General features: G+C 39.9%; 2 protein-coding genes and 1 long non-coding RNA gene across 4 annotated transcripts; 1 reads left to right on the top strand and 2 right to left on the bottom strand.

Annotated features, from left to right (window-relative positions):
* The first annotated feature begins 62,184 nt into the window (after positions 1 to 62,184).
* SSTR1 (somatostatin receptor 1) lies at positions 62,185 to 119,915 on the top strand. The gene is made up of 2 exons (XM_065685196.1): positions 62,185 to 62,257; positions 116,415 to 119,915. The coding sequence occupies exon 2, from the start codon at positions 116,622 to 116,624 to the stop codon at positions 117,789 to 117,791; it is 1,170 nt and encodes a 389-aa protein (XP_065541268.1). The 5' UTR covers positions 62,185 to 62,257; positions 116,415 to 116,621; the 3' UTR covers positions 117,792 to 119,915.
* LOC136017561 (uncharacterized) lies at positions 64,515 to 89,054 on the bottom strand. 2 transcript variants are annotated; one of them, XR_010613979.1, is made up of 4 exons: positions 88,960 to 89,054; positions 68,247 to 68,419; positions 65,339 to 65,427; positions 64,515 to 64,724 (listed from the first exon to the last, which is right to left on the bottom strand). It is a non-coding gene; the product is annotated as an uncharacterized LOC136017561 (long non-coding RNA). The 2 variants fall into 2 exon arrangements; XR_010613981.1 differs by lacking the exon at positions 88,960 to 89,054 and adding an exon at positions 87,899 to 87,980.
* A 7,679-nt stretch (positions 119,916 to 127,594) lies between the features above and the next one.
* CLEC14A (C-type lectin domain containing 14A) lies at positions 127,595 to 129,110 on the bottom strand. The gene is made up of 2 exons (XM_065686189.1): positions 128,948 to 129,110; positions 127,595 to 128,910 (listed from the first exon to the last, which is right to left on the bottom strand). The coding sequence occupies exons 1-2, from the start codon at positions 129,108 to 129,110 to the stop codon at positions 127,679 to 127,681; spliced, it is 1,395 nt and encodes a 464-aa protein (XP_065542261.1). The 3' UTR covers positions 127,595 to 127,678.
* Positions 129,111 to 144,179: the final 15,069 nt, after the last annotated feature.

Genomic DNA, 144,179 nt, shown 5'->3' with positions numbered 1-144,179 from the left:
TATGCCTGAGAAATAAAAATAGGATTTGTAGTGATCTGGAAAAGAGATTAGAGTTCACAGTGGAGAAGCTGGAGAAGGCTCAGAAAGGAGACTTCAGGTAGATGCAAACTGAAGAAGTGGTGTTTGCATAACACACATAACAAGCATAACCAGAAAGATTTAAAAATAGAAAAGAATAAGTTTTCAAAGTATGCACATATTGCTATGTCGGTAAATACAGGTGAAGGAAAAAAGCTGAGTAGCTGCTGAAGCAGCTCAGAGTTGAATGTACCTTAGCAGTGTACTGCAGAAAAGGCAGAAGTAAAGACAAATAAATTGTTATATGTTCTGTGTAACTCAAGAGCTCTAAGAAAGCAAGCACTGGGATCTCTCACTGGTGCACATCTGTGCTGCTCTATTCATGCCTGTGTTCTTGGGGGTTTTAAATTACATTAGTACCTTCATGACAGTAGAAGCAGGATTTTGCTTAAACATCCAGGATCCTGTTCAAGAACTGGTGCATAAATGTCTGGTAACTTTGCTATCTTCTGTATTGTGCCCAAATGTTGTTGCCTCCAGGTGCAGCATCTCTGTTATCTGCTGCAGTGACAACGTGACCCAGTAGCAGCCTTTGCAAAATAGAAACTAATCAGGTAATTTTCTGTACGTAGCAGTATCTGCGGGTAATTGCATGAAGATCATAGAAATTTCTCCAAAAGATTCATTTTCACAGTATTTTGATTTCTAAAGTAAGTTTTCATTAGTGTCTTCTGAACAAGATGATTAGGTCAGGTCTGCTTAACTGCTATGCTGCTCGGAAAACCAGAGGGGAGGCTGGACATGCAAGGATAGCTTAGTTCTCCTTGTATGCTCATGGTTGTTGACACTGCAAGAGGCTGGTTCCATCTCCACCATAATTTGGGTGTGTCTCCAGAGTTTCTTTAAATCATAGGTGGCAACACACTTATTACAGTGCCATTTGCATATGAAAATTGCGAGAACGGGACATCCATAAGATTACCAGTACCTCCCGTGTGAGAAATCTTGGTAGACAGAGACAGAAGCTGCCAAGTCTCAGTTCTGAGTATGAATACTCAGAGTGTTATTTCTAAACCTTTCTTCTAGCAATATTCTTTGTTATCTAGTCAGTATTTCAAATGTGTCTGATAATGAATTGAATTACAATTTTTAATATCTGTATTTTCTTTACAATTCAGTGTGCCTGAGTTAGGGCATGGATGATACAATACAATCTTGGGCCAAACCCCAGAAAACGTATGAAGAGTTGTGCTCTTGGTCTAATTAATAAAAACCTGTTTATTTAATATAATACGTGATTTGGCATTTACAATCCCTGAAAGTCTCCCAGATTAAATTTATGTGAAAAAAAATTCTGCAGATAGAGGACTGCTAGAGATTTTAGTGAGCCAAAGCAGCTGCAATGAACCCACTTATGGTAGGATAATGAAAAACCAGCAGCTCAGCAGGACTTCTGCTGCTTGGAGTCCCCTGGACTAGCAGTTTATTCCAGCTCTTCTTTCCTCTGCAGCCTCTCAATCTCATTTTTGGAACATACTTCAGCTATCCTTTTATCTGCTCCTATTTAGCTCACTCTGCTTTAGGTAAAATACTAATTTTGCCAGTTCGTTTTCATCATACTGAGTTCCACTGCCGTCTCTACTCCCCATCTCTCACCTATTTAGACAAGGACTGCAGCTGTCTGTAATTCTGTCAGGACAGTGCTCAGCATTGTGTAAGCAGGTGAGTGATCAGCAAATACATTGAAATACGAGAAACTGGTGAATATGAGCCTGTCAGTAGGGTAGAAAACATACTCTTCACACATGCTTCTTGTCTGCAAAAACATAACCAGACATTAAAGACATAAATGATGTTCCATTGTAGCATTACATTATTTTGCATCTTCTTTCCAGTTGCTCCTGCTGAAAAGTACCTTTCAGTTTGTGAGCTATTCTATAAGCCAGAATGGTTATTTAAAATTCAGGTATCAGCAGTAAGTTGAAATGACAGATGAAAACATGAATTAGTTCTTTAGGTAAGAATCGGCATGAGGAATTATTCTGAGGTTTATTTGCAAAATTGTTATTGTGCTTATGCTTCTTTTATGGTGCTGTAAAGATCCACCATCACACCAGACAGGAAGCTTGTACAATCTTTGCGGGTTATGAACTGGACATGGCTAAGGGATCTCCTGAGCAACCTGGGCAACACCACAAAGTGCGCCATACACAACAGTGATGTGACAAAATTACGACTATGTTTTACCTCAACTATGTCATGCACTGGTGTTCTAGAATTGAAGTGTGGTGTGAGTGCATTTGTATGCAGCGTAGGTGCTACAGATCACATCTTATGTATTTATTTCCAAATAAGGCTGGATAGTAGTTGCTAATATAACAAATATCATATCTCGTGGAGTACTTTTTCCACTTTGAAATAGACTTAGCAGAAGATATGGTATTGCAAATAATTTAAATTACCACTCTAATAGCCACATTAATGCTGTTTCAAATGGAATGATCTTTCCTCAGGGCCTCAGTGTGAAGCTTGCCATAATAGTGGCATGTTGGTACATTATTTCATTTTAAAATTTTCATATTTTTATTATCATTATTATCATTATCATCATTATCATCATAATCTATCAGTTTCTCAGCAACAGATCTTTTAGCATCCAGTACATGATATTCAGTGTGAAAGCTGAGACACTAAGATTAAGAAGTTACTTTTCAAGAGGAGGTGCTTAAACTTTAGACTTTTAAATGCGTATTTGTGGTGCCAAAATGCAGTAGCTATTAGACATGCAGAAGTATTAACTGGTGAAACTGTGAAATTTAATTCACAAATATGGGCATCCAGGTTTAAAAGTGTCAGTCTGTTTGAGTTGTCCAAAGCTATTAAAGATATTTGTAGCCAAGATGAAAACTTAACTTGAATCTCTAACTTCCCATTCTTGTAGTTTATTTGCTACGGCTGCCCCTTCCTGCACCAATGTTTTCTAAGTAGTTATTTGAAGCCAATTTCAGATTCACGTTGTTGCAACCCATTCTGTCTTTTGCTGGGGAATCACCATTTAATCTCTGTAAATGTCATTCACAGACAGTCTGAATGAGTCTGTTACATCACTATAATCCTGATATAGGGGATACATTTTGGGCCACATGCTGGGATTGGGCTTTGGTGCTCTGCACACCGCATCACAGACAAAGGAAGACTGAGGAGCTGGACAGAAACAAGATGGTAGCAGTGCTGGTGTTTAAGATTTGAAAGGACAGCTTTGAATTATTTGATTTTTTTTCCAGTATATGAAGTATGTTCCAGATCTGTGGGTTAAATTCACAGGCAGTTTATCACATCTTCCAAGTTACTAATAAAGCTAGCGATCTGAGTTTAATGCTGAAGGGTCTCCAAGAAAGCTATTTATAGAAGAAGGTTCACTAAAGTTGGGAGAATAATAAATATTTTAGAGTAAAAAGGACCATTAAAAGAAAAAAAAAATACAAGTGGTTTTTTTGTGTGTGTGTGTTTTGTTTTGTTTTGTTTTTAAGATGCTAATTGTATTTCATGACAATCCAAACAAATCCTTGCACTACTGACTCCCTGACCCCTTTATTTGGGGGATAGCATTAACCCTTCAATACACATAATTAGAAAATCACATAGATTTTTAAATGAACTTGCAAAACTTTGTATTTTTTAATACTTGCAGCCCAGCCATCTCCCATTCTACTTGATCAGTCCAAAATAGAAATAATTTATTCCTTTTCCATATGCTGGTTACTCAAATAAAATAAATGAGACTCAGCGAACAAAAAATTTTACCAAACCATTTTCACTTTGGAAGGGGGAATAAACTAAACAGTGATCTGGCAGCCAGAAGTACTTCTGGCAGGTCTTTCATGTGTTGAAACATCAGCAAAATCACCTTCCTGTCAGGTTACTGTGGCACTGGAAACAAAGAATGGGCATAGCGCACAGCTGGTACCAGAGAGTTGTACATGTAGCATACTCACACCATTTAACATGTAACCTGCTTAGAACATAGCATACCCTAGGCAGAGATGCATTTAAAAATGGGCTGTGCTGGTACTTGCCGTGAGAAGCAAAGTAATACTAAACCCCTCATCAACCTGCTTACCTGAATTCTTCCCATTCCCCTTCCTTTCCCAAAACTCATTTGTAGCTACTTTACCTAAGCTGAATATAGCTTTCTGCTAATGATTTTTTTAAGAATTCAGTTTATCTGTGAGTTTCAAGTGAGATCATCTTGGTTTCAATAAACGCGTTTTGTCTTTGCATTGCATCCTCCATGTAGGATGAAGCTGGAACATCAGACAAAAAGGCACTGCTACTCATAAACTGATGTTTTGTTTTCTGCAGGATACAACTGTTAACATTTTAGAGCAATGGCTGAAACCCATAAAAAGAATAAAGAGAAATAATTTGCAGATAGGAAAACTGGACAGAACATTGGTGTATAACATACTTACTTTTGCAAAAATTGCATGTTTTATGGTTGCAGAGTCATAAGGTGTACTGTCACTCTCCTGAAAAAGCACAAGATATAGTAATGCCATCTCATGACATTAAAAGACTGCTAACTCCAAATATGCAGCATCTTATGGTTTCCAAATAGCAGTTGACAACATTGTCTGGTTGTGTTATCTGGCAAGGTCAAATTCTGAAATGGTGAATAATTTTGGAGAAAATTCTATGCGCTATATAGGCAGATAGAAAAGATAAAACTAATTTTATTTTTGTTTGTTATGTTTTCTGCTATATTTCTGTTTAAATATTTAAAAGATGCAATTTTGGGAGCAGTACAGACATAAAATACATGCTGAAATCTGACATGTTCACTTAGAAAATGATCAATATGATTGTTACTGTGCTTAGGTACAGTGAACTCATTTTCCTCTGTTGCTCTTGCTATTAGTGTTACAGATTTAGAGTACTTTTATTTCCTCTTAGTCCTGCAGTGTTTCGTGAAATGGCACCCTTTATTCCTCAGTCTGGCTATGCACTAACGTATCTGTGAGAAAAGGAAAACAACCTCTCAGACACACCTTTGAACTAACCCTTTATTCTTTGCTGTAGGCTGCGTATTTTACCACTCTTCGCTGGACCTGTTCGAATGTACCCTGGTTTCCTAATGAGGGTGAGGGACTTGCTCTTTGTTGTTTTTTTTGTGGGGTTGTTTTTATGTTTATTTATGTATGTGGGGTTTGGTTGGCTTTTTTCCAGCAGGCTGAGGCATGGCTACATGCTGTGATGCTAACAGATGTTTTTTAATTGATTATGTGGGAGGAAGAAGGAAAGCAGGCTTTTTTTCTTTGTTTGCCACCTGATGGATAAACTATTCCTGCTTCACTGTAAAACACATCTGTTGTCATGTGTTCTGCAAGGCTTTCTGAAGCTCTGTGATATCTTTGATATACATAATTTCTGAGGGAAGAATTCTGCATGCTAGCATCCATGCTTTGATCTAAAGATCAGTGTCAGTAGTTTGGTGCTTTAACATACAGTGTACAAGGACTGGTTGTATAATATATGGAGAAACTTTGATCACAGCAGTTCATCTACCTTTCTTTTTAGGGGAATAGCTTTATTTTTTTCCACAGAAGAATATTTAATTTTATGCAAGTGACATGATACAAAATTTCCATCCATTTAAGGTGAGATTAATGAATTCAAACATTTTTATTTCTAAACACTACAATTTCACTAACAAATGAATACAAAATCCTCTAAGAACTGTTATTTTTCAATATAGATAGTATTGCAAAAATCTCTTTGAGGTCATGTTGTTTCTTATTTCAGGAGAGATGTCCTACCTATGTACGTCGCTTGGATATCTCTCTGCCAGCATAATTCCTGTCATTGGACTAAGGAGGAGTTTTAGAAGAAACATCTGGGTACATCCATAATACGTTTCTGGGTAACACTCATGATCCTTTATTTTTCCACTTCAATGAATTATGTAGTTTGTAACCCAGTAAAATTTTGTTGATTTGTTTATTATAGAAGGGATGTTTTCATGCATATTATTGGAGACGTTTTTTTTGCTTCCAGGAAGAATGTTGAGTTAGGCATTTCCTTTCTGTGTTACTGTCAATGGAAATATGTGTAATATAATTTCATTTGGTTTCATGTCTGCTACTGACTTTGGAAATGAATCACTGAATTATTTCAGCAACAAGTATCCAAAATTGGCATGTATATGGACAACTGGCGAGGAAAAGCCGGGTTTAACTGCTGTGCAACTGTGAGCATGCAGGGGAAGTGCCAGGATGGTAATAGCTGCTTCTCGGACTAATTGATCATTTTGTGAAATCAAAAGCAACCTATTTCTTGACTTAGAGATGGAACTGACTCATATTTTGGTGGATTCAAGTTTTCTGTCACTAGGGTTTCCTGACTGCCTTAGTTTATGTTTGTTTAGAAGTAAGACACAGGATAAAATCTTAGAAAGCACAAAAAGCCAGGAAGCAGATGAGGACAAGAAAGAGCAAGTCTGTTATTTGGGAAGATCTGGCATGAGGCAAGGACAGGACCTAATTTCTGATATTTACTGTTCTTCTGTGACTTGTGAATCAGCTATGTAAATTTTATTTATAAAGAGAAGGCAAATAACTTTAAATAGATAGCTGCTGATTAATCCTTCAAGTTGTTCCAGACGGGCCCCAAAGATACAAGAGTCTGTGGCTGGGAAAATGATAGACATTGATTGCTTAAAATTCTATTAGAAATTATCTGTGTGCTGTACTTTGTCCAGCTCTACTTGTTGATTGTCTGGGCAATGTACTTTGCATCTTCTGTAGCCCAGTGAATCACAGCATGTTATTAAAAATCAGAGTTGACTCTTATCAATTTCCTAATTGTTTCATGCTATGAGGTAGCTATGATGCTCCCAAGAAGCATAAGTAGTTTCTATATTGCTGCTAAAGTGCACTTGTTTTTATTTCGATGTATTTTTTCATATAGAGCATGGCATCTATGTGCATTTCACACACAGTTCAGGCAGGGGAAAGAGGAGAGAAATACAATGATGAAGGCACTGTTCTAGCTATTCCAGCATAAACATTTTCAGTATTGAGATGAAAAAGGAGACTGGTCAGTAGCTAAGACATGTGAAGTATGTAATGTATATAGACAAGCCAAATTTAAGGCAGGCATAGGAAATGGATAGATGTACACATATATGGAAATATATATACATATAAAATAAATTTACAAATAAAACAGGTGTGTATGTAATAATATATTTATAAAGTATGTGCAATAAGGATCAGCTCACATACTCCCCATTTTTTAAAATCTTATTAGGTCAAACATTCCTCAGGTTCTGAAAATTTTCCAAAGGCAAGAAACTGTGTAGGTCAAGACATTAGGATTAGACAGTGACATTTAGATCTTTTCATCTGTGGGATCAGGAAATTAAGCCATGAGCACAGAAGAGCAAAGCATTTTTGCACAAGTAATTCTATCCCTCTCAGGAAAACTTAAATCTTGTGCTTAAGTCCCTGCAAAGTCTATGAGATGTGTCTGATAATGAGGATGCAGTTTCTGATTATATTATAGGATAAGATAAACATAGTGAAATTCATCGCTGTGCTGTACAAAGAAGGCTTCCTAATTTAAATATGTTTGAAGAGGGATTAGAAACACTAACAAATATTACTCCTTAAACCCATGATTAACAAAAGCCTAGTTATTCAATAATGTTTCCTGCAGCCTTAATGCACACTATGATTTTTTTTTTTTAACATTTATTCCAGTTTTGTTTTCCAAATTAAGAAAATTGACCCAGTGAAAAGTAGTGAAAAGGTGGACAGAACATCAGCATGTGCATATCTATGTGAACTTAGAAATCAGTTAAGTGAAAATAGAATATTATGTTCATGCGCAAGTTTTCTGCTCAGTACAACAAATGGAGAAGTTCAACAGGTGAATGGTTTGGTCTAGAGAATTCCACCAACAAAGGTATCCATGATGGAAAACTGACTCTTTTGCCATAACTCGGCATATAAGAATTCAGGAGGATAAAGTAACTTCCACATGGTTTTCAAATCTAACTGAAAATTCCTCTATATTAAAAGCTCCTAACTGGAGCAGTGTGAATATGAATGTGTATATTCATTCAAAAGTGAAGCACTTTCGCAAGCCATGAGAAGAGACACCTCGATGTCTCTAGAGGAATCAGTTGCTGGAATGGAAATTTTGCTTTAAGGTACCTAGTGGTAATTCTTGCCACTTTGTGTGCTTTTTTTCTTCCTTCTAAAATAGAAAAATTTAAAGTGACACATCAGTCAAAAAAACCCCAAAAAACTAAACCGACAAACAAAATAAAACCAGAAGAAGGCATCTATGTAAGAACTGAATTTAAAACTCTCATCCAGGATTATTTTACTTCCCTTTAACCTTACGAGGTTAAGCTAAGTGAGAGCTGTGTTTTAATCCTTCTAGCGTATTTAATTTTATTTTTTTTCCCTATGAACAGTGCTAATGCTGAGTTTTTTTCAAAGGAAGACAGTCCCATGTACAGAAACAATGCATCTCCGTGATTTATACAGGTCATCTTGTTTCTATGATGTTGTCCCTTCCCATTCCTCAGTGAGTTAATAGCATATAGGAGGCTGACAGCTTAAAAAAGCAATTTCATAATATAAAATGGCCTCAATCAGAATATTCCACTGGAGTAAACTTTTGAAAATTAGCCTTTCACTTCATCATGGGGGTGACGATGATGGCTCACTGATGCTTTGGAGGGTTACTCCAAGATCAGACTCTCTACCTATTAGGATCTACAGGTAATGATGCAAAGCATATAGAACACACGGGGGAATCCTTTTCATTGATTTGTGTTGATTTTCACTGGGTTCAGAATTAATCACACGAGATAGGTAGTCACTTAAACTTTGTTCTGTAGATGGATGCCTTTTTATGCAGTCAAGTGTTAGAACTTCCCTTCTCTGGAAGAAGCTTAAAAGAGAAAGTTACTTAAGAAAGAGAAATGTATGACAAGCATATTTCTGCCACCAGAAAATTCTAGTCAGTTTACTCACTAGCAGGTGCTGTGTTTCCTGCAATAAAGCACAGAATATGCAATACTCTGCACATTACAATGATTATTATAGTAATGTTGACTACCTTATTATCCTATAATTGTCCTTAAATAATTTGATTTTACACTTGGCTGGTTTGCCTCAGCAAATTAAGTAAATGTGCTAAGAATGAAGATAGGTAATAAACTGTTCTCTGTACATGAAACAAAAATTAACTGATGCTCTGAGGTAAATTGTGATTATAGCACTCCTTTGTAAAGATGTCCTCTGAGTCTGGTGAATTTGGGAAAGACTCACAAAGACAGGTTAGAGAACCTAAAAATGTGGGTGACAGTGCACCACAGGCTACTTTCTGGACTTCTGTGCAGACTGCACTTGTGTAGAAGGTCTTTATTTTAAATACAATTGTACAGATTGGGAAACAGCAAAGAAAAAGAAGTCAAATGGAGAAAAGAAAAGGAGACCAAAAGGATATGACTTACCAGGAGTTTTTTGACAGGCAAGTTCTTGCAGAGGATTTTCTCAGCTAATCTAGCCATACTTTTCAATATGAGAGGAACATTGTTACCAAAGACCCATCAATATGTCTGACAGCGCTTCCCCTCCACACAAACACATACACACCCACACCCCCCACCTCTCCCACCCCTCCCTTATATTTTTAATGACCAGTTTGCTTTTAAATGAGGTTCAGAGCCCAGGATAGCCTGAGATAAATATGTGGAAAAATCTTTCACTTCTGATGCAGTCCACCAGAGGAAGTGTAGCATGCCATATTGCTGTCTAAAGCAATGATAGAATCATAGAATAGTTAGGGATGGAAAGGACCTTAAGATCATCTAGTTCCAACCCCCCTGCCATGGGCAGGGACATCACCATGTCCTTCTTATGTTGAGGACACCAGAACTGCACACAGTACGCCAAGTGAGGTCTGATGAGAGCAGAGTAGAGGGGCAGGATCACCTCCTTGGACCTGCTGGTCATGCTCCTTTTGATGCAGCCCAGGATACGGTTGGCTTTCTGGGCTGTGAGTGCACACTGAAGCCGACTCATCCTCATTTTCTCATCGACCAGCACCCCCAGGTTCTTCTCCACAGGGCTGCTCTGAATCTCTTCTTTGCCCAACCTGTAGCTGTGCCTGGATTGCTCCAACCCAGGTTTCCGACCTTGCATTTGGCATGGTTAAACTTCATGAGGTTGGCATCAGCCCACCTCACAAGCATGTCAAGGTCCCTCTGGATGGCATTCCTTCCCTCCAGCGTATCAACCGGACCACACAGCTTGGTGTCATTGGCAAACTTGCTGAGGGTGCACTCAATCCCACTGTCCATGTCACCAACAAAGATGTTGGACAAGACCAGTCCCAACACTGATCCCTGAGGGACAACTCTCGTTATTGGTCTGCAGCTGGACATTGAGCCATTGACCACAACTCTTTGTGTGTGGCCATCCAGCCAGTTCTTTATCCACCGAGTGGTCCATCCATCAAATTGATGTCTCTCCAGTTTAGAAACAAGGATGTTGTGCAGGACAGTGTCAAACGCTTTGCACAAGTCCAGGTAGATGACATCAGTTGCTCTACCCCATCCATCAGTTCTGTACCTTTGCCATAGAAGGCCACCAAATTGGTCAGGCAGGATTTCCCCTTAGTGAAGCCATGCTGGCTGTCACCAAGCACCTTGTTGTTTTTCATGTGCCTTAGTATGCCTTCCAGGAGAATGTGCTCCAAGATTTTGCCAGGCACAGAGGTGAGGCTGACTGGTCTTTAATTCCCTGGGTCATCAATTTTCCCCTTCTTGTGGATGTGTGTTATATTTCCCTTTTTCCAGTGGTTGGGAACTTCTCCTGTCTGCCACGATTTTTCAAATATGATGGCTTAGCAACTTCATTTGCCAGCTCCTTCAGGACCCACGGATGGATTTCATCAGGTGTCATGGACTTGTGCACATTCAGGTTCTTAAGATGGTGTCAGACCAGATCCTCTCCTACAGTGTGTCTAAGGTCTTCATTCTCACAGTTCTTGTGTCTGCCTTCCAAGACTTGGTTGGTGTGGTCAGAGCCTTTACCAGTGAAGACCGAGGCAAAGAAGTCATTAAGAACCTCAGCCTTCTCCAAACCCAGGGTAGTCAGTTCTCCTGGTAGCTTCCAGAGGGGGCCTACGTTGTCCCTAGTCTGTCTTTTACTCACTACATACCTATAGAATCCCCTCCTGTTATCTTTCACATCCCTTGCCAAATGAGATGAAGATTTTTTATGCTCAAATATTTGATTTATGTGATTAAGGTGAAATAGTGAGAAGCTGATGAATAGGATTTCAGACTATGGGTTAGGAATGGAGATGAAATGACCATATCTAGTCTATCCATCAGCAGCCAATGTCCCCTTCAAAGGAGCACCACATCAGTTAGAAAGTTTGGTTTTCTTTGGTTTCTTTTTTTGGAAGGGTGGAGGAGAGGAGGGAGTAGAAGTGACTGAGACAGTAGAAATCCTTTTTTACTTCAGCCTTGAGAAAGACTTTTTATCAACATTTTCAGAGACTGCTTGCTCGGCAGTAGTAGAATCTTGCAGTGCAGCTTCCTCTGCTGTTAGCAGGCAGAAGGTTACATTTTTGTTGTGGACACATCCTGACTAAAGCTGTGACTGAAATGAATGAGGCATCCCTTAGGACTGATGTTTTTGGACTGAAGCACAGAGACTGTTCCTGGTACCTGCAAAGTACAGATGATCAGGTGGTCCCGAAAGAGAACAATGTGCCCAGGAAAATCTGCGCACTGCAGTGGAGGTAAAACAAGCTAGGTTAGGGAAAAAGTAACAGCCTGAAGGGAAGTGTACCATCTCTTACACAACACTCTTCTTTGTTTTGAGCAACAAGAAAATTCCTGATCCCTTCTCTGTGTGTCCATGACCTAAGTAAATCTTAAATTGGAACATTCCTCAAATATTGCTGGACTTACAGGACTAGGTTATACTCAAGGCCAAGAAGGGGAGGAAATTGGTCCGTAGGTGCAAAAATGTAGCAGCTTATGATTCTCTATAATAGACCAGGTATCCCTGCTGCAGAATGAGGTCTTCAATGTGAACTTTAGTTTAGGCAATAGGTTCCAAAGACTCAAAGGCCTTGAAAAGATAGTTTTAGTTGTATCTGATGTTTTGCAAAAGGGTGGCTTGTTTGAATTCACAGATATATATTTTAACGTATAATCTATAGTAGACATACACCTGAATTTTTGTTATTGTATATGAATACTCTTGTTCTCAAGTTTTAATATAAGTAAACAATAGGAAGTGCTACGAACATTTGGAAGAGTACTTTTTCTGTGAAACTGCCTTCTGTATCATGCTATTTGGCTTGGTTTTCCATCTCTTTAGGAAACACAACTATAATATTTTCATAACAGAAGTGTAATTATAGTGTTATTTCACTCATTGCTGAAACATGACATTTAGAAACCTTATTTTTAGATATGAGAGTAAGAAAATATGCTTTATTGAAAGAAACAGTTAAGACTGGGTATATCATGGTCAAGTTAAAATTTATAGCAGTTGAGAGGTTTTAGAACACGACAGCTGAAACATACAATTTCCTGCAGAGAAGGATTTATGAAATGCTGCAGGAGGCAGGGAAAGATGCATTACAATATGACCTTTCCCACAGAGAGGGATTTTACAGAAATCTAACCTAAAAGTGCCTCGCTTCCATAGGTATCTAAAATGAAACACACCTCATTTACCTGCAGCATCTGCTCTCTGTGCTTTTCCCCAAAGAAACCACAGGGGAAACTTGGAAGAATCCTATGTGCTTCATGTGTGAGTGGCTACTCTAGAAACTACTAAATTAAGCCAAGACTTTCAAGTGGCAATCCTATCTTCTGCTTTATTTTTCAGTTGCTCTTTTTCTGAAACACCTTGTAGATAATTGATTCCTCTGTGCCTATTTAGCCAGATAGTTACCTTTGTCAGACCACTGCATTAGTTTTTTTCTGGAGCAGCAGAGGAAGCAATGCTCTTTCTTACTGTGAGACCAGAACTGCAAAACCATTGAAGTGGCAAGATATTACCGGACTTTGAGGCCAACCTCACTTACATTGACATAATTTTAAAAGATCATTTCATGGGGGAAGTAAAACCTTGTGGGTAGGATGTATTTGAACAGGTGATGAGCACTGGCTCCAGTGGTCATCCCATCATTCAGGACATGCATTTGATGTACTGGGCTTGAATATGCTGTTTTCTGTCATCTTTGAGCAAGAGGAAGCAGCTAATCTTCAGATCCCTGTTCAGTGCTTCACTGTGCAACAGTGCAAAACTTTGAAGGCAGAAAATTAACTGAATAAACATAGTTACTTTTCTCAGGGCAGAGAGGGGGATATGTGACTGTGTGGAATACTAGGAAGTCATACTGTACTCACTTTCACAAATATATCAGGGCAAAGGAAACAGGTTTTGCATAACTGTCTGGTGTCAACTACTTTACAAATTTGATACAAAGCTAGAAAGGCACAACAGAGGACGCTAGACAACTCAAAACAGGTCAAAAAAAGATTTCTTCTTATAACATCAACGCTGATACATTAAAACAGACGCATGCCCCGAAAGAATATTTCAGTTTTCCTTTGCCACCTTGCATGAAGTCCCTGCAAGCATAAATAAATATCTATGAATTTATACATACGTGTATGTGTACAGAATCATAGAATAGTTTAGGTTGGAAAGATCATCTAGTTCCACCCCCCCTGCCATGGGCAGGGTCACATCACACTAAACCATGTTGCCCAAGGCTCTGTCCAATTTGGCCTTGAATGCTGCCAGGAATGGAGCATTCGCAACTTCTTTGGGCAACCTGTTCCTCACCACCTACACAGTAATGAACTTTTTCCTCATAACCAATCTAAACTTCCTCTATTTTAGTTTAAATCCATTACCCCTTGTCCTGTCGTTACAGTCCCTGAAGAAAAGTCCCTCTCCCACATCCTTCAGATACTGGAAGGCTGCTATTAGGTCCCCACGCAGCCTTCTCTTCTCCAGGCTGAACAGCCCCAACTTTCTCAGCCCATCTTCATACGGGAGGTGCTCCAGTCCCCTGATCATCCTCGTGGCCCTCCTCTGGACTTGTTCCAACAGTTCCATGTCCTTTTTATGTTGAGGACACCAGAACTGCACACAATACTTCAAGTGAGGTCTGATGAGAGCAGAGTAGAGGGGCAGGATCACCTCCTTCGATCTGCTGCTCACGCTCTTTCTTTTGATGCAGCCCAGGATACGGTTGGCTTTCTGGGCTGCGAGCACACACTGAAGCCGACTCATGTTCATTTTCTCATTGACCAACACCCCCAAGTCCTTCTTCGCAGGGCTGCTCTGAATCTCTTCTCTGCCCAACCTGTAGCTGTGCCTGGGATCGCCCTGACCCAGGTGTGTGGTTGCCCTGACCCAGGTGCGGGATCTTGCACTTTTCATAGTTGAACTTCGTGAGGTTGGCATTGGCCTATTTCTCAAGCATGCCCATGTCCCTCTGGATGGCATCCCTGCCCTCCAGCGTATCAACTGAACCACACAGCTTGGTGTCATTTGCAAACTTGCTGAGGGCGCACTCAATCCCACTGTCCATGTTGCTGACAATGTTGAACAGGATTGGTCCAAACACTGACCCCTGATCGACACTCAGGGATATCAGAGATACACTGCTGCTGGAGAGCAAGATGCGTACTGTTTATGCTGCTTGTAGCAGTGTTATGTGGGAGTAGCCCAGGAGCTTGTTACAAGAAGAGTGTTGAGACAGATTTATTTACATAAAGGTTTATGGATGAGGTTGGTCTACATTTGATAGATCTTCTGATTAAATTTGCTCTTGGAGACAAGTAAATCCAAAGGACACAAAGAAAATAAAAAAAGTGAAAGAGAAAACTCTTTCCCCAGTGTCCAGCTGGGAATAGCAGGGACAGGGCTCCAGACAAGTGTCCTCTGCTGGGGGCCCTCTGCACTGCAGCAGGCTGCCCTAATAATGATGATATGATGAGTTTTTGATGTCTTTCCCCCAGTGCTGAATATATTTTTCATTATGACCCATATAAACTCTCTCTGGGTTCTTTCTGGTTAGAATGTTATTAGTGCTGATTGGAGTGTGCTGATCAGGTGCCAGTGCTGCATGCTAACTGATTGTTATGCTTCTGTGCACATTAATAATTGGATAATATTTGTTGTAGCTTTACATTTTAACAGCTTCCTTGTGTACTGTATTTTGGATTTTTCTAATATATATGAAAAAAAATGTAAAAAGGGAATGAAAAGGGGAAGAAACAAAAGAGAGGATTCTTATGCGTGTAGTGCCCATGGTGTTGAACATGAGAACCTGGCCAAACACCACCATCAGGATTTGCAATTTCAAGGCTGTGAGAGCAACAATAAGAGTAGAATAGAATGGGGAGAATAAGGGAAAAATATTGGCACAGAGGACATGGAAATGCTGCCTCAGTGCTTAGGTAAAAGGTTAAAAAGCTGTAAATAATGAGCTCTTAGCATTACTTAGACTAAGGCACTAAAGTAGTTAAGGCAGTAGAACAAGAGAAATTTGGATTTTATTACATCTACATCCTTGAAACTAAACAGACACACTTGAGAGGCAGGTACAGGGAGCCTGAGGACGTTTGTCAAGGCTCAATTCAGCAGAACATTGAAGTAGAGGGGTGTTTTAATCCATATACTGAGTTTATTTTCCAGTGCTCTGTGAGGATAGTCTCTGTTCATGGGAGCAGAGAGAACTATCAGTGATTGCCAACATGCCTGTTGGTTTCTATCATAAATCTGTTGGTGCTGGTTTTCTGCCATAACAGGCTTCTGCAAGCAGAAGTGCCTGGAAGGGCCACCTCTTCAGTGGCTGTGTAGCAGCACATTTGGATACTGAAAAAGTGGCATGTGTAGTTATAATCTAGCTTCATTATGCCTCCTTTACAAGTAGATTAGTCATAAGCAGCAAGGACGCTACAAGCATAAACTTTCACCTGGAGATTGCAGAGACGTCCCAGAGACACAACACAGTACTACTGACAGGAAAAGGGCACTAACTTTGCACTTCTTGGATGCCTTCTATTCTTACACAAGCTATACGAGTGCTGAGGCTCTTGGATAGCATGAGATTGCCTGTAGCTTCAATATCAGCTTAACCTGGTGTTTGTATGTGACCGGAATAAAAAGACAGAACAGAGAAGTGAAGGACAGAAGCTGCCAAGGCCTGGAGTCAGATAAAAAAATCGTTAGTGTGCCATCCACCAGCATTTCCAGATTTAGAACAGATGACTGTGACTCAGAGAAGTGAGGGGTGGACCATGTCTGTGACAGACAGCCATGGGAACTCACAGTGACTCACCCCCAGTTTTAACAATTACAGATGTAATTTTGCTTTGGGTAATTTCTCTCATGCAGCTGACCTTAAGGTGACCCTTATGGGTATGTGAGAACTCTCACTATCTTTTTATGCATTTTTGTATTGAGATTCAGAACTTTCCATGAAGTGAGGTGAGATGCTGAACATTCAGTTGCTGTTTTTCCTGTTTTCTTGAGTGCTGAGAGAAATTAACTTGTGTAATCTCCACAGTGTCTCCACCAACACTGGATGAGTTTTGTAACAGCAAAAACAAAATGTTCTTCCAGTTCAGTAATGGATGCTTAATAATAACTAACATTGTGTCTGTTCTGCCTTTCCCCTGTAAGAACTTTGTTTTATAGCAGTGCTCTGTAAGTGTCACAGCAAGTGCTACTAGTTCTGTACATGGAGATGAGGGGAATATCAGTTGTCTGTAGGGATGTGGCAGCACAGCAGTTGTAAAGCTCTTCTTGCTTTCCTCATTTGCACACAAAGCTTTCAGCCTGCAAAATACAGAAAATGGGGAAGATGATGGATCTTAATGCATTAATGCCTCCCTTCTATAGTCTCTGAGGCTGCTGAGAATGACTGCTTCTGTGATTTTAGCTGAGCTTTCTACTCTTTCTGTTCTTTTCCTTGCACTGACATTGCTCTGATTTCCAGTGTAAGATGGGTCATACTGCCGCTTTTTTTTTTTTTTTTAGCACTTAATTCAGTAGGTATTGGTCCATGATAGGGGCTGTTAACCTTGGAAGATTTGGCTAGAGCAACTGAAGATGAAGGACAATGAAGAGCCATTCTGCCTTGATGGAGAATAGCAGGATATACTAGTTTCTGTACTTATACTATATTGCTTATACTTACATTGCTCTAGATGCAGATTAAATCTCAACCCTGAACTTGTGTCAGACAATGATGGCTTAGGGAAAGTATTTTGTGGAGGTAAAGATGACATTAACCATTGTTTCTTGATATTTGCACAGAATCAGTGCAATTCACACAGTCTCTAGTTGCAGCACAGCATCATAGCTTCCTTTTACCTCCCAAAGGATGTTCTGCCATGGGAGAAAACCTCTGTCTTCAGGCTCACAAAAATGGAGGGGACATTCCTGTGTGGCTCCTTCCCTCTGGCTCACACTGGGGTTATTTCTGCCCCTGGTTACCTGGACTGGGAACATCTAGACAGACTTAGACCTACGAGTTTCTAGGGACAACACAAAACCATAGATTGAACTCTGTTCTGAGACTGCAGTTGAATGAATAAGTCTTCACAGGTGCAGAGTGTTGGGGGACCTGTGGGCTCAGATGACGGGCAAAATCTGAGGTCATCATGGCCATCTCAGTGCAGAAAGGTGTACGCCTTTCTCTGCTGGTTTGCTCAGCTATTTCCCAGAGCCCACAGTGTCAGAATTTCTCATCAACATCTTCTAGAATAATGAAGACTTCATAGTATTTAGCTTTTTAATGGTGACTGTGTTAGAGCTAGAAAGCAACTGCCCAAATTTTAAATGAAATTTATTGAATCAGTTGAACAATGTAGAATAGTATTTCTCTTTTCATTTGGAAGCCTAAGGTGACTCTAGCCAGTGAGCTTCAGAAAGACACACTGGAGTATTCAGTTTAGCAAATAGGTATTTACAAGAACTAAAATTAAGCAGCCATCTTGTTTTTCACATAAGTAGCAATTAAATGTGCTAAGGGTTTAAATTTCTCATATTTTATGCTAATGCATAAGAATCTCATTCTTAAGCTCAGTTTTCCCAGCTATAAACTGAGCATTAGGTAGAAATTTCACAGAACAAGTCTAAGCATGTTTATAATTCCAATACAAAATAATTAAAGCATTATACCACCTGGCAAAGGTTACTGAAATAAAGCTGGATTTGATTTAGGTAGAGCCACCATAGTAGATTTCAAGGATGTGTGATTTTCAAGCATCCATGCATTTAAAGAAAAGTTAGTTGTCGTAAAACCAATATACAGTACAGCAAATTATGTAAAACAACTGTTAACTAATCAAAGCATGGTTTAGAGTAAAAAGCAACTGGAAATTATTCTAAGAACTGTTCTTTCAGGAACACGATAGAGCCAAGTTTTATTAAAGGTCAGAGAAAGAGATCAGTTCATAACTACAGCTGAATAGCTGTAAAGCTGAGGTTAAAAGAAAAGGTTGTCATACTTTATCAAAGCATGCAGCTCCATTTTAAACTTCTTTTAAAATAGTCACCTTATTTTCAACTTGACCTAAAGTAACATCTTTAAATAACCCAGGATATACACAGGGAGTAACACTAAAAATGCATACTTGGCCAGGGGTTGTAAGAAGGTATAGTGATTAGAAAGTGTCTATATATAAAAAAACCCCAAAACAACAAAACTCTTCTCTTTCCTTCCTACTTGACTAGTTCCTATAAAAAATGGATTTTAAAGTCAGTTAATTAAGGAATCAGAATATTAGTGACATAAAGAGGCTAGTCATGTTTGTAATATGATGTATTTCTTGCATAAAATGCAGATGTACAGGCTTTGAGGCATGTCATTCTGACTTTGCTTCTTGTGGAAAACTAATTCCACATGAGACATTAAGACAGGAGTGAGGAGAAGAATCAAATCAGTATTATTTTTTTTGCTAATTTATAAGGTTTCATTTGCCTGACCACCTGCAGGGAAAACTTTACACTAGTTTTGACATTTCATTAGCATAGACCTCAGGTTCCCAGCTAGTAGCTGTGCCTGGTTTATCTCTGCTGTCAAACTTGTTCACAATGTGAGCAATCTCTTTTGGATCTTCAGGGATACCTGGGAAGCATTTTATTGTCCCTGCAGAGCTCAATATTGGCGCTTGTGTTGCTTAGGATTTATATACTATAGTACACTAACAAGTCGGCATAAGGGTATCTAGATGTAAACAACACAAGCAAATTCATGTCCATGTGAACGTTCTCCATTTTCTATGAACGCAATCTACTCCAAGCAAATGATAAAGAGGCACAAAAGGAAACAGTAAAGCAACTTTCCACCTCTTAAGATTTTCTCCTGTTAAAGAAAATTTTGTCCACATTACAGAAGCCAAGTTTCCCAGGAACAGGTGTAAACTTATTACTCCTCATGTATTCATGCTGAGAAGTATATGAAGTAGAACAGATGCATTAGCTATAAGAAACATTATATCAAAGCAAAAGCTTTGTTCATGAAACATTTCAGCTGCAAATGCTGATTCTTAGCTGAGAACTTCAGAGAAATGCTTCAGTATTCACTTAGCTCTTCAATTTCTTTTCAGTTTTATTAGGCAGTGAAGTAGATTTGTTTCCAAACAGAAACCTTCTTGTAGAAGCCAAGAACCTGCAGTTGTGCAGAGCTTATGGGTTGTAAAAGGGTTTTCAGTGTGTTTGTTTCCTGTATGGAACACTAGAGTCTGAGTGGCTGCTTCATATTGCTCTTGGTGTATTTCTGTAACTGTGGTTAGGTTCATAACAGGATACTGTTGAGACAAGTGGTACAGAGGATGAGTCTTTCTCAGAAATTGGGATCTTATTCCTCAAACGGTGTGTGATTGACTGCATGGCAGTCAGCCAGCTACCAGCCTTGTGGCAAATAAATCTCTCTTTTTCTGCTTTTTGCTTTTAACTCTGTACAAGATTTCTTGGAAACAGTCTTAGATTCACTAGAAGTGAACAGTTCTTGGGGAATGGGGTGGTGAAGGGGATTGTTTTTGTCTTTTTAATCTGTCAGTCTTGGAAGAACATGAAAAGTAGAGTAAAAATAAAGGATCTCACCTCTCACACACTGCAGAACTGTGATATGAATTTGAACATTCTGCAGCCTGCTTTTACTGAGGATTTTATAGAGTTGTTTGTACTTCACCAACCATAATAACTCTTACTGGTTTGTCAAGGAAATCTTTTCATTGCAAAACACTGGAAATGTAAAACATACACAGCAGATTTTTCGTTAAAAGGCTGCAAAATTGTTGTTTATGAGCACAAGACCCCTGCAGAGTTAGAAAGACAGTTTATGTAGCCCTTTATTCCGCCTTTGACAGGGCAAGGGCTTGACCTCCTCAGGAGAGGTGCTTCTCTTGCAGGGTTTGTCTTCTTTTAGCTGCAAATTGCACCGAGAAGGACAGCTGGCCATGCTGTCAACATCACTGAGTCTATCTATTTATCCTCTTTGGCAGCTCTATGCTATATGGGCAAATGTTGCATGTGCGCAAAGTTAGAAGGTTTGGCTTACATGAAAATACCAGTACAGATGTAGAAGCTCCCTTGAGGTGTTTTTAAAAGTTAGTTGTTGTATGCTAAATTCTGTTATTTAGTACAGGATGTGTATCTAAACTAAGTGCTCTACCATAATCTGAAAGGGATCTCTTTTGTTACTGGCTCTGCTACTGTAGCTGAGCTATAAAATCACTTCCTAAACAGCTCAAATTATTCTTTATATAAATGTATATTTGATAATATCTAGATCTCACAAAACATTTGTTCTCACAGCTCCTACCAACAGGCTCTTTTAAGAGCCAATGCTCATCAATTTCTGTTTTTGAACCTTTGTTTAGTCACAAAAAATTTATACCTATGGGTGTTTTACATGACGTTCTTTCATTACAACAGCCAAATTATTTCTGGTTTCCTTCTGTTAAAAAGCCTCTACACTCTCTTGATTATCCTATGAATCCATTTCTGCAGCTGTTCTCTAGACTCATCTGTCTTGAACAGAAGTAGCTAATGTCTAGTGGAAATACTTCATCTATGCATCCCAAAATTACATTTTTTTTTCATAACATCAGTGTTGTTGGTTTATGAACCTCCTATATCCAACCAAAACACACAAGCTTGCTTTCCATCATTCCAAATCAATAAGCCCCAGAATTTCTTGCTGTTAAGTCCAGAACACATGCTGTAAAACAAAGAATGTAGTATCCAGTTCTGTTATGGTCTCATTAAAAAATGCTCGTAACAACCATGAACAGCCCCCACCAGAAAGCAAGCAAACAGATTGTGGAATATAAAAGTAGTGTCTTACATTCCGCATTAATTTGGGTGTATCTGTTTGCAACGGAAATGTGTAGGTTATTACTGCATGTCCAAGGAGTTATTTGTAACTAGGGATAGTACAGGTGAGCAGCTGGCATACAGATGAGTATTATGCATAGCCAATTAGACAGCTTCAAGGTACAAATTGAAGTCCTGCTAGTATACATAGCAACAGCAGTGTTCTGTAACTGCTGTGACCTCTTTTGCTGTCACTTTCACAGCTCAACCTGAAGGTTTCAGACATCTATTGTAGCTTTAAGGAAAACAAGATTTCTGAGCTGCTTAAATTCCTTAACATATATGTTCCAGATTCTTTGACTTGTGACTGGTATTTGCTATCACTTTCCATGATGCTAAACAGAATCAATGGTTAGTATATGTGGTATTTGTGCAAAAGCAGTGGCTTGAAGTCTATCATTGCAATTTGTATGGTTCTTGCAATTCTATGTTTAGAAAGTGCTACAGGAACACTAAAGCAGATATTGTTGCTGAAATCTGCTTTACATTGTCATGTCTAGGTCTGCAGAATGGTTTGGTGTGACAGAAAAAGGTTATGCAGTTCTTCATCCTCTTTGCAATGTTATGGGTATTTCCTATTTCACTGTATCAATGAAGAGCTCTGTCTTCAAGCTCTCTACTTTCCAGGGTCCATAGAGATTGCAGGGTCAATCAAGATGGATGTAACAATGTTTGAATATCCTGAGAGGTGCCTATGGGGCTCCTCTGCCTGATATTTGCATTTAAGAACTTGTTGCCTCTTACCCAGAGCCACACAAATAATAACTGCAATTTGTGAAAGAGTGCTATACAGAATCATAGAATAGGGTTAGAAAGGACCTTAAGATCATCTAGTTCCAACCCCCCTGCCATGGACAGGGACACATCACACTAAACCATGTCACCCAAGGCTCTGTCCTTGAACACTGCCAAGGATGGAGTATTTACTGCTTCTTTGGGCAATCTATTCCAGTGCCTCACCACCTGCACAGTAAAACACTTCTTCCATATATCTAACCTGAACTTCCCCTGTTTAAGTTTAAATCCATTACCCCATGTCTTATCATTACAATGCCTGAAGAAGAGTCCCTCTCCCACATTCTTGTAGGCCTCCTTCAGATACCGGAAGGCTGTTATGAGGTCTCCAAGCAGCCTTCTCTGGGCTGAACAGCCCCAACTTTCTCAGCCCGTCTTTGTACGGAAGGTGCTCCAGCCCCCTGATCATCCTCATGGGCCTCCTTTGGACTTGTTCCAACTGCTCCATGTCCTTCTTATATTGAGAACACCAGAACTGCACACAATACTCCAAGTGATGGGGTCTCTCGAGAGCAGAGTAGAGGGGCAGGATCACCCCCTTCGACCTGCTGGTCACGCTCCTTCTTTTCTCCAACCAACACCCCCACATCCTTCTGTGCAGGGCTGCTCTGAATCTCTTCTCTGCCCAACCTGTAGCTGTGCCTGGGATTGCTCTGACCCAGGTGCAGGATCTTGCACTTTTCATAGTTGAACTTCGTGAGGTTGGCATTGGCCCATTTCTCAAGCATGCCCATGTCCCTCTGAATGGCATCCCTGCCCTCCAGCTATCTCTCTCCTGCAACTGTTATTATGGAGAACTGCTGGCTTCACTGCTTCTCACTTGTCTCTGAAAAGGAGTTGGTCATTCTAGAGAACTGGTTAATTCCCTTTGATACCCCCTTTCTGTACTCAGATTTTCAGAGGACTTTGAGAAAAATACACGCAAGGCCTTCATGACAATGGAAAATATGAATTGACTCTATGGTGAATGGCCTATGGTGAATGGCCTATGGTGAATGGCTTAGAGTGCCTTTGCCTCCAATACCATCCAGCTCTGCCAGCAGATTCAGAGGAGAATGTCACCAGCATGACACTCTACCTCCAACAGGTACATGGCAGCTAGCATTTAGTCTTATGTAAAGTGTAGGAGAGATCCCTTACTATATCTAGACTACCTGTGAAAAATAGTTTTATTGATGACCTCTGACTCTGAAAGCTACATTAAAAGAAAAAAAAAAATTGGTATTCTAGTATTTTGCCCATGTGGTTGCTATACTTGGTACAGAAGAGGGCCTAATTTTAAAACACACATAGTGACAAGGAGTTAACTGCACTCCACAGTGAGTGATCTCTGCAGAGCAGGATCTTCCAGGTAGTGGTGTATTAATGGCTGATGAAAACTGGACATGTTATCTGAATGAACCTGTTGTTATTAGTGTTGGTACTATTCCTCACCTTGCTTTAGAAAGAAATCAGGGGTGGTAGGGTGGTCCAGAAACTATAGACCAGCCTAAATATGTCATTATTTCCAGAATATGTCAGGACACCTGATATTGGAAGCTTTTTGCAAGGGATTTAAAATTTTGTGACTAGTTTTCATCCAACCATTCTCATGAAATTACTTTCCTGTGGGGCTGAGGATGAACAGGAAACCTGAACATACCAAGAAATGCGACAAGCCTTTGCTGACATGTCGAACTGAAGCTGCTCTGAGAGCGGACATGGAAGGAGCAATCCCTGGTCACAGAAGGGGTCTGTGAGTAAGATTACTGTACCCTACCTATTTTCATTCTAATGGGTAGTCACTGATTCTCTTGCTGTGCAGGAGTATAACATCTAAAAATTAGTAGACAAATAGACTATTTCAGCCATGTGCCAGGTTTTGAAGTTCTTAGCTAAGGAAAAAATTGGGCCGCTGGGGATTATGCAGGCCAGTGGAAAAACCTAATTGTGCCCCTAGCAACCCCATTTCTCTGGAGTGTTGGAACCTGGCTTTAACACAATTACTTTCTCATTCTGATATTCACAGGAATCTAGGTGATGAAGGGTAGATGAAAGCACTTCTTTCTTACCTCATAACTTAGGACAGAAATCAGAAATCTGGGTAGAATCATTTGTAACTATATTTTAGCAGACATTAAAAAGTATGTAATTTATGAACAACTATGTACCTTTTAAGAAGCTTGGCTCTGATGACTCATTCTTTCATAACTGGTTTGAAAGGACTATAAAAAAGCTACTGTGTGGAGTCCTGTACACTCTCTACTGCTGCATTTCAAAATATGGCTCTGTGTGTTTATGGAACATGAGGGTCTTTCTTACTAAATATCTTGACAGTTGTCTCTGTGAGACTTTAGTGCAGAGGCCCTTAGGCTAAGAATGTACATTTACAGGCTGGACACCTCACATACTCTCTGAAGATAACACTGGGTTAAGAGAGGGTACTAATCATGTACTAAATTTTCAGCAATGGCTCACGTTCCTCTGACTGAAGTTGCTGATTTGCTCTATTTGAAATCTACGCTGCAGGTTAGAATTTTCTGCATTTGAGGATCCTAGCATAAACTGCGACTGCGTACATAGACTTTGCATTTTAAAAACAAATGTGAATATCATAAATTTTCCCATAACTTGTTTCCCATTTTCTTTGATATATTCCGATAAATCAGGTGGAATTTGACTTCCTCAGTTTGCCATTTTAAATTTCTGAGTTGACTCCTGTTCTTTTCTAACAATTTCTTTTCAGCTTTTTACCTCAGCATAGTTCTGGCAATTATGAAGTTGTCTTTTCTCATTCATGTAAATCATTAAAACAATGCCCTTTCCTGCCACCGGTGCAATGGACATTCACCAGAGGTTTTCTCTCAATTACATGCCTCACCGGGCCCTTCCTGATTTAAATATTCTCTCATTTTTCCTTTGTTCAAAGCTATAAATATTGCTACTCAGTGGAGTCAAGTTGTGTCAGGAGTCTTAGTGTCTATCCCCACAAGACATTTGTGCTTTCTAAAATGCTGGTCTGAAAATCAATTGGTTTTATAAAGGGGATAATGGAGGTTTCTGTGTGATTCTCCACCTCTGAAAGGGATTCTGTGCGGCTGTGTTCTGATTTTTATGTAGCTATAAATGTAGTTACTCAGCAACACAACCTGAGACTTATTGTCCTTTTTTGTCAGTGTTTATTGCTCAGAAGAAGGTTTCATTTTACTGGACACTGCTCCACAAATGTCTGCCTCTGTGTCCTGGAGGTGAACAAGCAGTCACGCAAAGGCTGAACAAACATCAGCTATGAAACTCAGTTGCTCACTATTAAATTGGTTAAATTCACCTCAATGTACAAAAATCAAAAGGTTTAAGACGTATCTGGATAGTCCACATGACAATAGATTCTAATAATTCTTAATCAGATAGATTTAGAATTAATAGCTGACCAGCTAATGTCCTTAAGAAGCTTGCTTATCTGTTTAGAGGGGCAGAACACAGTGTATCACTTCAGGCATCATAAAGGGCTGTGTCTGAAAGTTCTGGATTTCAGCAAAAAATTAATGACAATAATAAATTTGAATGTTCCTTCATTCTAAAAGCCTTTTGAAACCCAGCTAAAGTAAGTTCTTAATCAGTTGTGGGAATGTTAGTTAAGTATGCTGTTCTCTGTCATTTCTGAAGTTTGAGTTTATTACTTGTGAAATGTACTGCATGGGGAGGGATGGGTGCCTGCTCCTAGCAGGGAGGCATTAAATTCTCTCTGGAAGAGATCAATCACAGCCTTTTGGAGAAGGATGAGGCTTTTCTGTATAATTGCTATATGTCACAAGCTGTAGCATAATTTTACTAAACACAGTCTTTCAGGGCACACAGTGAATTTTACAGTGTGTTGGTTGTTTCCATGTTGCGCAGGCTATGTCTGAGCCCTCTGGATTATGTGACGCTAAAAAAAGAGTTTAGCCTCAAACTTGCCTGCACGATAGTGTGTAAGGGCTAACTCCAGGGTACAAAGGTCACCTCTTGGGGATTAGTGTCCTAGGCTATTTTTTGTGGCATCTAGGAATTACTGCTGTTGTCCGTGTCTCCAGGGATCTATTTAAATCAATTGTGTGTTATCTCTAAGTGTGAGATACATTTCATATATGCCAAGTTGGCATAGCTTATCATACCACTTTCATGTCCTATCCTCTTCAGGACAGCAAATATGCTTTGACTTATTCCGATACCAGGAGATTCAAATCAAATTTGCAGCGCTTTTTCTCTGTGGCTGGAAAGAAAATTTCTAAAGTTTTCTTCACCTGAGGTGAAAGTTATAATTGAATTGTTCTACCCTGCAGGGCTGTTCTTTTTTCTCTTTTTAATAGTGGTACAAAGTCAGCCCTTTACATACAGGTCAAAATGAAATGCTCACAGGTCCTTGACTAGTGAACTTTATTATGGAGATGGAAACCTGCCAGCATGAAGTCAGGGTTAGCCAATATTAGTTTGTCTGAAGTATTAGAGTCACCTTCACAGTGGTTGGGATCTATGTATTCAGCACTAAGAGGAATGGCTTCTTTCTTAAAAGAGTGAGGCCTTTACACAGAGGACGCCGATTATGCAGTTTGCTCGAAAATGAGCCAATCGTTCATTTTAATGAAGAGAATTTCAACTTAGACATAAGTATGTCCTTGACATTTCTTACTAGCAGCGACATTATCTGAGCAGCTTGTTCTAAGAGAAACATCATACACAAGTACATCTACCTCCAGAGGGAAAAAACTCCAAGCGAGGTGACTTGCTTAGCAAAACCAGTAGCAACTAATCAGATTGCCAGGATTCAGTCTTCCATAGTTCTGTAAGTTTGTGAAAAGTTTTTGAGGCAAAGAAGCTACAACAGATGAATGCAAAGCTACAGGATTTAGAAAGCAGCTATAAGAATTGATGCTAAAGCAATAAACATTGTTTCTTTAGAAGTAATAGCCAGAGATCCTCCCCAAGATTTTCAGTATAAAGGACCTCTGATAATGTGATCATGCTGGGATTCTGTTTAGCAATGTTACCTCTAGGAAGTCTCTGAAATTTGTGATGTCAATTGGAAAACACTATCTTTTTCTTCTCTCTTTTTTGACCTTCTCTTCTTCTTCCCTCTTTCTTTTTAAAATTTCAGACATTCAGGATATTATTCTAATGTACAGATGGCTCTAGTTTTAATTAGGAAAGAGGTGTTTTTTCTGGGAACCCCAAAATATTTATTTATTATAAACCAGAAATCTCAGTAAAGAGTTTTGTTGCACTAGTAAACAATGTGTACTATAAGAATACACAGTAAGAGACAGCTGTAAAAACACAGGCCAGGGTTTCAGGTGTGTTTTACCATTTAACTCAGATTGAACACACCAGGAAATAGATACCTAACATATATCTTAGTCCACCACAAATCATGTGAAAATGTTAGGGGAGTAGAAAGATTCACTAGCTGGATTTTACTGATACGGATTAGACAGAGAACTCAGAGCTATGCTGCCTGTTTTGAAGCTATTTCGAAGACATAGGTATATAGAGTAATGGGTAATGGCGCATCAGAATGGTTTTGCCAAGAGAATATTTAGCTTCCAAAAAAATAGAATTTTCTTTAGAAAATAATTTTATACCCCCAAATTTTCTCATTAGGAAAGAGGGAAAGAGTGACCCAGCCTTGGATACCAATACACTGGGATCTTGATTAACTAATTTCTTTGGTGTCATAAAGTTCTTTGGTCCCATTTAGTCTTGATATAAGAAAGGATGTTTTTTATGGTGAGAACAGTCATTCACTGGAACAACCTTCCCAGGGACTTGGTAGAGGCCTGTCACTGGAAGTTTTTATGATGTGACTGGACAGGCTGCTAGACAATCTCACTTGGAAGCCCTTTTCCACAAAATGTTTGCCCAGGTGATCTTTTGAGGCCTATTGCAGTGTTCTGTGATTCTATGATAAACAACGTTATTTTTTTTTTTAATATATATATATGACTTCATCTTTAAAAAATCTGCTTTACTTACAAGCTACTGCCGCAAATATTCTTTGTAACTTCAACTGCGTAACCTCCTAGAAAGCTCAGCATTCCTATATTTGACACATATTTTTCAATAATATTTACATATAAAGAAAGCTATGAGAGACTTTTTGGTTTTTTTCTGCTGCCCAAACTGTACCTGAAAATTAGAGTCTAATACGTCTTCCACTATATAAGGCAGTGGTATAATTTTAGGGGGAAAGGTTTGGCAGTTCTTGTGAAATTCATGGGTTAAAACTAGCTTTTGAACAATTGCTGTTATTCCATGCACATGGCTAAAAGCTAGATCTGCAATCTGACCTTAGCATGTCTCTTCCTCAGTTGTTTTTCCTCTGCTAAGTGTGTGTACTTGATCTGAGACCATCCCGAGGCTTTAGACTTGGCAGAGGCTAGAATTTCATGTCTGAATCTAATATGTTTCATTAAACGATGTGAGCTGTGATATGTTTCTGGACGTAAGGTAACTGGCATTGCTTAGATCGGAGAAAAAGATTTATAATCTCAAACACGCATTTGAATATTCTGTGCTTCTTCATTTGTAAAAGGTGTTAATAGTTATTTCAATACTGCTTTTGGATTAATTGTAATTAGGTTTAGAGCATATGTTGACAGTCTCACTGAAACATGCCAGCTAAGCCAAATAACTCAATTAGTAACAGGGAGATTCTGTATTTAAAATGAGCTTTCGTGAGCTGTTAAAAACTCAAACTGTTGGATTAAAATGGTCTCTACAGTGTTTGCTTGTAAAATAGATCTCTTTCTAAACCTGAACCACTGCACAAAGCAAGAACTGTTTATCATTCCTTATGCTCATCAACATTTGTTTCAGCCCTATGAGCCACTGAATCTCTTATTAATAGTTCTGATGGTTTTCCAGTGCTGTTTCTTGAGCATGTTTCAAGGGTATTAATGCCACATGCATTTTTTATTAAAAAGGCAGGGATAAAAAATACTGATTCATGCTTGCTGACTCTTCATTTTTCAGTGAAGAGCATCATAAACGTCAGTGACATATTGAACAACTAAGTGCACACATCATTGCTCTCTGCTGTAGTTAAAATGGCAGAAAATTCCACCATAAATGAATTGACTTGCCCAAGCCAAATGACCACTTTTCCACCAAACCTTTCGCACTACCTGGCTAATGCAATCCCATTCTTAGGGGAACAGCCTTTATCTGAGTATTTCTCACTGGCTGATAAGCACCAAGATTGAGATATATATCCTGCAGCTTTAACTCCATTGTGGTAGTTGATATATCTTAATATGATACTTGGGCTGCTCTACCTTGACAATTAAAGAAAGTAGGTAGGCAAAGCTAGTAAAATTTGAAAGACTAAGCAATCATTCTGAAGTAGAATGAAGTGATGTGTCTATATTGCTTCCAAACAAACAGAATGGCATACTGTACAAATAGAAAGTAATTTATCTGAGAACTGCAAGTAGAAAACCGTGACGTATTTGTAATAAGCACAAATCTTTGATATCATATTCTTTCATTGTTTCAAAATAATCCAGGAACTGGTTTTTTAAGCATTTGACCAATATTCAAATGACTTATAGGAGTATCACAAATGTGTAAGTTTCTCACTAGAACTCATTTCAAATATTCACTACTTCTAAACTGCTAACTGCACTTTATACTTCATCACCTGATGTACATTGCATGTTTTTTTCCTTTACATACACAGCATCTGAGTTAGCTAATCAGCATGTGTGTTTTCACCCTTTTTTTCTCAAAACATATTCTTATGAAGAAACCCTTATTTATATGAGGGTACCCCTTAAGGGTGAACATTATTTGTCAGAAATGCCTTCATATGATGTTTGATTTTTATTTGAATCAATGTTCTTAAAACCATTTTTGTGTAATATTATTTCCATGCAAAAGTAAGTTTCCAGGTTGATTAACATGCAATACCTGAGCTTTAATGTGCTCTCTTTGTCAATTTGAATTTATAGTCCACTGAGTTTTAGATGGGAAATATCTTTTGACTTTTCATTAGATCTTTAATATAGAAACAGAACAATCTGACAGAATCCAATTAGGATTAACAAAAGTAAACACAGACAACATCACATGTGCTGACTTCTGAAAAAAAAAAGATCAGAAATATGATTTAATCTACTACATGTACATGAAAAACTGTGGATTAGCAAAGTGCCTGCTTCTTGCTACTATACATGTTTTCACTCACTTGAACTTCAGGGTTTTTTTAGAAGGGCAAAGTAGCAAACAACCTTTGTTCACCTGGGAAGGGCTTGTCCTAGCTATCTAATGGTTAAAAATGTAATCGGTTTCCAGTAGTATCTTTCCCAGGTGTGCTGCAAAACAGCCTTTTTCATCTTTTGCTGTAACAGGCTTTTCAAGGTCATAAATAACCATGGTGTGGTATGGCACTAGCATCCATGATTGGAGTAGAACAGCAAGACACAAGCACCTGAGGGAAAGATGATATGAAGCCTTTTGGCATTTATCTATGGCAGCTAAGAGAAGAATGTAATCATCATAGCCACCTTCTTTAGTCAACAGGGAAAGGCAGAAGCCTTCCCATCTGCTGAACCAAGTACTCTGCTGTGTGTCCCTTGTGCTGCATGCTTTGTAGCAATCCAGTGCCTTCACTATTATGCTGGCTGTGAATTTCACTTTTATTAAAAAAGTAAATTTGCCTTGTAATCAGCCGGTGTCCTACACAAACCCTGCAGTATAGACAGTAGACACTGAGAACAGAGGCAGTTGCCAAGTGGAGAGTCACTGGATGAGTGTTTCAGATAGCCCTACTGAGATTTGATACTACTCTCTGATGGCCAAGCACTGCAGAAGCTGTTGTGAGAGTAAAATTTGCCTAGTGCTATGCTGCCACAGCACAACTGCTGTTTCTCAGCAATCAGAACATGAAAATAAAGCAGCGACTCATGTACAGGTTGCAATGAAGCCAATTGTGAAGACCTTTATGAAAAAAACAATGTTTTATTATTCCTGCTAATAATGAAACACTGCTCTTCATACAAATACCTCATCAACTCATTATCCTAGGCAAGAGGCAAGTTCATATAACTCACAAATTATGTTATTTCAATAATAGCTGTGGATGCTAGAATGGAAACACTTTAATAATCCTGCAGAGGGAAATGTCATGACAACAATCACTAATGCAGTCTTCACTGTATTAGGCAAAAAGCTACGCTGGAAAATGAATATGCTTCATATACTGGTAGGCACACCTAGAGTCACAAGCAGCAATCTTTTTTTAATCAGATTTTAAGGGTGATAGTTAAACAGATTGGTTGGTTGGGGGTTTTTTTACTCAAAAATTTGTTAAAACATTCTCCTGGGTTCAGCAGCAGCAGTCATTTTTCTCCTTCTCAGTAGCTGGTGCAGTGCTGTGGTTTTGACTTTCAGCCTGGGAGCAACGCTGATAACACCGATGTTTTTAGTTGTTGCTAGGTAATGTTTATCTGCCCAAGGACTTTCTGAGTCTCATGCTCTGCCAGGGAGGAGGGGAAGCCAGGAGGAAGCAGAGACAGGACATCTGACCCAAACTAGCCAAAGAGGTATTCCATACCACAGCACGTCATGGCCTGTATATAAACTGGTGGCAGTTACCTGGAAGGCCTAGATCACTGCTTGGGTCGTGCAAGGTATCGGTTGGTGGTGAGCGGTTGTATTCTCATCCCTTGTTATTTCCATTATCATTATTATTATTATTGGTGATAGCAGCAGTGGTTTGTGTTATACCTTAGTTACTGGGCTGTTCTTATCTCAACCCATTGGAGTTACATTCTTTTGATTCTCCTCCCCATCCCTCCGGGAGCAGGGGAAGGAAGTGGGGAGTGAGCGAGTGGCTGCATGGTTCTGGGTTGCCGGCTGGGCTTAAACCATGACAAACATCCAATGTCTTTTGCATATAAGTGAGGGCTTTTTTGAAAAAAGTACAGTGTCGAGGGGTTTTGGACCCAGATGCCCAAAGTTCTGTTTCTATGGCTAGTGTTTTGCATTTTACAGGTTTATAACCCTGCACAGGTCCAGTTCATGTTTACGGAGTTCTCATTACCAGAATCTGTGAATACAAAGAAAAATGAAGAAGAATATCTGAAATATTTTGGCTTTGATTTCACACTCTCTTTGACCCAGTCAGTTTCTCTTATCGTCATACCATTCTTTATTTTCCAGTCATACATATGCCTATTGCTGTAAAAAATATTTTTTTGAATTAATTTTGAAGATACTGGGATATGCAGACAGTTCCATAGTGTTCCACAGCTTGAACTGGTCCATAGTTTCATTACAAATTTCCCTGTTAATGTGGCACATCTAGCACCCAGTTTTCCTTTCCCATCAACCCACGCTACTCCTCATGGATAGAGGTCTGGAATTCTGTGTATGCACTTGGTTACAGGCAAATCCTGTTGGATTTTGCAATCTGCTGTTCAGTGTGCATGTATTTAAAGCCAATGTTTTTTTTTGGAGGAAAAGAGTCTCATTCCTGTGGTTAATAGGAAACTGCACGGGCTATGGTGCTCAGTTAAGTTCCCTACTATTTGTTATCAATCTTAACCCAACACTAAATGATTTATGTTTATGCTCAGTTGAAACACGTAGATGGAAACATCCGGCCAGAGGATTGCAATGATGACATGTGAGGCAGAAACCTTACACTTCAGCTCCAGGTTTTTTGCTCCAAGCAGTCTTAGCCAGCTTGAAGGAAATATTCTTTCCCTCCACACCCTCCAGCCAGGATGTGCCTTTCTTTCCTGGAAAATGGCAGTCTTTTTGCTAACAGATGAAGCAAAACACCCTAATAAGTAAATAGGAATTTGCTATGTTATATGAATATTTATTTTTTATGTCTAAACACAATAATCATGATCTAATGTTTTAAGGTCTGAAAAATTCTCTATGTGCCAATTAGATGATAAATGACAGTGTTGGGAAGTTGTTATTAAAAATCTAGTTTTAGATAGTAAAAGATTCAGAGATTTCTTATTTCCTGTTTAAAGTATGACCCATGTGGCTACATTTATCACTGTAGATTTTTTATATGTCTTAATACATAGGTTTATAGCTTAAGGACTGGAACCAGATCTAGCTATACAATAGAGGTTGCAGAGATACGTGCCTGTGTATGCACTATGCCATTTGCCTGCAGCAGTAATGGGGGAGAAAGGACATATGGGTAATTTGTAAGTGGAAGAATGGTGGACCTTTACACAGTTCAACAGAAGGATTTTATTTAGAAAAGAAAGAAAACCTGTGTTAAAGTTAAGCAGGACACTGCAACCTTAAATAACTTTTATGACTTTCAGCAGAACAAGCTGTGCTGAACTAAAATGGGGAGGTCTGGAGGCTGAATTGTCGAGAGGCAGACACGAATGTGAGAGCTTGCAGTTTAGAGAAATGTTACTCAAGTGCAAGCTTCACATTCAGTGCTCTGTGGTGCATGGTGTATTTGTGCTCTTGCCTTGGGGCATTTGCAGCCATGCAGCAGGACCATACTGCCTTGCTCCCCCAGGGAGGTGTGATTTTTTAGAATTTATTAGTTCTCTGAAAAGTGGATTGCCGCTTGGATCTCAGTGAGTAGTTGTCCTGGGTTCAGCTGTAGCAGTCATTTTTCTCCTTAGTAGCTGGTGCAGTGCTCTGTTTTCCACTTTAGCCTGAGAACAACGCTGATAACACATTGATGATTTCAGTTGTTGCTAAGTATTGCTTACTCTGATCAAGGACTACTCAGTCTCATGCTCTGCCTGTGAGGAGGGGCACAGGAAGCTGTGAGGAAGTAGAGACAGGACACCTGACCCAAACTATCCAAAGGGCTATTCCATACCATAGCACATCATACCAAGTATATAAACTGGGTGGGAGTTACCCGGAAGGCCCAGATCGCTGTTTGGGTCTGACTGGTTATCTGTTGGTGGGTGGTGAGCACTTGTATTGTGCATCACTTGTGCTTATTTTTTTCTTTTCCTTTTCCCTTTTAAGTTTTATATTATTTCACCTTGTCATTTCCCTTATCATTATTATTATTGGTGGTAGCAGTAGCAGTTTTATATTGTACCTTAGTTACTGGACTGTTCTTATCTCAACTCACGGGATTTACATTCTTTCGATTCTCCTCCCCATCCTTCTGGGAGTGGGGCAGTGAAGAAAAGGGGTGAGTGAGCAAGCGGCTGTGTGGTCCTGAGTTACTGGCTGGGCTTAAACCACAACAGTAGTGTTTCTAGGCAAACACCTCTTATGCTGGTGGGAATGAAGCCATGAAAAACTAAACACCTTCTTAGTTCTCTGTCTTGAGGTGGGGACACCCAGGTAATACACTTGAAAGGATTTAAGTGATATGACAAGCTGGTGGCACTTGTTCCACTTATTGCTTTTAAACACTACAGTTTAATCTCTTTGAATTGAAAGCTTTAGGATTCATTTCCTAGAGATTTTCCAATGGAAATCAGTAGAAATTAAAAACCACCCAAACTGTCTTCTGAAAGCCTAACATGAAGAAGGAACATGCCGTGAAGTGAACAGACAAAACATGAATATTTTCCTTGGTCACTCCAGCTATGGTCTCATAGCAAGTAAAAGATTAGTGTCTGTCTCCTTATTCTGTTTTTTCTTTCTATGTTCCATCTTCAATACAAATTAATTAATTTCACCTTGCTTGCCTTTTGCTAGAGCTTCAAATGGTATGAGTTCTGTGCTTAATCTTTGGATGTAAAGTGTTATAGAGATTGAGAGTCTATTTCCAAATTTTTTAAAATAAATCTTATATGTTATCAAGTTATTAAAATAAAAATTAGATTAAGCTTTGCTCATTATTTATATATATAGCATTTAACTTATTTTTTATTGTATCTACGAATTTTCAGCTGGGATCAAGTTTAAAATCCCCAATACCCGTGACAAACCCAAATATTCGGCATCCATCCTTTGTATCCTCTGTAGAGGTATTTCTGAAGCCTTTATGCTTATGACATGGTCATATTGCACCTGCTGGACATAAATACCTGTTGTAAAGTAATGCCAGGCACTCACACACCTACAAATCTGGCAGTGTAGGCAGATTTCAGATTTATCTAATCTGAAATATCTTATTCCAGGAATAATCATCCTTTTGGGAAGATATTTTAACATTTTTAAGGTATATGAGGTACCTGCATCTCTCTTTGATCAGAGTGCATTACTTGTGGTGTAAAGTTAACAAATACCTGTCTTTGGTAGTCTTGCTGCTAACATATTGTTTTAAAGTAAAAGTGAATGTGAACACTGCTTTCTGATAAACATTGAATATGCCTTCATACATTCTTAAGTGTCTTTTTAACTAACTTCACCTGATTTTAAATTTACAACATCTGTTTAGGATAAGAGGTATGTGTTTTCTTACCTACTTCCTAGGAAAGATTCAAATGATACATAACAGATGAAGAACTGACAATGCATTCAACAAATCTACAGCTAGTACACATGCATAGCAAGCAAGCAAGAATCACTTTATTTACATTTGACTTAATTTTCTGTTAATGAAGTCTTATAGCACAAAATGGTCTATCTGCATAGAGATTAAGAAGGAACAAAAATTGAAAAAGCAAAGAGAAACATTTGACTAACTTGATAATCACAGATTAATGTCAAGGAAACTAATGGTACTATATATTCTCTCCTAGGGTTCAGTTTTACAACAGACTCTTCTCACCTTCTGTAGTGTTGGCCTCAGTCCAATGGTCCTGTTTTCCTTCTCACTGCTTGGATATTTCATTCCCCTCAATGGTTGCAGCACTTTCTGGCTTGCCTCCTCTTGTAGGGATGCTGAGAAATTGAAATTTTTGTGGACAGAAAGAGATGGCAGCTATAGCTGTACCAGAAAGAGATTAAGGATTTATGATTGGAATAACAATTTTGTGGACAGATGCTACAAGAGGTGAGAAAGGAGGAAATGAGCGTTGTAGAATCTGAGAAAGGAAGATGTAAAAGCTATGAAGAAGGAAAGAGTACTCCAAGAAGAGAACTGTATCCTTCAGCACCATGACTCAGAAGACACCTAAGCCAGTGCTGATCTTTCCAAGTATGGCATGTAGTAGGTAATTTAATACCCAGGGGACTGCAAAACACTTTCATCCTGTATGCACTGGTCTTAAGTGCTTCTGTATTTAACACTTTTACTCAGCAAAGAGATCTCCCTGTTACTCTATGCAAAAACAAGCAGGACTTTTGGACCCAGGTGGATAATCTATTTCAGAAGTTTTATCCATATTGCTGGCTGAAAGCTGCAGATAGATACTCTCTGGCACTTTGATTAGTCAGCTCCACTTCAATTTCTCTGTGTGTCTGTATGTTGGATACCAAAATATTTTACATATGTAGTTTGAAGTGGGATAGAAGGAAACAGGAAATGCTCTAGGTCCTCATCTGGGTTTGTGTCTTCAATGTTTCATTATGTCCTCACCAGATCTGTGATCACAGGATAGCTGAAAAATATGTTGAAGTTTTTGCTACACAAACAATGAGCATTAACTACATTATATTGGAATACATAAAAGAAGCATAAAATGCACCTATACTTTTTCCGTGCTGAATTCTTAATGCTGCCAAAAGTAGAAAATGAGAAATGTCAGCACTACCAGTTGTCATCCCCTGGCTCTAATGAGCAATATTGACACTATTCTGGATGCAAGTTCTTATTTCAGTAATGAAAATGAAAAGCTACACATTTTGAAGAAGGAAAATGCATTGCAATGGAAGATGTCTACTCCCTTTCCTCTTCTCCAGATACTTCAAGCATGAAAACTCTCAAGCATACCCGTTTCCATTTTGAAAGTTATACTGTGCAATGCTAGTCTTGATCAGTCTTACACAGTGACAAGATAGAGCATCACCAAACTCTTTAGCAGATTTTTCTGATTACGATGCAGTACCATACACACTGGAAACAAACTGAAATTTTTAAAACATAAGAGAAGTTCATAAAATGAATCCTCATTTTTTGATTTAAAGTTACATTAAGGAGATGAGATTTTCAGAGCAAGTGTAAACCAGTATCATTGTTATCAGTCCAGTACAACTCTGTTGTGAGTTGCAAAGTCAAAATCAGCAGCTACATTTGCAAAGACATGCATTTGTTTCCCATTAAAGCAAAAAAAGATGCTTAAGTGCCCTTAGAATCTGTTCTTTGGCCTGTTAAAACTGAATTATTTCTGAAAAAGCAGTGCCTTTTCGAAGTACTTTTACTTCCATGAAGTGGATCTTGTATAAAGCAGTGGAAAAGCAAACTTTGAAAATGAAGATTGCAAGCTGCATATACATTAGCATTTAGTGTTTCCTGTAATTTAGAGATCCTTAGGACAGAATGACCTAATTTTTGCCTTACAAGACAAAAAAATGCCAACTTCTGGCAAGACTTTTTTTTAATTATTATTTTTGTAGCAAACACATTTAATATCCTTTTTCATGATCTTGCCTACAGTCCTGGAAAGTTACATAGAGGGGAGGAGATAATAGAGAGTTATACATATGCACTCCTGCATATTTCCTATCAAACAAACCTCCTTGTTGTCTGTATTAGTATAGTGCTGATTTCTGTATTTGCCAGTTGTCATTAATGGTCTAAATGTATGGGCTATGTTGAGAAGTACATGCTATGTGAAGAAGTACTTTGATTCTGCTGTACTTTTGTTAAATTACTGCCTCTTTCTCTTCCCTGCACAGTTAGCGATGCGAGTATTTCAGGGACTGATTTGCTTCCCAGCTCCCCTTCCTTTCCACCCCCACAAACCAGCCTTTGGATTTTCCAGAACTGTGTTTCATTTGCACAAGAAACTGACATTTTAGAAGATACTTGGAAAAACATATTTAAAAACAATCCACAAAGCGTACAGTCTGCACTTGTAAATCTCATTAGAGGTGCTCAAGGGTGTGCCATAACGGCATGGAAATCACTGATACACAGCTCTAACTCTGGTTGTGGAGAAATTAATGTAAAGAGCATTCTACTTGGTTCTTATACATAAAATGTCAAGGAACAGAATGTAGTTGCCTGCTTTTCAAATGCAGTTCTGTTTGTGAAAGTCAATTGGGGCTGTCAAAGAAATTACTGCAAATCTTTCCAGTTGCTAGCAATTATTATGATTTATTATTTCTCTTTCTCTTTTTGTACCACCTTATGTAACCTAAAGAAACTCAAAACAGCTTTAGAGAATCATGAATGAGTAAACAACAATTAAGCAATAGGGAATTGAGGTTAAGTAACAAATAGTAGATCTGAAATATCTACTATATCAGGATACCTGACCTTCTGTTTTAATCTGTCCTAAACTGAAGGGCCATTTTCAGGAATATGCATTATAGGTCCGTTCAACACCATGTTGGTGTAATAAGACAATCTCTAAATGATCCCAGTTTAGTGGCAGACTTTTCTGTGAGTTCATTATGATCCTCTTATGGGGCAGGGTTCTCTGCATCTAGCTTCAGCCTTGTCCAAGCTGGTTGTCCAAGATCCCTTTCTATCCAGTGAAGAGAAGCAAACATTTTCAGGCAGTGTCTCACTCTAGTGTAACATAAATGTCCGTGTACCAGCCCACTCTGTGATGTCCCTATCTCCTAACCACAGTCCAGACCGTGAACTTGCAGACTGAAGTCCTGAGGTTGAGTGAGGGCATTCCTGTCCCAAATGGGAATATGCCATAGACATTTATTTCTAACAGTCTGTGCTCTCCACAGGGGCAGGTTGCTGTTCATTACTTAGGAAGAAAACTACCAGATTACAAACACAATTCAAATTTCTGCAGGAAAGAAACATCCTGAGCTGTTTGACTAACACTCAAAACAAATTTAATCATATGAAGGATAAGAGGTGGCACAGAAAAAATGAGTGCCTCCAAAAGAGCCACACTCATAAGGAGACTTCCCAATGATTTAGTGGGAGCAGTTACTCTAATGAGGAAAGCTTTCATAAATTTGCCGATCAACGACAACCGGCTAAAAATATCTTTCAGCTCTATGTATCATGGTTAGCTGCAATTATTACAGTACATAAAGACAATAGGATCTAGGCATCATGATGGAACAATGTAAAATTTCTCAGAGCATAAATATGCAGCAGACAAAGGATATGTGGAGTTTTTGCTTGGAGAGGCTCTGCGATTATAGGAGATTGTTCTGAAGGTGTATGAGAATGTACAGTAATGACACCTAGTTATTTGTTGTTCGGTTTTTTTACTATCTTTTCAAAAGATGTTTTCTCCATGTACTACTATGGCCTTTCAAATTTATGCTTACAGATTAAATAAATATATAAAATGAAGTTAAGGGGTTTTTAACTTTATTTAAAATCTAGTCTAGAAGGCTTAGAATAAAAGAATTAAGTCTTAAGGGAAAAGCTTTCAAGCTGGAGATCAGTATCATGTTTTACATCTTGCTTTGCAGCTTTGCTCCTTAAATTGCATCTGCTGGACCAATCATCCATACATAAATGTACAGGTATCTAATTTTCTTTGAAACCGGACATGAGGCATTTTAATATCTTTTAAGGTCCTGTTGTATAATAGTATGTATAGTACTTGCTGTCTGCTGTTTGCTGAAGGCAAACCAGTCTTTTCCTTGTAATTTTCTGTGGCTTGGTATGCTATTAATACAACTGCTTTCACAGTTTGCCATGCAACAATCCTAAGGCAGCAACCTTTCCACTTCCTATTAGAGCTTTGCAGAGAAGACATTAATGACCAAGCTGTCATGCTCTTTCTAGTGAAAATTTGTTGCTTTCTAGACAGGCAGAAGTAATAGTACCTGATACTAGATCTTACTAAAACAGATCTGCAAAGCAGAAGAGTATCTAAGAGGGAGAGGATGAATAATGCTGCTACAAATCTAGAAAACCAGCATTTCTATTTAAAATACCAGACTTCTGGCAGTTAGCCTGCATATTACATACAGCTGGTTGGCAGCCATAAGAATCATCTCATTTCATAACAAATCTGAACACTTGGAAGTTTTCTTTATAACTCAAGTCATTAAATCATCTTACTTCTGAACAAAACAGTCACCCTTCAGGTCTCCTGATTTGAAATTACATTAGCTTAAGGTATTCTTATTTAATTGCAACTTTCTCATAAAAACCTGATAAGGTCTGAGAACCTTGCTTTTGTTATCTGTGAGTGCTTTATTTTTAGTTAGTACAAAAGCACACTACTTCAGGCCTATAAGGCAAAAATCTGTGATTTGCTATGGGAACAGGTATTAGCTTCAATTTTCCAGCCTGTAATGGATATCCAGGACTGGGGAATGGTGTGATTTTAATTGTTGATTTTGTGCTGGTCAGGGCAAGACTAAGCCTGTAAGCTGCCACAAAAGATGTCTTTGTTTAAAACAGATTTCAGTTGTCACGAGTGTCACTGTGTCTCCCACAGAGCTATTCAAGATGATTACACAGCCTGAGCCCTGATTTGCCTTCCTCTTTCCCACCATACGTTCTTCTTTCTCTTCCCCTCCTTTTGTCACCAGCATCTGCTTGGAAGCTTGCTGAAAGTAGGAGGCTGGCTCTGGCTGTGTGGAATGTTGCTAAACAGCAAAGAAACTCCCCTATATCTAATTGAACCTGGTACGCTTCATGCTACTCTGTTTAGGAATAGAAGTGAGTACTGCAGCTGTGAGTTCTGTTTTGGAAGGCCTGTTTTCTACCTCATAATCTTAGCTACATACAATCTTTTTTACCCAAGCATCTTATTTTGCTCTCTTGGGTTTTTCCAAACCTGTGTACAAGAAGTGTGACACAAATATTTGAAGATATATTGTTTTAGCACTACCACTTACATACGAAAGTTGTGTTTTGTGTTGTGACTATCACCTTCTTAAGCAAGGCCAGTTCATAATAGAAAAGGTATTTTCTGGTACATAATGTGTATAACTTAGTGCAATACATTGAGAGTGTTCTGTTAAATACACAGCATTTCTTTCCTGCTTTTTGATTACCAGGTCAACAAAGATGTACATACGGTGGTGTGTATGTCTTCACCATATTTTCTTTTGGTACTTCTATCCCTGAGAACAGCATTTGGCTGGAAAAAAGTAGGAAGAAGTTAAATGTCAGGGAGAAAAATAATCCCCAGATAATGCAGAACACTAATGTTTTGCAAAATTTTGCAAAGTAGCCCATTCTGGACATTTATATTTCAACTTAGTTGAGCAGCAAAATATAAAACAAGGATCTAACATTTTCCTTCTGAGTCTGAGGTTCATTATCAGCATGGTGACATATAAATATATATTTATTTAATGTTCAAGACACCCTATTCATTCACTAAATTCACCACATATCACATGCAATTTTGCAACTGAAGCTAGTGATGTGTTCATAAGAAGTCATGGTCTTCACTAGCTGAGACAAAAAAGACAGGAAATCTTCATGAATCTTTATGTTATATCAACTGGTAAATGCTTTTAAATCATTAATTAGTTGTTGAAAGTAAACAGTCTTTATCACAGAATGGTGGAACATTTCTCAGTTCTCTCTGTCTAGGAGCGTAACTATATTTGGTATGAACTTTGTGATTATATTTATTCGTTAAAAAATAGTATTATAACTTTAAAGAAACAAATGATGACACATTGTAATGATTATAACTTTTAGCATTCATAACCAGATATGTGTTTTCCAAAAAACCTCATCTGCCATATAAGTAGTCTTTATTTTCCATTTATATTGCTTAATTAAGGCAATCCTTTACAATATTCTAGAACAGTGTGACATATCCCTTTGAAATGAGCATGAGTTCATTGCATTGCAGTGAGTCATCTGTGATTGCTCATGTCCCTGCCTTTGCTGCCTTCAGCTAATCTCTTCCCCCTCCTTTAGAGATATTTATTTTCCAGAATGCCATGTCTTTCCTGGAATGTCCTCCTCTACTGGGTGTTGAAGGTTACCTTTAACAGTGTGAGTGTACTATGTTTTAAGAAGCCCCGAGTGCTTCCTCTCCTCTCCATGGAGGGTCATAGCATATGACCAGGGCAGGTATAACTGTAATGTACAGGCAAGTCTTTGGAGGAAAGGAAGGTTAAGAGCCTGTGACTGCATAAGTATCAGAAGCTCTTCTCCAGAAGCTGGTAGGAAGCATCCTAGACACTCAGGCTGAGGAGCTAAGGGAGTAAAAGGAGCTGCTGTTCTGAGTAATGCTGGTAACAAATAACTCCCCACTGCTGGATGAAACCCAAACAGTTCACAGAGTCCTCCTTGGGATCTCCCTGCTAGGAAGTAAGCCTGGATAAAAACAGTTTTCTCACTCCAAAAGATTGTGAAGCTACAAGGATTTCACCCTTTCACCTAAAGAAAGGGTTTGTGAATCCCTAATTTTCAGAAAGAGTAAATTGGTGCCAGAAGAAACTGATCCTAGGGATTTGAAAACTTTGCTGTACTTTTGATCTCATATAATCTCCCCTTCTTTTTTTTGGTGTAGGAGAAAGACAATTCCAAACCAGATTTTATCTTGAACAAGGAGTAGAAACTTCATTCTGAAAATGTCCATATGGGTTGTTTTGACCGTATAAGCACTTTTCCTCAAATTGTATTAAATTGGAAGTTCCATTGATTTTTCTCTCAGAAGAAGTTTTAATCTTTATGAACTGCTTTACAAAGTGTCTAGACATCTCATATATTATTTGTTTGTTCTGTTAGTCTAGGTATCCTTTCTTTGGCAATACTTCATTACTGATTTTGACATTACCTCATTTTTCTTACCTTTTCTCTTTTCTGTCACTTTCTTCTTAGTCGATGGGTCTTCAAATTCTAAAAACATCTGTAAATATTTTGAAACTGTGATGGTGCCTTGATATGTCTTATTTTAAATGACAACATTGGTATATTTGCTTCTAGGAAAGCAGTTTAAGCTAAGAAGACCCCACGCTATAATTTTACAAAACACTTCAATTGGAACTTTTTTTTTTTAGTCAGTCTGAGCTTTTTCAGATATTCATTTAGTGTAAAACTATAAGACTTAGGCTGTGTGTATATATTGGCAGAGGACAACATTCTGACTCATTTCTCATAAAGTTTCATAGCAATATAGTCACACATGAATATAATAATTATACTGGTCCTCTGAGTATTGTTATATTAATTTACCTGCTGTGCTGAATTCAGAGCAACATAAAAACCAATGATGTTAGAGGAAAGAACGACTAAGCTATTTTTGCTGTGGGATGTCAAATTAGTTTTCTTTCTGTATTTCCTGTATAACATCTAGTTTTATGATACAGTCATGTGTCATTGTCTGCATTAGAAATCCTGTACTAGCCAAAGGATCAGGAACTTTTAGGTTTTTTACAGTAAAGCTGGATCAGTCAGGAAAAACAAACAGGAGGAATTGCAATTGCTTTCAAGTTTCTCCTACAAATATACTCTTGTACAAAAGGAACATTTGTTTTATAACAGTAGGGTAACAAGTTCAAAGCAATGTATAGTACAAATCATAGAATATCACGTAAGTCCGCAGTGAGAACACAGGATAATGGACTGAATAATACCAATGGTCTAATCTGAAACCTGTTAAAGTCTGTACTTATTAGAAAACTGTACCAATAATCAATCGGCACAGAGCAGAGATGTGAGGATTATATAAGCATATACATTTAAGTCAATGCAGAGTTTTGTCAATAACCAGTGTCCTTAAATCCTATACTTGCTTTATGGACTTTGACCTTTGACTAGAAAAAGTGCAACTAGGGTTACTGAATTTGGAAAGGGGTCATGATTTATTCAGGGAGAGAGTACAATGTTCAAGGATTAGTCTAAACACGATCTATATATATCGACTCTGGGCACAGCAGGGTTTTAGAAATGTCCAGTGATTTATTCCAAAAAAAGAGAAGAACACTCAAGAGTGGGGAAAGGTACTTTTCTTTTGAAAAAAACGTTGAGATGATAACATAGCTTCAATTATCCAGCACTGTATTTCTGAACCTCTTGACCTTTTCTCCTCATGTACTAGCCTTTCCTCCATCTCTAAATTAAGCGGGAGAGAGAGACCATCTTTCATTGCAAAATAGAAAACAAGATGAAACGCAGATTGCCATAAAGGTATTTCTCTTCACCCTTTTTCTTTTCTTCACCGAGGTTTTAAACTGCAAGCAGTATCTAAATGCTTTAAATACACAGATAGTAAAACTAATATCAAAGTACTTAGCAGTTGAACATGCACTTACCTCATGCTGTATATTCATGAAACTTAGCAGGTTACCAGCTACCCTTTAATAAAACATACATATCAGATGGACAACATCACAAACATACAGAACTGAGTGGAGATAAAAAATACTGTGAGCAGCAGAGTCCTCTTTGCAAGCTTTTAAATTAATGTGTCACCCTCAGTTAAAACCTGTTAAACACACATGCATTAAGATTGAGATCACTGAAACCTTTTTAGCAGTGGTGTGTGATTTTGTGGCAGAGCTAACTGAATCTTTTGCATTTTTCCATATACTGAACTCACACCACAGCCTTACTTCCCATGTCAGTGCCTTATTGTATAACCCCAGCATCCTCTTTTCTACCTGTTTTCCTCTATATCAGCTCTCCCACAATCTTTATCACCACAGCATTTGAGTACCATTCATCAGTGCATTAACCATTGTAACTGACACCTGTTATATATTTATCCTCTGGTCCTCTCTGTAGGAAGTGTAATGTGCTCAGTCAAGTGTCTTGTTTTGGTAGGATGTTTGATGGGACAGATTTTTACAAATGTGTAAAAATAGTCAGAAATGTGCCTTCACCTCAAATTAGAAAGTGAGGATGTCAGTTTAGAACATCTTTTAAGTTCCCAGTTCATGGGAGAGTTTACCCCTCAGACGGGACCAGCATGAGACTATGATATTTTCCTGAGAGAGGAAACTCTCCACCTGTAGAAGGTACTATTGGGACTTTCAAATCTCAGGAGGTATTTCAGATAATCTGGGCCCAGACCAAAAGGCACTTCAAAGAAAATATTCAAGACCTTGCATTTGATTTGGGTGCTCTTGAAATCTTCCAGCACAGCTTTGCAGTGCTCCTTGTAACTTCTGTTCCTGAAAAGACAGTTTGTATTCTTGGCCCTTTTTTCCATCCCAGATTGGTGCTGCAGCTGCATGTGCCAATCTGTCAGGATACTTTTCAATGCTGCTTCAACAGCAAAGGCATTGCTTTCATCTGCAGGCTATCAGCCAGGCCTTTCTGGGAAAACATTACATATTGTTTTCATTCCTTTCTGGAAGCCTCCTCCAGCACTTTTTAGAAACTTGTCTCAGGTCTTGCCCAGCTTCCTGTTGGCCATCTTTGATTCCTGAAGATGCTGTTATTACTAATTTCATTTTCCTTTGAGAGGAGAAATTCAGAAACTCTAGAAGGTTTTGAGAGGTAGGTAACTCTTCAATACACTTCTGTTTGTGGAATACAGTGTTTTTCTCTGTGCGCTGTGTTTTTTTACATATTTTTATAGCTTTTTGTAGCATAGACAGATATGCAGGCAGCTGAAATTCTGCATTTGTCATAAAGAAATTCTGTGATCTGGAAAGACCCAGGTAGTGCAAGAACTTAGAAGTGGCACAATTGATTTTAGTCTGATAAGTAATGGGTGAATGAATTAGGTAATAAAATGAAAGTATATGTCCAGAGGTGAAGTGTGGAGTTTATAAACCTGCAAGTTACAAGGCTTGCTGTTAGATTCATAATGCTGGGTGGAAGACAAGTACAGCCCGTTCTGTTACTGTTTTCAAAAAAGCAGAAGAATCATGAAGAATTAATAGAGGGGTTTCTTGTTACACCTAGATGTAGTTCTGACTCTCTACTGGGTTATTACTAACAGTAGCACTTACTGCTAGCCTTATCTCTGCCCAGTTATGCAGGTTTCTCTAAGGATATGGCTCCAAAACCCATTTATTGAAACCTGGCAATACAGGCAGGGTGACTGGCCTAAGCTTTTAATTAAACTGGTAAATCTTGGAACATAAATTCTCCATTGCAGTTAGCAGTACTGGTAAGATGATCCCTGCTTTACAACAGGCTCATTGCTACCTTGGTAGCAATGTTTTGGTTATCTTCCTCCTTATATAAGCAAGAACAGTAAGATAGTAAAGTCATGTAAGAGCTGCCACATACTGGAATCCTACACTAAGCTTCTGAGATTTTAGATCATGTTCACCTGTTTTACAGTTTTATTTTATTCTAGCTCATGTATTAATGTATTGCTATGTAAAAAGGTTTTTTTTTTTTTTAACAAAAGCATCCAATTAAATCTCTTCAGATAATGCAGTTTTCCAGACTGTAGCTGAGAGACCATATCTATTAATTCCCTCATGACCTAGTGTCTCATGAGTGCTAATAGGAAGAACTGTAGATCTTTAAGCCTGTTTCTGTAAAGTGTCTGTAGTCCACAAGAATGGTCGGTGGCCTGCAGGATTCATACAAAGCAACAGTAGATGTAAAGGCTCTGCTCTGAGTGGAGGTTGCCTGAGTGGCCTCACCAACAACTCTAAACATTTAGAGTTTAGTTTCACAGTGGTCTGCAAGACATGATGAAGATTGACAATGTCCATTAATTCAAATGTTCTGGAGCAGTGCTTTAAAACATTATTATAAATGCAGCCCTTTCTGATAGTCCTATGAGGGTCTGGGATAGTGAGAGTCTGTATCTATACACATATGATTACTCACAAATATTCATTATTAGTATTTACGTTGCACAGAGCCTGTGCTGGGAGGGAAAGGGTGCTGGAAAGGTGTGTGCTTAATGTGAGTGATAAACCTGTGCTGTAACTTCTCTTTGCAGTGTTATAATGGCTGGAGAGATTTATGATGCACGAAGTGCAAACTGATGGCTATTCTGGCGGATAAGATTATGTGATCTGGAAATGCCAAGATCAGCATAGTGCAGAATTAAAGAACTGCTTTTCTGACAACTAGGTATGGAATTAATTGTCACAGACTCCAGAGAAAAAGGGCAAAGAGGCAAAGGAACTGGTTAGGTTGTAAACTGAGTCAGTGAATTAGTGATCTGCAACTAAGAGGTGCTTTATCCGGCTGATGGTATTGTCTCAATATCAGACAGCCATTTAGTCAATGCTGAAAAACAGAGGACATGTTTAGTGGAACTTCTTGAAAAAATATCCTTACTATAGGAAATAAACAGGAATGAAGAGCTTCTTAAGATGTTTTAAATGGAAAGTGGTGCTGTCCATAAACTAAATAAAAATAAATATAGAGAATATTCATAAAGGAAAGAGGAACATCAAAAATGAGGTGTGACCTCATGGCAACCTATAGCTTCCTCAAGGAGGGCGGCAGAGAAGGAGGTGTTGATCTCTCTCTGGTGATTGCAACAGGATGGAGTTGGATTCAATGATTGTTACAGGTCCCTTCCTATTTGAGATATTCAGTGATTAAGTGATGTGACATTTTCCAAGTGCAAAAATACAGGAATGTAATAGTAACCTTGGATGGGATGATCAGTCAGGCAAGTCTGACTCTGCTGAAACCACACATGAGGACAAAAAACATTATGTGTTAAAGTACAAATAATAAAGTTGTAGGAAGTACAGAAGACAACCAAAGACAAGTTCTTTTTGGTTTTATGAAAAAAAAAACCCAACCCTGCAATTATTAGATGTGTTTGCAGATGAACACCCCCTACGCTGTACAGAGCAATACAGTACAGCTAAACCCAGGATCCGGTCCCATGTTCTGTAGCTAATGTGTAAAAAATAAAGTAAACAAACATGAAAGCCCCTGGGCACTGTACCTGGTGAATACACCAGGCAGCTTGTTTTAGTGCTCAAAAGGACAGTTTTGAAAATGGCTTTGGTCTACTTTTCTTCCGTTTCTTTTACTTTTTTTCTTTTTCCCCCCTGTCCTCTTGCTGTTGTTGGTTTGTTACAATATTGCCAGGCTAAAAAGAGAAAGCTCAGGATGTGTTAGCAGAGGGGAAGGGGAGAATAAGTTGACAGATTTTTTTAAAGGCAGAATCTTTTCATTTTCAACTGAACATGACACTCCAATTTAAACAATTCTGCTGTCTGTCTTCCTTTTGACTATGGTATCATGGCCAGAATTTAAAGTGAATACATTTTAATGCTTATAGTGAGAGAAGCTCTGTGGAAAAAATGAACCTGTAAAACCTCCTGGCTCCCATTGGAGGTCAGTAGCAACTCAAGGTGTTTAAACTTTTCCAGGATCACGCCCTGTATGAATCATATCAGTTTTTCCATAACAATGTTAATTCATTCTCTCAGACCGGAACAAATTACTTTCTGCTTTTCAGTCACAAAACGATCAAAGTGAGAGGAATAAATTAATGTCAGCAGTAGGACTGGTTGGATTTTTGCATATTGTCACCCAACACAGACATGCTAGGCAAATTAAAGAACCTATATTTCTGCAGGCAATCTCCTTGCTTTCTGCAAACGCTAACAGAGCTACACAATTTCGCTGCTCCTGGCACCTTGGTCTCAAGCTTGAAAAGAAACCTAGTGTTAAAGGGCTACTATATAAAAACTGCTGTATCTAGTGGAGCAGATTAAAATGTTTCCATCTGAATGAGCAGGTTAAAATGTTTTCCATCCGAAAATGATGACTGGGCCTGGCCTTGTTTTGGTGATGCTTGCATGTTCCTGAAGAACACAAGGACGCTGCCAGGCTCCCTGATGGCTGTCTCTCAGCTCTGAGTGCCCAGAGAGAGTCAGAGACTGTTTCAGAGCCAGGGAGGCTGTCACCCCAAGCTGCTGAGAGGAAAGCAGGATTTGAGAAACTCTGAATAAGTTTATCCCATGCAAAGTGCTGCCAAGTTCTAAAACTGCTATGCCTCCATCATCCTTTAAGTACAAAACAAAATGACGGCATCATCTCGAGTCAGTCAATTTGTGTTCAGTTCAAAGAAGATCTTTACAGAAAGAAGTGAGAACATACTGCTATTTCTTTTATAAACACATAACTTTTGTTCTTTCTTGGGTATGCTTTCCTCTGAGAACACAGTAAGTTTAGTGATAGAGAGACTGGAAGTGAAAGCACAGTGCTGGTGTTTCAGTCCTGACACCTCCTGCAAGGGCAGGAGGTAGGCTTGTTTGGTTCACTAAACTGGCAGTAATCTCAATGTTAATATTAACGTCCCATGCCATAACTTCTACTCATTGCTGTAACAGGACTTTTGAGGGAGATAAAACACAAATGAAAACAAAAAGGGCACATGTACAATGTCTCTATCTGATCAGAAATACGCCATTGGCATGAGGCGAATTGTAGGTGTGTGTAGGAAATTGTACATTGTCACTTCAGTTCAACTCCAGTGCCTGCTCATTTGCATGCCCAGGTGGAGATCAGTGATGAATGGTGTTCCTCAGGGGTCGGTGCTGGGGCTGGCATTGTTCAACATCTCTGTCAGCAAAATGGACAGGGGTTGAGTGCACCATTGGCAAGTTTTCCAATGACACATTGGAAATTTGCACACATTGCAGCTGTGTGGTGCGGTTGATATGCTGGAGGGAAGAGATGACATCGAGAGGGATCTTGACAGGCTCAAGAGGTGGGCCTATCCAAACCTCACGGAGTTCAGCAAGGCCAAGTGCACCGTCCTGCACCTGGGTCGAGGCAATCCCAAGCACAAATACAGTCTGGATGGAGAGTGGATTAAGAGCAGCTCTGAGGAGAAGGACTTGGGGATGTCAGTTGATGAAAAGCTTAAGCTTTTCGTCATGAACCAGCATGTGCACTTGCAGCCCAGAAAGCCAAACGTGTGCTGGGCTGCATCAAAAGGAGCATGACCAGCAGGTTGAGGGAGGTGATCCTCCCCCTCTATTCTGCTCTGGTGAGACACCACTTGGAGTACTACATCCAACACAAGAGGGACATGGACCTGTCTAAGCGAGTCCAGAGAAGGGCCACGATGGTGATCAGAGGGCTGGAGCACCTCTCTAATGAAGACAGGCTGAAAGAGTTGAGTTTGTTGAGCCTGGAGAAGAGAAGGCTCCAGGGAGACCTTTTAGTATCCTTCCAATACCTAAAGGGGGCCTAAAATAAATCTGGAGATGAGCTTTTTACAATGGCATGAAGTGACAGGAAAAGGGGAATGGCTTTAAGATGAAATAGGGAAGATTTTGATTAGATATTAGGAAGAAGTTCTTTACTGTGAGGACACTAGAACAGGTTGCCTGGAGAAATTGTGAATGCCCCATAGCTGGAAATGTTCAAGGCCAGGTTGGATGGGGCTTTGAGCAACCTGGTCTAGTGGAAGGTATCTCTGCCCAGGGTAGGGGAGTTGGAACTAGATGATCTTTAAGGTCCTTTCCAAACCAAATCATTCTATGATTCATGATTCTACGATTCTCTGGAGTTACATCCAGGATAACATTGTTCTTATTCATTGTAAATTAGCTGTTTTGACTTTATAGTGCTAAGAAGCCATAAAGCACTGAGGATGTCCGGACACTCGAATGACTTACAAATACTCTTCCTTCACCTGAAGTTCACTGAAACCTGTTTAGCTGGATGAGAGTGTGTGGTTTGGATGAGATGAATTCTCAAGATTCCTGAATTCTGTTTCAAGGCTGAGGCAGAGATAAGAATATTATTTTCTGTTTAAGAACTGCTAGAAGAATGAGCTGTTTGGTTTGAAGCATTGGGTTCAGCCTCTCTCCAAAGAACTTGTTTTCTCACAGACCTCAAAAGTGCATCTTGAATGTGCCATGGAATATATAATTTTTCTTCACTTTTGCACCTTCTTGAAACTTCAGACTTCAAAGCACACTGACCTGCTCAGCTTTCACTATTTACTCTTTCATACCTTCATATATGGATTTCCCTCTGTTTACTTGTGTCCTGGGTTTACCAGTAGCCGTTTTGCTCCTTCTTAATAACTGGTGCAAGCTCTGTGTTTTGACTTCCAGCCTGGGCAGAGAGCTGATAACACCGACTGGTTTTAATTGATGTTAAGTAATGTTTATTCTGGCCAAGGACTCTGTGAGTCTCATGTTCTGCTGGGGATGAGGGGAGGCCGGGAGGAAGCAGAGACAGGACACCTGACCCAAGCTGGCCAAAGAGGTATTCCATACCACAGCACGTCATGCCCAGAGAGGTAACTGGGAGTTACCCGGAAGGGCACGGTCTCTCTTTGGGGGGGTCGAACTTGTTCGGCGGTGGTATCGTATTCTCTTCTCCTGTTCTTTTCTCTTATCAATATTATCATTGGTGGTAGCAGCAGTGATTTGTGTTATACCTTAGTTACTGGGCTGTTCTTATCTCAGCCCGTGGGAGTTACATTCTCTTGATTCTCCTCCCCATCCCTCCGGGAGCGGGGAGGGTCGGGGTGGGGGGGTGTGAGTGAACGAGCTTTTGTGGTTGGGTTTAAACCAAGACAACTTGATTAGGAAATGAAACTCCTTCATAGTCTTAGCTTCACCCATTTAAAAGAACCTGGCTCCCATCCTCATGGATGTGGATGAAAGAGAAGGGAGAAGAACATCAGGAAAGATGGTAAGAGTATCTTGAAAGAACATGAGGAACATGAAGGGAAAGTAAACATGGTAAAGGTAATTGTGTCGTGTATCTACCTCCACCTTGCTCATGGTCCATTCCAGGAGTGAAGGATTACTCCTTCAGAGAAAGAAGCTACTCCAGGGAGAACAGTCCCAGAAGCAGGATGATGCCTGTTATGCTTTGAAGTATGTGAAGGTTATGGAGGTCTGTTGCATCAAATCCAGACAGACCCTGAAGATCTGCAACTCCTTTTACTCACCAGGTAGTTGGTCTTTCTCACCATATTGGGGTGTATTTCAAATGTGTTTATTCCTGAAAATACTGAACTTCTTCACACACTGCTCATTAGTTTTCTAGGATAAAAACATCATTGTTGGAAAACATCTCCTTCCTTTGATGTTGTTCTCATTGCAAAGGAATTGCCATCTTTTGAATTTTTCTGTTGTGAAACTGACTGCATGAGCCTTCTAAAATAATATTTTTAACACAGGTAATACTGAGTTACTGTATGTCTTTTACTATAACAGATACAATATAGCAAGATTAATAATCCACTGTTCTGAAAGGACCATATAAAGGACCTATTAATATCCCTGTGCTCACATGACACAGCACATCTGTTACAGAGGAAAGAGATTATTCCAAACTGAGTGTGAAAACAGTTTCTCAGTTACAGGACTAATTTTTATCTTTCAGTGTAACACATTACACATATTGCCATGATGATTTTCTCATAATTAATCTGAACATAAAAAGGGTTTCACTGTCCTGACTGACTACCAGAAGTTACAACTCTTGTGTAACATCTCATGTACTTGGATACATAACATACAAACATAAATTTGAATAGCTCTATAACTGAGTCTCGTACTTGTCATATTTTGGTAAATATTACCGGTTTATTGATGACAGTAAAGAAATCTGGAAGCTATTAACAACAGCCTTCATCAATAACCTGTCTGAACACACATCATACAGAAAAGATATTGCAGAAATGGTATCTTTAAGTTAGTGCTCAAACTGCTAGCATATGAGTTTAACTGAAGCAGAGTATGTGAGCTGAGATTTCATTTGCAGTTATTTCACCTCCATGATTGTAGCACAGCCAGTCCAAGAACTAGTGGAGATACATTTGTCTTTATTAAAGATAGTGGATAAAAATAAAATGATATTCATGAATAAGATAAAAGCAATCAGTGTAAATGTCATGTTTATTAAAATTAATAACTAAGGCTCTAAGTGTAAATGTCTTGTTGTCAATATCGATTTGTTTTCTTGTGGGGTTTTTTTTTGCAGGTCAGCTAGTTTGGACTGAAAGCATTAAAAGCTAAAGCACACTGGTCTTTAATGGTAGGAAAGGCAGGAGGCAAGGCCAAAGCACTCTGGGAAATTTTTGCTGGGAAATTTTAGTGATCCTTATTATCATATGCAGAAAAGCATGCATATTTTTATCAGTACTTATTAGATTGTTCCAGTAAAGTCAGATAAGGACTTTCCAAACTGTTTTTTCCTGGAGATGCCTGCCAAAAGGCCACATGGATCCAGTCTGAGCAAATAGTGAGGGAAGACATCCTTGCCCTCCTGAATGCTCCTACTTCTCTAGAGAAAACTCCTCCTTCAGCATGAAGGAATTTTCTTGGACAAACTACACAAAAATGACCCTAAATCCAATTTTCTTGTCTCCCGGCCACACTAGGTATTCCAGATGCAGACCAATAGCATATCCAACCACAGTGCCTGCAGCCACTTGTGGGTAGTTGTCTGGAAAGCATTACTAATTTTTAAATGTTCTAGACAAATTGGCAATCTAAAGGCCTTTTTGAAAGCAAAACCAGTGTTAGGCAAGGTCTGTATATTTCCACTCAGGTGTTTTCCAAAATTGATGTTGGACAGCATGTGTCATCAATAATGGTTTGTTTTTCATTCTGTTACTCAGGCTGCAATTAGAGTCTGTGCATTTTCCAGGAGAAAGACAAGAATAAAAGCTGTGATGCCCAGATCTTCTAAATCAGAGACCTCTGCTACTCTATTTCTCAAACAAGAGAATATGTGTCAGTGCTGTGACAGGAGAAGGCTGGAGCTTGAGTGACTTTTTTGAATGTGGAATTGTGCTAAGAAGATCGTTCATCCGTACTGTACAATAGGGTGCGAATCAGACCAGCCAAATGCAAGTGGCACATGGAATCCTAGAGTAGGACAGAGACCATTCTACTGCACTGTAAATGAGTGATGTTTGGAACTAGATTCAGGGATTTCAAAAAACTGAAACCAATAGCAAGAGTCTAAATCACACCGTTAAGACTTGACAGACCTGAGATCTGCAAAGGCTGGAGTGTAGACATGCGCTTGGTTGTAAGTGTGTACAGGTAGTGAACAGTAGGACACCACATGGTTTCAGGGACTTGCTCACCCATATCTTTTGTGAACTGAGGCTTCTATTTTCATATAAAGAATGATAGCTACTGGTGGAAAGCAGTAGAGGAATTTGATGTAAAGAGCAAAAGCCAGGTGGAGAAATAACTTGCTCTGCAGATGTCTTAACTAGTGGTTTGGCACTTCAAAACAGAAAACAGAACTATTTTTTTTTTTTTTTTTTGGTGCTGAACTCAGGGAAGAGCAGGAGTGATAAGGAAAGAGGCACAGATGGCACTGTTAGGTTTTTTAGTTGGAGAAGAAGAAATGAGATAAAGAAATATGATTGAATCCAATTTAGCATTAGCAAGACAGAAAAGATTCTTTCAAAGAGTTATACTGAAAGAGCCATAAGTATTCTGCTCACCGGCTTGTGTGTTGAGGAGTACTGGTGTAACTGATGCTCTGTAACCTATTTTCAGAGAAAACAGAAGGATACAGCATGCCTTTGTAAGTTTGGTCATCTGTATGCTCTGCGGCCTACATTCAATAGAATGAAAGTCATAGGAGCTACCAAACTGAGCAGGATGCTGCCCAGCCTCTCCAGTGCAAAGTGCTGCAGAGATGAGCACAGAAGTAATTAGATGTCTCTGTGCTGAATGGAAAAACCTGCTTCGTCTAGACCTCAGCTCTTCCCCAGAAATGGAGTAAGGTCAGCAGTGTTGTAACCATCACAGTTCAGTGGTGATAACATTACTGTAGGATGTAGAAAACAGATTTAAGGACTTCATCTCTATGAATTACAGGCTTAATGTCCTGTCAGCCATCACTGAAAGAAATACTGCAACCCATGACAAATGTGCAGCAGGTAATTCTCAGTCAAGTTGTTGAATTGTCATCAAATATTACATAAACTGTTCACTCATTCAGTATTCACTGAGCTGTAGAAAGGGTGGACATGACCTTGTAAATTAGCAAGGGTGCATCTGTCTGACAAGAGAGGACTTGAGTTCCTGTTCTTCTTCAGGTTACCAAGAGTTAGGTCTGATCTGCTTTACAGTCTTTGCAGTAATCCTTCCCCTCCAAGTTTTGCTAGTGATCTTCTGACCCTATATTAAATGAATAACTAGCTTAATTTTAGGTTACTACATTACTACATCATTTAGGATACAATGATCTAGAAGATCATTGTTGTTACTAAGGAAAGAAGCTAAAGATACTCTGACTTCCTAGTATCCCTATGAATTGCTTTTCCATGATTGATGAGCTGAGACAATGGCATAAAGATTATTTATAGCATAACTTTAAATCCGTTTACTGGTTAATGTTCTCCATAGTTATGCTGTTAAGTATATAGTCTATTAGCTTTATCGACCTCAGGCTTAATGTTACACATTTGTTTTAATTAAATTGAGTTTTCCATTTCCATTCCAAATGACATGAGAGATCAAAATTTGGCCACAATATGCCTTAATAGTCATCACACCTTCAAATTATGATTGCTGAATTTGATATATGCTTTAGATAGCTGCATGAAAATAGTTAAACATTTTTCAAATAAGACAGGTTCTTAAAACCACCTCAAAAAGCTACAGTTCATAATAATAAAAAACTCCCATGCCTTTCCAGCTCAGTAAGTTAGTCACTGATATTTTACAAGTCCTTTGTTTAATGGTATTGTAACCCTCATGTAATTTTATCATTCTTATCATTAAAGCTGAGCCTTTTTTCTTTTCAGTGAAAACTAAGCTCATGGCAAAATCTATGCTTTGATGTTTAGTTACCCTAAAACCATGATCCAAAGTGCATTTGCTGTGTAAGCTGGAATGTATTTTCTGGGTTAGAAATACAAAAATGATGGAGAAGTTCTTGTCTTCCTTTTGTCCCACAGAAAATGTAATTCAGGATTCAGTTCAAGATCTAAATCTTGCCTATATTTCCTCTCCAGGGAACAACAGCTAAACTACAAGTATTCCAGTGTTAATATTGAAGGAAATACATGGTTTCTCACTGCCTCTTGTTTGAGTTGTGTTATTTAGTAAACATGATTAAACATTCCTTAGAGTACTTAGTACTTGATCAAAGCTTTGATCAATGAGCAGGGAAGTTCCCTAAAACCTAAGCCAAGGTTTTCTCTGAGGCTTTCCTTGTTCTTGTGTCTTCTTGGTGTAGTCAGGGGCTTGACAAGGTATGGGTAGAGTTTTCTATTCAGCTGCTACATAAATGGTTTTCTTAGGAAAGTTCTAAGCAGAAAAGGATGCTCCAGTGCTGCTGCCTTCTCCCACTCGGTCAGTCCTTGCTACCCCTCTCTGTTGGGGTTCTCTTTTCTCCCTTTCTCATATGCAGATTGGGTTGGCGGTTAGCTGTCTCATCATAGACCTCTTCTCTCCACCTTCCCCTGCTACTTAGATCTCAGAGAAGGGGATGAAAGAGAAGAAGAACGTAACAGAGTCTAAAGGGGTAGAGGGTGAGCAACAGCTAGACCTGATAAGGGTACATTGACAAGACTAATAGCCAAGGTTAGAGTAGGATGAGTAGCTAGCTGGCAGAAACACACATAAAATTGTGACACTTTTCTTTCTTGTACATGGTCCGCCTACTGCCTCCCGCATTTTTAGGTCTCTTCAGTGTTGGGGGAGGATATTCAGTGTCCTGGGTTCAGCAGTGGCAGTCATTTTTCTCCTTCTTAGTAGCTGGTGTTTTTTTACTTTCAGCCTGGGAACAGCGCTGATAACACCGATATTTTTAGTTGCTGCTCAGTAACGTTTACTCTGGCCAAGACTTTCTGAGTCTCATGCTCTGCCAGGGAGGAGAGGAAGCCGGAAGGAAGCAGAGACAGAACACCTGACCCAAACTAACTAACTGCAGCACGTCATGCCCACTATATGAACTGGGAGCAGTTACCTGGAATGGCTAGATCACTGCTCGGGTCAGGCTGGGTATTGGTTGGTGGGTGGTGAACGGTTGTATTCTCTTCCTTTGTTATTTCCATTATCATTATTATTATTGGTGCCAGCAGCAGTGATTTGTGTTATACCTTGGTTACTGGACTGCTCTTATCTCAACCCGTGGGAGTTACATTCTTTCGATTCTCCTCCCCATCCCTCCGGGAACGGGGGGAGGAAGTGGGGAGAGTGGGCAAGTGGTTGCGTGGTTCTATTACTGGCTGGGCTTAAACCATGACGTTCAGAAACTGAAGTCCACCCATATCTGCAGATACAGCTCACAGGGTGTGATGCTACCACCCATTTTCTTTACCTGTAAATGTCATTTACAAAGTTCCCTCCTCTCTCCTCCCCTCCTGTCAGCTGGAACATTTTTTGTACTCTTTGCCCATGTTGCTCTTCACTATTGCATTATTTGCATCAATACAGCTGTAAACTAGGTAAGGGAGATGATCCAGAATAAAAAAGATAAAAAACTCATTGTGGTCTGAGCAAGAAATGGGAAAGGCCTTGTTCCCTTCTTGCTGGGTAACGTCTAGCCCAAAAGATGTTGCATTTGTCTTAATATTTATTAAAATTTATTCCCCTTTCACTGTAGCTCTTTCATGAGTCTGCTCTAATCCTTCTAAGATTGATTTAAGTCACTAACAACTAGTCCTCAGTTGACCAAAAGCCCCTCTTTTCCCTCTTATTTGTGTTTGGGTTGTTTGATTTGTTTTTTTATTTATTTAAATTTTGGCCTGCCGTTGAGTCAAGTGATAGGTAACATGCAAATGATATAGCTGGTTCCAAATAAGAATTAGTCATCATACTCAATATTTTAAAGAGATAGATGGTAAGGGGAGATGGAAATCATTAGTTTGTCAGTTCTGAATTTAATAGGGAAGTAGTTTGCTCCTACCCATCCTGCTATTTCACAAAGATGAGCCAAAGAGAAAGGTTACTAGGCAAGCCTGTAAATAAATATATCAGAATCCACAAAGCAATGTTTTTGAAACATCATTAATTTTCTGTCCAAGGAGCATAAGCTTCTCTAAGTACTCAGAGCAGCAAAGCTCTGCATGTGTGCCAGAGCCTTTTGAGATAACTGGCTGACGTTGAACGTTGCCGCTCAAAGTTATGACTGCAACCTAGGCAAATAAATGCTTGCAATTTAATTACAGTCCGTTTTATTTCCAGGATTCCTACTTGCTAATGTCCTGGGTTCAGCAGTAGCAGTCATTTTTCTCCTTCTTAGGAGCTAGTACAGTGCTGTGCTTTGATCTTTTCGCCTGGGAACAGTGCTGGTAACACCGATGTTTTCAGTTGCTGCTCGAATGTTTGGTCTGGCCAAGGACTTTCTGAGCCTCATGCTCTGCCAGGGAGGAGGGGAGGCCGGGAGGAAGCAGAGACAGGACACCTGACCCAAACTGACCAAAGAGGTATTCCATACCACAGCACAGCATGCCCAGGATGTAACCAAGAGTTACCCCGGAAGGGCTGGGGCTGCAGGGTTGGACAAGGTATCGGTCGGTACTCGGCTGGAGGAAGTGGAGCGAGTTATCTGTTGGCTGGTGCTGAGGTGTTGTATTCTCTTCCCTTGTTATTTCCTTTATCATTACTATTATTGGTGGTAGCAGCAGTGGTTTGTGTTATACCTTAGTTACTAAACTGTTCTTATCTCAACCCGTGGGAGTTGCATTCTTTTCAATTCTCCTCTCCGTCCCTCCAGGAGCAGGGGGAGGGCAAGAAGGGGGGGAGTGAGTGAACGAGGTTTGTGGTTGGGTTTAAACCACGGCAGCTAATTATTTTTATACTCAAATAGGCATTTGTAGTGTGTTTGCACATCCTACAGTCTCCAGTGTTAACATTTTAGCACCATTGGAACATAACACCATTAACACCTTTAGAATACATACACCTAGCTTTGGGTGCCATATTTTGAGTAAATACTTTCAGTATTACTATGCAAATAAGTTATAAATCAAAACCATTCGTCATTTACAAAGGGAAATCCTGCTCAAAAACTTGATGGTACAGTATCTCCCTACAAAGGTACAACTCGGAGGTTCCCATCCTATGATTTATTATGTGCATATATCTAACCTGATGAACACAAATTGTTCTATTGGGACTATTTTTCTGCTTGAACATGTTTGCAGTGCCAGCACTTGTAATGAGGTTAATATATAATGTAAAGGAAAAATAGGGTACAGAGCTAATTTATGCCAGTGATACTTGTGGAGCATTCAGCAAGGCTGTACCACTGCAGCAGTAATTTTCATCTGCATAGGGGACCTGCTTAATAAGGTTATTCCATGGAGGTAGAGCTTTGCACTTTTTATATACTTTGCATCTGCAGTAGATTATGACCCAAAGAGCAGTAGAGAGTCATAGCTTCTCAGTAGAGCTGACCTTGGCAGAGTGTTGTGAGGCATATGAAATTGATATTGTTGAAGTTCTCCATGAGTCTTGGAAGAAAAACACAGTACTCTGAATGATGATCATGCTGATTATTTCTCTTAGACGCTACTTGCTTAGTACCTTGGCTGTAGTTTAAGCCTGGTGTAAAAAGAGTCTCTGATGTAAAAATACTCTCTGATGTAAGTGTTTGCAACCTAAATTTCATTGTTCAACAGAATGTATTCAACTGACTATAATCATGCATTTCATCTGTACTGTTACTTCACTGGCACAATTCTGTTCCTCCAGATCTTGGCTGAGGTTTGAAGAGATGGGCGGCTAGCTTGGTGTAATCTTCCATGGTGTAAAATCCTAAAATTTTTTGCTGTGCTCTTTGATCCTAATGAAACTGCAGTCAAGCAGTCCAACATAGTGTGAAAGAACTTTTGAAGCCTATGTGTTCTTCATTAACTATTATATTGGGTATTTTAACACTGGACAGATTAAAGGGTCACTGAACACGTGGGCAGATTGCTGATGTACAGAGACCTGCATGGAGATGGAGCCTGGGGCAGCTGTTAGTGAAACCTATATTTTTCAGTACTCCTGCTTCTGCAATTTGAAACAAATATGAACTTGAAGACTAGACTATAGGAACATACATACACTTTGAACTGATATCACATATAGTAATACATTCCACTTCAAACCACTTTCTCAAGTCCTCATATTATTCCTCCCTGCATCCTTTACCACATTTAACTCTCTTTTACTATGCTCACCTAATTAATTCTGCATAATTCTGGTATAAGTCACATCAATGCTTTCTTAGCATTCGTTATCTGTCTTTCTTTCCTTTCTAGTCAAATAGGTATCATATTATCTATCTATGAATATTTGTAGTGAAGGCATGTACTTCTGGGCTAATCCTCTTGACTTTTTTTACAGTCACTGGAAGGAGATAGAGAGCTGGTTAGTTGCTGCAGCTTTCTTTTAGAATCACATTTAGTCTGAATCTGAGTCACAGGGATTTTTCACCCCTTCTGGACTTGCACAAAATTGGAAATATTCCACTATTCCCAGGTCAGAGAATGACGAAAACCACATTATTTGAAGTCTAGGAAATATGAGATAAAATACTAAGATGTTTTGCCACGTAAACAGCACACTGTTTACAAAATGATTGCAGAGTAGGTTGCATGGCCGCCAGACTTTTAAGAGAATAATGGGAGGCTGAAGATTGTAAAACTTTGGCTTCAATGAATGGACTCCATCTCTACTTACTGGTACTGTATACCTAATTGATACATCATAAACTTCAAGTAAAGAAAAAAAAAGGCCATGTAATTCTGCAAAAACCATACTGGAATCTCCTTTGTAGTCTGAGAGCTCATTATGTTTGAAAAGAAAAACCAACCCATGATTAAAAAACTTAAGGAAAATCTCATCTTTGTCCCTTCAAAATGCTTGGTAGTTATGTGGAAAATTATCTCAGGTACTTACAGAACAAAAGACAACTAGCAAATGGGAGGAACACCCCAGTGTTAAGATTTGGTATTTGAAGTTCATTCTCAAGCAAGATGCAGCTACAAGAAACTGCAATTTCAAATGCATGTTTCAAAGCACAGATCTGTAAAAACAGAAAGCTGCCAGGTGTTCACAGCTTTGAGTCACAGCAAGGATAAAAGAATGATTCTCATAAAGAACTCTCTCAGTTATTTAGATGCACTAAATGGTTCACAGTAATTGTGTATATGTAGTATTGTGTACTGGAACAGTATAGTATGCTTTATCAACCAGTCTTTCACACACAGTGGGCGAAACTCTGGTGTAACAGCAGAGCTTCCTGCTGTGAATGGCTTTGCTGAGACACAATGTAGGAGACTGGTGCTGCTTGCTGCCAGCAGCCAGTCCAGGTAAGATGCTACCACCAAAGGTGCTTCATGAAGCTGACATGCCACTTAGCCTTTTAAAGACCATATTAGCAACTGGGGGATTATATTGCAAGAATGCTGAATTACTGCACTGATTACAACTACAGTTCAGCTAATTTTGTTCACCTGTAGCCAAAGGCAGGGGAAAAATCAAACCATGCTATGTGCATAGTTTTTTTCACTTTGAGGCAGAAGTTATATGCACGTTCTGGATCTGGAAAGCTGAACAAGATGAAAATTCATGGAGTTAGATGTCTGCGTCATGGAGTTTACATTTGTAACAATCCTTCAAAAATATTTTAAATATTCCCAGCAGGATACGTATTCGAATACATAATATTTGGCACTGCATGCTCTGTATTGATTTCAAAATACAAATAATTTGCTGTGCCCTACTTCCTGAATTCTATATATAAGAGAGTGGAACTCTTTCTTTTACACCTGAAATGAAGTGGGGTTTTTTTCTTTTTTCTAATTTTTTTTTTTTTAATGTATTAAACCCCATGATTAAGTAATGGGTCTGCAATTCAGGACACTTATCATTCTTCAGTCCTTCTGTTTATATTATTAATAAAATCCTACAGACAAATGTAGTCTGTGCCATTTGACTATTTTTCAATTTAGCGGAGTCTAAGTATGGCCATCACAAGCAACCGATCTTAGTGATTTCTCTTCATTTTATGTAATGGTGAAGTAGCTTGCACATTTTGATTAAAAGAACATCGTAAATTATCAATTCTATTTTTGTTTTTAATGTTATTTTGGTTGTTTTCTTTTACACTATGAATTAATAGCCTCTTTGTGATTATCTTCAATAGGACCTGCAGCAGGATATACAGAACCAGGGCAATTAGGAAATGAAAATCATGTAAACTGCAGAAATAAAATTTATGCTACCTGCAGGTATGTAGCTATGTTCCTTTGGCATGAAGGCTTCTAGCTATGTTGGATATTTATGCACCAAAGTCTTTCCTAGCAAAACTACTGGAGGTGATATAAGGTCATTTTACAGTATAGTTCTCAAGACCAGCACCTGAAGCTGTACACAGGACAGCATCAGTTGCCAGTGTAGTAACATGCCGGAAGCAATCAAATTCTTCTGAAATCAGAGGTACTGTCAGTGCTAATTAGTAGATGTGTGAAATAATGATCTTTTTAATCAAGAGGTCTCACTAGGAGCCAAGCTTGTACACATATTGCATAGCCTTTACATTGTGTTTAATTGGGACACCTCTGAGGCTACTGGCTGAGTAACTGGGACAGCTGGAACTGGATCTGGTGGCTGATTAATTCTCAGTTAGTGAGATTGTGAGAGGAAGGCCCAAGTGTTCAAATAAGCCCTGCACCACATTGTGCTGTGATACACTCATTGTACATCTCTTACTGTGCTTTCATAATACGCAGAAAGTCCTTTGGTCAAGAGCTTTGAACTGAAAGCTGGGGTAGTTTCATTGCTTTGGCTACAGCTGCCAAGAATCATGATGTTTTAAGCAGAGTGATAAAGGGCAAATGTCATTCTTCTTCTACACACCATATCCCTTCAGAAACGTATCTTCTGTGTCTTTATTTTTGCCCTGAAAGTCCTAATCAACAGTGTGATAAATGTTGATTGTGGGCTTTTGGCTGTCTACAGGAAGCCTTGCTGGTCTAGGGAAGCCAGGACTAGGGCAGCAGAGATGGCAGCTGGCAATGCACAGAAGCAGCTAACTGAAAAGTGTGTTTGTTTGTGAAAATGGAAATCCATCAACTGTTTATGGGGAAAAGCAGCAAGTGGGAAAAGGAAAGCTATAAGAGAGCAGTACAGCAGACATATTTCAGACTAAGTTAGAAGGTGAGCTGGGACATAAAATGGGTCCAATGATTGTGTCAGATGGTGAATATCAAAGCTGATGAAGTGATTTAGGGCATGTTTTCTGAAAGAGCAGGTTAATTCCACCAGAAGAGAATGAAATAGGGAAGAGAGGTCGGAAGAGCCCTGAGTGACCTGGGAGGCACTGTAGAGATAACAGGCTCTGGAATAGCTTGGTAAGAAGATGAGATACTCCAGAGAGGATTTGTAAAAGGGAGACTTGAACATCTGGAGTTAGGAGTCACGCAGGTATCTGAAGTTTTACCTTGGGTCACCAATCCAATGTGTCTGTGAGTGAAATTTCTCTTCTCATGCAAAGCTAAGGCACTCTATATCCCTTTACTGCTTTAATTTAACATGGTCCTGAATTAGCATGAACGTATGGTAGGGAGAAAAGGTAAGCAGTACAGAAGGAGGATAAAACTGTACCATGCTGGCAACAACATAGTAATTTAAAACATAGTGTTTTAATAATTTGGAGAACTTGAGTTTGGGCAGTCAAACAATCCAGGGAAAACAATAAGGAACATGAGTGACAGAATGTCACCTAACTAATTCAATGGCAAAACAACTCATACATGGCTCAGTGGCACGTCTAGCAGGAACATAAAATGGTAGACAAAGCATGAGTGCAAAAACAGCAGGAAGGAAGATGAACTTCTGTGATCAGCAGAAGAGGGAACTGTTCAATGTACTTGACTCAAAATAGAAAGTCCTCCTGGTACCTTATGTGAAGAAGTCTTGCTACACCACCCTAATGCTGTCTTCCAGGAAAGCAGTGAGGATGTTAACATTCTACCTAGCAAGAAATTATGAAAAGCATATTGCCTGTGGGGTAAGCCTTTTTAACTATGTTATATACAGAGTTAATATGAAAAGCATCAAAGAATATTCTTTGGAGGTACCTGCTTATAGCTACTATGCTAAATCTATGTTTTTAATTCATGTACTTCTATCTTTATACTATATGTGTGTTCAATTTCTCAAGACTTTGTTTTATGGAAATGTCAGTCCTCCTTTTAAGACCAAACCTATTTTTTTCTCATCTGTTTCTGTTTATCTCTTTGTTCTTACCATAGGGTAGAGTGTTGCACAGGGAGTATTTCTATACATTTTCTAAAGGATGTGCTCTCAGCCAACCTCCAGTCGTCTCATAAGAGAGTAATGCGAACTGCTGAGTTTCTGGTCTGACATCTAACGCATATGGCAGGCTGAAACATGAGCCCTCATTTTGGTAATAGAGATATGGACTAAGTATAAAACTAGTGCAAATGGACAGGAGCACAAGAACAAGTTAAACAGTTTGTGCACATTTATTTTTCTTCCTTGAAAGATTTATCTGTTGAAAAGCTATTCTACTTGTCCCCCAGTCTGTTGTTTAGCGTCATTTTATGTGGGTTTAAGTTCTGTAGTCTGTTTAATAGACAAGTGAGGACCAGATAATGCAGAAAACCAAAGCAGGAAATCCATTGCTTCCATTTCTGAGGCTTTATGAAGGTGTTCCAGACATCAGTGGTGGCCCTAAATGAGAAGGAAAATGGAACAGTGAGGTTGTGAAAGGTGAAAAGGAAAGTGGAACCAAACCTTGGTTCATTTCTTTAATCTGTTATTCAGCCAGAACTGTTTGTAGTCAAAACAGAACAACAGAAAACTCAGTTACTGGAACTGGCTAAGTAAATCCAATGAAGCAGGCACTCTGTCTCAGGTCTGTTTTCAAAGGACAAGATGGAGAGTTGCTGCATGTTGTTCATATCTCTATTGTTCTACAAGATAGCTCCTGAGGACTGCCTTGGGAAAGACATTCCAATCAGAAGTTTACTGTAACCACAACGTAGATGTTTACAAACCCTTCAGAGAGCAGGTCCATCCTGTTGTACCCAGCAGGAAAAGCTCTTATAACACTCCTCCCTACCTGGGACTAGTCCAGACTGTGACCCCATCTCACTATTCTGTACTAAGTACCCTGTTGAACCTTCAGTTCTGCATGACATTATTTTCAAAATAAATCAGCGGTGATTGGGTCCAGAAGTTTTAGGCTTTCAGAACTTCTCTGCAAATTGCCTCTGCCTGAACCTCACAGCCTACATACAGGGGACAATAAGCATCTATTCCCAAAGCACAAAACTACTACTCACAGGACTTTCTCTCAATCTCTCCACAAGGCTTGCTAGGCTGATGTCATGTTGTCCTTATTCACCTGTATCATACTGTTTTCTACAGTCTTCTGCAAAAGGGAACAAACATGTTTAAGCTGGGCATTAAGGCAGGACACAAGATAGCGTTGTTATTTCTTCTCCCCTGCTCACAGCCAGGCAGATTTTTCTTGGCCATGTATTCAGTTTTTAAATACACTCCACTTCAGCCTATTGTTGGTCTGCAAACAAATGTTTGTTGAGGTAAAAATAGTAAAGGTACTTGTTATGTGCCATACATCTCCCTTTCTTCCTGGATCCTGTTTGTGGTCAAAATAATCACTAAGCAAAAACCTGTTTTGAATCCTTTGACAGTATTTTAGCTTGGGCCTGTAGCATGGTGCAGTATAGCTGAGCCAGATTTTCATATTAATTTAGCTAACTTGGCTTCTGTGATGATGCCACTGACTTGACTCTGGATATCAAACATGTTCAGGCACTCTAACCTACACAGAGCTGTGGGGAGTAAACCCACCTTTGCTTACAGAAGACCCTTCTTGGAGGCAATGGCTTTCTTTAAAAAGATTTTTTTTAAGTTGATTTTCAAAAGTATAGCCTATTGTCATAGAATACCAGGTTGGAAGGGACCTCAAAGATTATTTGGTCCTTGTTTTTATGTATTGAATGTTTAATATTTCTAAGCAGAATTTTAGAAAGCCTTATTCTTTTTACTGTAGTTATTTGTTAATTGCTGTGAGATTAGTATCTCAAAAAGAAAAATCAGTAACACTTCATTGTAGACAAGTAGAGACAATACAATACGTAACTGTCTTTTCACACTAAAATAAGCTGTCTCTGAAATGCACCTTTGCCTCTAATAAAATACCTTCTAGCCTTTTTAATAACCACATTTTCTGCACTAGATATATTGTAGCTAACATTTTAGGATCAATTTAGTAGATGAAAAAATAATAACAATCATTTTTTCATGTCAAAGCATTTTGAAAAATCTGAACAACTGCAGTGCAAGTGCTGTTTTATGCCTAAACAAAACCAATTTTTAAAACAACTTCTATTGTGTTGACATATAAAATGGCTAGAAATAGAGCTGTGGGGAAAAAAAACCCACAACAAAACAATACTTCTGTAATGTAAGCCAGATCAAAGAGATATTGCATTGCAATCTTGTGATGAGGACAGGTTTGCCTTAGGGTTTGCTGAAGTATATGAACCATTTGGGAAGGTTGTTCTTTATTTTGAGTATCCTGAACTTTTTAAAAGAAATCTGGGCTGAAGTTGTTATTTAAAAAAAAAAAAAAAAAAATCAGAAAACAAAAACCAAAATACACACCAGTGACTGCTGGGATTCACGAAACTGGCAAAACTTCCCAAAACTGACAAAAATTTTACTCCTTAGGAATAATAAGTTGCATTTTGGTTTTCCAGAAGTTTACCTGTATCAGATGAGTGAATTGTATGAAAATCTCCACAAAACAAAGTAATACTTAGTATAATGACCCCTTACAGAGGATCTAATGATCACTTGCATAACTGAATTTGATCTTTATTTCATTCACACCACCCTTTCATTGCCATCTTTGATTATGGAGCTATGTTCTACAAATTTTTGTATTTTCTGACAACTTGTCACCAGAATTTTATTTCCAGTGCCATAGTTGCTTTCTGCTATGCTTCACGGTATAGCAATATGACAGTGCTGTGCGCCATTGCTTAGATCTCAGTCACCCTTGCAGTCTCTGCAGCTGTGCAGAGCCCTATCACTCAGTAGCATTCACTTCCATAATCTGATTGTACTCACAAATTTGGATGGAGCACAAATTTTGTTTGCTTATTGTTCTTGGAATTGTACATATCAATTATCTGAAGCGTCTTATTGCTTGAATTGCCATCATCTTGAGCTATTCAGTAGCTCTAAGACACAGCCGGTTTTTCATGAGGGAGATGAAAAAAACATATCTGATGTAAAAGCAGCCCACTGCCAAATTGTACATTTCTGCTTCAACACACAGGATCAGCAGAGCTGTTCAAGGAAAAAAGAAGTTTGAGTGGCACTTTATTTTCACTGTCTTTATTCTTAAAAATGGTATAATAAGGGAAAGACCCAATCACCCCATTTTTTTTTTGCAATTCCTTGCATGTAATTTTCTTCTAGGTAATTTTTCTGGGAATAATTAGAACAAAGGCTAGCTTTAGTCTATGAAAATGCAGCATTTTTCTTTGTGCTGAGAGACAGACTCAAGACTATGAAAAAACAGAAAGCCCAGTGTCTTTGAGATATGGGGGAAAAAGAAATAACAGCAGAATTCTGAGTGCTGTTCCTTCTTGCAAGCTCTTTCTTTGATTCCTCTTTACCATTCTGTGCAATTTCAGATCCTGACTAGCACCTTCACCTCAAACCTCCCTCCACACCCATGCGTCTCTTCTGTGTAGAAAAAAAATGCAAACAGCAAAATATTATTCCCTTACAGAATGCAAATTTTCAAGATGAGGCTAAGCTCCTAATTTAGCTCTATCTGTAGACCTGACATACTTAAAAGATGGTCTGTGTTTAGATGTAAGATCTTAGAGGTAAGGTAGACTCAGCTTCAGTAATTATTGACCTGGCTTAAATCTGTCAAGTCAGTGGGAACCTTCTAATGGGTTTCAAAGGATTTTAGGTCAGGCTTTTTGTGCATATTAAGTTCAGTGATGCACTAACACGCCCCTTCCATTATGCTTTGGACACTGACATTTGAAAAGGTCCGTCTGAAAGGACCTTTGAACTGATCATTAGGAGGAAGCAGAGCTAAAATAGTAAATTATTACCTCACAACAAGCTCACTGTATGCTTTAACATATTCAAAGTACAGATATTTACATTCTCCAAGAATGGTAAATGGAGACATAATACCTTTTAAGATTTACATTATGCTTCTATGAACGCTTCCAGAGTGTGATTATCGTTGTTGAGATTTTTAAGTACCACACCTTGAAACAAATAGCTTTTCACAGCAGTAATTCTTAGGAAAGAATGGTTCAGTCCTTCAGCTGGAACTTTTTTCTGCCATGTTTAGGGAGTCAGCACTGCCAAGAAAATTAAGAAACAAAATAGATCAGTTAGGACACTCAGCATTCACTGCTCCATGAGAGCAGCAAGCAAAGGCAGGTCAGCCCTCAGTATCTGTGATAAGATTCTCTAGCATTTACAATGTACTGGTGCAGTTGCTATTCAGTCAAAACCTCCCATTTCAAGTTTTATCACTTAATACATGTATGTACCACTTTTAATTCCATAGTATGTACCACTTTTAATTCCATAAACTTCAGAACAAGCTGATTTTATTTTTTTGTTGTTGTTGTTGTGACACTAGGACAGGCAGTTACTGTGTCCTGAGCTAGATCTTGTATAAAAGGATGCATAACTCAGTGAAAAAATGGTTTGTCTTGGAAAGAGTAGCAACAAGCACAAGATAAACTGTGAGATTCATCCCCTGGGAGAATGGGAAAACCTCCCTCCAGTGTTTCTACTGAATAAAATTGACTTTCTTATAAAAAGCAGCAAAGAGAACGTTTCCAACACTAACTATTCCATGATTCTATGACAGACTCGGCATTTACAAGTGTCACTGTCCAAGGCAAACCAGATAAAAGAACACACATGTTTTAGTTGATGGTACTGTACAGAGGAGCGTGTAATGGCAAGTCTCTACAGTTAGTTTGCATTGATCAGCTAATCCTCTGATTCTATGCATAACCAGAGTGATTTTGCTGTTAGGGAGGACACTTAGTCCCATCTTCAACCTCATGGCTGATGTATGTCTGGGAAAGAAATGCTAATGAAGATATGAAAGTGGACTTAACATATTTGGATAGACGATAAAACCAGATTTAATTATCCTTTAGTTTTCTGTAACTTAGTTGCCAATACTGTTGTAGACAGGGTGACCTTCTAAAGTGATAAACTGGGTGTGTTCCTACAAGTAAGCTCTGTCTGCTAATAAGAGTGGCCTATAGGTCAGCTGAAGATTGCTGCATTGCTTTGGGAACAAGAGATTATCACTGATGGCTCTGGGAGAACTGATTACCCAAAATATGCAACAGGGATGTAAAGAGCTGATTCTTTTATCTTCCAATGAGCTACAGGAACCAGTTCAAGGCCTGATTATGCCAAGTGCTTAATCTGCAGGGGGAAATCTCTTTTGTCAGATGCAATCCAGTGACTCTTGACAAATGGAAAGAAGGGTGTAATATAAAGAGTGTTCTGAAACACTGTAGCAATCACACTCCAAAAAAAAAAAAAAAAAAAAAAAAAGAAGCTGTGGTGAGGCAGAAATTATTTGGGACAGACTTTTGGATAGTTAACATGCTATAGAGCCGGAGGCTGCCCTTGACTATGAAAAACAATGGACAATGTGTATGCTGGCTTGTAATTTCAGCAGATGCTGCCCTTTACAAGCTAAAATCAAAGAGAGGGTAGCTAATTGTGCCTTCACTCAGTAAGACCAGCCTGCTTTGTGTTTGGAAAGGAATGGTGCCAAAGTGGAAAATTTCCCCTGGCATTTTATGGCCAATTGTTCACTCAATGTGACAGAAATCAATTCCTAAAACAAAGAAAAAGGAAACTTGTATGCTGTGGACAAGACAGACCCAAGAGCCAAAACCTAGGAAGTAAAAACTGATGATACAGACTTGGACAGATTGGGTTATATCTAAATAATGGAGGTGAACTTACAATTTGTCATCTCATAATATCATGAAAACTGAACTGAAAAAGAGATCTCTGAAGGTTGGTTTGCTGCTTATCCAAAAATAAGTTCCCATCTGAGAATGCTGTAAAGTTCTTGCCACGGGGAAATAACTGGCAATCAAAGTATAGAAGATGGAACATACTGCCATCAAATGAAATTTGAAATCTTAAGCAATTGTACGGTGGAAATAAATGTTTAAAATAATCAAAGATAAAAAGACAAAATGAATGCAAAAATGCAAAGAGAGGATAAACCTTAGAGAATCTAAGGGTAAATCTTAGGGAAGTCTATAAGTAAATACTAGGAGCTGACCAAAAATGAAAAAAGAAAAAACAGATGCAAGAGCACTGATAATTAACAATTGCACCTGTGGGTGAATTGTGCCTATTTTTGGATACAACACTGCAGAACTGTTCATCTGTTCCTGAACTCATTCTCTTCACTTCTCTTTCATGTGAACCCTGTTCATCCCCCACGTATGACCAGCTATAGGCCGCATATGAGAAAAGAGGTTTCTCTTTAAAGAGGTGCTTATGTTACTGAGCCTTAAATCAGTCCTTGTAGATCACTGGAAAATGTGCCTCTCAGCTACTGAGTAACTCATTGCTTATATTGACTAATACTTCTTATTGGGGCATCAATGTTGATGGTATCTATTGGTGATCCCTGGCATATCTCTTTTGTAGTTAGGGCAGTCAGATTAGACATTTAAGTGGGGATGAGAGTGGGGAGGGGGGTGATTTTTTTCTGGAGCTCTACTGAAGTGTGGTTTGAGATGACTTTATTCAGTGACCTATACTTTGTAAGAATTAAGGTCAGAAATGCAATTTCTGGTAGTGTACAAATGTTTTTTGGTACAGGTGGTCCAGGAAGGAGCTGTCTTCTAGTGAGCATTTTTATTGTGGAAACTTAGTCACTTGTCATCAAGGTAATTGAGATAAGTTTCAGCCTTTACCTGTTAACCTCTTAACCAGTGCAATAACAAAATGAAACCTTCTACTAGAAAGGTTAAATTCAAGAAAAAAAACTAATTCTGACTTGCTATTCTGGCTTGCTATTTTATTTGCCATCATAACTGCTACAAATCAGTGGGTCTATCAAGGATATAATCTGTTTTGTAATATTAGACTGAATGTAATTCATCACAAGTATTTTGTTCCTTCACCAGGTAAAAAAACATAGATTCAGTAAGCACAGGATGGATCACAAACAATTTATGGAGGTGCTAAAAAACATTTGGTGAGGCTGTGTCTTGTCAGATGATCACCATTCCTGCAAGCAACATGACATCCACCTCAGCTAATTAACTGGATGCATGTATGTGTCACATGGACAGATGCCCACCAGGTGACACGTACCTCATGCGGTTGTCCTTCCTTATGATACGGATGTGTCAATGACAGCCATATGACTAGGGAACAAACGAATATCTAGTCAGATGACATCTTCCACTGCTGGAAGACATCCGTATTTTGACATAAGACAGGAATGCCCCTGGTCAAGTCAGCAAATGTGCATATATCATCCTATATTACACTATTTACACTATTCCTCCTATTTTATATAAACAGTCAGTAAGACCTATTTTATATAAACAGTGAGTAAGACCATAGTCTTTGAGAGCCTAAACTAGTGAAGATCCTCCCTACTTCCAAGTGCAGCTCACATCTAACCTCACTTCACTAACCAGTTCAGATTGTTGTGGGTTGAGTTAGATCTGTGAGGTTTAACAGCAGTGAACTTTGCTTTCAACATACATTTCTGATGTTAGAAGCAGTCAGGCAAATATAGTTCATTTGTTCCTACTAAAGCTAATAAAGCTGAACAGCAGGACCTGGAAGCACAATTACAGCTGTTATCCTTTTTTTCTGGTGAATGCAAAAGCAACTCTGCTTAACTTAAACTGTATCTATCTCAGAGCCAGCATTGTTACCCAAATACCTACCTGTATGGTTGGGCTCGGCACCTAGCTATAGAGTGTTGTGGCTACTTTAACTCAGTCCTATAGTCCTTCAGCATGCAAAAACTGTGCATAGGTGACTTCATAATTTCTGTTTATATTAATCTGTGGGCATTTCCGATGGGTTTATGCTCCAGGTTTTCTGGAAACTAAGTCATATAAGACCAAGCAAGTTGTCATGACATCAGGCTATATTTGATCACACAGCATACCAGGGATCAGCTGGGCTTTCATTTTAAAAGACTTGGCACAGAGTCCAGCAAAACATCTAAATGGTTATCATGCATTTATTGTGTAATTCCCCTGAAAGGGAGTCTCTTCAGCCTGTACAAAAAGCAAAATAAAAAACAAACCAAAACAACCCCCAAAAAATTCACTTTATCCTCTCTGGCTTTGTCCTTCAGGTAGGAATGTTAAAGTAGACAGTATTTTGAAGTTGCAAGAAGTTGTCCATAATGTAGGTAAAAAAGTAGTTTAACAAATGCGAAATCTTGTGCAGTAGAAGGCAATATTGCTTTCTACGATCTCTTAGGTAAGTTGATTTTACCAACTCCCATGCATTCAGTCTCAAATTGAATTAATTCAGTCGCACATCTACAGACCCAGAAATATCAGGACAATGTCCAAGTGGTCTGCCCTGGAGCACACACATAGAGGGCATGAATTACTGAGTTCTTGTTAGATCTCTGATGTTGTTTTGACTAGCAATGGTGAAATACTATGGGACAGATCTTTTACACACTTCAGGAGTTACTATGGGAGTCTTTTACTTCAGCAGCTTCCTTATTTCAATCTCTATATATTATAAGCAAGGTCTTGTTTGTGTTCCTCCTTGTTTGTTTGAAATCTGCATCTGTTTTCCTGGTGGACTAATAAGACAATCGTATGTGATATGCAACCTGTCTGCAGTCATCCAGTTGACAAGGCATCTGTGCTGTGGTCTTATCAGTGCACAGACCTTCACATCTTGGCAGACAAAATACATGCCCCAGTTTTGCTTCTGGGAAAGGTCTCTTGGGAGCGGTGTCCTGGGAACAATGTCCTTCATTATCAGTATAGGCGATTCTCTTAACCCATGTTCTGCTGTTTCTTCTGCTACTCTCATGCACATATTTGCATTTATAGTTCATTTATACCATTCTTTCTTTTATTTCTGTTATGAAACTCTACAAGCAGGTCTCGCTATTTTCTTGTGTGAGGGTTTTCTATTTTTGCATTTTCATCTCCAGGGCATGACAATGTTAATAAATGATGAGTTTCTTCTCCTTTGTTGTGCTTGCAAACCACATTTGAGAAAAAAAAAAATAATTTCCAGCACTTCCCACCCCAATGCCAGTACTAATATGTATTCCCCTATGCCAGGACTCAGCCATGATACTGAGAAACAGGCAAAACTTTGAAAGTCATGTTAGTATGCCAATAAAAACATTGCCTCCATCTGAAGAGTAATCAGCAACTTTGAACAGGCATTGGCGCCAGATGGTCAGATGTCAATTCATATCTTGAACTAGATGTCAGAAAATTGAAACAAATCAATAAAATTGTTTAGAAGAGATTTGCAATGTGAGGTTTTTTGATAGCTGCCTTCATTCCTTCCCTCTCCCCCCAGATTGACTGATTAAAGTGGTATGAATTAAAAAACAACAAAACACAAAGAAACACAACCCAAACCAAAACCAACCAACCAACAACAACAAAAAAACCTCCCCCCAAAAAACCCAGAAACCAAAACAAATAAAAAAAGACCCAAGGAAAATTGTACTGAAAATTAACAAAAAAGACAACAACCAAACCACAAAACAAACAAAAAGCCTCTATCTACATGTTAATAAATACATTCATCTAGTCACTATGTCATTGCACTTTGTCTTTTTCATCCATTGTCTATTCAGATAAGATAACTAATTTATCAAAGTATCTCAGAGTGAAATTCAGTGTCACACTTTAGACCTGCTTAGTGATGAAGGTCCATGGTCAATATGTTAGACAAAGATCAAAATTCAAGGACGCATTAGCAAATAGTAATACTGGAAAACTGGCCATGAAACTGTTCTCTTTGAATCAGTACTTCTAAGAACAGCCTGATTTTCCAGCTAAGCTCATGCTGGCCCTATGCTACCTGTATGCAGATCTGCAATGAGGTTGTGAGACAAATTCATTCTTGGCAGCTCTTCATTTTCCATAGTTCAGAGACGCAAGAGCAGCTGAGAACCGTCTATATGGCACCTTTTGTGGAAACTATCTTAGCAATAATGTCCACAATAAAAAGATGCAGGGGTAAGAAAAGGCCAGACCAGAATGCATAATGTTCTGCTCAGCCTGGAGCTACTTCAGCAACTTTAGCCATGCTGAAGTCTCAAGATAGCCCAGAGTCATGGGTGCCAGGAGTTAAGTGTTTTCTTGCCAATGCAGGAGAGTCTATGCACTGGACCTTTGATCTAGCTAACAAGGGTAGTAACGACAGCAATGATAAGGTTAATACAGGCTTCAGTACAGCCTTACACAAACAGTCCTACACCCATGAATATATTCTTAGACTGCACCACCTCCTCCACTGTTTCTCGCTGTTATTAAATTTAATGTAAAGTAGCTGAAGACTGAAATCTTTGTCCACCCATGTAAGTGATCTAGGGCATGTCTGTTAGGTGGTGGCTGGAATTCAGATTAGTATCTATTCAAACAGGGGTTGAAAAAAAGAGTACAAACAAGAGCCTGTGAAAACCTGATTTAAGAATCAGGGAAAGTGTTAACTGTAGGTAGACTGTATAGCAACAGTGCTGTCTAATCTTTTTCTTCAAAGACAACCCTCCATTCCTTTTGCCTTGAGAAAATATGTAATAAAACCATACAATCACTAACATGCTGTAGTTTCAACAGCTGAAAGCTGAGGTCTCCCCAGTTGTACCTAATAAAATTCTTGACATTCAAACAATAGCACCATATAAAATGGATCAAAGCCAAAGTTTCATGGCCATCCACAAGCCAATAATAAAAATGGCATTTACATGTAAAATGTTCTATGTTCTAAGTCCTTGCACCTTCCAAAATCAAACCTGAGGAAAGCAGAACTGGGGTCTCAACACCAATGCAACAGATGCACTTGAAGAGATTTATATCAGCACGAGTGAGATCAGGCTCTGGGGCAAAAACATTAGAATGTTTTTTTTTTTTTAAATCTAAGCATTGAAATGCCATATTTTATTACTATTTACATGTGCAAAGAGACATCTGAGCATAAAGCAGAGAGATGCATGTTTAATAGTTCAGCGTGCCTGCACAAAAAGCAGTTTCCAGATATGACACGTTTGTGTGTAGGGAACAGTAGTTATTTTATAAATTTTATTGAGAGTCATGAAATCTGTTTTTTAAAAAGTGTCTTCAGATTATTTCCTGCTTCCTTAGAAAACTTTTTGCTAGCAGAATGAATTTCAGTCTTACAAATATGCATATATACAAAGGAAGGAGATACCGCTGGACAGAAAAAGCTCTATATAAAGCTGCCAAAAAAGAATACTGAATTTTTTGTCCCAGTAAAATCAGTGGTGCTTTCCCCACTGACTTTCATTCTGATGGAATTTCAATTTTAGATGAACTTGTTCAAATCATATCTGAAGGGATGTTCAGAAAAATACTGAGTTCTAGAAGAATCAATATTATTGCAACTCTCAATTGTCTTGTTACGAATCAGCTCAGTTCTTACTTGTTTCAAATGGCTGATTCAAGTATTTGTACCTGAAGGGAACACTGATGATCGTAGTCTGCAGAGAAGTGCAATGTTTCTTCCACAGGCAACAAGTTCTGAACTGTACTTTTTAGAAGACCTGTATGTACAACACTTCACTGTGACACACACAGCTTTGACTACACGCTAAAGAAGATGAAGTGCCTTTTTTCTTTATGCTTCTATTTCCAGTTTCCACCTTTTAAGTTTTCTTATTCTTTTTGTATGAGCAAACCTATCATTTAGGGTAATATAACCCCCATTTTCAAGAAGGGGAAAATGGAAGACCTGAGGAATTACAGACCAGTCAGTCTCACCTCTGTGCCTGGCAAAATCTTGGAGCACATTCTCCTGGAAGGCATGCTAAGGCACATGAAAAACAACAAGGTGCTTGGTGACAGCCAGCATGGCTTCACTAAGGGGAAATCCTGCCTGACCAATTTGGTGGCCTATGATGGGGCTACAGAATGATGGAGATGGGCAGAGCAGCTGATGTCATCTACATGGACTTGTGCAAAGCATTTGACACTGTCCCACACAACATCCTTCTCTCTAAATTGGAGAGACATCAATTTGATGGATGGACCACTCGGTGGATAAAGAACTGGCTGGATGGCCGCACACAAAGAGTTGTGGTCAATGGCTCAATGTCTGGCTGGAGACCTGTAACGAGTGGTGACCTTCAGGGATCGGTGTTGGGACCGGTCTTGTTTAACATCTTCATCGCTGACATGGACAGTGGGATTGAGAGTGCCCTCAGCAAGTTTGCCGATGACACCAAGCTGTGTGGTCCGGTTGATACGCCGGAGGGAAGGGATGCCATCCAGAGGGACCTTGACACGTCTGTAAGGTGGGCTGATGCCAACCTTATGGAGTTCAACCATGACAAGTGCAAGGTCCTACACCTACAGCTACAGATTGGGCAAAGAAGAGATTCAGAGCGGCCCTGCGGAAAAGGACCTGGGGGTGCTGGTCGATGAGAAAATGAACATGAGCTGGCTTCAGTGTGCTCTCGCAGCCCAGAAAGCCAACCGTATCCTGGGCTGCATCAAAAGGAGCATGACTAGCAGGTCAAAGGAGGTGATCCTGCCCCTCTACTCTGCTCTTGTGAGACCTCACCTGGAGTATTGTGTGCAGTTCTGGTGTCCTCAACATAAAAAGGACATGGAACTGTTGGAACAAGTTCAGAGGAGGGCCATGAGGATGATCAGGAGACTGGAGCGCCTCCCGTATGAAGACAGGCTGAGAAAATTGGGACTGTTTAGCCTGGAGAAGAGAAGGCTGCGTGGAGACCTCATAGCAGCCTTCCAGTATCTGAAGGGGGCCTATAGGGATGCTGTGGAGGGACTCTTCCATCAGGGACTGTAGTGACAGGACAAGGGTAACTGGTTTAAACTTAAACAGGGGAAGTTTAAATCGGATATAAGGAAGAAGTTCTTCACTGCGAGGGTGGTGAGGCATTGGAATCGGTTGCCCAGGGAGGTTGTGAGTGCTCCATCCCTGGCAGTGTTCAAGGCCAGATTGGACAGAGCCTTGGGCAACATGGTTTAGTGTGATGTGTCCCTGCCCATGGCAGGGGGGTTGGAACTTCATGATCTTAAGGTCCTTTTCAACCTTAACTATTCTAGGATTCTATGATTTAGAAGTGAACTCTAACAAACTAATATTACACTACTGAATTTCAAATATCTTAAACTATTAAAAATATACTCACAGAGCTTATTTTCTGAAGAATTTATAGCTAGATCCAGACAAGATTTTAGCAATAGTACATCACCTTTTACATGCCTGGCTGTCTAGTACAATCTATAGCCTTTTGTGGGCAATGAGACTCCATATACAATGCATCAAACTACCTGAGGAAGATGATTAGCAAAAACCATCATGAAGAGATGCAGGTGATAGGAAATACTGAGGAGACAAATAAGCATACCCCCTCCCCACACACACCCATTTTCAGTGATACAAGTTCCTTAGGCAATGAAAGGCAGCACTCTTTGTGGCATTAAACTTCTATGTTAATTGAAGGTTTTACCTCTTCCTGTTACTTATTATTGCTGGAAAGATGTACGTTACTGTCTCCATAGATCTGCCAGTGTAATAAATGACAGACTTATCTTCTCTGAGAAATCATCCAGGATTATTTTTAGCATCTTCACTGACTGTTCACGATCATATTCCAGATTTGCCTGAAGCAAATATGGGAGTCCCCACACAGTCACTTCCACCGGCAGAGCTGTGAAGACAAATTTATCTCCTGGAAAGGGAATATTAGGATGCTCCTATCTGCATTAGAAGAGCTATTGTCAAAGGAGTTGTTGATGATACAGTCATTCATCAAATATTCTGTTCATTCAGGAAATTACCTATTGCTTCTGGCCCCATCCTGTCTCAGGATTTGTCACATCACACTCCTATTTAGATGTGGGTTTAGGATTAGCATAGGCAGACACAACATGGTTCTCTGTACTTGCTGTGTAGAAGTGCCCTTAAACACGAGAGATGATGAATTGCCTGAAGATTAAGGGAGTCATCAAATCAGGTATTTTGGCATTCTCTTCTGCTAAGCCTTCATAATTGAATTTGTCCCAAAAAGGATGGTTAGACAACATCTAGACTCCTGGTTTAATAAACAAGTCTTTGGTGATGTTTGATCTTTTCTGCACATAGCTTGAATCCAAGAAGTCATATGTATCAATTTTTCCTGCATGTTTCTGAAATAGATGACCTTAATGGCATTATTTTGTTATCAGAGTGAACCCTTTCATAAAATATTCTCTATTAAGAAATACAGGAAGATATGTTGTAGGTTGTTATTGGCATACAGTGCAAGTTGATGTTCATAAAAAAAATAGAAAGATGCTTGTATAGAATGGAATGAAATGTTTTTTCTCTCTCAGCCTGAAATTTCAGGTCTCAATTTTCTTCAGAAGCAGGAATGAGATGAAAAAAACTTCTCTTCATTTTGCAAAACAAAAGAACAAAGCCCTCTTGCACCATTTACATTTTTTACTCCATAAATGTTATAAGTAAATGTTATTTTCAAATTTATATCGTGACAAATGTCACAATATGTTATCATGAAGGTAATTGTTCTGAGACAGTCTTTCAGTCATGACTAATTTTATACCTGGTTGACTCATTTTGTCTTGCAATTAAATAAGATGTGTGTATGTTTTGATCTTTAAAGATGAATGCTGGTTATTATGCCAAGAAGTTAATTTAATTATTTTGCATGTATTATGTTTTTGCAATTCAGATGTGTTTAGCTAAATAGAGTTAGTCTTGTCCTCTGACTTTTTTTGGTGGTGGTGTTGTGTTTTAATGGTTCTTCTACCTCCTTAATAGCATGAGATGTCATTTTTCAGGAGGTTAATCACTGAGACAATTAAAATATATTATGTTTCTTACGGAAAAAAATCAGCTCAAGTTGAGAAACATGTGGAGGACCCAGTCTTGCTTTGTATCCTGTCACATCCTAGTCTCTGTGTTCAGAGGCATGGAGGACTCCCAGAATGGTGTGTTTCTTTAGTATTTGGGCTTGCTCAATCAGCAGCATTAATCTTGCTCTCTGTTTTGTGGTAGGAATCCTGCAGAAGAGTTGCCTGAGCCCCAAAAGCAATGCCAACTCCTACATTCCCCAGTGCCTTAACAGACCAACTCTAGTCTTTCAAGCCCATAGGTCCTCACATTGTTTCCTTCTGGGACATATCTTTAAGGAACTGAATAAAACAAAACCTTAAATTTGATATTCCATTGAAAAACATTTCTCCCTGGTGAATGACCCAAACCATAGATTTCAATCAAAAAACTCTGGTTCCTGATTCCTTGTCTCAGGACAAGGATTCCTTGTTTCATTTCTTTTAGGTCTTGAGTGTTCTTATCAAGGTCAACATCAATTAATCTTATCAAGGTCCTCTTTTATTTGTTTAGATCCTCAATCTGACTGCATTTTCTGCAAATTCTTGAGTACCTGCAGCCAGTTCTCTTAAATTTCAGTAGACTCTGGCAATCCAAAGATTCTCTTCCACCTCAGAAAATGTTACTACTGGCTTTTGAGATTGTCCTACTTTATTCCTTTAAAAACAAGAATTAGCAGCACCACCCCTTGCTCTTAATTTTGTATTGTGAACTTATTTACAACTGAGATAATTTTCACTTTTACCTCTCAGTCACTCTACTCTTCATCCTCAATTATTTTAAAACCCTCAACAATTGAACTAGAGACACTTCACAACAACTTGTGTGAAGGAAAAAGCAGTCATGGGAACCTCCAGTAAGCTGAAATATATAGAATTTATATAGTGTTTGTCCTATGGCTTCATGTTATATCGGTGTTTCTTGTATATGATGATAACTTATTCATCTTGCCACACTCTCCCTCATTATCTTGACTGGATCTGTTTGAAGAAAAGGATTTGATAATATTTATGTCTTTATCAAGTTTTCATCAAATCACTTTAGAATGTTTATTTTGCTTTCTAGAGATTTCCAGAGAAACCTAGAGATTATATTACTTTGTTTTCCTTGTTTACCCATAATTTTAAGGAATGTTTTTATGCTAATGATTTCCCTTTGCCTTCTGCTTATTAATGGAAGCAGTTTTAACATAACTAATGTGATATGTTGTATGTGTCTGCTCTAAACTGCTAAAATGATGTCTTTGCACTTCCTATATGATAGCTGAAGACTTTTCTCCTTTGAGCTACTTAATTTTGCATTAAAAAGAGTCCTCAATTTATGCAGTTACATTTCTTGAAGTTGAGCATTATTGTATTAGATTTTTTGGGTCTTTTTGTTTCTGCAGAAATGTTTAATCTATGCCTCTTAAATCACTCTTCCAGAGTGGATAATGATATTTGAATTGGCTCCTCTGTGCTGCTCATGACTAAGGCATAAGCAACTTCTCTTGTAGATTACTTGACTAATTATTAATTATTATTAGTCCCTAATATCACTGATGTTGTCTACAAATTTAACCTTGGCATCATGTTGTAACATACTTAGCCATATTTACCTGATGTACATGAGGAAGGGAATGTAACTGAACACTCCCACTGTTAGTGTCCCCTCTTCCCACAGCTGATCACACTTGAAATAAATACTTTATGAAAGGCTGAAACTATATCTGTCTTTCACAGTCCCAGGTCTCTGCAACAGACTGAAATAAACAACCAGTCTAAGCCATCTCCAGAAAGTTTTCAAAACTGTTACACCTTCATTTTGGAGGTTATTTCTAACATCGTTAATAACTTCTCAGCTCTGATGTTCAAAGCTTCAACCCAGTATCTGCCAACGCACTTACAGTCAGGTCATCAGCTATGGTAACATGTCATGGCTCTATCAGACCAATAAATATGCTGTTTTTCACCAAACTTAGATCTGCATCAGTTCTTGGGGCTTTATTGTACTGACTGTATTTTTGATGCAGCTCATGCATTATTTCCACTGAAGTCAACTACTTACTTCTTGGCAGGGTTTACGTTCTAAACATTCTTCATCTGAACCCATTATTTAAATTTTTAGGTGTACTCGGTCATTGCAGCATCTCTTAATCACTTCCTCTTTATAATGGTATGTGATAGGATGCCACACTACAGCTCAGTCTGAATCATAAGATGATTCATGTGTCCATATTTTGTATAAAAGCAATTTCACATTAGAGCCATCTTTAAAACTAGAAACTTTATTTGTTCTCCATTCCTTTTTTTCCTTCATCCTTACCCATGCATTAATGGGCACTCATGAATAAAAACACACATGGTACTTATGATTTCATGGGAAATTCCTGCTAGACCTTATTGGTTTTTGAAAGAACCTGACCCCTAGTAAACACCAAGTCAGAACTAGAGAAAGGTAAGCAAATGGCTTAGACCACACAGAGACTTTCTCACAACAGGAGAGAAAGTGGAGGAAGTGCTCCTAAAGAAATTAGAAAAAGCTGCAGAATAGTTAGGCACTTTAAACAAAAGGAAGCCTGCTGAAAGTCTAGTGAAATATTACAATTTGCATCTGATAAGGTTTATTTTCTTTTTCTGTAGTTAGATTGGGGGGGGGGGGGGTTTGTTGGCTTGGTTTGGTTTGAAGTGAAGGTATTTTACCTGCTGCAAGTTCAGTCTTCTGAAAGGAAAAACAAAACCGAAACTCCAAAGCCCCAAGCCAAAATAAAAAACAAAACAGAAAACAAAACAAAAGTTGCCCAATCTAACAAAAACACCTAGCTCCCGTCTAAGCAAATATAGAAATACATAATGTTTATATCTGGATATCTAACTAGGAAAACATTTACAGATAGTAAAAAGCTCTCTGATCTAGCAAGTACATGAAGAGTCCAGAGCTGGAAGCTAAAGTTGCAAAAGTTTGAGGTAAAAGCAAGATGCACATTTTAACAACAGAGATGATTAGACTTTGTACCACCTTACCAATGTTATGTGCTAGTGTTTCCATTACTTGGCTACTTTAAAGTCAAAATCTGTTTCTCTGGAAGATGCCTCTTTCAAAAAAGATGGGAATACATATATCAAGAAGGACAGATTCATCAAGGGCCATCAATCGTGATGATCCATATGCAACATCCATTGAAAGCTATCTTCAATTGCCAAATGTGAGAAACAGAGTATTCCACAAGAAGTATTTCTCAGAACACGCTGTCTTCCCTTAGGTATTTATTGGATGCTTGAAGAGGTGTGCTTTAATCTATCTGACAGTCCTTATGTTCTTAGGGATAAAATACAGGAAAATAGAAGACAAAAAGGAAATTCTATTGCATATTTGATAGAATCATGACAGCATTTGCTGTAATGGCTACTTCTGGACTTCAGATGTCTGAAGAAAGCTTCGTTGTGTTGTATGAAAAATGCAAAGCTGTTGAGACTGAGAAATTCCATTAATTAGCCCACATTTGAAATAAACCCTGTTATACATTAGAAAATGGGTCTGCAATTATAAAGGGATAAGACAGAGAGATGATGAGTTATAATTACAATTCATAAGACAGGCAATTTAAAAAAGCTGTCTCTTAAGAATATTCACTTGTTTTTAGTGCACAGTCTAAAAATATGCTGGGACTCAAAGACAGAACAGAGGGTGACAATGACTTCCCAATAAATCAAAGGAAATCAGCTCTTCTCTCAAGTAAACAGGATTTGGGAAGAAATACAGTAACATACCATTCTTAACAGCCTTCAGCAAGCAGACATGCAAGAATGATTTAATGATGCGTTGACTCACTCTAAAACTGAGTCAGTTTCCCCACAGAAGTCATGAGCACTAAGAACACAAAACAGCATCAAGACACTGAGGTCAAACGCATTCTAAAAATTTAAACATCATCATTACCTTCAGCTTTCCACTTACCAAAACTGACAGGATCTGTGGTCATCATAACTTAGCACAGACAGATAAAAACAAACCAGATATTCAGTTCTTTTTTCAAGATGAAAAAGATTGTCAAACTACAACGCGTGAATGTCAGGCATATTCCAATGGCTGTTTTTTTTTCACCTGTATTGGTTGTAGTGTAAGTAACAAACTAAAAGTGAGCCAACAGCAATTTGTAGTTCCTGTCAAGTATGTTTGAACAAAAATATTTAGTATAGGGTTCAGAAAGATTAAGTTTCAACTACGAGAAATTAAGAAAGCAAGCTGTGTGCAACAATTTAGAATGAAAAATTACTATCCTCAAGATAGTGCGCTAGATTTGTCAAAAGTGGCCAGTCTGCACACTTTAAGAGTAATAATCCATACAAGGCAAATTGGTTCATAAATTGATATGAACTGAGGATAGTAAAAATGAATATTAATACGTTAATTTCAAAGGAAATTAAGAAAAGATTGTAAAGAAAATGTACAATCCATCCCCACCCCCGATTTTAAAATCCTTAAATGCCTTTTTCGAAGCAGTAAAGGTTAACCTGTAACAGAGACAGGTGCTATAAAGAACATGCAGCAATAAGTCTGCACAGCAGGACTTTGCTTATATACTAAGGCTAGGAATGTCTATAGACAAAGCCAAGCAGGCAGATTATCTTATCATGCTATAAGGACTTGGAAACAGTAGGTAAAAGCAAGATCACCAAACAAGAATTATCCTGCCGCATTTTGACTTCAGTTTTCCCTTTTGCAGGAACCCTCTTTCCATTTGTCATACTTTAAGCCCAGCTGGTAACTCAGAACCACGCAGCCACTCGCTCACTCCTTCCCTTTTTGCCCTCCTCTCCCAAAGAGATGGGAAGGAGAATTAAAAGAATTTAAGCCCGAAAGGTTGAGATAAGAGCAGTCCAGTAACTAAGGTACAATATAAAACTACTACCGCTACCACCAATAATAATAAAAATAACGATAAGGAAATGATAAGGGAAGAGAACATAAAACTGAAAGGGGAAAAAAAAAAAAACGAAAACCAAACACAAGTGATGCACAATACAATTGCTCACCACTCACTGACTGATACCCAGCTAGACCCGAGAAGCGATCTGGACGTTTTGGGTAACTTCCCCAGCTTATATATTTGGCATGACATGCTGTGGTATGGAATACCTCTTTGGCTACTTTGGGTCAGGTGTCCTGTTTCTGCTTCCTCCAAGCTTCTTGTGCCCCTCCTCCCTGGCAGAGCATGAAAGACTGAAAAGTCCTTGACCAGGGTAGCACTACTTCGCAACAACTAAAAAGGAGAGGTGCCATGCTTGACCTTGTGCTCACCAACAGCGTAGGTCTTGTTGAGAATGTGGTGCTCCAGGGCAGCCTTGGATGCAGCGATCACGAGATGGTCGAATTCGAGATCCCCAGGACAGTGAGAAGAGTGTGTAGCAAGCTCACTGCCCTGGACTTCAAAAGAGCAGACTTTGGCCTCTTCAGGAGCCTGCTTAGTAAGGTTCCATGGGATATAGCCCTGTAGGGCAGGGGGGCCCAAGACTGTTGGTTTATATTCAAGGATCACCTGCTACAAGCTCAGGAGTGCTGCATCCCAACTAGAAGGAAGTGCAGCAGGAGGGCCAGGAGACCTCTTTGGATGGATAAGGAGCTGCTGAGGAAAATTCAAAGGAAAAAAGAGGCTTATAAAAAGTGGAAGCAAGGACAGGTGGCCTGGGTAGAGTACAGGGATATTGCCCAGGAAGCTAGGGACCAGGTTAGGAAGGCTAAGGCCCAGTTAGAATTAAACTTGGCCAGGGATGTTAAGGATAACAGGAAGGGATTCTTCCGGTACGTAGAAAACAAAAACCAGACTAGGGACAACATAGGCCCCCCTGAGTTCAGGAGAACTGGCTACACAGGATTTGGAGAATGCTGAGGTTCTGAATGACTTCTTTGCCTCGGTCTTCACTGGCAAAGGCTCTGACTGCACCACCCAGGTCTTAGAAGGTAGACGCAGGGGCTGTGAGAATGAAGACCTTGGGCCCACTGTAGGAGAGGATCTGGTTCGAGACCATCTTAAAAATCTGAAAGTGCACAAGTCCATGGGACCTGATGGAATCCATCTGTGGGTCCTGAAGGAGCTGGTGAATGAAGTTGCTAAGCCACTGGCCATCATATTCAAAAAATCATGGCAGTCAGGTGAAGTTCCCAACGACTGGAAAAAGGGAAATATAACCCCCATTTTCAAGAAGGGGAAAATGGAAGACCCGGGGAATTACAGACCAGTCAGTCTCACCTCTGTGCCTGGCAAAATCTTGGAGCACATTCTCCTGGACAGCATGCTAAGGCACATGAAAAACAACAAGGTGCTTGGTGACAGCCAGCATGGCTTCACTAAGGGGAAATCCTGCCTGACCAATTTGGTGGCCTATGATGGGGCTACAGAACTGATGGACAAGGGTAAAGCAGTTGATGTCATCTGCATGGACTTGTGCAAAGCGTTTGACACTGTCCCGCACAACATCCTTCTCTCTAAATTGGAGAGACATCAATTTGATAGGTGGACCACTCTGGATAAAGAACTGGCTGGATGGCCGCACGCAAATAGTTGTGGTCAATGGCTCAATGTCTGGCTGGAGACCGGTAACGAGCAGTGACCTTCAGGGATCGGGGTTGGGACCGGTCTTGTTTAACATCTTCATCGCTGACATGGACAGTGGGATTGAGAGTGCCCTCAGCAAGTTTGCCGTTGACACCAAGCTGTGTGGTCCGGTTGATATGCTGGAGGGAAGGGATGCCATCCAGAGGGACCTTGACACGTCTGTAAGGTGGGCTGATGCCAACCTTATGAAGTTCAACCATGACAAGTGCAAGGTCCTACACCTGGGTCGGAGCAATCCAGGCAGAGCTACAGATTGGGCAAAGAAGAGATTCAGAGTGGCCCTGCAGAGAAGGACTTGGGGGTGCTGGTCGATGAGAAAATGAACATGAGCCGGCAGTGTGCGCTCGCAGCCCAGAAAGCCAACCGTATCCTGGACTGCACCAAAAGGAGCGTGACCAACAGGTCGAAGGAGGTGATCCTGCCCCTCTACTCTGCTCTTGTGAGACCTCACCTGGAGTATTGTGTGCAGTTCTGGTGTCCTCAACATAAAAAGGACATGGAACTGTTGGAACAAGCCTAGAGGAGGGCCACGAGGATGATCAGGGGACTGGAGCACCTCCCGTATGAAGCTAGGCTGAGGAAGTTGGGGCTGTTCAGCCTGGAGAAGAGAAGGCTGTGTGGAGACCTCATAGCAGCCTTCCAGTATCTGAAGGGGACCTATAGGGATACTGAGGAGGGACTCTTCATCAGGGACCGTAGTGACAGGACAAGGGGTAACGGGTTAAAACTTAAGTTTAGATTGAAGGAGGAAATTCTTTGCTGTTTGGGTGGTGAGGCACTGGAATCATTTGCCCAGGGAGGTTTTGAATGCTCCATCCCTGGCAGTGTTCAAGGCCAGGCTGGATGAAGCCTTGTGTGGGATGGTTTAGTGTGAGGTGTCCCTGTCCATGGCAGGGGGGTTGGAACTAGAAGATCTTGAGGTCCTTTCCAACCCTAACTATTCTATGATTCTATGATTCTATGTGTTATCAGCATTGTTCTCAGGCTAAAGCCAAAACACAGCACTGCACCAGCTACTAAGAAGGAATAAAAATAACTGTTGCAGCTGAACCCAGTGAGACAAGGAGGGGCACAAAATTACAAAATGAAATATATAAACCTTTAGAATCAGTTTTAAGTAATGTTAAGTTTGATGGCTTTTGAACAGTAACAATGGAAAATTACTGAGGTGCATGCTATACAAAAAAAAAAAAAAAAGAGTGCAGCTAGAGAACACACTGGGAATTCTTGTACAAGATAAATCATTATAGTTGACATAGTTTTAAGAAAATAGTCTAGATGAACAGGACACAGGGATAAGGAGCACCTGGGAACGGCAGGTGCCCAGGATGGGCTACAGTTAAACTAACTGGTAAGTAGGAAGATAGGAGGATTATTATGTCTCTGGTGCTAACGAACCAATTAAGCCGGTATTAGCATCTACTGCGCGTGCTTCAAAGCCTGCCAGAAGTGATGAAGATTGTTGGAAGAAGTAAACGACCATCAGAGACCACTACCTGTACGCATGCAGGGAACTTTCTGGAAAATTATGTAATCCATACTTAGCCTCATGAATATGTATGTATGCCCAGTGGCTATATAAGGGTGGCTTGTGTAGCAATAGGGAGACACATGTTAGGAGGAGCTATCCCCCATGTCTCCCGGCACCGCAATAAAGAATACCTGCTTGTCAGCTTGAAAACTTTGTTGGCAAGTTTGTTCCTGGAGTTTTCTCCGAATCACCAGGATACCATTAATGTTTTGAGTTTGGGGTTTTTTTTGAAAGAATGGTCATAATAACTTTTCAGGGAGAGCACCTTCTACTTACAGTTGTAACTGAATCAATATATCATTGTCTGAGACTTCTCTGAAATGCCTTCCCTGTTACTGCAGACGAAACCAGGAAGAAGGGGCTACAGAGCTGTCGTGGTTTAAACCCAACCACAAACCTCGTTCACTCACTCCCCCCCTTCTTGCCCTCCCCCTGCTCCTGGAGGGACGGAGAGGAGAATCAAAAAGAATGCAACTCCCACGGGTTGAGATAAGAACAGTTTAGTAACTAAGGTATAACACAAATCACTACTGCTACCACCAATAATAATAGTGCTAAAGGAAATAACAAGGGAAGAGAATACAACACCTCAGCACCAGCCAACAGATAACTCGCCCCACTTCCTCCAGCCGAGCACCGACCGATACCTTGTCCAACCCTGCCGTCCCTGTGCTTCCGGGTAACTCCCCATTACATCTTGGGCATGCCGTGCTGTGGTATGGAATACCTCTTTGGTCAGTTTGGGTCAGGTGTCCTGTCTCTGCTTCCTCCCGGCCTCCCCTCCTCCCTGGCAGAGCATGAGGCTCAGAAAGTCCTTGGTCAGACCAAACATTTGAGCAGCAACTAAAAACATCGGCGTTATCAGCTCTCTTCCCAGGCCAAAAAATGAAAACATAGCACTGCACTAGCCACTAAGAAGGAGAAAAATGACTGCTACTGCTGAACCCAGGACAAGAGCCTAACTCTTTTATCTTTTGCTTCAATTTCTATCTCATCACCTGTGAATAAAGCACTCACTGACTACATGCTTAACTAACCCTTCCACCCTTTCTCTGTTCCTTGTGATCTAGCTCCACCTTTTCCAGGTTCCAGTGAATGGGTACCCGTCTGAGCCATGGAAAGATGAATATCTGGCCACCCATTAATGCCCAAACCACCAAGGCTGTTCTAGGCCTGAGCATGTTTCCAGTCTATCTGTTATGGAATAGCCTTCATTTAAAGATCAAGTTGACAATCAGCGAGGTGGTCTCAAGAGATTTTTAAACACCATTGCTCTTTGAAAGCTGATTTTGAAGAGCTCAGAGTATTTCAGACTCATATTTGTGGCAATGCTGTTGATTTGTTACCACCACCATTAATACAAAATGAATTCTGGGAGTTGAAAGTTTTATGTTCATTATTGCTATTTACTACTAATATATAATAAATACATAATTGTCGTGGTTTAAACCGATCCACACAGCTCGTCCACTAAGGCCCCCCCTCCCCCCGACCCTCCCCGCTCCCGGAGGGATGGGGAGGAGAATCAAGAGAATGTAACTCCCACGGGCTGAGATAAGAACAGCCCAGTAACTAAGGTATAACACAAATCACTGCTGCTACCGCCAATGATAATATTGATAAGAGAAAAGAACAAGAGAATACGATACCACCGCCAAATGAGTTCGACCCCCCCAAAGAGAGACCGTGCCCTTCCGGGTAACTCCCAGTCACCTCCCTGGGCATGACGTGCTGTGGTATGGAATACCTCTTTGGCTAGCTTGGGTCAGGTGTCCTGTCTCTGCTTCCTCCTGGCCTCCCCTCGTTCCCGGCAGAGCATGAGACTCACAAAGTCCTTGGCCAGAATAAACATTACTTAGCAACAATTAAAACCAATCGGTGTTATCAGCTCTCTGCCCAGGCTGGAGGTCAAAACACAGAGCTTGCACCAGTTACTAAGTAGGAGCAAAACGGCTCCTGGTAAACCCAGGACAATAATGCAGGCAAAGATGACATTAATTTCATATACATATAGAATAATACACCTGTAATATTTCATCTTGTCCACTGTGGCAAAGAATGGAATCTTCCTGGCTCGCTGATAAACTTTTCACAGTCTTAGAAAATCATCATCTAGTGCATGTCATACCAATATGGGGACAAAAAGGCCAGAATGCCCACACTGATTGTAGGCGCAGTATGTTACATGGCTGGTTTTTATCAGTAAAAATGGGTTCTGAGAAGTGAAGAAGAAACTGGTTGAAAACCAAAGCATTTTCTCACAAGTGTGCATGCACACACTGCTTTTCTCTCTTTTCTGGCTTGCTATAGATCTTACGGTGCTCCAAATTTCCAAGGAAGTATTTCTAAGGGATTTACACCTTTTTGTTCTTTCATTACTGATGTCAGCAATTTTTAAAAGCTGCATTATCAAAATTATGATAGAGAGAAGGTCTGGCATAATTAAATGGCTTATATCATGTTTTCCCATTCTTATTTCACTTGCTAATGCTGCTTTTGAGAACTATTCACTGTAACAGAAAGAGAAAATCCATCCTGCAGAAAAAACAGACCAGACTCATTCTCTTTCTTCACAGATGATGAAGTCATCTATGAAGTCCACTTTGAAATCATGTAAGTGAAAAATATAAAATTTGCTTAAATATGCATATCAGCTTTGATTAGTTAATGGCTTCTTTCTTAGTATAATTGGCCTTTCTGGGAATGGCTTTTCTTGTACATTTACTCTCTAATTCCCAGGAAATTTACTCTGAATAGGCTTAGTTGCTGGGTTTACCTGTCCTGTGCAGAAAATAGTGGCATTGCAAAGGATTAGGGCTTTGTTGCAGTAAAACCCTAAATATATTTGATAATCCTGTCCTGTAGTAAGGGGCATGTTGATAAAAAGAATAAATATACATCATGTCACTGCCATAAGTTTAACAGAAAACCACCTAAATACAATAATTGAAAGAAACAGCATTTTATCCTGTCAAAATAAGACAAAAATCACCTTGTTTTGAATTTGCTGATGAAACAGTATAGCAAATACTAGGGAAAAGTCTTGAAAATTTACCCTGTTATTTTGTACTTACACATTTGGAAACCAAATAGAATCTAGGATCTCACAGTGCCCCACACCTATGGGAGCTTACACTTTAGTGTCTGATGTGCTGGAACTGTCAGAAAAGGGTCAGTAAGGGTACGCTGTTGTTTCAAGATACGCTTGTTTTAAATAGCCTTATTATTCGTCTGAGATGAATAGCTTTGTGAGTACTGTAAAGAAGATGAAAAATACTCCAATTATCTGAAGAACTTTCGTGAAAGACCTTACTGGCTTTAGGCTCTGTGAGTATTTCATAATTATCTAGAAAAGAAAAAAGAATTATAATTGTCTTACATACTATGAAGAGATGGATTTGATTTTGAAGAGCTTAGAGTATTTCAGACTCATATTTGTGGCAATATGTAGGCATGGATGAAAAAGCACTTACAGTCTACAGCTCCATTTTCAGGGTCTTCTGAACACCTCAAAAATTACTTTTTGGAAGATGCTGGAATGGTTTGTGCTTTTTCTTGCTTTGAATGGCTTCTTGATATATTTTCATAAGGTTCTTTGAGCTGTTCTTAGCTAACTCAGGTGGCAACATTAAAGCTATGATTTTCTATGATTAAGATTGCCTAGATGTTTCTTTGAACTCAAAGCCAAACAAGTTGTTTTGATTGAAAGTTCTATGCCAATGACTTTGAAAACATGGCCTATCAATAAAGCCTTTTAAAGTAAATGTAGCAGATTCCATTTGATCAGCCAAAGCACAGCATGGAAAAAGAGGGAGAAGTTTGAGGATGCATGTATACCACTCAATCCCACTCAGACAGTTCATGTGGATTTTCCACTTTCACCCCTTTTCAGGACTGCCCATAATAAACAGAAGCCTCTGGTACAAGTTGCCTGAGGCCTGGGTATTTGGAGACATACCTCTTAACTGTGGTGAAACAAAACCATTGAAGAAAATACACTCCACAGGCAATTAACATAGGCTCAGAAAAATTGTATTACAAGAATGGCACCATTGTTTTTTGTTTTTCTCAATCTTATGGAGATAGCTTAGTGAGCACTCAGGTTATATCTGGGAACATGCAGCAACAAGTGACAAAGAGCCACGTGAGGTTCTGTTTAGTTCTGCTACTGTGTCTATGAACCCCTCTGAGGTCTTTGAATAACAAATTAGAGAGCAAAATCTCCTCTCCTTCCTCTTCATAAATAAGTAGAAGGATGAGAAACTAAATGGATGAACTGCTAATACTAATTGTGTCCCATGCCTATGTGAATCATGGGCAGAGGATGTACATACAGGATGTACATATAGTATGGGCAGATTGAAGAGGTGGGAATGAATTTAAGTTTTCTTCAGTGCTGGCACTGAAACCAAGATTATTGGCTTTGTGGAGGCTGAATACAGCCTGCATTGGAGCCAGCTGTTGCCTGGATTCTGTGGGGAAGCTCCACCACAGAGCCCCACAGCATCTCTTCCCTTGTAGAGCAGTGAGGAAATCTGGAAAGGACTGCTATGTTCCATGCACATACCTGTCCTGCTAGTGGTTGCCATAGTAGCTGCTGCCTGTTTACACAGCATCTAAACCACAATGACTCTGCAAACTAAATTTCAGCTTCCTCACTTCGCATAAGATTGAAATTTTGAGTAATGTTTATAAAATGCACATTCTTGCATTTAATTTATTCTCTTTTTTTCCTTTTTCTTTTTTTTTAACTGCATGATGCTTGGGGGTTCAAATGGAATAATTTATGCCTGCTGCTATGTGAATTGGCAGCATTTGAATCAAATGGGTAGATTCATCATGGGAAGAATCGAATGGATTCAGCATGGGAAGCCAGGATGAACTGTGCTGTGTCTTGTTGCTCAGTTTCACTATTACTGTATAGTGCACTGTAAAACTCAGAGCATTATGTTTTAATTTAAAGCAAGCTGTATTTCTAAAACTGGGCTTGCAAGTTAATTTAGCCTTTCGTAAATGGGTGCCTCCATCTGCCTTTGTGATATAGTAAGTGCCCCACAAAATCACTGATGTTTTCGTGGAGCATGGATAGTATCTATTCTACATTTACATGTTCAATATAAAGAATGGATCCTCATCAGACCATAACCTTTCTGCCTGCTAGTGCGCCAGTTTTAAGGGTTGCTACATTCCTAGGTATTAATTTCTTTACTGTTTACCAGCTATCTTATGCGAATGAGACAAAAATCAAAGTCAAGTTTTAATTTTGTAAGATCAAGGAAGAAAACAGCTACAGCAGCTTTAGGAAAAAGTGCCCCAAAATAATAAAAAGTCACAGCCCTTGAAAAGCATCTACCTCCAGGTCCAATATATTTCTCCTTCTATGCATTGTCATTTTTCACTCATCATTCACTTAGGAGTTTTAATCAGAGCTTTTGTGGCCTCTTGTAGGCAGAATCTGGTTTTCAATTTAAAATGCACAGAAACATAATTTAAAGAGTTGCAGGCTTGTAATTAGATGAAACTGAAATATGTTGTGTATTTAAGAAATTGCCCATTAAATACATGTTTATTTAAAATTTTACATTAAGGGATATTAATTGCATTCTGTGAATGGATACCTGCTCATAGGTGGAATTTTCAATAGTATCTAGTGGGATTTCATGGAGTTGTACAATCAGTTGTTTTCACAATGTATCTATTTTTCTGCTCTATTGAATTTTATTCACTTTGCTCTGCATTTGAAAGCTGTGATTCTGTGGTCCTACAGAGGTAATCCAATGTTCAGGAACGTTCAAAAGATGCAAACTTTTTGGAAAATTTTAATGATCAAAAAATATGCCTATAAAACTTTCATTGTGACCATTTGGAAGAAATTCAGAAGAAGGAAGTCTCTGATAGGGCAGATAATAAGATAATAAGCAAATACAAGAGCAGAAATAAATATGTAGAACTGGGCCTCTATTGGACTAATAAAATGTTAATGTCAGAGCCCTGAGAGCACCAGTAGACTTTAATGATGCTAACCAGCCTCACCTGGAACTCCCACCCTCATCCTTTGCCCACAGGCCTGAGCCCCCAGTCTTTGCCTGAGCTATGCGGTAGTGGTGTCTGTCACTAGTTCTGTCTCACACAGGGACCCCTCAGACATGTATTGCTGCCATGTGTCCAGTTCCATTTGCAGCCCTTTCTCCTGCTGCTCCTTATGGAACTCTCTGGATGGGGCTGTGGATGGACCCTGTTTCCAGCATCCACCTCTGCTCTTGGTGCTCAGGTACTGTAGGAACATGCCCTGGTCAGTGAGGGCACTATCTGGACTGGGATCACCCTCAGCTCCTGGCTTCCTGTCTCTTAGGAGCAGCCTTTGTTGCTGTCTGGCAATCCAAGACAGCAATTTTTTTTTCTTGCTTTTATAAATTTCTATGTGATCTGTTCATAATTCTCAGAAAAGGACAAAAAGCCAAATGTAAGCACATCAAGAATGCCCAGTACTCAAGAGAGAGGCGATTCACTCACTACTGAGACTTGGAGCTTGCATGTGATTAATACTGTGCCTGGCAAACCAGAGACAGATGAAAGAGAGAATCAGGATAATCCTCTCAACTGCTAAGAGACCTTGATTTTGTAACACGAGTCCCCCAGACAGCAGAAAATGTTCTTTATTCTTAGTTAATGTTTAAAGGCTTTAAAGTGCAATACTGCTATGGCTGTGATTGAAAAGGACAAATAGAGCGCACAAACTTACCTCAAGGTTTTCTCTCTTATTTCTTGCTCAGCACTCTTCTTTTGCCCAAAATACTGACAAAGCTAAAGCTCTGAGAGTCAATAATGGTAACTGAAAACTGTTTGACAGACTCTAGGAGCTCAGGTCCTCTAGCATAATGCAAAAACTTTACCGTGCCCTATGTGGGTTGTAACGGTTGTGTGTTTGACTCTTTGACACCACTGGAAAAAGAGACTCCTCGTAATATAAAAGTGGACAGACTCCAGCCTGCACAGCTGTTTTGAGTGCCTAATTTTCATCTCCAGGAAACCCTGACTCTAGCAAAAATATAGCTCATTTAGGAACTAAATGCATCGGGTTTTAAAAATTTGCCACAGACACATATTTCTGGAAACGCTCTGTTTTGGAAAAGTCAAATAATTACTTCAATTAGGGTATTTCTCTGAGAGAACAGAAATAGCTGTACCGGTTCTTGGTTGCTGTTGTCCAAGAAGATGTTTTAGATTCCCTGTGATGTTCTTCACTCCTGGGAGCAGCTGTGGCTCTCATCTTTTACAGAGGAACTAGAGCTCTGATATTTGCTGTGGCATCTCAGGAGCAAGGGACTTCAGAAACTCCCTGGAATCAGCTTGTATTTCAGCGATGAGTTAAGGACATAAACATGATTTGTGAACCAGCATTTCCTAGAAAAAACCCAACCCAACAATCACTGAGTGTGACTTCTGCCCTCTCTTCACTGACACTACATTTCCCTCAGTGCTGGCATAATACTGCTAGTGTTCACAGCTACCCCTGTAAAGAGATATAAGATCTGGATCCCTAGACTTGCTTTCCAGAAACTACACAACTACCAGAATCCATACCACTTTGTTGATAACCTTCACAGTTATTAGAGAGGACAGCATGGGCTCTTTTACCAATGCATCCTCTCCCCAGATTTTGAATTCCCTCTGCAGAGCTCTCTGTGGAAAGAAAAAATTTGTAAGAAACAACCAAAGATTCATGAAGAGGGTGACTTGGAATCTGAGTGTCCCTAGGTTAGTATCTTAGACAACACATAGAGTGGACTACTGCTAGAGTAATTCATTATTTATACAGAGTGGGATAGCTTCAGCTGGAGATACTCTGGTCTCAGAATACAAGGTAGGACTGGGACTGAATTGTAGAGTTTGGAAGGTTTGAAAGAGGGTCTTTTGCTTTCCAGTGACATACTTTAATCGCTGTGAAAGATGATATTCTGGGAAGGATCCCATTTTTTATGAAAATGGGCTTTTCTCCTTCCAAGAAAGGACTTGAGCAGGTGGTGCTTGAGCAGGAATGGCATTGTTACCTCCTTTCAGAGACAGCTTGCCCATATTGCTCCTGAGCATGCCTGGCTGGCAATGTCAGTGTTTCTTCCTCTGCACACTGGTTTCTGGAAATCCATTTCTTTCATTGCAGTGTTTCATTCTCTGTTGTCCAAGACACACGGACACCTATCCTGAGTCCCACTAAATGCCAGGACAGAAGCTCTATTTGTCTCCAGCATCTCGGTGTGTTATCCTGAGAAACTAAACCCAAGTTACTTCCAGAGCACAAAGGAGCACAGAAAACCCCTGGAGAAGTCAGGTTACTCAATATCTTCCTGAATCTGGGAGAGTAGTAACTAAATCATTAGACAGCCTCTTCCTTCAAGTACACTGCATTAGTGGATAATGTTTAATAGGTAGTTGTAGATTAATGAAGTTCATCTGGAATACCAAAAAAAAAAAAAAAATGTATTTTCTCTTGAGGATTGTGATTAGATCTTGTATATTTTCGGTATACTCAATCCACAGCACTTTACTCTCCTAGTAGCTGCTAAGTCAAACATTGGCAATATTGAGCTGTGGTAGCTAATTAGGCAAAAACAACAAATAGAAAAATACCTACATCTGTACAACTCTTCTTCCCAGAAAAAAACAAAACCAAAAAAACCTTTTTTGTCCTATTCCACGTGGTTGTCCTTTTATAGAGGTCTTGTTACTTTCCACACAAATACAGTGAATGCCATCTTCACAGTAAGATGCTGCTGCTGCTCTTTACAATACTTCTTGATATTTGAGAAATAGTCTGTCATTCAGATACTAAAATAACAGCACAGTTGTGAGATTTAACACCACTGGTTGATATTTCAAGCTTCAGAACATTTTATGTCTCTTTAGTGGTCTAATTTTCAAGGTGATTTGATTCCTTTTTGCTCCTGTATTCCAATAGCAACTGTAGCCAGAAATGCTTTTTACCATTTGGGCAGGCTAAAAGTCTGCAGCCTTTTTCCTAAGTTGCAAGACTACATTCTGGGATTGATGGTGACATCTTTGTCACAGGAGGCAGTGATGCCTGCTAGGACCAAGCTTGCAGGCTGCCTGGAAACTAGCTGATTCAAAATGCAGTGATCTGCCAGGGCAGAGAGATGAAAAACATTATACTAATCTCTAAATTGTACATTGGCCATCCATTGGAGCCTGGTTTTAATTCAATGCACTGGTCTTTATCTCTAAAGCCTTAAGATCTGGCTGACTGAGAACATCTGCTTTTTGCCTGCTTTCATGAAGGCTGCACCTGATGAATTTTTTAGACTTTTCAGCTATAGGCTGAAAGATAAAGGGTGCACGGCACATGAACAAATTACTTCTTCGTATTTCTCAAATTCACCTCTTTTCCCCTTTCAGACTACAATAAACCAATTCAGATTTACATGTTACAGAATATGGCCTGCAAAATTTTCTTACACATGCAGCTATGACAGATTTTCTTCCTTATTTTTGTATTAAAGAAAGCCCCATGTTGTCACTGATGAATATATTATTCAGCTCTTTTTATGAAGAGGTCTGCTGGATGTGATGCTAAGAAGTGTTTTTAAAATGTCTCTAGTCATGAAGAAGCAGATAGCAAAAAAACATTTTCTTGTGCTTTAGCTGGAGACCCAATAAAGCCTAATGTTGACATGTATCTGATTGATACATTTATGCCACCCAGCAGCTATTTTAATTCATCAAAAAAGCTACCAGCTGGACCTCAAGATATTTTGGCCAGGGCACACAACATGGCTGAATGCCTTACAGATACCATACTTTTTTTCTGCAAGCAATGACAGATACTAATGCAGTTGTGTCATTTCTAGATTTCAGCCTTATTCCTGCAATTAATGTAAATGAGGTTAATGTTGTTCACACCTGTAATCATAGTGAAAACACTGGACTTAATAAAATAAATTATATGTGCTTAAATGATTGCAACAGCAAAGCCTTAAAGATCAAGAAGCCATTTATTATATCTATTTCTTCAGGCTTTTGTCTTGAGGTGTTTTCAGTCACTCTTTGTATGCACAAATCTTCATTTAGCATGGTCGTTGCATACAAATACAAAGGTATGATAAAAATATAAAGAACAGCAGCAGCTAAAGAAGCCAAGAGCCTATATAAAGACTGATATAAGAAATGCAGACAGATACAAGCTCGCATTTGTGTTGAATCCCCACCTGCTTGACAAGTTAAACCAATATACAGCAGAAGGCTTTGTGTCAGGAATAAAGCAAACTGCCCCCCTCACAAGTTCTTTTCTATGGATTGTGCTGAAATGAACTGAGATTACAGCAGTGATTAACCATTTCCTTCCAATCATCTTTAAAACTGAGTAAACAATCTCATACGAAACTTGTCCTATCCACAACAGCAGATATTCACATGGATGTCTTGATAGAAGATAGTAATTCATATTAGTCTAGGCTCAAGGCAGAGGATTTCCACTTCTTGTGCAAGAATGTTCTGTGTTTTAAGGCAGGTTGGTCTCTGAGAAACTCAGCCTTACCAGCACATGTTAGATTTTTTTCTCGTTATGTTGAGATGTGAGATATGCCTGTGTCCTTGCCCACAGATCTTAGGAGGTCTAAGTAGGGGAATGGCTAAGTTGTGGAATTCTGCCAGCTGTAGCACTGAGCTAGGTGTTAGGCTAAAGAGATGGGGCAGTTCTGTACGTTTGCATGGAAAAGGTTCCATGTGTCTGTGGAACTTTAATAATGATTTGGATAGTACCTACAGTTTTTTGGTTCCCCTAGATAGTGACGGAAAAACTGTGGGAGCTCAATTTACAGCCCTAGTCTGGTGGTAACTTTTATGCTTCTACATTCTGTTTCAGCAACTGAACCCCTTCCTTTGTCAAGTCATGAAATTAAGACAACCAAAACCCCAAAGTAGGTGCTTAGCCTTGATGAAGCCTACAATTTATGGAAAATTAAGTTTTGTTATTAAATGTCCCTACAGTATTTCAAGAAACTGGGCACACTCACCCTGTGTTCCCTTTAACTGGTGACATCTGGTGCTAGCCAGGTTTAATTATAACTACTTTGAAAAGCTGTAATCTTTCTTATTTCATTTAGCTTGAATTAATCTTGCCTGACAAGAGCTCGAAACAGTCCTTTTCCCTCTAAGCATGCTGGCCATAGAGCCACTGTTGTGAGCCATTATTGAGAGCTCTTTTTCTGCTTAGCAAACCTGAGACAAAGGAACACCACATCGAGTTTCTACTGTTCTGCTGCCTTGCATTTATAAAGCTCGTATGAATGGCCTATATGCAAAAATCCTTCCTGTGGAAGGTTGTCCAATTAACAACTAGTGCACAGAACCATTAACTTTTATTAATACAGAACTTTGCTTTAAATTCTGAAAGCCTTTTTAAATTGCTAGTAATATTTTAAAGTATAATTGCAATTAATTTACAGTAATTGGACAAATTATGTCTCCAAGGTTTATATTTCTATGTATATTTAGCCCACCAATATTCCAATGTATAAATACAAAGATATGTTCAAAAATCCAGTCCTCATTCTCTCATTTCTCCAGCTTCTTGAGGAAGTTGTGATGCTTTTTTGCTCTGTGATTTCTGACATTTTGGACTGTAAAGTGTTTGGGGTGAGAATTCTGTTTTATTATGTCTCTCTGCAGGATAACAAGACAATGACTTTTCTCAGGCTCACTGAACATTAGTAGAGTAATTACTAAAATAATTGAAGGAAGACAACAAACATAAGCTGTGATGGATGGTTGTACTTTTTCCTCCATCCAGAACCTGTGGAAGGTAAAAGGGAAGGATGAAATGCAGGTACTTCTCTCACCCACTTCCTTCCCTCCCTTTTCATCTTTACTATGATGGGAGCTCAGCATAGAAAGGGCCGGCTGGTGCTACTGAAGAAAACACAGTAAGATCTTTTCATAGATTCATAGAGATTATATCTCACAGGGATCATTCAGCCAGACCTCTTGCTAAGCAGATAAATTCTCTATATTCAAATCACAAAGCATAATTAGACTGAAGTCTTTCTTTTCTCAGAAAGAACACACTATGGGCAGAGGATAAATGACCAAGCACCACTTATACTTGAATTTGCAGTAGTTTCGTTGCAATGAGATACTCAGTTGATCACTGCAGTGGAACAAAACCATATAATACAGAGAAAAATGAGAACTTTTCTAAAGTGAAAATACGTCACTTCTGTGAAAATATGTCACTTCATCAGGTATGGCTGTATACAAGGCTTGTAACCTCAGGTCAGGGAGAGCTGGGCTATTCTACTTCGTGCTCTATGTCTGCCTACAGATGACCTAATGTTTTACAGAAACATGGGGAAGAAATCTTAGAATGCATGTAGACTGTTATGGGGGGAAAAATATCATTCACCAAGGGGAAATCGTGCTTGACAAATCTAATCACTTTCTATGACAAAGTAACCTGCTCTGTTGATGCAGGGCCAGGAGTGGACATTGTCTACTTGGATTTCTCCAAGGCTTTCAGTACAGTTTCCCACAGCCTCCTCCTAGAGAAATTGATACCTCACAGTCTAGACAAGTGTCTGTGTGGTAGGTGGGGAGCTGGCTGACCAGCCACACCCAGAGGGTGATGGTGAATAGCTCCTTTTCCAGATGGTGACCTGTCACTAGTGGGGTCCCTCAGGTGTAGGGCCTTGCACCTCGGTAAACATAGTCCAGGGGTGCAGCACAGTCTGGGATCTGCTTGCTGGGGAGCAGCTCTATGGAAAGGGACATGGGGGTCCTGGTGACAAGCTCAATATGAGTGAACAGTATGCAACTGTAGCAAAGAAAGTCAACAGGATGCTGGGTTACATCAATTAAGGCACCACCAGCAGAGATAAAGATGGCATTATCCTATTCAGTACTTGTCAGGCCACGTCTGGGATACTGTGCTTATTTTCGGCCCCACTACACAAAAAAAGATGTGGACAGGCTGGAAAGGGTTCGGAGAAGAGCCACAAAGGACTGGGAAGTATACCATGTGAGGAAAGGCAGAGAGATCTGGGCTTGTTCAGTCTTGAGAAAAGAAGGCTGAAGAGAAACCTTATCATCATGCTCTAGTATTTAAAGGGTGGCTACAAAGAAGATGGAGACTCCTTTTTACAAGGAGTCACATGGAAAAGATGAGGGGTAACAGGTACAAGTCAATCCCAGGGAAATTCTAGTTGGACACAAGAGGAAAATTTTTTACAGTGAGAACAATCAGCCATTGTAATAATCTCCCCACGGAAGTGGTGGGTTCTCAATATTAGACACTTTAAAGATTCAGCCGGGTGGGGTGTTGGGACATCTTGCCTAGACTGTGTTTTTGCCAAGAAAGGCCAGGCCATACGGTTTTTGAGGTCCTTTCCAACTGTGTATTCTCTGATCCCATCAAATTTCTGATCATTGCCTAGAGGGACTTGGTGAGAGTTAATGGTGACAGTTACGCTTTTCAAGGCATCTAAAAAATATATTTATCTTCTTATTTCATTGACAAGTCATAAAGGTCAATTGAATGATCATGCAATGCTTAACTAACCCTAACTGCCCTCAAATTGAAAATACAATATTTGAATATAATCACTCTTAATCAACATTGAAGCATGTTCTACTTTATAATTATTATTTATAATTCAGGACTTGGTGAAACAGTTATAAAGGCATGCTGACAGCAGTTGACTTGGTAGCAAACCTGAAATTGGCCATAATTGCTGTAATAAATCAATTTCACCAGGATTATTGCTACTGTAAAACTAATAGTCTGTAAGAGTATGATTAAAGAAAGCTCTCTGTCAGGTCTGAGCAACTAGGAATTTAAAATGTACAACTGAATTCCTAATGTAAAATGCAAAACTGATAGAGCCACTGATAAAAAATGAAGTTAAAACTCTCCTGAAGTGTCAACAATCAAGGAACATACGAAGTTGAATAAAAGGAGAGGTTGATCAAATTGTGAGGCTGACGAGAAAACACAAAACAGCATGCATACTACAGCATAAAACCAGCAATCCAATGCCCAGTGCAGTCTCAGCATCATTAAATTCCCCTCCCTTCCAGTGCTGTGGGAGTTGTGTTTTCACATCATTAATGGAAGAGCAAAGGGGACTTCTGGAATGATGTCACAATGAAACAATAATCATGGATCTTTCAGCTTATCTAATCAAAACACTTTGTTAAAACAAATGTCAGGATCAATCAGTGAAAAGTATGATAAATCAGTGAATCAAACTGTAGCTTCAAATTTCTGTTTGTTCCAAACAAGCCTTCTCAGCACTATATCTGTAGTTTGTCCCAAGACAGTAATGGCTTCTGCTCTAAAGCATCTATAGAACTTTGGTCAATTTTGTTCACCAGAGGATCCACATTACTCCTGCCTTCAGGGAACCAGTCTTAAAAAATGAAGAATGACTGTTCTCAGACTAGCTCAGTTATTTTCCTTGCTTGCACCCTGACTCTAAACGGGGAAAATACACAACTAATTTCTCTTTTGGACTGTATTATTTTCACATTACCCAAGCAACACTGGACGCTGAGGGCTTTCCTGTAGTGTAGAGATTGTTGAATATGTCAGAAGGATGAGTGATGAACCAAAGTGACAGCTTCCACAACTTATTCTACATGTTTCATAGACCTGTTTTGCCCACATATCTCAGAGTACAGGGTACACTTCAATGCATTGTCAGCTTATAAAGCAGAGGGAGGGAAACCTTTTGGGGTGTATTTCTTGGTCTCTAAAATCCAGTAAATCTTCCTGCATCCATGTACACACCCAGAAAATCTAGAAGTTCACCAAGGTAGGAATTAAAAATGTTACATAAAGTAAAAAGTTAAAAATACGATTTCCTATATCCATCTTTAAGTACTTTGACGGTACTAATACATTGTTTTGGAGTGTTTACAATCAATTCATCTTAAATAGACCAACTAGCTCATAATAAAGGTGAAATTCTTTGAGTAAGCATTTCAGACAAGTACAACAGAAAAATATTAATGTGGTTTTGTACCTACATGTGAATTCAAACTGCACTTAAGAGGATTATTTACTGCTTTTCTTATGAGACAAAAAATAAATTCATGCAGACTATAAAATTGTGAGTAAAATCAGTGCTAAAATTAGGGACTGAATATATAAGAAATGTGCATAGAGCAAAAATTATGGTGAAGTAAGAACTCGGTACTACAGTGTTCAGATGATTCAGAACTGACTCACTAAACGGCAAGGTGGAAAGTAGAAAGAAGGTCAATGGCTATTGCTGCAAAATCCATTTCCTTTTTACTTTATTCATAACTTTTTGAAGAACAACTCTTTATATTCTCAGCTGATACTACAGCACATATCATTCTGTCTCACCAGCTCCTGTTTCTATTTATCCTAAAATGCTGCTACTGAGAGTTTACCATTCAGTCCAGTTCAGCTCCACATAAGGTTTACAAATAACAGCTCTGCAGGACTAAAACTGCAAGCGCAAAGAATATGTTGGAGTTTTAGTAAAAAAAAAATCACAGATTAAATTGTCTTTTCATTTTTAGGACAGGATAGCAAGAAATGCTGTTGCAGCTACCTCCACCTTGTTTTCCTGAAGGAGTGGCAAAGCACAGAAAGGCTGGAAATCTTGCAGCTCACTGGGAAGCTCATGTGAATTATGACTGCTGAAAAGTGCTGAGCAGGAAACTTGGACCCTAGCAGAAAAGAACCCAGGTGTATTCACTGTGTCTCTGCATAGCTGTAGATAGAAATAGCATTGTTTTACAGCGAGGTTTAATTAACCCAACCTGGAACAAAGTGGACTGCATAGTTCAGTAATTCTTTAGCCCTGTAATCTTTGTAGGGGAGCTTAGATAGGCCTGTCAAGTTATAGATGCCTAATGAGGATTTATCCATAAGGATGCCAAGTACTGACTTGCCTCTGGTGTCAATCACTATTCAGCAGTAATCCAGCTCATTAATCAATACATAGCTCACATTGCTGAAGCCAGCAGTGAAGACAGTTATTTCTCTCCAGATCGGTATGACTTAAGATAATGATGGTGCTTCTTTCAGACTGGTGCTCTATTCCTAAGAATAGAATCCAAGGTTTCAGGCAAATATTTTGGCAAATCAGGTGTTGGCATCTTATGAGTAATTAAAAGATGAGACAGGTGTCTGTAGCAGTCTTCTGAATCTCTTTTATATCTATTTAGTGAAAGGGCTTTTATTTTAAGATGACAAGACAAAAGCTTTAAAATGATCACAGCATCTAATTGGTAGCAGTCTCCAAGACTGTCTTGTATATTTTTTTCTCCACATTTGAAGATGAGTCTGATAATTCTTTGACTGAAGTCAGTAGAATTGTTGCCATTCAATTATGCCTTAAAACTGGGATTTGCTAATTAGTATAATGTCAAAGCCAATGAAGTGATGAGCAAAGGGTTTTTATGATGAAAAGTCAATAATCAATATTTTCCTTTATTTTTTTCTGGAAGGCCAAATTTCAGAATTAGGTGAATATTAAATTCCAAATAACTATTTCAAAAGGCCCAATTCTGCAATCAATACTCAAGGTAACCTTGCAAAATCTGTTTCAGACCACTTTGTGTGACATAAGGTGATACCTGAGGTGTATGAAGATGGCAGCATCAGAGGTGATCTGAGGAGCTGTCAGAAGGAAGCAGATTAAAAACATTCACAAGGAAAACAGTGCCAAGCAATGCTTTTAGAAAGTCCTCCCCTCCCTGTTCTTCTGTAGCTAGTATTAAACAAAATCCTCACTGGTTAATCAACTCAAATTCAGAAGTCTGAAAATCATTCTGCTTTTCCCACAGCATGATAATGGTCATGAGAAGAATTTTGCATCTTTAATCCACCATGACTACTGAGGAGAAAAATCTCAGAACTTTTCTGTCCACCAAGATCCTGCCCACTGGTCCTGCCCACTGCCCATCATAAAACTGCTCCAGAAACTGATGTCAAGATACAAATGGGAAGGAATAGCACTCACAGTTGGTTTTTTCACCACTGTTATTGGTATAGTTTAGTTAAGAATTATCTCCACATATATTTCTCATATTTGCAGATAGCTGTTCAGTTTATGGAAGCTACGAGAGCTGTAATGTACCAAACAAAATCTGTATTCTTTCTAATCTAATTAGAACACCCCGTCTTTATAGACATGGTTTTATCGTTTGATAATCCTGTAGTAGCACAATGTGATGTGTTTATTTCCAACAGTACAAAGAATGCTGAGTTATTTGTTCATCCCACACAGTGTCCCCCAAATAAAGTACTGGCTCCACTTAATTCACTGGAAGGTTTATCACAGCTGGACCAGCTTACCATACATCTTATTTTGAGTATTTTAAAACAGCTAACATCTTTTATTCATTCTATTGTATAAGAGAAAAAAGTAAACACCCCTAGATTTATCCCCCTCCTCTTGCATGGGAGTCCTTGTGGGAGTCCTGAAAAACTGCAAAACAGTGAGTGTGATCTGGATACGACTGGTATGTTTGTTTGCATTTTGAAAGCCAGAGCTGTCTCCCAGTTCTCATTTCATATGTAGCTCTGCTGGCGTCTGAGCCCTGGGCACTCAGTCACCTTGGCCATGCCTACAGAACACATACAGGAAGACCTCTGTTCTCACAGTCCAGCCTTTTGGTTTCCCCAAGAGCTTAAAGACTAGCAGCAGGTTTAGCTAGCAGCTGAGAGCTGGGACTGCTGGCTACTAAAATGCAGGCATGCCTGTGGCTTAGACACCTAATGCAGTGGGAATTAGGTACCTAAACACCCCCAGGGCTCAGCTCTCAGACACTGCAGCAGTGGTTGCCATTATCTATTCACAGAGCAAAATATTAGATTACGTAGACTACTCTTAAGGCTACTAACACAGTGCACAGCTCTTAATTTTCTCAGTTATTCATGTGTTTGATCTCAGAGGCAGCAGTAACAAAGGCATTTGGGAAAATGAACTGCATGGCAGCCTATAGACAAGCAGGTTTCACAGGATGAGAAACCTGTTAAATATATTCTCTGAAACATAATCTATTAGGTCCAACAGTACAACCCCCTAGACTGCTTGGCATGAAAAAAGAGAATGATGCAAAATCCTGGGGAAGAGATGCACAAGGCTGAGAGCAAAACAGGAAAACAGACAAAAATGAAAGAAGCTAAATCCGAATGGTTGTATAAAAATTATGTTTCTCAGTACACACAACTTGAAAGATAGAGGGAAACAGAGAAGGTCTCCCATCCCTTGAACAGACACTAACAAGCTTCCCACTCAAAGTAGTGTTCTGTATATATAACACACAGGGATTTACCTCGTATATCTATTCATCATGAGAGAAGCAGCGCATGAGATACCATAATGAAACTCTCAGAGTGTGTCTAAGTCACTGGTTAATTTGTATCACTTTTCCAGTACTAGTAACACTACTTAGTCCTCTTTGATTCACGCTGTGCAGTGTTGCCTGAGTTGCAGAAACTGTGTATGTGTTCCAGGAGCGCACCTGGTGTACGGCCACCACAAACAGCCACTAAATCATTGACAGATTTGCACTAGACCAAAATTTAAAATAACGTGCAATGTGGCATCCAGACCTCCTCACTAACTCTTTCATTCTACATATTTGTTCTTACTGGTCTGCACTACTTGCTAATATAAACTTGACCTCAAATACCACTTTTTGTAAGTGTTAGCAGTTGCTGTTAAAGTGAAAGAGACTACTAAAGTGGTTCTGGCTTCAGCCATTAAGACAGATGAGAGAAAGACAAGAGAGAAAAAAGGAGAGAGGGAGAGAAAAGGGCAAGGAGGGCTCCTATCAGCATGGCTCACAAAGAGGCTGCCAGAATGATACCCTTGAAGCTCTCAGAACATTTCTGAGAAATGGAGTGGAAAGATGCAGGCTTTCTCCCACTACCAAAGGATAAGATCTGAAAGGAGCCGGAGCCATTATTAATATAGGAAGGTAGATATGGATGCTGTCTATAGCATTTATTTTCTTGTTAATCCCAGAGCTCAGCTCAGAACATATTCTAACCAAAAGTATATACTTGAAAACTCTCTTCTTTATTGTATTTTATTTATATATCTGTCGTGGTTTAAACCCAACCACAAACCTCTTTTGCTCACTCCCCCTGCTGACTGCTGCTGCTCAAACCAGGACATTATCATCACACCCAGCTTGCATTCTGAGATGATGGGATGACATGAGGTGCATTATTGACCGTGACACAGAGATGAAACAACCATTTACCATCCCTGCCTGCTTCATGACCTTCACCTAGTCATCTTCTCCTTCAGATAGTGTTGAATATTGCAAAGTCCTTTCCTGTCTGAAAATTGTCTGAATAGATAAGATGGTAGATAGTAGATAGCATGATGGAAATGAAACAACAATTTATATTTCTTGTGTCAAAGAAATTACAATTTCTTTGAAATTAAAAACAAGTAGTTTGGGTTATAAATAGAGGTAAAAATAAAATTACAGATAGAGATGGGCATTGCCTGTGGGAATTACTAATACTACCTTCACTCAAGACATGCAGCTGAGTTTTCAGCCTACATGAAGATTCCATTTGTCCCCTGTGCATGCTATGAGGCAGTGATGTGAACACATGTGTTACATATCATGCTACACTTTGTTGTTTCACACTCCACAGATTCCAGGTGGTCTTTCAGTATGGGAAAAATCAGTGAAGGTGTTGAATTACAGCAAAGTTTAATCCTGGAGCATCTGCATGGGGCCAGGTTTCAACTCAGAAGGGTTGCAAATGCATTTTGAGGTATTAAGTTCTATTTAAAATCAGAACAAAACAAAACCAACCAAGCAAAAAAACCCCACAACCAAACAAAAAACAAAACAAAAAGCCAAGACTGAAAACTGTCTTCTGGCTTTTTATCTGGACATTTAGAAAATTAAACAAAAGCCCTTCAACTTAATAAAACATGCAAGATAAGCCTGCAAAAAACTTTGATCATGTCAGGCTGGAAAGGACTGCGTATGGTTTACTGCATGATATACCATCAGGGACTACATCAAATATTTTAATTGGAGTGGGACTTGAAAGTGAGGATTTTCTGCTGCATCATGGTGTTTTCTCAAATGTTCTTTCTAGCATTTACTTTGTTCAATACACTATATACATGTGTAACATGTTACATATATGTGGACACAATTTCCTTAGTTTTGTAAGCTGCCTAACTTTTGGAATCACTCAATGAGAACTATTTGCATAACTAAATAGAAGAACTATGAAAGAAGAGATTTTGAACAAATGAGATTGAATACTAAAATAAGATAAATTATTAAACACAAAATTCAGCATGACACTCAGCATAGCTTTCCAGTGGAAGAGCTCAGTGGTAAGTTTCTGTAATTAAAAAAATAAACATATTCAGCAAACACACTTTTAATCATATTCAGAGGTTGATAATCTTTGATGTTTTACTAAACTTCAGCATCTTAGGCTACTTGAGAAAAATGTGGATATTTAAAAGGCAATTATTAGATACTGCATCTTGCTTCTATTGCATTTTAAAGGAGCAAAAACTGAAGTTCTCCATTAAAAAACGATCAGTGTAAAATTATCTTCAGGTTTCAAAGAAGATTAAAAACCATAATGAAATTTAAGAACTAGGTGTCTAACACAGTAAGATATCAACTTCTGAGTTTTGCTGGAGTGGCAATTTTACGTTTGCCCTGTGGTTTCAAGCCAGTGGCAGCATTTACAAATCTTGTATCTGCAGGTCATCCTGAATGAATGGAAAAGTCTATTTATGTAGTTTGAGAGCCTGTAAGGTAATTTTTCCTCACTATTTTCCCTATAAAACTATGACGGCATACCCTATTTAATAAAACATATTTGGATATGCTTCCAATGATGTATTCATTATTGATTTTCCATTATTTCACACTGTACAGAGTCATTTATGTCTTATATATATGACCATAAAAGCATCTTTGTATATCCTTTTTGTGGTAGCATTATGGCTACTTAAAGTACAGGACATCAGAATACCAATGATAACAGGTAATAAAGGAAAAATCTAAAATATTTTCAGTGACTGTTAGATGTACAAAATAGTGTGCCCCAAATGCTGTCTTCAGAGATGTACAAGCACCACAGATAGATAGACAACCAAAGCTAACTCAAGGATTATGCTTTTCTTCAGTCAGTCTTTTGCAGGTGGACTTGAATGTCAAACAACACAAACTAGAGATGTGCTGTCACCATATGATGAGCCCTGCTACTTCATTTGTTAGTAGCCATATTCCCCTTTAACTGTGTATTATCTTTTACATGATAAAAATAGCTTCCCATTGCTCCCAAGTAAAAAAAAACAATTACATGCCAGATTATAATGAAACATCAATTTTTAACAATATTTACTGTAAATTAATGATTGTTTTCTTTATTAATATGCTTTAGAAGACTGAGAAGTTATCCATCAGGAAGCCCTGTATCATTTATTCATATGACCTTTAAATGAAAACTCACACAGTGAGAACTCTTTTCACAAGCTAGATGAAATAAATAATAAAATTTAACTGTATACCATACAAGAGCTATGGTTATCCTATAAATTTACTTTGTTGTCTGAAATCATAGCAATACTTCCTGACTTATTTAAAGTTATTTGCATGTGAACAGCAACTCCCATTTCCCCAGCCCATTCCATTCATAACTGATCACTCCCTCATTTTGCTCTTATGTTTAGTGCAGTGTTTATTCTCTGACTGTATCTGGGCCTGCCAAAATAAATACTTAGCACTGGCAAACAATATCCAGCCAGCATACATTTAAATGAAGCAAATACTCTGAAGAGTCTAGCAGAGGCTAATAAGTGAGCCATTTTGAAAGTAGTCTGGACGAAGCACCAGAGAACAGTATGAGCTATAGGGAAGTATTTCACTGCAAGGCAAGGAGCAAAAAACCTAACACCTCTTTCCTCAACTAGAGAACTATTCACAACTATGCTTAAACTATCCACCACAATGAAAGTCATAAATGTCACAGGTGCTTTTGTTTAAATAAGTTGTGAAAGAGTTCAAGGAGCCACATTCATCAAATTATTGGGAAAGGTCACTTTTACAGATGTCTTTCAAGCCCAAAATTTTTCAGTGGGTTTGCATATTTCCTTAAATACGCATTTCCATCTCTGCTGGAATGATGAAAAATTCTCATTCTTGTAACTTATATGAATACACCTATTTAAAGATTAAGCGATTCTTCAAAACAGAGTGTTTATAGTGAGTCACTTGTACCACATGAAACAATTTCAAGACCCCAAAGATTACACAGTGGGGAATACGTAAAATTAGAAAGAAGCAAGAACAAGCATGGAATTAAAAATTGTTTAGTATTGCCCACAGAATTAAAATGGTGGTTACACTACACTCTTGGCATGGAGATTATAACACGAATTTGTGAATAAATTGCAAGCTTGTCTCATCAAAAGTTGTTTCTGACGTTTCCATTTGACAATGCCAATTTTAACAAGTTTTCATTTACTTTCATGTATTAACTCTTACAGCGAAAAGGTAATAGGTAAAAGCAACTCTATTCTACAGGTGAAATAAGACAAGTGTGCAAAATTTTCTTTAGGGGCAATGGATGAAACCCCTTTTAGTTTCAAAGAGTTTTGCCCATTCACCCATAAGTAATTTTAGATATTTTATCCTGCACAGCTACACAAAGTAAAGGAAATTGCTGCAAGCAACACTACAATTTTTCACCATGTGAAATGTGCTTTTTGTGCCAAGCCTAACTAAATTGTTTCCATTTTTTTTTTTTTTAAGTACGGTGATGCATATTAAGCATTGTGAAGTGCTGCAATTTTATAGGGGCTAAATGTAAAGATAATACATGAAATTCTCTCAAATCTTTGTGGAAACCTCATGACTATTTCTCTGAAGAAAATATTGTTTCCCTATATGACAAATCCCCATACTCAGAGCTGCATAGAATGATTTTGACCAAGATCAACTGATAGGTAAAAATTGCAAACCAGCAGCTATTTTATTGCTTTATAAAGTACTTTATAAATTACTAGGCTTTGAAATGTTACCCAAAATATGTAACTGGATCCTAATTTTCTCCTCAAGTTGTATATCTAAAATTATATAGGTCTTGGCAAGGAGAAGTAATTACAGGTGAGATCAGTTCTGACACCAGTGTTGTAATCTGAACTCTGGATGTTTTCAGACGGGCAGCAATGTCCACAGGTATCAAATCACAACTCTATGCTTCTTTCCCTTTCAGGAAACACAATGGGGTCCCGTCTGTTCAGTTATGCCTTAATAATGCCTAGCAACTGGGTCATAAATATTCAGCCCTGGGACGAAACACATACCACTGTGAAACCTCAGAGGCAAGGCTCGGTTAACATAATGATCCACACTCAGCAAAGTCAATAGAAATACAGCACTTTTCGGTAGATTAAGACATTCCCAGTCGGAAGATAGCCCTAATTCCAAGCAAGAAATTAAGTGGGCTGTTTTCCTGCTATGAATATTTGTGTTATGCACTTCAAAGTTGTGAGACTAGTTGCATTACTTTTTCAAAACACCAGCTTTTTCCATTACAATATGCATTATAGCATAGAAAAGGTAGTATTATCTGGGGAGCACGACTTCTCAGATATCATTTATCCAGCTAAAACAACATACACAACTCCTTCATTCTTTTAAAATATGCAAGTTAATCAAGCAACAACAAGATTTTATGCACAAATATCTGCCCTGCTCCAGGCAGGGTTTAATGAAGCAAGATGAAAATCTGCTAAAAACAAATTGTCCTTCGCTGTGTTTACAGCCGAAACATACTCGGTAGCATTTCAGCTGCACCTACTGCTGACTCTTGTCATCAAGTAACTTTTTAAAGGAAAGCAAGGATTGAAAACTGAGGTTCCAGCCACTGATACATCAATATGAACCTGGTTAGTTAAAAGTCAATAGAATTACTCAGATTTGGATAAGTGTGTCTGAGATCAGAATCTGGCACTATGTCTTATCTCACTTTCTGGGGCAGCAGCCTTGCCTTTGAGAACTGATGGAGCATGCTGTCAGCGCGTGTGTGCAGCTCTCAGCTTTTCTGAAAACAAAAATTAATGACACAGAGCAGTTTGCTGTATGACTCTGCCAGATACTTGATTTCAGCAGTGGTGCTCGGCGTCACTTATCAACTACTACAGTAGAAAATGTGATGAAGCAGGAATAATTGCGATGTAACACCACTTTTGTCAGAATTCTAACATTTTTAGCAGCTAAGTCTGACATAAATGTATCTGGATCAAGATACAAAGAATCATTTTGTGTTCACCAAGCAACAGCTTGACTCTTTCTCTGATTAATGCGGTTTAAAACAGCTGTTTTTACAGAATAGATTTTAATTTCTCAGATAATTGTAAAGTTCAAAAGACAAAATTTTCCTTTTAGGAGAAAATGCTTTCTAACATGCCATTATAATGAATCACTTCCATCTGTCTATTTGCACTGCATTTTCAACCATAACTAAAATTGATATAAAGTTTAGTCACTCTGCTAAAAGTAAAACAGTAATAAGAATCATGACACCTAAGATACAAAAGCTGTATTAAAGGGGAAACATTTCTGAATATGTTGACATTCTAATGTAAATTTAAAATCTCTGCTGACTCACAACACTTCCAGTGATACCAGTGATAAGCAAGAACAGAATGTACATCTGAGTGATTTAAGTAGCTCAAACTTGTCTATTTATCTTAGTCAAAAGGTCATGAAAAATGACCTCCAAAAACATGCAACTGAAATGGCTACTGAATGATTTTTAACAGAACTGTAACAGATTACAATTCAACCAATTACACAAGCTATATAATATTTTGCTATTTTGTAGAAATAAATGCTTGTAAAAGCGTTCACTCATTAATTTCTCAGCAAGATTTATGAAATATAGGGTTTGAATGGTGCACACAGCATCTACTGTTTGAATAACTGTACTTATAACTTAACTGAATAACTTCACTGAATTAGTCAGTGGGACCCTATTGAAATGACTGAGCCTACCAAAACTCACTTGAATTTGCTGAAGGTTCACAGTGTAGGCAAATGAGAGCAGTTTCATGAGCTATCACATCACTGCTGTGCTGAAAATTTGAAAGTTACTGATGAAAATTATTCATGTATTTTTGTGGGTTTTAAATATTGAATAAATTATCATAAGCTTCCTTTTAAGTGCCTTGCTTGTTTCCTTTTTTATGCCACAATACTCAAGACACAGCAACACTAGGTGAAATTCATCTCGACTGACAGAATATGTATTATCTGCCTTGTGAGCCATTTGTAGGGGTTTTTAGGTGGGACGTTTTGAGAGGCAGGCTTACCCCAACAGCAGGAGAAATGTTCATAAGAAGGCTGTTTCTAACTGACAGTGGCTTTCTTGCCTTAAATACATCAGATGGAGTTGGCTGTGCTAGCATTCAACTGTGGGAAGAAAATTAAGGACTGAGCTCCTGGTATGAGAGTGGGAAGTGCTTCATCAGCTGCAGCTTTGGGCTTTGCCCCTTTCAGCTAGAGCTGTTGGCTTTGTCTCTCTGCTGACTTTAAACATAAGCCTAGGAATGGGATGAACTGTACCCCGAGACACCTAGCATTGTCCCAGAGGAATGAACAAGTGTTCAGGCATAAGCTCTTTGCACAGCCTCCCCAACAATTGGTCCTCCCTCTTGCATCCACACTGCAACTGGAGCCATGGGTTTCATGTCTCTCCTAACCCTGGGCTGAGCCTTAGCCCTAGGCTTTCCAGCATGGCCCAGAAATAACAATTTTGGGAAGATAATTCTTTCCCACCCTTCCAGGGGAGGCAGGTGTTGCTACAAAAATGGGGTACTGGAAAGAATCTACCTGTGTTGTAGGCCAACCTGCAGACTATGTTGAGATCAAACTGCCCTTCCCCCTTTTCTGAGAGGTGTACCCTTGAAGAAGTTACAATTTACACATAATTTGTTTTCAATCAGTGCAGTAAGAAAGAACACTATGCCCACATCTATTTCGACAGCATTTTACTGACCCTTCTGGGTGCAGGACATGGCCAAATGCTATCATTGAAAAGTAATTAATTAAAATGGGCAAAAGCATGACTAAAATGTCTAAAATGCTGCCATGAGTGATTGTGTTTGTATGTATAGAAATGCAATGGGAGAGCCATGCAGACAAGAACTGAAATTTTGTGGTGATGACACCACCATAAATAGTTTCAAAACCAATGTTTTTTGCTCACATGTTCTTAAATCTAAAAGCATTCCCATTTCTAGTCACAATACTATTAAATGCCAATTTATATGGAAAGAAGGAAACCCCTCAATCTATGCTCCATAAGTAGATGCCCCTTAAAACAAACGCTCACATAAACAAAAAATGAATTATATTTGGACTGTAGGTTTTCAAACAGGCTAAAGTACTGCAATCAACCAGATGTTCTTGTTGATGGGTCTGCAGCTATTGACTTACGCTCCTTCTCGTATTAGTAACTGAAAGCTGATTCATATTCTCCCAGAATATAAATTTTAGAGAAAATAATTCTCCAGCTGAATTTACATAATTGCAGATATTCGAGCAGTGTCAGATAGCATACAGCAACTAGATTTTGCAAGTTGTAGTTAAATATAAACCTTTTCTTTCACTGTATACTGGGAGATGCTCTCATGCTAACACATCAGAAATACAACCTCTAAAACCCCAAATGTAAAGATGAATTTTCTGAGGAAAGTTTGTGTGACATCCCCGAAGTGCATCAAGATAAAACGCTCATATACAGCAATAATTCTAAGAATGGGAAGATCATTTGCAAAGGCTGCTCAGTAAATTCATTTCTATACTAGAACATAAATACAAAAAGTCCTCAAAAGTCACAGGGAGTATCATTAAATTTATGTGTAGGTGTGTATATATACATACATATGTATTCACCATCTGCTTTTTAGTCACAGAAGGAAAGGAAACATCTTGCTTACAGGTCATGCAAAATTGTGCATGTGCTAAACGTGATGTGTCTAGGTGTATATTGATTGGAGGTGATGACTGACATGAGGAAAACCATACATTCAGAGAGGCTACATGTATGTGGTAGTGATAAGAGGCATAGGGATAAATATATTTATTCTCTATAGCTAGAGAGAATAAATTCCTGCTGATGGGTAATCACGAATTGATGGTAATGCTGTGTGTATCTGCATATTAAAGTGGTGGGTAGTGATAATATGTATACTGGTGAGGGTGGGCAGACAGTGATAGCAAGATGTGCAAACTGTAGGAGGTGATGGGTATGCATGGTAAAATGAGTAGGTTGTAAGGATGCATGTGTGATGCTGAGCATAGTGATGCTGTGGGGAGTATATAGCAGTATATGCACATAAATCTCACATGGTGAGATTTATGCCATGTGGACCTGCTATTCATGACAAAAGCAGGTGACAGTTTATGTGAAGAGTCCATACAGGTGTGATATGCTCACACATGAGTTGCTACAGCCAACAGAATAAGCAATTACTGAGTATTTTGTATGTGTGCCTGTGTTGAAGGAGTGTTGATGCAGTGAGCAAGTGTGAGGGTGTGTGTATTAGTGAGTAACTATGTCTAGCTAATAGACAATGGGCAGGTGGTGGTGGCATATGGAAATTGATTAAGTGGTTATGTGTAAGTATATAAGGACAGACTGTATACCTGGAGCAGTAACATACAGGGAGATGAGAGACATATTGCCCAGAAGAAGAGGTGTATGCGAAGGTTATACACCAAAAAAACCACCAAACCAAAACAGAACCAAAACCATGTGCAAAAAATGTATTCTTGCCAGGATATAGAGCAGAGTATACAGATAAAGTATTCGGACGATCTGCTGGTGCTCATGTGTGTTCGGAACCGGTGCCTGCGGACTGAGTAGCTATCAGTGCATATGACTGTGTTTGTTTCAGACCAGGGGGTGGATACAAAATAGCATGGAAGGGTCAGTGTATAGAAGCAGGTTTGGGCCGCACAGGTGTAGGGTGGGATGTCATTTATGTATCAATGGCTATGTATCTGTAGAAGCAGTGTAAGAATGGAGATGATGTCAACGATTTGTGTCACTGTACAGTGCTAAGGAAGGTTTATATTTATAGACTGACCCTTCCTGGATACAATCCTATCAGGGACATGCCTACGTTTTAAGTACAATATTAAGAGAAGGGGGGGTTGTAGCACTGGTAATGTGATGATTGAGCTTGAAGTGATCCTGTGAGTGGAAGCAGTATCTGAGGGGCCAGAAGAGTGGGCAGATGGTGTGTTTGCATAGCAGCATAGCTAGGATGGTCTTGGCACCGTCATGGTGAAAATAGTGATGGCCAGCTGTAGCTTTCAAGCTGGTGCCTGCACTCTTGGATGAGATGAACAGAGGCAGAGCATGTGCTGCGATGTCAGGTAATGTGTGTATCTGCACATTAAACTGGTGGGTATGTTTCAGAACAAAACATGTGGAGAAGGGCACTGAAGTATGCTGCTAGTGTGTGGTGCCTGGTGGTGGTGGGACAGGACACAAGGGTATTGCCGTTTTCAGGCAGTGCAGCTCACTCAGGGTTGAAGGTTATGTGATTGGTCATAGTGCCATGCCTAGTGCCAGTGCCATGGGGTGAGCAATGTGCAGTGGGAGGTGAGGGTGACAGCAGCTGTGCAGGTATGAGGCAACCCTGCCCAGGTAACACTGCCCACCCGCCCATGACCCCGGCTTTTTAACTGAAGAAGAAAGGCTGGTCCCTTTGCCTGTGGTGCCCCTGCTCGGACCTAGGTGCCATGGGGGGCGGGGGGAGCAGTGCAGAATGGAGGGGGAGGAGAGGATGCTGGGAGGGAAGGGGGGAAGTGCACGGTGGGGGAAACAATACTGGACGGGGAGAGCGAGGGGATGGGGGTGTGGGGGGCATTGCGAGGTGATGGCAGCGGGGACAGGGGGAGGCTGCACCGCCAGAGCAGAGAACGGCCGGAGGGCGGGATGGGAGGCGGGCGGGAGGCGGCAGTGGGCTGGGAGGGACACCCACTTACGTCTCCTCCAGCATTTTTTTTTCCCCTCTTTCCCTCCTCCTTTTAGTCGCTGGTGACGAGCCGCTGCCTATTAATCATTCACCAGCCGGAGAGCTGCAATTACCGCCACTCGGAGCGAGCGGCGCCGGCAGCCGCCTCCTTCCCGCTGCTAGTGCTGGGACCCGCGGAGCCGGGAGCCGAGCCGGGATGCAGGACCGGGCCGGCGGCTGGCGCCTGCTGCTCTGAGCCGGCGGCGGGGAGCTCCGGGCAGAGGATGCTCCCCAATGGCACCTGCACCAGGCTTCCGGGCGGTGCAGGCAGCGGCAGCGGCGGCGGAGCCGGCAGCGCCTCGGAGGAGGCTGCGGCGGGGGGCATGGACTCGGGCGGCAGGAACTCCTCCGGCGCCCCGAACAGCACCCTGAGTGAGTCTCAGGGCAGCGCTATCCTCATCTCATTCATCTACTCCGTGGTGTGCCTGGTCGGGCTGTGCGGCAACTCCATGGTCATCTATGTGATCCTACGCTATGCCAAGATGAAGACGGCCACCAACATCTACATCCTCAACCTGGCCATCGCAGATGAGCTGCTGATGCTCAGCGTCCCCTTTCTGGTCACCTCCACCCTGCTGCACCACTGGCCCTTCGGCTCACTGCTCTGCCGCCTGGTGCTCAGTGTGGATGCCATCAACATGTTCACCAGCATCTATTGCCTGACTGTGCTCAGTGTGGACCGCTACATTGCCGTAGTGCACCCCATCAAGGCGGCTAGGTACCGCCGTCCCACTGTGGCTAAAATAGTCAATCTGGGTGTCTGGGTGCTTTCCATCCTCATCATCCTGCCCATCATCATCTTCTCCAACACAGCAGCCAACAGTGATGGAACAGTGGCTTGCAACATGCTCATGCCAGAGCCCACACAGAGGTGGTTGGTAGTCTTTGTAGTCTACACCTTTCTGATGGGCTTCTTGCTACCTGTGGTGGCCATCTGTCTCTGCTACATCCTCATCATTGCCAAGATGCGCATGGTGGCCCTGAAGGCTGGCTGGCAGCAACGCAAACGCTCGGAGCGCAAGATCACTCTCATGGTCATGATGGTGGTGATGGTCTTTGTCATCTGCTGGATGCCCTTCTACATTGTGCAGCTGGTCAATGTGTTTGTAGAGCAGGATGATGCCACCATCAGCCAGCTTTCTGTCATCTTAGGTTATGCCAACAGCTGTGCCAACCCCATCCTCTATGGCTTTCTCTCGGACAATTTCAAGCGGTCCTTCCAGCGGCTGCTCTGCCTCAGTTGGATGGACAACGCTGCAGAGGAGCCCATCGACTACTATGCCACTGCCCTCAAGAGCAGAGCATACAGCGTGGAGGACTTTCCCCCAGACAACTTGGAGTCAGGGAGCATGTACAGGAATGGCACTTGCACCTCCAGGATTACCACCCTCTGAGGAAGCATTCCTGACACCCCGCTCCCCTACTGCCCCCAGCAGGAGGGTGAGCAAGTCCAGGGCTGTGGCATGGGGGAGCTGGGAGGGAGGGGGTTTTTGTCCTGCTCAACAACAGCGGTGTTTGGCAGAAGAAGTGAAGAAAACCCCACGTCCTAGGTCTGCTGCCCCATCCCCAACCCCTATCTGCCTCCCTTGAGAGCAGGTGCATTTGCTGATGCTTTGACACCCACTTAACAAATTGCTACACTCATGGGTCATCTTAGGGTCTGTCAGCCAAGCTCTGCTATCCTTCTCTGTCTGATTAGTGGCTGTAAGGGTCCTACAGTGATTCTCCCTCACCTTTTGTACATGTTGCCCTCCTGCTCGGTCGGTGGGACCCCCAGGCCACTGAGTCAAGCCTGCCTCAGTCAAGCCCCATCATTCAGGCTCAGACTCCCCGTGACTGAAAGCGACCCTGCTCAGCATGTCAGTGTACACCTTCTCTTCAGAGAGTAGAAACACTGGGGAAAAGTCCCCCCCCAACACACCTTGCCCTCCCCAAGGAAGGAGCAAGTAGCCTCTCTCTGCCCCACCCTCCCCCCAGGAATAAAAAAGAAAGTAGGGAGCAAAAAGGCCCCAAGAAAACTAGTGGTGCAGTCATGGAGCTGTCTTCTGCTTTGCAGACAGCTTCACCTCACTGGGGCTCTGACTGTCTGTGCTATGTTCAGAGGAAGCAGGGCAGAAAAGGTCTTTGGAAAAAAAATCTGATTATTGCTGTGCTTCAGAGCTGCACAGCAGCTTGTTGATAAAGGGAGATAAACAGTTCTGTGACTCACAGGGAGTGGAGCACTGAGCAGGGAGTTGGGGGGAGTGCAGAGCAGAGAAATGTTTGAATGTGTCCATATATATGATAGAGTGTGCTAATAATAAAGTTTAAAGGGAGCGCTAAACTGTGAAGCTACTGTCTTGCGCCTGCTCCATCAGCTGTGAAAACAGCGATGAAGGGAGCTCAGATGGTTTTGAATGTCCTGGGTGGCTGCAAAGTCACTCTAGCCTACATGGAAAAAAAGGGATTAGTTTCAAAATCTCCATCAGGCTCTGAAATAAATACTTGACAAAAATTTAGCTGTTTGAGAATAGCTATTACCCTAGCTCCAGTTTCTTCTGTTGCACTAAAAAAAATATAAAATGGGTTTCATGTTTTGCCAATGTAATATACTTGCCCAGAGCTTCTTAATGTTTCATTTCTGAGAATTCATGGGTTTAGTGTGTGCCAGATGTCTTTTTGTTTGATTTTTCTATTTGATTCTTGTCACTGTGTTGTGAATGTGTTTCTCTGAAGCGATCTGTACTGTGTACTTACGTATGTGGTGGCTACTTGCAAGGTTGCATTTAAAATGGGTGATGCTCAAAAAGGCTCCTTTTCAGATAAAAAGGTTGTCTCTTTTTCTAACTCTTTCATCTACACTGTCTCCCTCACAAAATTTCTCTCTCTTGGATTTTCTCTCTTCCCTTCTTATGACAGAATAATTTTCATATACATGAATGAAGCTTTCTTGTTTGATAAATGACAGCTGATTAAACAAACCCTTCTATCCATGATCCCAAGCATAAGAATCGGTACGGGACTGTGTTGAAATAATGAGCTATGTTTTTCGTTTTCTACCACCTATGTTAACAGTGTCACACAGTGACAGGTGCGCTGGTAGCTGTGATAAACCACTTCTCTAGCACAATACTGTAGTTGTATTCATTATAACTACTGGCAATCTGAAGCAAGAGATTGGGAAAAATCTCTAGTAGCAGCATACCCATAGCATTGTACTGCTAACTACAGTGCTTAAGTACAGTGTTAAGTGTAAGGTCGACAATTAAAACATCTAGCATTTGCGGTGGTGGACTTACTACAGGTTTTTGTTAAATTATACTGCTTAACTTTTCTCAGCAGCAAAAAGCAGGATTCTACTTTGTACATTTCTTTCACCAAAAATTAGATACTGTTAAATGAATGTATAAATTTAGTATTTCAAAGTTGTCTGATTCAAAGGCCATTGAAATGAGAGAAAAAAAACCTAATTCATTTCCATGGACTGTGAGTCAGCTCCTTTTAGTTTAAAAATTGCTAATGTGGAAGCTGTTACATCCTTATTAAAATATTTTGTGAAAAGCTTTTACAATTGTACAGTTTCTTTTCTTTTACTTCCCAGTGGACCTCATTTAAAGAAAACATGCAAATATTAATTTTGATAATGGTTTACATACACATGTGGGAGGAAAAAAAGGATGAAATATCTTTATAAGCTTATTTAACTTTTCACAGAAACCAAACAGCTGTGAAAACTGTAAAATACCCCAGGATTCCACACCACACAATTTGTAGAGCTTCACTTAAAATCTCACTCACAAACTCTTCAAAATGATATAAATCTCATAATCTTATGTGGTCTTTTTCACACAGGCATATTGTTATGTACTGTCAGATTAAATAGAGAATCAGTCTACTTTCTACTGTTGGATTTAATATCTGACCCAATGAAGCAAATGTTAGAAAGCAATGACTGATACCCAGTACTCAGCTCTGATGGAGAGTCGAGTCTGGTTTTGTTTATTTTCGTTTTATTTTACTTTGCCTTTAAACAAAGCTGTGGTGGACGCCTGCACACCTACCTGTGCATTTTAATTCTTCATTTTCAGTTGTTCCAGGCAGACAGCCATGGCGATGTTCAGAGTGGGCAGGGCAGGCGAGGGCTGCAGCGGGGCCGCTGGTACCTCGGTAGATGGCAGGCTTGCCCTCCGCTGGGTACAGCCAGCAGAGCCTCTGGTATTACCGGCTAAAACACCTTGCGTCGCTTCAGTTGGAAACAAAATCTTTGTATCCTAAACTAACAGTTCTTCCTGCTGTTTTTAACCTCTTAGTTTCACTGTGGTTAGTTTAGTTTGACTGTGGCAGTGGGAGAGGTGTTCAACAGCTGTAAATCACTCTTAATTTGCTCTGGAAGAAAAAGCGAGTTCATTCTGTGTTATTCTTCTGCATAACAGAACATAACTACCAGAAAGAAAAAAGCAAACAAACAAAAAAACCCGGAAAAAAAAAACACTGTCCTCATGAAATAACCTATATCAGAAAACAAACATAGCTCTTTTAATGCTTTCCAAATTGCAAATAAGAGTCTCTAGATTTCAAACGGAAATGACCTGAAACAATGGTTAATTCACTAAAAAATCACTACCCAGAGGTGGGGTAGCTCTGAACAGTACCTAGTCAATGCATTGGACTATTTCCCGTGGTACGCACAAGAGAGAATGTTCTTCACATGGAACATACATCAGGTACATCTGCAGCATTTTCCCACCCAAAGGAGGGTAGACAGGAAATTACTTTCCTTTCTCACCAGGCTTCCCAGCACAGTAGTAAAGAAACATCTCATAATCCTAGGGCTGACTGCTGTGTGCAACTAGTGAGCTTGAACCAGACTGGTTGTAGATGCACTTTATATCTGGGCTGTGGATGAAAAAGTGAGGTCACATACAGATATTCTGCCTCTTGAGATTGCCCCTACAGCAGAGAACATCAAGCAGTAAATGGTTTCTTTGCATTCAGCATTTAAAGTACCCATCTGATTTCTTCTTAGAGAAGGAGAATCAGATTTCTGAATATGACATAAGCATTTCTGAAATGCCAGGTTTCCAGTGAACTGGAATTAAAAAAAAAAAAAAAAAAGAAAGAAAAAAAAGGCTTTCTGGTTGTTTCTGAAAAACTAAAAGTCTGCTTTTCAAATGTACATGACACACTCTATTAACACCGGGACCATACACTCTATTTTAACTGGTTTCCAAAAATCAGCATTCTACTTTTAAATATTAAAGTAAATCTTACTGAAATGAAATAACCTGCTGATAGTAAGTTATGTAAGATTTGACTGTTCTCTGCCATGTTTCCAGCAGTGTAAATCCTGCCCCCTAAAAATCCAAGAAAAATAGTAATAAAAACCCCACAAACAAACAAACAAAAAACAACCAGAAGAAATAAATTAGCCAAGAAAGTAACATCAATCCAGCATTCTAGACTATGTGATTTCAGCCCTTAGAAACCTTACCTGAGTCCAGGGCTCTACAGACTGTGAATTATGAATCTCTAGAGGAGAATAAAATGTTTCTGCTGCATTGTGCATTCAGCACTTCCATCCTCTTCAACACAGAGCCTTACTGGGCTGGTAACTGCAGGCTAGGCCAAAGGAAGAAAGGGTAATTTACTAATTGTATTTTTCTCTCAGAATAATGTTTTTAGATGTTGCATTTTGTAGAGAGAAATAGCCAAGACAAACAGGTGAACCAGAGAGTATTTCAAAGTATGTCACTAGACGGCTATAAACTAAGCACAATTTTGATAAAAAAGGTGCTTTTTTCTGAAAAAAGTTGTTTGTGGTTTATTTTTTCCACAGGTTCTCATGCTGTGTCATATGTCATGGTGTCACTCTATGGGTTCTTGAGCTTCCTAAATAGAAAGGCTCAGATAAAAGTACCCAAATGCATAGCATATGGAGATTGTACGACCAGATTTATGTCTTGGGACCTGCCGATCGCTGTGATGAGCACTGGAATTGAATTGCATGGCTCTGCTTATCTTGTTGGTGACAGGGCTACTTTTTGTGGATGTGTGCCCTACAAAACATAAAACTCTGTAAGAACCCAGAGGGAAGCTGTGAGTTTCTGCAAGGGTGCTGTAATGTACTGCACTCTGTAATGCTGAACAACACTGAGGAACATAAGTTCCAGTGCTGACAGATTGGTAAGAACAAAGTGCCACAACAGCAACTAATTCATGCAGGGCTTGCAGGCACTCAAACGTAAAACAGCAAGCTCTAACGATTGCTGGTCAGCTGGAATAGTTCAAAACATGGCAAAGCTGTACAAAGCAAGTATGTGTGAGTATACACACACATACACAACATGCATGTGTATATATATATGCTTCATTCTTGTAAATCTTAAGCATCTTATTTGGTCCATTACAAAGGGAGGAATTAAAATGTATATTGCTTATAAAGTAATTAATGGTTAGTAAAATTCAGATTCCAGCTGCTAAAACAGTAAGGTAGCACATTTTTGCCACTTAGCAACAGCACGTCTTTGTTTTGGTTTTGTACTGCTCTGACATGTATTGGAAATTGGAATGTTAATTCTGCTATGGAGATGTGTCCATGGCTGGAGAGGCTGAAGCTAGTAGGAGAAGTTGATCTTGGAGGAAAAAGATGTGACTAGTGTCACTGCTTTATTGAGCAGAAAATCAATACGTTCATTAGTGAGCCTGTTTTCCTAACATTGCAGTAGAATTATTTTGTATATCATTTGGTCACAGAAAGAGATAAGACAATTTTAGAAGCTAAACTGAGTGTACAATATTGTAAAGAAACTTTTTTTAAGGAATTTCATATGTCTTCATGCAAACTAGAACAACTTTGATATTAAAATATGCTTATTCATGGAATCATAGAATGGTTAGGGTTGGAAGGGACCTTAAAGATCACCCAGTTCCACCCTTCTGCCATGGGCAGGGACAAATTCCATTAGACCAGATTGCTCAAAACCCCATCCAACCTGGTCTTCCCAGGAACGGGGCATCCACATCTTCTCAAACTCCAAGTCTTGCAACCTTGAAGTAAATAGGAAAAGTGACACATACAGATGTCAGATTTTCTATTCTATTTCCCAAAGCATTTGCTGTCACAGACAGATTACTGATTTAGATTATTTTTAATCTTCCCCGAACTATCTGTTCTTATTCTTCTATGTTATGTTCTAGGGAACAGTGTAAGCCATTCTTATCAGTCTAAAACACAAGACCTGCTGATCACATTCCAAAAACAAAACCACTCTTTTCTGACATATTACAGCCCACGTGTTGTTCCTGGATTAATGACTGAGAATGTTTATTTGTTCACAAAACATCACATTTTGTAATGAACACCTGAAAAAATATGCACTGAGAGGATGTTAAGGATGGATACATCCTGATAAAGATGGATACTTGCATATCTCTCCCTCCTCAGCTCATCCTCCTCCTTGACTTGGTACCCACAAAATCCACAAAAGCAGTTGTTTCCCCATCCTTCTGTCTCAGACTTGCAATGCAAAAGGACTGGCAGATAGCAGGTGGGAAAAGGCATAATAAATGTCCACATCTCTGTGGACCACCATGTCTGCCTTCTCCACCTCTCACTGCTGCCTACAGGGACCTTGCCAACAAGTCTGCAATATAGAAAAGGTAAAAGACTTGCTTGCAAGCAGATGACTTCCTGTTCACATTCACATTCCAGTCTCCCAGTACCAGAGCTCTGCAAGTCCAGAGGAGAAAAGCAAGGCTCCATATTGGGGAAAGAAGGAGAGGCATGAGGCTTAACTTATTTTGAAACCCTGGGAGTGTGGTTACCGCTGCTGTCTTGCCGTTTGCCTTTCAAGTGTGTTATACATCATTACTGAAACATGTGAATCACCACTCTACAGCCTTGATACATTTTTGCATCTTGAAGAAATAGAAAATATTATTTCTGACAGAACTAAGTTGCATGTACCAGTCATTAAGGTCCACGCAATATATGAGCAATGATAATCAGGGCTGAAACCATGACAAAAAATTGATTAAGCGATAGGAAATTACAGTTCCCGGGGGAAACACAGAATCTATATTTTAATCTTCTTTAAGCTATATACTTGTGGTAGTTAGGGTTCGGCGGTCGGAAGATGTCGTGTTGTACGGAAAGATAAGAAGATAAGACCCCTCTCCCTAGAGCCAGTAACACTTGGTTTGTGACGTGAGCAGACGGAAGTGACGTTGCAAACTCAGGGTATATAACACCATGTTACCCGTCAATAAAAGCCATTTGCTGTCCACCACATTGGTGTCTGCGAGCTGATGGCCCGAGCGGCCTGGGGTTGGTCGCCGTGCCGTTCCTGAGATAGGTCGTCAAGTCAACGAAGGCAACATATACTACACTTGAAAAAAGTTCTTTGAAGTATTTGAATTTTGCCTATGTCCACTTTTAGATTTCACTTTAATTCCATAACACTTACTCAAGACCTCAACTGTATGAATCCTTATTAAAAAAAATGGGGAAAATGAAAATTGCATTTCTTACTATTTGATGACTACAAACCATTAAAAATTTGTCATATATTCATGAATAGCCTGTAGAACTGACAAATGATATGCCTACCAGTCAAACTACATTTGCAGGAATTAAGGAAATCTAAAAATTAGATTTAATAATTGGCAACAAGGGACATTTTTTGTGTGTTTTAACAGACATTTAAATGTGAGTAGCTTCCCTAGACTTTCTTTACAGTCAATGTAGAGAAATGGCACTTTTAGGATGCAATTCACTGACCCTGTTTTCATCACCTAGTCCAAGTTTCTGAGAGAAACTGCAAGCACACACTTCTCTCTGTAGGCTATAAGAGAGTCTAGGTGAGTAAGATGAGTCTAGATGAGATGTCAGAGATGTCTACACCTGGTGTGGTGGATCCCATCCTTAGGTGCATAATAGTCCAATAGCTGAGCCAAATTTTAAGCCAGAGAAAACATAACAGAGTCCTTGTGTAGTCCTTTAGACAAATGCTTAATGATTCATTCTCAATCTTGAGTATGAGAAAAAAGAACTCTGAAGTCAAAATGTGATTTCACAAGACGACAGGGCAAAGAGCGAAATGAAAATAATAAGACGAGACAGGTGAATGGTTTGTAAGAGCATGAACTTCTACATTTTAACTAAACAGTCTGAGTCAAATTCTGAGACACCAAAGTAGTCAGTTACAGACGCTCAACTCAGCACTTAGCTGTGTGCTTGACAAGACTCCTGAAACAGAGAACAGTATTTCTAGAGCTTAGAAAAAAATTGCTGGACAGTTGTATAGTCCCATTGAGCCATCTTATATGTGGGAAAGAGAAAAACATATAAGTAATAATTTAGGGAAGCTCACATTCACCTTAGTTGTTATTCACTTACAGTGCCCCTTGTAGAGGAACAGAGTTCCTCATAGGCTGCACCCTCAAAGAAATTACCTACAGCAACAGTAACAGGAGTGGTATTAAGACAAAACGCATTAATGGCTAAGCCATTTTCCAAATCTGTGTACATCTGAATGTAGGATCAAGTCTCCTATTGAAGTGAAAAAAATGCCTGTCCTCTGAAACAGAAATGTCAAATAACCAGATTACAAAGGTATGCAGAGTATGAGACAGCTTTGTAGTGAGTAGAATTCTCACCTAGCTGGATTTCACTCCTGTCATGATACAATAGATTTTATGGCTACAGACAGCCTGATGGGTCACAAATGGCTGGGATCCCCTTAAAAAAAAGCAAAAAACCTGTTTCCCAGATAGCAGCAACCTACCATCACTAAGCAGAAGTAGAGTGAAAATGAAAAATCCCATGCCATGTCATATTTTATCTTCAGCAGATGTTTACACCATATTAATCTTCAAGTCTTTGCATGAAGAAAAATAGGTAATAATACACATTATTGCTTGAAATGGTGTTCACTACACTCAATGGGAAAGTGGCAAAGTGAAAGCAGTAGTCAGAATGTCAGCTCTAAAGACAGGAAAAAAACCAAAAAAGCCTACTAAAAAAAACCCAAAGAAACAAACAAAAAAAAAAAAAAAAAAAACACCACCAACCAACCACCACAAAAAAAAAAAAAAACAAAAAACCAAAAACAACATTTCAGAGTTTAAAGTTCTTTCATTACCCTTCCCACACAGCCAAAAGCTTGGATGAGGTCCAGTTAGTTGTGTCTTACTGCACTAAGAAAACCTTGAATCAATATTTAGCATTACCACTTTAATTGAAAACCAGCACCATATTAAGAAGTGAGCATCAGCACTCAGAACTGCAGAGAACACAAGTTCTGGCACCAGGAGGAAAGCTGCTCTACAGGAATTCCCAAGGGAAATCACAGAGGAATTGCTTACCTCATTTAGAAAGGGGCACAAAGGGTGAATTCTTCTATCTTTACTCTCCATGGACTCCATGGAAAACAACCTATCTGACTAAAAAGAAGGGGACTTGCATGATGTATTTGGACACAAGATAACTCCTCAGAGTGTGGTCTGTCAGCACCCTGTCCGAGTGTAAGGGAGCCATGCATTGCATGCAGAAGACATTTTGTACTGATGCACTTGGGGAGAAAAGCTGTAACTGAAAAATGTGTTGCTCTGCTACAATAGAAATATTGTATGAAGTAATGAACAGAGCAGTGATTTAGGTTTTACATCACCCTTTATTCTTTTCATCAGCTGAAGTATAAATTGACTTTCTATTAACCTCCCACTGCCTCAGCAATTTAATGACCTTCTAAGTATAGAAACACTCTTCATTTTTAAGGATGTCAGCCTGGAAGACTATAGGTCACAGTTTCCTCCAGAAGTGTGGCAATTCACCTCTTCAAACGTTTCAGCAATTAGCAAGAACAGGAGAGCCTCCAAGTACCACTCAGAGAATGAATGATTTCTGAATTACAAGACGCGAGTGCTCAGTGCTCCCTCACACTTGCTCCAAGGCATAGGAAGAACAGTTTCTGAGAGGATAAAACCCCACAACGGTTGCAGCTACAGATAAGTAATCATTGTGTCGCCCAGGCTGCTGCATTTATGTTTATGTCAGCACCTAAATAACTGTTTTTCGAACCGGCGAAAACTCTTGGCTGTCCAAAGGCTTCAAAGCCCTGACAAGGGGGCAGCCGCCTGTTTCACATTGACAAGTCCTGCTCAGCCAAGTCCCAAGATGCCTGTTCCTCGGCTCTCCGGGCAGTCGGGCTGGAGCAGAAGGGCCGGGGGAGCCGAGCACCGGCCCGGGTGGGAGTTGCCACTCGGGGCAGCCCCGAGGGACAGGGCTGCGGCCGCTCCGAGGCTACTCGCAGCCCTCTGCTTCGCTTGGCTCCCCGGAGCCCGCCGCTGCCTTGCTGCCAGCCTCCGGCCGCTCGTTGTCCCCGCGGCCCTCGGATTTCTTGTTGAAGCAGAGCTTGAAGACCCCCAGGACGGTCATGACCAGGACGACCAGCACCACCACCGCGACCGTCACCAGGATGAAAACGTAGTTGGAGGAGGAGGAGGGCAGGGCAGCAGCTGTCTTTTCTCCGCCTGAGGCTGCGGTGGGGGCGGCGGGCGGTCCCTCGGAGCCGCCGGGTGTCCGGGCATGAGGGCGGCGCTCGTCCGCCCCACCACCCGGCGGCTCCGCAAGGCCGCCCGCAGCGGTGGGAGCTGCCCCCGTGGCCGCACAAGGCGTCCCTTCCCGCCCGTCCGTGGTGCAGGCACAGGCGAAGCCGCCGGCGGCATCGCGGCACCCGGCAGCCTGGGCGCATCGCCCCGTGACGGGGGGCCGGTAATGGAAAGGGCAAGGGCACAGGGGCCCCTCTGCCCCCTGCCAGAAGAAGCCTCCTCGCTCGCGCCTGCAGGTGAGCCGCACCTCCCCGCCGGAGCACACCACGGTGAGCACGGTGCCCGGCGGGCTGAAGCCGGGGCCGACGCTGTGCTCCTCGAAGGGGAGGCTGTAGTCGAGGCCGAGTGCGCCCGTTGGGCTGAGGTCGGGGCAGGCGCCCTCGTACTGGTACTTGCAGATGTAGCCCTGGCTCTCCCGCTGGCAGAACCGCTCCTTCCATCCCCAGCTGGGGCCGCCGTCGGGGGACACCGCCGCCGCTAGGTGCAGCCCGGCGCAGCGGGCGGCGAGGCAGGACCGCACGGGCTCCTTCACCCACCGTCCGAGCGCAGCCGGCACCTCCTGCGGGGCCGCCCCGCCGCCGGTGCCCTCCCAGGAGAAGCCGCGGAGCGGCTGCCCTGCGTCGGTGCAGGCGGAGGAGTTCCTCTTCAGCCCGACCCAGAACAGCGACGGCGCGGACCCCGCCGCCGCATCTGCCAGCAGCCCCAGCAGCAGGCGTAGCTCCGGCTCGCCGCTCAGCCAGGCCAGGCTGCCCCGCCGCCCGCCGCAGGCGGCGCGGGCATCGGCGTACGAGGCGTTGGCGAGGTGGGCGCTGAAGCAGACCCCGGCGGGCTGGCAGCGCACGGCGGCCCGCGGTGGCGGCGAGGGCCGGGCCAGGGCACAGGCCGCGGCCAGGAGTAAGCACCAGGGCCCTGCCCGCCTCATCCTGGCGGGGCAGAGGGCGGCGAGGCAGCACCTGACGGGCAGCACCTGACGGGCAGCCCCGACAGCTGTGCTGGAGCTCGGCCCCGGCTCGGCCTGGCCCTGGCTGCCCGTGCCGTCCCGCCCCAGCGCCGCTCCCGCGCCCACGGCCCTCCCCCGGGCCTGCCGGAGGAAACGTGTCGGGAGCCGGGGTTGACCTCGGCATCCTTCGTTTGTTGCCGGGAGGGTGAAAAGCAGCAACCTGCGCTGCCAGGAAGCGTTGGCCCTGCCCGCCGGGCGGCTGTCCAGGCTCGGAGGAGAACGGGGATGGAAAATCCCAGTGCCTGCTCCGCTGTTGGAGGGGTAGGAGGTTGGCGAGGTCCAGAGCTGCAGCGGCCTGTCTCGCGCCTGTGCCTGGGAGATGCTCCTGTTGCACAGCACTTCCAGGAGAAAAGCGGTCCAGGTTCAGTGACCTCTTCTGAAAGATGGAGGATTCTGGGTTAAATGCAGCTGTGCAACGAACCCCCTTACCCGCAAACCACGAGGCAGTTTAACACTCACAAAAACTGATTCAGCTGTTTGAAGCAAGTTGGCCTAAATGCATTGAACATGAGATGCCTGTGATGACTTTCAGTAGGTTCTTAAATAAGTTTAACTGATCCACTGCAACTGTTACTCTATAGGCAATCTATGTGTCGTCTCATTTTCATACTTCTTATTGTGATGTCTATCTGCAGTTACCAGATATGTACATTCAGATATAAAACACATCCGAGTCTCTTTCCCAGGCATTTTACATGGCACAAACCAGGCACGCACATGTGCATTCCATTTTTCAGCTTTCCCTTTGGAAGAACTCCTGTCGATGTTTTTGATTTTGTGCATGTGATACAATACAAATTCCTAGTATTTGAATACCTAAGAGACAAGGAAAAAAAAAAAAAAGGATGAAAAACTAGAAAATAAATATCCTATTTGCAAGTAAAAAAAACCCAGTAAGGTTCATCAGTAGTTGCAGTCTGTGGACATTTGAGTTACAGTCTTTTATCAATGGTCCAGGTAGACTTAGTCTACCTGCACAAAGTGCCTTCGCTGCTCCAGAATGCTCGTAGGCTCTGCATCTGTTCAGCCTTTCTTAAGAATTTAACTTCTCTGCAGTGAGAACAAATACGGATGACAAGACCCATTCAGCCAGCTAGTGACCTACTGGCACAGATCTCATTATAGGCTTACAGAGAGATAGAACACATTTTCTCTGGACACCTCAAGAGTAAGAAAGACAGGTGTACAGACACACTGTGTAATGGAGCTCTGAAGCAACAGATTTATATTCAGTGGGCATTTTGTTTCTCTTGGTGTTCAGCAAAAATGAAACTACATCAAATGTTGCCTATATTCTTACAGTTTTTATAATTCAAGAGCTATTAAATTCCTTTAGTAAAAATAATTGCACTAAATTTGCTACATGCAACTGAGCATGTAATTAAATTTGGATGCCAGTAGACTTGATTTTGTGGAAAATAGGTTTTCATAATAAAGCAAGAATGGTTGGATTATTTCTAGATGATATCAAATTTTGGTTAATCAAGGTGTAGAGGTGACACAGCCCCCAAAGCCAAAACCTACAGTGTTGTATCAGCTATGTTTTCAGAGCTCTGCTGTCTACTGCAGTTGTCACTCCCACATTTATTCTTCTTCACGGTGCATCAGGACAGAGGCATGGAACCACATGCCTGTGCAGCTGAGCATGGGGAGATACTCCCTGCCTACCTGAGCTGGAAAGGTGCATTTCAGTTTGCTTCAGGAAGCTTTGTAATCTAGTATTCAGATCTCTAGTTTTCCACTGGATCTAGCAAATGTACCTAAACTAAATAAACCAAGTTCCTTTAGCCCTTTGATGTTTCTTGAGGATGTACAAAAGCTAAGCTTCTACAAATACCTGTCAGGTTAGTATCTTGAGCCATTTTCCCCAAATGAGCTTGATAGGTTTGAGAGAGAAGAGAGGTTGATACAGATTTACTACTGCTGTCTTACTAGGGAATGTTGAAGTTTTGCCTAATATGCCTCTGCAATCCTACAGCTTCAGTTTGTTTTCTCTTTCAAGTCCATTTATTATAGCTAAATAGAAACTAACCTTTATAAATAGAAGGAATTATGTAGAAGCCCCAGAATTTCCATTTTATGCTTCAGACCTAAGGCTCTGTCCCTGGGGAGGAGAAAGTAGCTCGGTCCATGGAAACATTTGCTCCCTTGCTTCCCTTGTCAGCTGTCAGCAAGGGCGTGAGTTGAGCTGTCTGGGACGGCCTTTCCGCCAGGTAATTGACAGGTACTACTGGCTCATTTCACACAGGCCGTGACTTTAATTTCCTAAGCTATATTTGAACCAGCAATTTAGAAGCAACACGTTAGTCACCAGTGCCCCAGGCAGTCCAGTCTTATTGGAGGAACTCTACCACACAGAAGGATGAAAACACTGCATGCCAAAGCTGAAGTCTTTTGCCAGCAGGAAATGGAGACAGCTGTACGTCTGTTTGGTCTGCCTGTATACCTGCTCTTTGCTCCCAGAGCTGCCCCCTAAAGTCCTGCAGAACATTTAAAAAATAACAGGTCTGCAGAAATTTTCTGCTCAGAAATGAGCTCTTTTTAGATAAATAAGAAAACTTTCTTTCACTAAGTGTTTTCAAGGGCTTTTCCTGAAAAAATCCTTTCTTGAAAGAGAGGATTAGTGCTCACTCACACACAGGTGTTGGTACCAGTCAGCATGTGAGAGAACTAAATTTCTACGTACAAAACCCAATTTGTTACATGAATGTGAATGTTATATGACTGACTGATGTGGAGTTGTTTTGGTCAGTAGTAAAAGCCTTATTTAGCTGTAGACTTCTGCCTGTAAGATCTGAGCCTTTGAAAAAGCAGTGGATTGCTTTAATTGTAATTTCACTAAGAGCCATTAGTTTTTTTGTTTCATTATGTAACTTAATCTCTTTTATAACAATATGTACATTTTAACTAAGGAGTAATGTGAGAAGGGCTGAATTAATAAAGCTACTTTTCTCTTTTAGGGTGGATTTTTGTCTGTGTTCTTTATAAGGTAAATTAAAACTATTCTTTTTGTGACTACCAGGAAATATGTCAGCCATATGCAAGCAAATACTTTGCAACTGCTAGGTCTTAAGGGGATATATTTTCATTAGAAGTAGTCTTGTAGAGAGATACAGTATCCTGTTTTTGCGAAGAGCTGTATTGTGCTTCACAGAGATAGATGGATGGTGCAGTAAAAGAGATCTGCCTGGCTGTGAAGCGGACAAGTGAAATGATCACATAACACTGTGATGCATAGGGCACAACTAAGGTTGCTGAAGTGTCTGTGACACATCTAATCCCCAAAGGGATGCAGCAAAATGTCCAGAAATGGATCTGTCTCCACAAAACCTGGAAACAGTGTCTAACGGCAGAAGCAGCTGTAGCATCTCTTTGTTCCTAGTATAAAGGAAGGCTGCTAAAGTGCACCTCCTTTTATCACCTTTTCTGTGCACATAAAGAAACATATTGTGGTCTGTTGATGATACAGATTTCTTTGGGGTTGGAAACTTTGGAGAAGGAGAAAAAAGGAAGGAGAAGATAGTCTGGCAGCACTGCCTCTCTGCATGGCTCCAGCCTTTTAGCTTGTGGCAACCTTGTGGAGTCCATGCAGGTTAGAATTGGAGAGACACCGGTTGGCAGTGGAGAGGCTGTTGGCCCTAGGAGCCCTCTTCTGCCCCCTTGTTCCAGCCTGTATCTCTACTAGATCCAGACATCCTTCTGCTGAATTTATTGTGAGCAAAGCCAAAACACATTCCCAGTCTTTCAGTGCTCTATTAAGACACAGGTAGTAATTTAAATAACCCAATGGAAACAGGCATTTCAGAAAGTGAGAATCACTGTTGTTTGGCAGTGTGCCACAAAAGCTATGGGTTAAATCCTCCTTTCCTCACTCAGTGCTTCATGAAATTGATATCTGTATTTAAGAAGTGGTTTATCAAATAAGACAGCCACAAATTTCACCTTAAGTTGTGCTTAAGCATAGTATTTTCTCAATAAAGGGTTCTTTTCTTTAAGAAAGTACCTAAATTAAAAATCAGACCCTCTTGAAGTCAATGAGAACTGTCATATTTCAAGTGTGCCAAGATTTCTCATGAATTTCCCTCCATTCAGTCAAACAACTTGTAACAGGGAGTAAAAAAGCTATTTTTCCAGGAAAAATGATAGGAAGTGAACAAAAATTTCATCTTATTGTAACTTGCACGATCGTAAGAATTTAATTATTCGTCTCTCAGAAGAACTGCAAGGTTCACTTCCACAGCTTGGAAAAGATAACACAGCAGGGGTCATGCAAGTTCCTGTCTACTGTAATAACAATTCCCAGTGACATTATCACTTCGCTATGGGACTTTCTTTAAAACCAAGGAATGATATTTGTGGTTCACCGTTGTGAACACAGTGGTGCATCTGTTACATTTATGACATGGACATGAAATAAAACTAATCCTGACCTGCTGAAGGGACATTTAATAGACGGACTGCACTGGCAATACCAAACAAATAAAAAGATGTGGCTGTAGCATTACCATGCACATGTTCCCCTTAAAGCCTGTTCAGTTTAGATGTTCACGTTTTCATTACTAATTATGCAAAAACATAATATATTCTGTTAACACTTCCAGTCTCTTTAATGAGTTATTAAGAAAGATTCCAATAATGTAATTAGCTGGGGGAAATGAACTCCAGAACTCTCAAATTAAGCACTTAAAATATTTTCCAAAAATACTATAGTCTATAAATATTGGTTTTTTTTATTCTCACTCTAGTCCACTCTCCTTCCTTTTGTTAACTGGCTATTTCCTATTCATTCTGTCCCAGGCTCCAAATTCTTCACATCTCCTGTATTATGTAGCACTGTCTGGTTGCCCCATTTGAGCTTCATGTTCAGGGGTTCCCCAGAACTGGAGGTAGGGTATGACCATATGGTCTAGTTTGCAGTTAACAATATCAAAAATAGCAATAGCACTAAAATGTGTCATGGTGTGATCAACTTCCACTGCATCATATTCACTTTTCTCTTGTACCTTGTACCTCAACACCCAGCAGTGGTGAGAGCTTTGACTAGTTTGATATATTTTATTGGTCCATATGAAGTGTCCACATGGTGCAGAATATGAGCTTTCAGTTGTGTTTATATGCAACTGTATTTAGATGTTTGCATGCATATCTATGGGATGGGATAGGACAAGACAGGAGAGGAGAGAAGTAGAACACAATACAATAGGCTGAGCATGCAACACAGGGTTAAGTTGAGGGAATGGAGAGCTGCAGGATGGCATCAAATTAGTAGGCAGGAAAAGAGGATCAGATATAAAAGAGGAGAATAGGGAAAAAATCAAAAAGAAAAGTCAGGAGAAGTAAGATCATTGACCAGTGCTGATGTACCAGAGGAAGCTGAGAGGCCACATCCCTGCTGTCATTGCCCAGTGCAGCACAGGCTCCGAGGTGTGAGGTGTGCTGGTGATAGCAGCATGTTTGCACAGCTAGGCAGCCCCCACAGCAGCCTGATGCCAGGTGGTGCAGGGCTGTCAGCACGGAGCAAAGGACAATGACAGCTAAAATAAAGGGCAGTTTCCACAGAAAGACGGCATGCGGTTCTTCAAATATTCTTTTAAGCATCTGTGGGAGACCCAATGCGTACTGAGGGATGTTCACAGCCTCAAAGCTACTTTGTGGCTCAAAGGCCATCCTTAAAAAGCATTATTGTCAGAATGAGTTTGACACCTTTTTATGCCATTTCCCTCCTGGTCTGTAGGGATGCCATCAGTAGCCTGTGTAAACCACAGATTTCAGCAGTCTGGGAAAATGTTGAGCACAGTATTGATGTCCTCCCATCCTAGAAAAAAAAAACAAACAAGCCAATGAGAATGGCAGATTAATTCAGATTTACGTGTATCCTATCCAGGTTTTCTAATCTTTTATCAGGTTTTGACCTAAATAAAAACATTTGGGGAAACTAATGAATTTTCATTTAAAGTCAGAAAATCACAAATTTTAGTAACTTCCTCTAGAATTGAAATTATACAACAAACTTCTGGTACTCACAGACTTTTTGGGATGAGGCAAACTTTCCTAGGGAAATAAAGTAAAATAGAAGGAAATCTAGTGGTAAAGAGGTGATTTCACTTCTTGGCCTTTTGCCCTGACTAACCATTTCAGAGTCTTGAAGTATTTGCTTTAAAATGGGCAGGGGATACAGACTAGTAAGAATAAATGCAGGAGAGAGCAGCTGTGAGATGGAGAGGCAGCAGATGCTTGTCTACACAAGCAGTTAATTCAAAATGAAAAAAAAATAAAAGGAAGGAAGAATATTCTGAGCCTAGTGAAATAATTGTTGTCCTGGAGGTTATGGGAGGTAAACATACCTTTTATAGACATATTTATTGCCATTCTTTTTGTGAGACTGGCCCACTGAAAAGGTTCACTTTACTGATGCATTTTCCCCTTTTCCCTTTTCAAATAATGCCCTTTCTTGAAGCATTTCCTTCTCAAGAAAATCTAACGTTTTAAATGTTCCTCATTGTTTGCTTGCAAGAGGTACAACAAGAGACTTTAGATTATTTGTATACTGCAGAAGGGGGAGAAGATTTTAGAGGATCTTGCTGTATGGCACATGGTTCCTCTCCTCTTTATCATGATAAAAAGTTCAACAGTGTTGTTCTTTGCTCTTGCATGTTAAATGTGTATTCAACGGTACTTATCCTAAAATTGTGCCTGGGTTCCTGAAACTTTATATAAATAAAAACCACAAGGAAGTTACCTTTATGCTGTGGAATAAGTCCATTTTGAATGAAGATAGGTTCAAGAAAAATATTTAATGTCTGCTTATAGACTTTCCACACTCCAGGACATGGGATATTCAGAACTGGGGTGTTAGTCTGTGTCTAATTAAAACAGAAAAATTAAAATAATATTTTAACTTTATTTTCCAGAAACAATTACCTAAATAGTTGATGTGCCTTACCTGCATTTCTTTCATACTAAGGTTAAAATCCTAGCAGCTCTGACAGTTTCTCACAATTTAAATGAAATAAACATCTCTGTTGTGACACACAAGAATATTGGTTTTCAAAGTCTTTAAAATTAAGGTCCATCAATGGTAAAGGCATCAAAGACCAACTGTTCCCATGGAGAGTAAAACAAGCTTCTGCTTATCAAACTCATGTCAGTACATGCAATCACGTACTCCATGCATTAGCATAATCCACAAAGTAGAATTGATTTACATTGTCATCCATAGACAGGGGTTTTTATTTATGATTACTATTTTTAATTTTTGTATTATGGTTGTGTGTCAGGCCCTGGTTTTCTTGTCTTGTTACCAGTAGATTATATCATGTAATATCAGCAAAGATACAGTCCTTGTACTGCCATGCATCTCAGGGCTCCAGACAACATGTAAACAGCATGTATCTCTTGTAGAGCTGCACATCTAAGCCTATAGCTAATCTGTTCTCGTGTGGGTGTGTGTTGGTAAAAGTGCACCCATGTGAATTGTGTGTCCATATGCAATGAGTATGCATAAGCCCATTCTGCTCATATCTGAACATTTGTGATTATCGGTCCCCTAATATTCTGGGAAGACGTGAGAAAGATATGCAATCTATCCATGTGATAAAGCCCTAACTATTGTTCGGTAAATTCAAACCCAATTAATATCCATATAATCATATTTACAATAAGCCATGAATAATAGGATGTGAGAACAAAAAGTGGCCTCTCTTCCTGGCGTCATTGTGAGTGATGCCAGCCAGAGGCTGCCCTTGAAGATTGTCAGTGTGCAGAGATTGTCCATGGAGGCAGGGACTGTCACCACTGCTCCAGTGGTTTCAGATTTCAACCACCATACACTTTGTCTACTTCTGTGTGGTACGAACCCACAATCACATTAATTTGTTCCTCAGTGCTCATCAGAAACAGTATTAGGTAAGGGAGAGGTTAGAATCTGCAGGAATTATTTTAGATACTGATGAGCTCTACAGAGAGGCCAAGTTCCCTGGGAGGTCTGGTCATTTTCAGTAGCATTTTCCTGGGTAAGATATGCACTAGCAGCATGTATTACAGACTGTTCTTTAGCTGTCCATTACTCAGGGCAGAAGCCAGCAATACAGCTGCACCTCTTGGCACTTGGGTTCAAAGGGTCTTGATTTCATATTAGTTGAATAGAAAAGGTCAATAAGAGGTGAGAGACAATTGAATGCTAATAAATAATAAAGGCATGAGAGCTGCAAATGTTTGACCCATCCTTTCTGTCGTGATATTGATCTGAACTAGAAATGTCAAACCCTTCTCCACCCAGAGGTCTAGAAATGCTTCTGATGTGTGTCAGTAAAAGATAAGAATCAGACCAAGAATATATTAGCAGATGCCACAGAGAATAAAGCATAAACAACCCAAGAACAATAGATGCTCTGTGTCAGCTATAAATAAGATATGCATATTTGGCAGAGCATGTTCTGCTTATGTCCATTCCTTCAGGGCAGTCTGGGCATGCCAAAGAGCCTTCTCTTGGGAGGGGAGATTGGGTACAGGGAGACTGCATAAGAGTAAGATGACAGGTTCATGGGACTGCAGCTGTGTCCGCATGTGGAGGGGTGGAGGGAAGGTCTGAAGATTTGCTCTACACAAATGTCCATCCTATGTATATTCTTACTGTCCTTCATGTTTTACCCTTAGAGCACACAACTGGATCCACAAAGGGCTTCAGGCATCATGCTATCATTTCCAAAGAATAGATCTTCAAAGCCTCTGCTATGCCATTATGTAACCCTCCAGAGGCAGCTCCCCCCTCCCCGGCCGTTTTCTTTCCTGTAATTTACATTTTACCCATTAGACATGCGTGTACAGCTTGACTTTACACTTGACAAGAATTGTCTCTTCTGCATTATTCTTAGTCTTTGATCTCAGATGAATCAAATCAGCTAAACACATCTACTGCATAAAATCTTGCACAGAATGCAGTCAGATAGCAAAAGGACAGATAAGGGAAATCCTGTAGCCTGAAGGTTAAGGCATTTTTTCATGACTAGGCAGAACTGCTTCTGCTGCAGACATTACTTCTGTATTTGATATCCACTGAAAAAAAATTGTCAGAAGAGACTAATATGGAAACTCATCTAAGATCACCTGCTCTTCTCCTGAAACATGGGATTTTGCTTCACATCCTTGCTCCACACCCTGCAGAGGAAGGATTTGAACATGTATCTATGATATTCAAGTGAGCATATTAATCACTGAGCTGTCTTTTTTTTTTCTTCGTTTTTCTTATTTAGAGAGACTGACCATAGGCCAGTTTTCTGATGTATTGGAAGTCAATCAGTGGGGATTTGGACTAAACAAACCTCTTTCTTTTCGTTTCTTCTTCCCTGACAGAAATGGCTTCTTTGTCTTGAAATGAGCTAGTAACGTAGTGCATTTGACAGAGATTGTTCCTTTGAAGTCGATACTAAATTGAGGACTGTCTACGATATTCAGGTTGCATTACAAAGGAAAGGGCTCTTGCAGAAATACTTAGAGAAGCTGTGCTTTTGCTGAAATGTTCTCCATTAGTCTCCTGCCACATCAGGATCAGGATGGCAATGTTTGCTGCTGTAAAGCCAATGAGAATCATCCATTTTTAAATGTATTGGTTTTAGTCTTACTCGTGCTTTGCTTTAGTGCATGAAAAGGGGATTTTTATTCTTTAGCATTTAAATATTAAAAAAAAGAGGAAAAAAATCACTTCTTTCAATAATACCCAAAGACTTTCTATTTCAGTGTAATAAAACTTAGCGGGATGAATATACTTAATCTTAGCTAAAATTTCAACATTATGTTTTAATAAAGACGCTGAAGTAATTGTGACTTCAAGCCACTATTCACAATGGATAACATTTCCAGGGGAAACAGGAAGGGAGCTTGGTTGGTGGTTTAGATTTAGCAGACTTCGTTGGTGGGAGGCAGGCAAGGGAGACAGACAGATGAGATAAAGCTTTCGACTCTGGATCCCCCTGCCAGACTGGTCATATTAGTCACTACAAAGAGAATTTATGCTGTCCTGACACTGTAAAGATTAGTTTACCAGTTTCATTATAATTGGTCATGCAACACACACAGTGGGGTTTCCTTTTCATTTTTTTTTTCCCCCAATATGAGGGGAGTAGCCCATAAGCACAAGAGAAGTCTGTAAGAGCCACTGGATTTTCAGTTTATCTCAGGAAAGTAAGTTTAACAGGATTAAGGAATCTTCTGATAATTTAAATTACTTACTTTCTAGGTCAAGCAAATGTTATATGACACATCCTTCCTTGAAAACTAAGCTCTATATAAACCTTTAACTTTAGGCTTGAAGTTTAAACTTGTATAGTCGCGCATGTTAATTGCATGCATATATCCAATTCATAGGTGTGCTTGAATACATTAGTTGCTGATATGCTGGATTTATGGCAACTGGATCAGAGGGCCATGAAACCTTGCTTTTCTCATTCCCAAAGGGACTGAAATGCTTCTAGTGTTAAGTAGTCTTGTATACTTGTCACCATTAGTGATCCCCCTAATTTATTTCTCTGTGTGTGACAAATGACCTCCTGAATACCAATGTGAAAGATGTAGCCCTAATTCATACAAGACTGGTAATGAGACAGGAAAATGAATGAGTTTGCAAGTCCTCTCTCTACTTTTGATATTCTTGGGCTCACTCAGTTCATGGTGTAAGTTTCTACAGTTTTGTGGCTTCTTTACTGTGTTAGAAAGTAAGAAGTTATTTTGCTGCATCACTGACAGACCTCTTGTACAAAAACCTAAACCAGACTGACAACATGCTTTCCCTGTCAAGTCTTTCTTTTGAATTCTGTCATTCCTATTATAGGTAAAGGAAGAAGGAAAACGGAGAGGTGTGGAGAGTACTGGAAATTGTCCCTTATGGGGCTGAGAGTGATAGTGCACCTCCTGCTCAAGAGGAAAATCCTCAAGAGAAGCAACTTGCCAGTCTGGATCTGTCCTTGTGCTTGAGTGTCCTGGCCAGAAGATATGATGAGGGCTGATATAAGTGGGTTGCAGGGTTTGGAAGAGCACAAGGGCATCTAGGAGACAGGTGACATGTCTCAGCCTCCCTTGTCCTGGTCGGTATGTTTGCTAGTTAAGGCATTTGCAGGTGGACTTAGTGGAAGCCTGAACTTGTGTTGGCCCAAGAAAGTGCCACGTTCCATGCACATACTCCCCTTTGCCTATTGCAGGGCCAATAACCCCAGGGGGGCAGGATAAATCAAGGGGTTCCTGCTTGTCACACCCCTGTCACATCCAAATTTTCTAGCTCCTGCCTATCTTATCCATTGCAGTGGTCGCTAGTAAAACTGATCGTGGCTATAGCTGCGTCTGGCACAAACTGCTTACTTCTGTGGCCCTTCTGTTTAGGTATGGCTGCCTGGTCAGGGGGTGGAATTGCTGTCACACGGCTATGTCAAGTTGCTACATGCAATGTGTAATACACCCTCAAATAGTCAGGCACACAAGCACAGAATTAACCTTTGCAGGAGTAAAACTCAATTGTTCCAGTGCTGACAGAAAGGGAATTTGAAGAGTGAGCAGACGTGGGTGGAATGGCTTCATTTCGAAGTCTGAGTGGAGAAAGACAAATACCTTAGAGCCGTGTACCATTCTTACTCTCTTTATAGTGCCATATTTTCCAAGCTGACCTATTTGACCCCAACTTGTTCTCCATGATGGGATTTATAGATTATCCCTAATGCACATAAACAATAGTTCCTCTACCTGAATGTACAGGGTCTCCCTGCATGTAAATTTTACCACTTAAACCAGCAACCCTCTGTGTCTGAAAAACAGGGTAAGGGGCTGAGTGAACAGGGATAGTGGCAAAACAATATTTGAAAACTGAACTAGAGGCTGTCCTGGTTCAGCAGTAGCAGTCAGTTTTTCTCCTTAGTAGCTGGTGCAGTGCCGTGTTTTGACTTTCAGCCTGGGAAGAGAGCTGATAACACAAATGTTTTAAGTTGTTGCTAAGTAATGTTTACTCTGGCTAAGGACTTTGTGAGTCTCATGCTGTGCCAGGGACGAGGGGAGGCCAGGAAGAAGCAGAGACAGGACACCTGACACAAGCTAGCCAAAGAGGTATTCCATACCACAGTACATCATGCCCAGGGAGGTAACTGGGAGTTACCCGGAAGGGCACGGGCTCTCTTCCTAGGGGGGTTGGACTCTTTCGGCCGCTGGTATCGTATTCTCTTCCCTTGTTATTTTCTCTTATTGTTATTATCATTTATGGTAGCAGTAGTGATTTGTGTTATACCTTAGTTGCTGGGCTGTTCTTATCTTAACCCGTGGGAGTTACATTCTCTTGATTCTCCTCCCCATCCCTCTGGGAGCGGGGAAGTGGTGGGGGTGGGGGGGGGGAAGGAAAGAAAGAGGGAGAAAGGAGGCGGGGAGTGAGTGAATGAACTGTGTGGCTCACTTTAAACCACTGCAGAGGCTCACCCAAGTGTCTGCACATAAGAAAAACTGTATATGTGGAAAAGAAAATCTTTATTCCCGTTTATAGTGGTGGGAATTTTGCCACTAGATTCAGAAAGGCTAGAATGGCGAAACATGTTAGAAAGTATAAATTAATGGTTTCTGGAGAAGACATTGAAATAGAAATGTCAAAATTCTTTTTCTTCAGAAAGATAAAACAACGTTTCTATTTTAGAAGAATGCATTTAAAAAAATACCTCTTCTAGTTTGACATTATCTTGTTGCTACCCACAGCAGAAGTGGAAAGTGGCTGTTATCCAGTGACAGAGAAGTAGGTTACTGAAATTACTGGGGCTTTAGCATTCCAGCATGCCTGACACTAAGCCTGTCTGTTCTTAAGATAAAAAAGTTTGATATGGTTCTATAAAGTAACAGGGAACTCTCCTATTACCTTCAGATTATAAACATATGCAGATTGTAAGCATTTAAAGAAAAAATTCTGTACACAGTCCGGAGAGAGATGAGTACAAAGTATTGATTATAGCCTATGATTCTCCTCTGCTTCATTGCCCTAATGCTGTAATTCTTAAATTGAATATTTTGAATAGCCTCAGAATGTCACACCCATTTCTAGGCAAGGAGTCAAGCCTAATTCTTATTCCTGCAGTCATCTACTTGATAATGGCTAAAGCCTTGATGATGTGGGACAGTATGCACTGTAGTTACCTATGATGTATAAATTCTGCAGAAAAACGAAGCAGTTAGTTTTCTAGCACTATCTGCTTGGCACATACCTTCAAAAAGAAAGTATAAAGAAAGGAGACGAGAAAGAGTTGAATTTATTATCTTGATTTTATATGGATCAGCCCTTGGAAGGGCTGAATGACAGTGAAATCGAAACTCATAAACAGAGCGTGAACAAAGGTTCATCCTATAAGCTGTTTATTTTGTTCTTTGCAGTTCTTGTGAATACAAAATTAAAACACTAAGCATCTGTCACCTCCTGTTCGTGGCTTAGAACAAAAGCCCAGCAAACCCCAGAATTTTACATAGTTCCACATCGAAACCATAATTCAAACCTGTCCTGATCTGAACAACACTCACTCGTTCCCCAAAATACTGAGGCAAATGGGGCAAATTTTACTTCCAGGTTTTCTGTTGGCTTTGTAAGTTGGCTGTACTGATAGCATCATTAATGTTTTGGGTTATCTCCTCTTTCCATAGCACAGTCTGAAATCCTTAGCAGAATCCTCGTGGACAAATATTAGTATTCTCCTTGAGGAACAAATTTTATCACAACCCTGTTCTCCACTTCTCATTCTATTTGGAATTTCATTTTTAATTTAAAACAACAGAATTGCTGTCTACCTTTCTTCATGCTCTTGAAAAAGACTGTGAATAACTCACAAACTCATTGATATTTTGAAATAAAATCTTTAAATAGGTAAGGAAGGACCCTGTCATCCCAGTTTTGCTTCTAAACTTACCTAAACTTACTTTTAGGCAAGTACTTACCCCGTACCTTTCTTGTGGTACAGAAACAAAACCAAGAACACATTTCATTTAATTGATATCTATTTCTCATAATGACTGAAGAAATTGTGATTGTAGATGCTTTTCAATGTCTGTATGTCTGTCTGGTATTTGCTGAAGTATTTGCTTCAGATCTGCAAACCTTATATTCAACTGGTTAACTTGCAGTCTTGCCCTTTGAATCCAAAGTTCTGCAGTTATCTGATAGGGCTTTTAAAAAAATCTGCAACTGTTGATTACACAATTAAAATAACTTACTGCTGGGTGATGGCCCAAAACCAGTTTCCTAAACTGTTTCAAAATCTTTAAAAATACAGTGAAGGAAAATATTGCTTTTTAATGTTACATTTCAAAAGGCAACATCAAAGGCAGAGAGAGAGACAGAGAGATCTTACCTTAATAAAGATGCATTCATAATAGCACAGAACTCTGAATGTCAAGCTTAAGTGTCTCAAATACCAATATCAACAAATTTCTCCAGAGATAATATGCAGTTATATTACTTGAAATACTAAAGCAATATTTCTGGAAGATGTTGAATTTCTTTCCACTTTGAACTCAATAGGAAAGATAAGGGTGTCCAAGGCAGCAGAAATTATAAAGGTATTGGATAATTTCATTAATCATCTTGCTTCCCAAAATGCAAACTCACTTGGGTTTCTTTTTGTCTCTCATCACTTCTAGATTAAAGCTCAGGGAAAGGACAGAATATTAAAATACCACCCAATTTATATTTGGTTACTAAAGTCAATTGACAGATGACCTCGAAAAAGAATTAATCCAGCAAGCTTATAAAAGAACATGACCTAGTCATTCTGATTAACATCAGAGCAGGTGATGGAGCAGTGATATGGTGGTAGCAAAAGAAAACCAAGAAAATTAAAGCACCCAATATGTTAAAGGATTTCTTTAGAAATTTTCTCTTCCCTTGTGTTTTGACAAAAATCCGCAGATTCCGGTTGACAGCATAAATATAACTTCAGTGTCTGGTCAACAGCTCTTACCACATGTAAAGCAGACAATTTAAAACTGTCAAAGTGTTATTAGTTCAGATTTCTCCATATTAGCAGAAGACTCTCTCTCTATAAAAATGTAAACTAATTCAGGAACATTCAAGAATCAAGAATTTATTCCTAGGTTTATTTTCCTGTCTTTTAAAGCAAATTTTATTAAGTCTCTTTACCTTTGGAAAAGACTTGAGCTGTAGGGAGTAATAGACAGGTGGAGGATGGTAAGA

Source organism: Lathamus discolor, chromosome 6 (genome assembly GCF_037157495.1).
Source record: "Lathamus discolor isolate bLatDis1 chromosome 6, bLatDis1.hap1, whole genome shotgun sequence".
Lineage (NCBI taxonomy): Eukaryota > Metazoa > Chordata > Aves > Psittaciformes > Psittacidae > Lathamus > Lathamus discolor.
Note: the sequence above shows the minus strand (reverse complement) of the source record. Positions and strands in the feature narration are given on the sequence as shown.

Bases quoted from the DNA above. Each gene is read 5' to 3' on its own strand.
- SSTR1 (XM_065685196.1), top strand. From the start codon at position 116,622: ATGCTCCCCAATGGCACCTGCACCAGGCTTCCGGGCGGTGCAGGCAGC.
- CLEC14A (XM_065686189.1), bottom strand. From the start codon at position 129,110: ATGCCGAGGTCAACCCCGGCTCCCGACACGTTTCCTCCGGCAGGCCCG. The intron at 128,911-128,947 runs CCCGTCAGGTGC...TCTGCCCCGCCA, and splicing joins GGGCTGCCCGTCAGGTGCTG to GGATGAGGCGGGCAGGGCCC.